The sequence below is a fragment of the Balearica regulorum genome, chromosome 2, assembly GCF_011004875.1.
Source record: "Balearica regulorum gibbericeps isolate bBalReg1 chromosome 2, bBalReg1.pri, whole genome shotgun sequence".
Lineage (NCBI taxonomy): Eukaryota > Metazoa > Chordata > Aves > Gruiformes > Gruidae > Balearica > Balearica regulorum.
This window is the reverse complement of record NC_046185.1, coordinates 73,115,873-73,260,051: the sequence shown is the minus strand read 5'-3', so window position 1 is coordinate 73,260,051 and position 144,179 is coordinate 73,115,873. Positions and strand designations below refer to the sequence as shown.

At 40.0% G+C, this 144,179-nt stretch overlaps 1 protein-coding gene across 3 annotated transcripts; it reads right to left on the bottom strand.

Annotated features, from left to right (window-relative positions):
- Nucleotides 1–39,279: 39,279 nt before the first annotated feature.
- Nucleotides 39,280–130,068, bottom strand: GALNT1 (polypeptide N-acetylgalactosaminyltransferase 1). 3 transcript variants are annotated; one of them, XM_075744696.1, is made up of 13 exons: nt 129,436–130,068; nt 104,529–104,703; nt 86,435–86,657; nt 79,783–79,957; nt 64,200–64,366; nt 57,809–58,016; nt 56,003–56,173; nt 54,389–54,506; nt 53,272–53,452; nt 45,632–45,771; nt 44,413–44,511; nt 43,522–43,656; nt 39,280–40,930 (listed from the first exon to the last, which is right to left on the bottom strand). In XM_075744696.1, exons 3-13 carry the CDS (start codon nt 86,571–86,573, stop codon nt 40,784–40,786), a joined length of 1,680 nt encoding a protein of 559 aa, XP_075600811.1. In that variant the 5' UTR covers nt 86,574–86,657; nt 104,529–104,703; nt 129,436–130,068; the 3' UTR covers nt 39,280–40,783. The 3 variants fall into 3 exon arrangements, with proteins under 3 accessions (XP_075600811.1, XP_075600812.1, XP_075600813.1); XM_075744697.1 differs by having other exon boundaries at nt 104,529–104,698; nt 129,436–130,047; XM_075744698.1 differs by lacking the exon at nt 104,529–104,703 and having other exon boundaries at nt 129,436–130,036.
- Nucleotides 130,069–144,179: the final 14,111 nt, after the last annotated feature.

The following is a 144,179-nucleotide window of genomic DNA, read 5'->3' as shown; positions in this document are numbered from 1 at the left end:
TGGAGTTTTAAATGCCATGCTCTCAAAACAGCTGAGACCCTCAACCTCCATTTTGGGCTGCATGGTCCTGAAGGCTCACCAGTTTTAATACTGCTTGGAAGAACTTGGCTGGAATTTTGCAAATTATATGAGGCCAGGAACAGGGCCAGTTTCAGCTGGTTCCTCACAAATTACTTTTTGTCACTAGTTTTTATCAGGGTTTACATACACTGGACAGGCATCACTGAACATCAGAAAAAAAAGCTGTATTTCATATAGCAACCTTCCCATTTCCACCAATAGCAGCAAGAATGTATTTAAACACTTCAGACAAGCATAAGTCTCATGTTTTCTCTGACAAGAAAAACATCATGAAAGAAGTGTCTTGTCCATGAGAGACAGGAGCAAAATTCTGCAGGGATTTCCCTCCTTCATGCACCCCCACCCTCCCCAGGAGGAGGGAGGGACAAAGAGCTGGAGGTTTTCTTAGCCACATGGAAACAAATTTGGTAAACTCCCAGGTTAGAGACAAGGTGATGTTTGCCCAGCCCAGCCTAGTCCTGTGTCAGAAGCAGAGCACCAGCAGTTTTAATAAAAAGCACTAGATGGGAGTAAAACATTGAGTAAAGTCTGCTTGAGGAGCAGCAGGAAGGTTTTTCCAGACAGGGCAAGTGAGCAGAAGGTGCTGCTGAGAAAATGTGTCTTATTCTGATGCAGCTCCAGAGTAGTCTAAGTTAACTTAAAATAAATGTGTCTGGAAGTGCTGTAATAAAGCTCGGTGCACAGACAAATAAGCAGAAATTCCCCGACGTGATGCAGAGGGTTGGCCATCTGTCCAATACAGAATTGCTGTAATTAGAAGGAAGTAGAGGGCCTACTTCATAGACTAAACATATTCCTTCCTTAGGTAAGTGTCTAGGTGATGGTGGGTGGTGATGGTTCCCAAATGCAGGTGGTATCTATCATTTAACTGGCAGTGGAAATTGCTGACCAGAAGTCACAAAACTGGGCCAGGAGGCTATAAACTCAGCAATACGGGATTTTTGCAGGCTTTGCTTTAAAAAAAGAAACAGCATTTACAAAGCAGGGAGGTGTGTACACTTTTGCAGAATATTAGCAATGCAGCCTTCTCCTCCTCTTTCTCTAAGCCCATTAAAAGGAGAGAGCAGTGCTTTCTCTACCTTTCAGAAATGACTAAATGAATTATTTTTTTAATTAATCTTCTCAATACCCATTTGCAGAGAAGAAGATGAGCTCATCCCCCAGATATGTAAATAATGTTTGCAACACTCCCCCTCTCTTTCCTCCTTCCTTTCTGCCAGCGTTCAGGAAGAAGCTGTGTTTCCCCAGTGCATGTAGCCATTCTGAGAGTATGGGAGCGTGTCATGTACCATAGGCATCACTACATCCAAAATCATGCACCCGGGCTGAACACAGCAAGTGCCAGCAGGGAGACATTATTTCTGCTTTGATTTTTTTTTTCCCCTTAACCTCCTCCCGCACACACACACACAATAACTTTAGGGCTGTTGATACAACTTTAAACTTGATGAGAAATACGTAGGACACAGATGATTGAAAATAAACCCCTCAAATCATAGTAGCTTCGCACCTCTCTGCGTGTAGGTGCTCTTATCCAAGCACTGATGTCAAGCAGGAACCAAACTCCACAACTTGTCCAAGCCCTGTGCAGTTCATGACCCAGCGGGATGTGGGTATTTCACCCTCTTTCCCCTCCAGTTCAGCTCCAAAAGGCTCTTTCTTGAAGTGCAAGGTTAAGCAGGACCTCCCATTAACTCCAGCTAGGCACCTCTGATGAAAGGCTCCCAGCTCCCACCAGTGCAATGTGCAATGCTGTTCCACCACTTTGGAAACAGCCAGCCCCACCATCGTTTCCACAGAGGAAACACATCAGCCGGGTTACAAATTTCACTTCATTTCTCTGGCACATCACCTGTGGTTCAGATCCTCGTGGGCAAAAACCAAGGCTAACAATGGGAGGCATCTACAAAAAGCAGACAGAAAAGCAGGATGGGGAACAGTGTGGTGACCCCACCATGCACCAAGGCCCTCACAGACCCAGACTAGGACCCCTTGGGGCCCACCTTCAGCCCTGCCTTAGGAAGACCCCAGCTTCATGGGAGATGAGGGACAGTGCTCATCCATGGCAAAGTCAAGAAAAGGTTTTAGCAAGAATAAGCCAATGCATAACATCAGTGCCCTCACAGCCAGTTTGGAGCCGTTACATGGTGTGGGGAGGGTGGAAGGGGGAAGCTCCCCAGCTGGCACGATGAAACCCACATCAAATTGCACCTCAGGAAAGGGCACAGCACAACGCTGCCTTCCACACGTTCATCTCCAGATGCCTGGAGCCGCATGGGTGCCAAGGTCAGTGCCCGGGGCAATCCATGCTGTTGGGAGTATCAAGGTCGTGGATGATTACTCCTCCTTCCCTACTCGCTGCCTTTGCTGCTGCTTGTTCCTCTCTCCCCAGCACATTCCCATTTCTTCCTCTCTTTCTTTTTGCTGACACCTCTCTTCCCCTCTTGCACCTCTTCCCTGTTTATCCTCTGTAGCTTCAGCCGTGGGTTGGGCTGGCAGTGCCATCATCCCTGGAGAGGGCACCACACCACACTCCAGCACAGGAGCCCAACAAATTACTACATCAGCGCTTGCCTACAGCTCTGTGCCTCCGACACCAACAGTGCTCTCTCTCCCCCTCCACCAAAACAAAAGCAAATAAAAGCTGCTTCCAGTGAAAGCCAGCAGCTGCTTAACCAACAGTCCCTGTGGTATTTGATAACAGAGACCACCTCCAACACCAGCCAAAGGACAATTTTGCTGCAAAGATTTTCCTACTCTCACGAGTGAGCAACAGGCACACTGAGCAATCTATCATTGAAAGGCAGTAGTGGACTAAGGGGTGTGTATGTGGGGAATAAAGTAATAACTCACAGTAGCCAATTAAAAACACTGTAATTAAATAAACCTTCAACATGAAAATTACATAGGTCAAACAGGGCCTGTATGTTTTTACTAAATCAGGGCCAGCCTTTCCCAAAGAGATGGGCCAGTAGGTAATTCGTTCTGTTTGTTTACTCACAGTTCAATTGTGTTCTGCCAGTATTAAATATTTATTTAATTTCTTTGTGCATAAATGATGGGACATACTAGCACAAAACAGTGACACTAAAAGCTATATCCATTAACGGATGCTTTGCAGGGAGAAAGAGAATGCTACTATGTAGCTTGCACTATCATACGAGGCAGGAAATAGAGAGGAAATGGCCTTTTCAATTCTCCAAAGCGTGCAATTTGACAGTTCTCAGCAGTCTTACCTTGCGCTGAGATTAGAGCCAGGCAAATAAATTAAAGCAGTGTAATCAATGAATGCATTCCTTTTTCCTGTTTGTGAAGAGAGGAGGGAGGCTGGGGTAACACCAGGCGGTCAGGTTAATGAATGCGTTCACGGGCCAGAATTACTAAATGAGTATTTGTGCACACACACATACTGAGCTATTGATTACACATAACCCTATTTGCAAAGAAAACTCCTCTGAATAGTTTGTAGTTCTGATTAGACATTGGACCTGTGGGGACTGCAATTAAAAATGCCTGCACCAGCCTAACTTACCAAATTTATTGATTTAACTGCACCAGCATAAAAATCTCTCTGCTGCAGGTTATTGAATGTGCATTACAGGTTAGCGCTCATATCACTACATCAGGTGAGCTGAACACAGACATCATTGTCCTACTTGCAATCTGCCTGGATAGCCCATCTTCATGGATTATTTGAGACCCTAGCTGAAATGACGAGAAGATTGTCTCAGCTACAAAATCAAACATTGTAATCAAAAATCACAAAAAACACACAGGGAAAAAAACGAATAGGTGGAAATAGGGGTACAACCCAAGCAAAGATCCTGGCTGAAGAGTTACTGTCATGTTTGTACATGAATTATATTTTTCAGCTTTAGCAACATTGGTTTGAATTCCTCAATAAACAAGGTGAAATAGGTTTAATATGAACTTGGGTTTAGTGCAAACATTCTTCCAAAAATAAGGTGATGGGAAGCATCGACATCCAAGTGGAGACCAGTGACAAGTGGTGTTCTTCAGGAGTTGGTATTGGGACCAGTGCTGTTCAACATCTTTGTCGGTGACATGGACAGCGGGGTTGAGTGCACCTTCATCAGGTTTGCCGAAGGCACCAAGCTGTGTGGTGTGGTCGACACGCTGGAGGGAAGGGATGCCATCCAGAGGGACCTTGACAGGCTGGAGAGGTGGGCCTGTGCGAACTGCATGAAGTTCAACAAGGCCAAGGGCAAGGTCCTGCATGTGGGTCGGGGCAATCCCAAGCACAACTACAGGCTGGGCAGAGGATGGATTGAAAGCAGCCCTGAGGAGAAGGACTTGGGGGTGTTGGTGGACAAGAAGCTCAACATGACCCGACAATGTGCACTTGCAGCCCAGAAAACCAACCGTGTCCTGGGCTGCATCAAAAGAGGTGTGACCAGCAGGTCAAGGGAGGTGATCCTGCCCCTCTACTCCACTCTTGTGAGACCCCACCTGGAGTACTGCGTCCAGCTCTGGGGCCCTCAACATAAGAAGGACATGGAGCTGTTGGAGCAGGTCCAAAGGAGGGCCACAAAGATGATGAGAGAGCTGGAGCATCTCTCCTGTGAAGGCAGGCTAAGAGAGTTGGGGTTGTTCAGCCTGGAGAAGAAAAGGCTCCGGGCAGACCTTCTAGCAGCCTTCCAGTACCTGAAGGGACCTACAGGAAAGCTGGAGAGGGACTGTTTACAAGGGCAGGTAGTGACAGGACAAGGGGTTATGGCCTTCAGCTGAAGGAGGGTAGATTTAGATTAGATATTGGGAAGAAATTCTCCCCTGTGAGGGTGGTGAGGCACTGGAACAGGTTGCCCAGAGAGGTTGTGGAGGCCCCCTCCCTGGAAGTGTTCAAAGCCAGGTTGGATGGGGCTTTGGGCAACGTGGTCTAGTGGAGGGTGTCCCTGCCCATGGCCAGGGGGGTTGGAACTAGGTGATCTTTAATGTCCCTTCCAACCCAGGCCATTCTGTGATTCTATAATTTCTAGATCAGAGACTCAGGGCTGAGACCTTAAATTTTCTGTACCATTCCAGGCTCCTCCAGGGTCTACAGTATTTTCTTGTCAAGAAGATCAGAAAAAGACACAGATCTGCCTCACCTCCACAGTACCCGGTAAAGCAGGGGTGCTCAAGGGTCAGATTGCTCCAGCAGCAAAGGCAGTACTCATCCAAAAAATGCACACGTTAACCCAGAAAGCCAACAGACAGTCTTACTGCCATATCTGAACTATCTTGTCTGACTAGTCTGTGTGCCTTTCCCCTGGGGAGTGCAGATTATCTCCTCTTTAATCTTCTCTCCCCTTTCTCTAACCTGCCAGCTGCTACCTGCAAACACCCCCTGTTTGCTCTCGCCTTAAACTGTTAGCTATTCAGATCAGAGCCCTACCTTTTATTTGCTTGCAAAGCCCCTGGCACATTTTGGTACGACATAAATAAAGGGAGAGTCCATTTGATTTGCTCCTCCTTGTCAGCCTCAGCTTCCTCAGGTTACCTCTTGTTTTGGGAATAATGGCTCTTTTCATACCTCAGATAAATACAGTCAATCCTCTCTTAATATTTCCCCTGTGTCTGCAAGTTCACTTCATCTGTTTGTCCTGGGACATTTCCAGCTATTTTCAGTGTCTTTGTATGAGTGTTCATAGGCACGTCTTTGTCTCCTGCAGCAAGGTGCCCGGTGTAATGCAGAGCAGCATCTGACCGCACCGGTACTGGAAAGAGGAAGGGTTTTGGATTACCAGAAGGAGCAGAGGGCAGGAGACACCATAACATAACTGGAGGCCCATTTCTTTCCTTCCCAGGACCCCACTGCAGAAGAAGGGGGCATGAACTGCCAAAAGATCCCCCCACCACCCTCTTTGCTAGTTTCCTTCTCCAAGATGCCTGCTGAGTGAAGCTGTCCAGAAGCCAAACGGCCACCTGCTGCACCCACCATGGGCACCTCTCTGCTCCCCATCGCTCCCCTAAGCCCAGACCACCACCCCTGCTCTCCCCAAAACAGACTGCCCACCCTCCTCCGCAGGTGAAACCCACTGCCCCCAGGCTGGGCAGCAGGTACCTCTCCCCCACCACCACGCTGGGTGTTTCAACATGAACATGAAGTACCTGAATTAATTACCAGGGCTGCACGAAGCTTCACTGCACGAGTCTGAACTCTGCTCTTTGGTCTGTAATAGCACATAACAACGTATGGCTGGAGGGAGCCGCTGCAGTAGCACTTAGCACTGACCACTTTCTGCCCCCAGCAGATGCGATGCTACAAGAAAAAAGCCATCAGGAAAAGTTTGGTCATGCATCAAATTTTTTTTTTTTTTTTTCACTTTGCGTTGCAGTTAAACCTAGCTGAAAACTACTTTATCCTAATACAAGCTTTACCAAACATTACGGTGACATCAAGGGCTACTTGCTATCATTTGCCAAGCCCTCAATTGTATTGCCATGCAGACAGTTAAGGAGGAGTCCCCCTGAAGGGTAATATTTGATGGTATAACTCTGTAGAGTGCAACAGGGAAAAAATACCCCACAGTGCTTTTCAAGTAAATTCATAATGTTCTAAAATGTTTTGGGGGGAAAAAAATGCAGGGATAAAGTTAAAAGGAAATCAAAAGCACATCACAGCATGCAAACTCCTCCATTGAGTCTCTCCAAAAGCAGCAAGAACAGCTCGTATTTGTATGAGTTGGAAAGTCAAGTCTGCCAAACCCTTTCCCAGGAAATTATTTCAGGGAACGCTACTGAATTCAGAACAGCAGCAGCACCGTTATTTGATTTAAACATGGAGCAGATATTTTAGTTTGATTTTGCCCTTTGCATCTCAGATCAGCCAAAAAGCAGCCATCCCTGCAAGGGAAAGCAGCAGTGCTTAGCAACACGCTGGAGAGCCCAGGGAAAACTTTGGTTAACCGTTCACAGAAAAGCTCTGCTCTAAGGAGAAGAGCATGAAGATACCATTAGACCTTTACTAGAGCAGGCAGCCTTTGATTAATAAGGTCTCATCCAAACAAATGTTAACTATTAGAACCATTAATAACTGAGACCAAAGATAAAAGCGCAAATACACTTGGGGTCTGCCTCTGTAAGCTCCTTAAGCTGGGGAAAACAGAGTCGTGTGGCTGGAGGAGATACTAGAACTGCTCAGATATGGAGGAGATACGAGATCTGCTCCCACCCAGACTCAAAACTGACATTCATTCTCTGTAGCAGGAATAAGCACAGGCGGCAAATCATCTGCATTGCTTCATGCTTCCTTCTGAATGGGAGAGAGGGCTGGGAGAAACATGCAGATGCCAAAACCTTCTGCTAAGAAGATGCATGAAGCTGGCTGTTAATGTTCATCTGCACTGTCACCTTATTTTTTTATTTATTTTTTTTCTCCCCAGTACCAGCTTTCTTGAATAAATTATGCCTCTGGGCCTTTTACACCTGAATTTATTCTTCAGCACCCTTTGTCTGGGCTCTCTTTGGGACCAAAGTGCCCACAGTGATGATGGCCCAAATCACTTCCCCTGACCTCTCCACCCTCCCTCTGTGCTTGAGGGGTGCAGGGGTCCTTGCCCGGCCCCTGCCCTGACATGACAGCTGAATTACAGCCTGGGATCAGCCAAGCAAAGTGCTCTACCACGCTTGCTGCAAGGCCAGAGCAGCACACTGGCTGCTACATGAGCTAACGCGGGTAGCCGGGAATGGAGCCTCCCCTGCCCGTGGTCCTACGCTTGTGCGTGCATTTTATGGTAGCCGTGCCCCGGCACAGCCCGCTGGGGAGGGGACACCTTTAGAGATGATGGTTCACTGACTAGAAACAGCACCAAACAAAATAATAAAACAAACAAATAAAAAAAACCAAAACAAAAAATTTAGAAAAGGTCAAACACAGAGAATTATGAGATACTGGCCAGAAATCTTAAAACCTTACTATAGGACCTCAGTCTCTGGAATTTGCAACAAGAGACTGGATTTACTTTTTTGTTGTTCTTTTAAAGCTGGCGAGTGTCTCCCAGCTCTGTAGTGAAGACGTGGAGGTGAGGGAAGAACGCAAGAGGACTTAATGTTTTGTTGTTTAGGTGTGGTGCTTTCAGGGCAGGATTTTTCTTGTGCTTACCCTATATGAAACATTATTGTAAGAAACAAGCTGGGACATTTTTATCAAAATCACTACAGTTTATGGAAAAAAATTGGCATATCTGTGTCATCGAGCCTTTTAAAAATGTTTGCCTGAAGAGTTCCCTATAAAATCACCTAAACATCATGACAGGTGCATAATAATGTTTAGATAATAATGTATATCCCATTGTAGTAATAAACATACAGATATTTTATATATATAGTATTATATACGTTATACTATAAATACAAAAATATATATTCCTGTGTACTGGTTTTGGCTAGGATTGAGTTAATTTTCTTTATAGTAGCTAGTATGGGGCTCTGTTTTGGATTTGTGCTGGAAACAGTGTTGATAACCCAGGGATGTTTTTGTTACTGCTGAGCAGTGCTTACACAGAGCCAAGGCCTTTTCTGCTCCTCACACCACCCCACCAGTGAGTAGGCTGGGGGTGCACAAGGAGTTGGGACACAGCCGGGACAGCTGACCCAAACTGGCCAAGGGATATTCCATACCATATGACGTCATGCTCAGCATATACAGCTGGAGGAAGAGGAAGGAAGGGGAGGGATGTGCAGAGCAATGGCGTTTGTCTTTCCAAGTCACCGTTAGGTGTGATGGAGCCCTGCTGTCCTGGAGATGGCTGAACACCTGCCTGCCCATGGGAAGTGGTGAATGAATTCCTTGCTTTGCTTTGCTTGTGTGCACAGCTTTTTGCTTTACCTCTTAAACTGTCTTTATCTCAACCCACGAGTTTTCTCACTTTAACTTTTCCAATTCTCTCCCCCATCCCGATGGGGGGGGAGTGAGTGAGCAGCTGCGTGGTGCTCAGCTGCCGGCTGGGGTTAAATGATGACATTTTGACAACTCACTATTTTGCTGCAGTGTCTTGAGACACTTTTTCCCCAATAGTTGCCCCAGCAACTGAAGCTAGCAAAACCCGTATTACCCTGTTTTTTAAGTTCCAGATTGTAGCAGGTCTGAGATAAGAAGGAGCACAGTGAGGCTACTGAAAAATTCTGTCCAACTGAAATCAGAGCTGTTTTCATGACAGAAAGTTGTTTTCATCTCTCTTCGCATGAGAGGAGGATTTTTGACTTGGGTAAACCTCAAAGCAAATCTGGTCCTGGTGCTCTTACCCTACCCAAACAGACAGTGGGGTAAATGGGCACCATGGTCCTTATGTTCCTACATGCAGCAGGTGGTTTCTTGGTGTTTCTAGGTGAAGACTTACACCAAAATAAAGAGATGGGGAACCTGCGGGTCATCCAAAGGGATGCAAGTGCTGAGGAGAACATCAAGGTGCCCAGAGAACCCGATCCAGTGGTGCTATCTGGCTATGAAGGGTAATGGTGGGGGAGAAGAGAATGACGGGGTGCTTTCAGGATGACTTCTTTCCAGAGAAGAATGGCAGACAGGGAATTTGGAGGGGAAAAAAGGGGGATATTAGTAAACAAGAGCAGAAATGGTGGCCAGCAGTCCTGATATTTTTAAATAAGTTTGACATTTTAGAAAAAAACCCAATATTTGAACTGGAAAATCATTACAGACAGCTGGAGAGAGCAGTGACATGGACAATCAAGTCTGCAGGTCACCAGCAAAGAGCACGCAGAAGAAATTCAAGCCTACCCACAAGCCCTGCCAGGATACAGAGCATGTTTCCCCATGCTGGCATGGCCGTTACTTTCCAGGGACAGGACCCAAGCCACTGCACTGATTTCCTCAGCAGTTATTTTCTTGGAACTCAGCAGAATATTTCTTCCCCCTTTTTTTTTTTCCTCCCCAACAGAAAAGCTTGTGATGTTATTTAATGTGACAAGCCAGCTTTCCCATCATTTTAATTTCTTTCATGGAGAAGCACCCCACACAGAAATACACAATGCTACACAACAGTGTGCCAAAGGGTCTAAGTGGGGAGTGGGGAAATCTTTCAGAGTGTGTCCAAGAGGGTGACATGTAGGTTTTTTTCATCATTTTCTTTTATTTCCCCCCTCTTTGCAAGGCTTCCAGTCAAGTGACATTTTGTTTGATATTCACATCATTTCCCAATTACAGTTCTTCTAAAATTCTTGTGAACAGCTGAATAATTCCTGGCGTGGTTTTGTTACAGCTCATTTCACTGCATTAGCTTCCGCTACCTCTCCTGTTTAGAGGCTGAACCTGGGGACGTAGTTCAAATCTCCCTCTCGCCCACATCCCTCCCTCTCCCCTTGCGCTTTTACCAAAGTATGTGTCTCATCTCAACTTCCATTTTTCTATTATCGTCTGGTTTAGCGTAATTCTCGCAGCATATGATAGCTAAAAGAAAGGCTAAAACATATCCTAGTGATATAATTGCCCCAGCAGTTCAGCACTACTTGCCTAAGTCACTCCTGTTCAGGCAGGGTACTTACGAATGAGAAGGATCAAGAGCAATAACATGACTTTGTTATACTCAAGACTCTCCAGCACACTTTCACAGTTGAAGGAGGGCAGTGAATTCGGGTTAGGATTTTCAGAAGCAATAAAAAAAAAAAAGGAGCAATCAATTTTTATGCCTTTGAAAAGATGGATGCTCGTTGAACATCTCTCCTGAAAATATTTGTACTCACTGGTAACTTTATAGATATAACCCAGCCCATTGAAAGCCACTGACAGTCCTCTCTTAGGTTAGACTAGTCACATAGGGAAGTTTGGGGTTTTTTCCCTAGGCAAAGCAACATAGAATTTGTTAACCAAGAGGCCATCCTAAATGGATACTGCAGTCCTGGCTCTGCAGACCAAGTGCTTATCAATTTGGTTTCTCTCTCCTTCTTCCCCCCACATTTAAATAGCCTGAAGATGTGAGCTATGCAAAAGCAGAGTGGAAAATGACATGCTTATGGAGAAGCTCGTGATTGTTAATGAGTTTACCAGCAGCTATACCCACCACACACACATTTTTATAGTAGCCAGCCACAAGTCTGAAGGATTTTTCCACTGCACATGAAGATCAATTTTGCGTGCCATGACACCATCGATGCTCAGTGGGGCTGGAGGGGAGCTTCCTGAAGCACCTGAAGTTTATTTAAGATAGCTTAACACCCAGAAAGAGACCAAGGAAGCAGATAGATATTACCTCTACACGTAGTCCCTCCACCCTATCTCATTAAAATGGGACACTGGGTGTTGTCCCTCACGGCTGCACCTCTCAGACCAGCTGCAGTCAAGTCCCCCTGGTCCTCGCTGATGTCCAAAAAGCAGCAAGACATACGCTAACAAGAGCAGAAAACGGAGTCCAAGTGCTGAGCATGCAGGACAGAGACAATTTTCAGCCACCTCATCGTTTTTTGGTACCTCCAGATTCAAGCCTGTTCCCCAGCCCACCTGTGCAGCCTGCAGCAGCGTGAAGGCTCACGCTTTGTCCCCCTTCTTGGTGCTGCCACATGAACTCCTTGCGGATACAGATACTTGCTGAGAAACAGAGCACAGATCAGGAGCTCACTGGGGCTAAGTGAGCTAAGCCAGGCTACCCTAGACTTGGGTCATTTGTTTTTTTTCCTGAAGAGATTGTGGGTAGATCTTACAATATTACCTGGGCCCAGTAGGAAAGGCACCAGGCTGGGAAGTTAGGAGCCTTCAGCGACCATCTTGACTACACCATTGCTGCTGTGCAATGACAAGTATTGCAACGATCCTGCACAAACAGGATCCTGCATCTGTGAGCTGGTCTCAGCACTGAGGTTAATGCTATTTTTTTCACCCTTCCCTCCCTCACTCCACTCAGGGAATGAATTCCTTCACCCAGAACCCATGTCCCAGCTCACACCTGAGCTGAGACGTTGAGATGTCCTTCCTTCCCCAGCCCAAAAGCTGAGCAAAGATTATCCTGAGGTCACCTTTGCAGCAAGAGGCATATTTCTGAGAATGTTCCTGACCACAGAGTCCCCACCATGCTTTGCTTCTGCTGCACTGAGCCAAGAACCTATAGATTTCCTGCTCTTAAAATACATTAACATAATAAAAGTCAGAATTACACAGCCTAGTATTTGTGATTTACAGCCCTAGGCCAAACACAACTAAGAAATAAGAATATCTTGTGGGAACTCAAACAATCCAAGTCTGTTGGAGGGGGGGGTGTGGTGTGCGTGTGAACTTTTTACCTGCAATGGAGGAGTAGAGCTATTGTGTCCATTACAGCCAAAACAAAAGTGCAGAGAAACATCTGCAATATTTTTTTCTGGTTTTTGAGTGAATAGATCAACATTACTAATGACGGGACTCAGCAGCTGTCCTGTCTAATTACCAGCTGCACTCGGACATTATCATCTAATATTAATACCACTGGAAGCTTATTACATCCAGTTTATCATGATGTCATGTCTGGCTTCTTGTCTTTCTTCTCCATGTCTGCATGCTTAACCCAGACCAGTATCACTCCCTGCTTCCAGACTGAGCTGGCATTTTCAGAGCCTCTTTGCTGAGGATGGTTTTAAGAAAAGCATCACAGGGCAAGCAAGGCACTGTAGACATTCAGGGTTTGCTCTATGATTAGCTTTATTCTGTCCAGAGCCTCTTTTTTTTCCATATCCACATCAGTACATAAGCTTTACATATAAGCAGAACCCCAGTGACCAGCTAATGAAGCTGAATATTAATTTTAATGTGTTTGGAGCTAAAGAAACGTGCTTTTACTGGCACTGACTGAAATGCTTAGATGAACAACCAGCAGCACTCCAGCACTGCACCTGTAGCACCCAAGGGGAGTAACCCAGACACCAGACCTTTGCCTTTCAAGCCTATGCATCAATGGTAGAGCCATGCTTTTCTGTTAGCTTCAACAAGCTAAAAAAGGAGAATTGTCTTTTTGCATTTAAATGGATGACCTCTAACAATGTTTCCAAAGGGAGACAGAGGAGAAGTCCAATTCAGGAGAAAACTTAGGCTAAGAATTACACCATACAGCGTGTTTGAGGTTCTGCAGTACCAAAACACCAGGAAAAGGTGCATTGGGGCACTAACTCAGGGTCCGCATACTCCTGAGGGCAAGGTAGGCTTTGAATGTCACGTTGAGACCACAGAAAATCAAAATTTTGTTCTAATCGCTAGGTTAAAAAGGTGGCAGACAATAGCAGATTGTTTCTCCTCGCTAGCGTGCTTCAGCAGCCAGATACCCAGAGGAAAGCACCTGCAGGGAGGAGGGGGGAGCCAGATCTTGCCTTTGGGGCTGAGACATGTTTTGGTTTCCTGTTGGTATCAGCCTTTAGGAAATGGGCTCTGTTTCCACAAAGGTGGATATAAACTGAGCATTTTCCATAGGCCATTGGCCTTGTTATTACTCCTTATAAGGGTCTTTTTTCTTTTTTTTCCCCTCCTGCCAGACCATTGGAGAGATGGGCCCCGCATCCCTTCAGCCTTGCCACCTCAGCCCCCTTTCATCGTGCTGGCAGCAGCTGCTGCAGCATCACTTCAGAAACCAGGTGTTTCTACCCTGGGGGTAAAAACTGCATGACCCCACTCTGTATAAAAGGGCCACATTAGTCATGGAAAGTGCTTCCAGGAAGGCTAATGACAGGAAATGGCTCCTGGCACTGATGCTTTGCATATTAAGTATCTCTTACTGCAAGGATCTTCCCTGCTCTTCAATTAAATAATATTCAGAGGAAGTACTGGTCACAAGCCTTCTCTACCACCACACTTAATAGCTGGTAAAACAGCTAGTTTGACCCCTTGATGATGCTGCACAACCACAAAAGCAGTGGAAGAGTGGATGCTGTCATCAGGCGCAGTAAGTCGGAAAAGACTGTGCATGCAAGCTGGAAGTTCTCTCACAGACATCTGCTCCGAGGTCCTTAGTTCCCATGCACTCCCAGCTGCCCTCTGTTACAGTCATCTGAGAGAAAACCAGCAGATATTATAGCAAAGAGAACTTAACTTGGGAGACAAAATTATAGGCATGCCCCCGAGGTCTCCTCTTACTCCAGAGGAGGGCAGGCTCAAGTCCTGAGCCATCACACACAAATTTGGGCCCAAGTCTCATATAAATTAAAACATTGCCCTTTTAGCATATTGTTAAGAATAATAGCAAGCCTGAATCTGAATCGAGTTACCCCAACCTTAAACAGGACTAAGTTACAAGTGAACATTGAAGGATCCTGTACTGAGGATCCTTCAAAATCACAAAAAGAGTTACTGTATCTGGGGCGTACGTATGCATACATACAATATGTACCCAGTCAACAACTGGAAGATGTTTTGCCAACTGTTCTCCTCCTGTAAGTTTTGCTTTTTTCACTAGCACAGGAAGGGAAGGAAGAAAGAATCTAATTTTTCAGCTAAAGCATGTGTTTTCATTTTTCTCTTCAGTGCAAGTGTCCTGGTTTCAACTGAGAGGATTGATTTTCTTCATAGTAGCTAGTGTGGGGATATGTTTTGGATTTGTGCTGGAGACAGCATTGATAATGTAGAGATGTTTTTGTTCTATGAACCTGTTGTTGAGCAGTGCTTACATGGGGCCAAGGCCTTTTCTGCTTCTTGCACTGCCCTGCCAGTGGGATGGCTGGGGGTGGACAAGAAGTTGGGAGGAGACACAGACAGGACAGGTGACCCAAACTGACCAAAGGGATATTCCATACTATATGACGTCATGCTCAGTTTATAAAGAGCTTGGGGGAAGGGGGGGGGGGGGGGGGGGGGGCATTTGGAGCAATGACATTTGTCTTCCCAAGTAACCGTTACGCATGACAGAGCCCTGCTGTCCTGGAGATGGCTGAACACCTGCCTGCCCATGGGAAGTGGTGAATGAATTCCTGGGTTTGCTTTGCTTGTGCGTGTGGCTTTTGCTTTACCTATTAAACTGTCTTTATCTCAACCCACGAGTTTTCTCACTTTAACTTTTCCAGTTCTCTCCCCCATCCTGATGGGGCGGGGGGGGAGTGAACGAGCGGCTGTGTGGTGCTCAGCTGCCAGCTGGGGTAAAACCACGACAGCAAGTGGCAAGAAATAGGGTAATTACAGTTCTGAATATTTACACTATTTTTTTGGGGGGGAAGGGGGTGTGTGTTAAGTGGATTAAGCAATATCAGAAAATGCATGCCACAAGCAAGGAACAGCTGAACACTAGGGCTAAATGATGATCAAAGGGCATATATGCATCTGGATGTGCTTCCTCTAACTGTTTTTTGCTTGCACAATAAGTGCTAGGATCTGTGTCTACAATATAAACAATACAGAGCATGGGAATTATGGAAAGGAAAGTGGGGAAAACAAATAGAAATTGTTTGATATCAAACTTCACATTTGAGCTTTTCTCAGAAAACATAATAATCCTACAGAAAATAGAAGGTAAAGGTTTTCATAACATTAAACACTATTTGCTCAAGTATGGTACCTAGACAAAAATCACTGTCTGGTGGCCAAAGAAAACCAAAACATCAAGCTGGTAACAGCTGGGAAGTTCAAACAACCAAGTAAGGGTTTGAGTTGGGCAAAACTCAAATGGACTTGAATAGTACAAAGGTGCTGGGTCTCCACCCGGCGCGTGGCAGCAGCGTGGAGCTCCGCCGCCGCCCTGCGTGTGTGACAGGGCGCTCCTGACTGCCCACGCCACCTTCCTGCCTGCATTCCCTCGCTTTCTCGTGCTGGTTGGCAGTCTCCCATGCATTTCTGAGAGGGTATCAAAATGTTTTTAATATTATCACCTATCAAAGTAGCTTCAGGAGTTAAAAAAAAATAATTTGCTCCTTCCAATGAGGTACAATTTTCTTTAAGTTTCTGAGTTCCAGAGAGCAGCTGTGATGCATGGTGAGGCTGATTACTTCTTTTCTTCCAGAGCAACCAAGAGCCCTAAACTTCTCTGCAATTACTTCAGCCCCCATCACTGGTGTTTTACATTAATTCCAGTCCATCGGATATTTTTTCAGGTGAACTTCTTGTTGCTGGGTGCGTTTTCTCAGGACTCACAGACCCAGACCTTTATGAGAAGCCTCACAAAACTGCAGTGCTCCTCAGCTGGCTCCTTGCTCCCTTGGGATGCACACATATGCCTCGTGCCAACAAAGCTGTTCTCAGCCCACCTGTGAAGAGGAATTTTTATTTTCTCATTTGAATGTTGAAGTGACACCAGGTGAGACAACAAAGTATGCCAGATGGAGAGGTCCAGACAGCACAGTCTCATTTACAGGACTCCAAACCACATCAGTTTTTTGTCTCCTTTCAGCGTACGAGTCCCAGCTGTGTCTCATTCGCTGGTGACAGAGGATGACAGCAGTGAGAGGGGGGCGAGACGCCAGGTGGGATCAGCCATTTCACACTGACCAAGGCCAAGGTGGTCCCAGCAGGTCTCAGGTGGTGAGGTCTGAGTTTGGGGAAGGAGAGCAAATCACTCCCTCCAAATTCTGGGGCTCTCACTGACCTCCCTTCCCTGCACACCCCCCCCCCCCCAAACCAGTGGGGTGACAGAAGCACCTCTTCTGCTGCTGTTCACACCACCAGCTTCTCCGTATTAGGCCACCACATGAAACACCAAATGAGATCATGAAAAGCAACGTGCATGCAGCAGAACTAAAGGTCACTGCTGCATGTGAATTCACTTCTAAAAAGAATTAATTGAACAACAGTCTGACATTTACCCTGCAAAGGGATTTTTGAAAGTTTGCTTGCTGAAGCCTGATGTTCACAGGCTGCAATGTTTACTGCTGGGGGAGCAGAGGATCATTGTTATTCTAAAGCAAATAAAAGAAAATGGATCAAATTCAACTCTGATTAAAGGGGGGGGGGAAAAAACCCAAAACAAAAAAAGCCAAAACTATAGGCAAACCTTGCACTGGGTTGACTCACTTTGCTCTTTGTTTCATGGGACCTGTGAATACCATTAGGGCTGGACAAACATTTCCAATGCAAAAAGTAATTTCCACTTGCACATAATGTCTTTCATCAGGGCTGAAGTTTCACACACTTTTTCCTACCTCAGAAACATTTTTATTAATGTTATTTGCAGAAATGAGAGTCTGAATAATGGTCAAGCAGTTTTTTCAACAGTATAGGGGAAGAAGGAATAAAAGAAATGAAATTGCAATGTTCTCCTCCTTACATCTTCTTTTTAACCGGTAGCTCATTTGCAAGTGCCTCATCCCTCTGTTTCACAGATGAGCTGAGCTGGGTGGCCTGATCAGCATCAGTCGTGAGGGGCCAAGAACCTAAACCCATTCCTTTTTATGCACTTGACTTCTGCACATCCGTGGACCATTAATTTCCTGATGGCTATATGTGCCCTTTTTAGCCCTGGAAGGAACAGGCAACAGACTCACAACTGATGACGTTGAACACATTGGTTGCTCATGGAGAAACCTGTTCCACACAATGTGCATTAAGTATTTTGTCTCACAGGGAAGGTGAAATGTGAATTTTCATTGTGGTCTTGGACTAGACTCTATTCCATTTTCAAAGCATCTGAAATTTGAATGGAGTACCTATGAGAGCATCTCATCCTCTAACCAGTTTTCTGTTCATTAAAAAAATAAAATAGTAATAATAAAGAAACCCCTTTCCTCCAGTCGCTCAGACTTAGTTTCTTTAGTAACCTCGGCTATGGACCTTTGTCTAATGCTGTTTAGAAATCCACATACACACCCCCCCCCCTCTTCTGGGTCCTCCTTATCCACATACTTAGTGACAGCCGCATGGGAGCCAGGAGGCTAGTCAGGTAGGGTTTCCCTTTAAAACAAGCCATGCTGCCTGCTTCCCACAGAATGCGATTATATTTACCTGCCCAACGCTCTTATTCCTATCAGCTCCATCATCTTAACCGCTGCTGGAGTCAGACTCACCGCCCTGTGGTTCCCAGGATGCCCTCTCAAGCTTCATTTATAAAGAGACTTTACAATAAGGGATTTCAACTCTCCTTTAAAAGAAACAAGCTTTTCATGTGCAATGATACAGATTTTAAGTTTTGCCAATGAAAATCTCAGTCTGGTGTCTGTATGTTCTTCTAGTCACAGCCAAGGCTGTGATTCTCAGCATTATAGCAACTGCAAGCAAAAGCTTAATTCTTCTTTACATATCACGTGTCTTGCCTGCTATTTGTTGAGTAACACAGTTTAAAGCACCTGGCATTAGAATGCATAGGTAGAGGCAACATGTACATTTCCCTAATCACAATATAAACCAAACATTTTTCTTTAAATAGTACACATTTTCTAACATATTTGCATAATCAGCTTTTGTATGATTTCTCACTCAAATCACAATTACAGTCTGCTTTCTGAATACACAATATACACAGCATCATACTGCAGACTGTGTGCAATGTAAAGATACCCAAACCAGACTTTCCAGCTCTTCTATTGTACAGGTACCAGGGAAAATAAGAAAGCTGGCTACTGTGGCAGGGTGGTCCCTGCAGTCACATGAGACTCACTGGATAACTCACCTCATCAGTTTACAGCCAGCTCTGAAATTAATAGTGCAACCCTTACTACAGTCTGGCAGGCCAAGCTTAAGAAGCAGGTAAATTTGTATATTTGTTGGAAGTGCATTTAGGTCAATTATTTAAAAAAAAAAGAGTTTAATTTCCCAGACATACATGATGAAACCGGTTAATCTTATGGCTGGCAGGCCAGCTGTGGCCTGGGACCTCTTATTCATCTTGGCTTTGGATTCCAGCTCCCTTATCTACTGGCCAGAGTTATTTATGCTTGACTTCGGTGACAAATCCGGGTGCGGTACCCAGCCATCAGGGCTGGGACCCTTTACAGGCCACTTGTTTCTCAAGCACAGCTGATGAACGTTCATACGTGGCAAGTTTCTCAACATCCAGTACCAACATTTTGCAATTCTGCTATCTACACACTTCATCAGCAGAGTTCCTCCTGTTTACAAACTCTGATCAATCAAGTCAAGGCAAGTTTACTGCTGTGTGTTTCTCACCGCGGGTCGTTCTGCTGGTGCTGTTTTGAACGCCAGCTGGCTGTGTCGACCACATTTCAGCTCAGCAGAACAAAACACAGCGTTGCCGTTCTGGTGCTTGAAGGGGCTGCACAGACCTTTTCCAGGAGGGAGCCTCTGTGTCTCTCCCTCTTCCCCTCAGCAGGGAGGATCTGGGGTATGCAACCAGAGCAGGTTTCCAAATGCAATGGTCCGTATCAGAGGTTACTAAAGCAGCAGAGCTCTCTCACAATTAGAAAAAAAGGCTCTGGACTAAAAATAGATGAAGAAATGGGAAAGAAATGGATGGCCTTAGTGGTCAGTTTTGAAGACAGAGAAAAGTCAGCAAAGAGGTCTCCCAGGAATCAGTGCTGGGACTGTTTCTAGACAACACCTTTCTCAGTGATGGCTATTTCAATGTTCACTCCCATGTTTCTGCACGATGCTGAGCATTTTTTTTTTTGTTGTTGTTGTTGTATGTCGATGGCAAAGAATTTCAGGAGCTGAACAGACCTGAGCAGGCAGAAAGGTGGCAGGTGAGCTTCAGTATCAATGTAAGCAAAGAAATAGACCTAGGGAAAAATAACCTACCTGTGCTTACACAATGCAAAGATTAGAAAGGACAGTTAGAACTCGGAAAAGAAATCTTGGAGTGATCATTGACCACTCTTAGAAATTTCTGTGCTGGGCATCATCAAGAAGGGTAATGAGAACAAGACAGTAAAGAATACTTTGCTATCACATAAGTTGACTGTCTGCATCCTGAAAATGGTGTGTGGCTTGGGTGTCTACATCTCAAGAGGGACATAGTGAAATTAAAATACAGAGAAGGGTAAATAAAATTATTAAGGGGACAGTGCAGTTGCCCAACAAGAGATTGCAAGAGGCTGTGACTCTTCAGCTTGCAAGAGACAAAGCTGAGGTCCTTTGCAACTGACATCATCTACCTGGATTTGTACAAAGCATTTGACACTGTCCCGCACAACGTTCTTGTCTCTAAATTGGAGATACATAGATTTGACAGATGAACCACTTGGTGGATAAAGAATTCGCTGGATGGTCACACTCAGAGTTGTGGTCAACAGCTTCATGTCCAAGTGGAGATCAGTGATGAGTGGTGCTCCTCAGGCATCGGTACTGGGACTGGCACTGTTTAACATCTTTGTCCATGACATGGACAATGGGATCGACTGCACCCTCGGCAAGTTTGGCAACAACACCAAGCTGTGTGGTGTGGTCAACACGCTGGAGGGAAGGGATGCCATCCTGAGGGACCTTGACAGGCTGGAGAGGTGGGCCCATGGAAACTGCATGAAGTTCCACAAGGCCAAGTGCTGCACATGGGTCAGGGCAATCCCAAGCACAACTACAGGCTGGGCAGAGAATGGATTGAGAGCAGCCCTGAGGAGAAGGACTTGGGGGTGTTGGTGGACAATAAGCTCAACATGACCCGGCAACGTCCGCTTGCATCTCAGAAAGCCAGCCATATCCTAGGTCACAGGGAGGTGATTCTGCTCCTCTACTCCACTCTTGTGAGACTCCACCTGGAATACTGCGTCCAGCTCTGGGGCCCTCAACATAAGAAGGACATGGAGCTGTTGGAGCAGGTCCAAAGGAGGGCCACAAAGATGATGAGAGGGCTGGAGCACCTTTCCTGTGAAGGCAGGCTAAGAGAGAGCTGGCGTTGTTCAGCCTGGAGAAGAGAAGGCTCCGGGGAGGTCTTATAGAAATCTTCCAGTACCTAAAAGGGGCCTACAGGAAAGCTGGAGAGGGACTGTTTACAAGGGCAGGGAGTGATGGGACAAGGGGTAATGGCCTTCAGCTGAAGGAGGGTAGATTTAGATTAGATGTTAGGAAGAAATTATTTCCTGTGTGGGTGGTGAGGTACGGGGAACAGGTTGCCCAGAGAAGCTGTGGCTGCCCCCTCCCTGGAAGTGTTCAAAGCCAGGTTGGATGGGGCTTTGGGCAACCTGGTCTAGTGGAGGGTGTCCCTGCCCATGGCAGGGGGGTTGGAACTAGGTGATCTCTGAGGTCCCTTCCAACCCAAACCGTACTATGATTCTATATCATACAATACAATATCAATATAGTGACATATATCAAAGTTGCTGGACTCATCAGATCTTAAGCAAAATCTGAATGTAAACATTACTACATATTGCTTACCAAAATACAAGAAATACGTTGTTGACACTCCACAGTGCACTTCATTGTAATTGAATACTGTGAAGCCGCACATTTTGCTGTCAACATCCTAAAGACACAGCAGCTTGACCTTCAAATTTTAGGAGAGACAAAATAACTCATTATTTGGGAAAGAGCCATGAACAAACTGGGATTCATTGAGCTGCATCAAGGTTTATCAGAGCTTTTTGTTTTCTTGATTTAGAGGATTGTTTGGGAGAGTACCATAAGGACACTCTCAAGAGCAACGTTGCCATTTATAAGTATCTGCAAAACATCCCCTAACCTTCCTGCCTTTATATCACATTTTTAAACATCAGGAAATCCAGACTACAATAAAAAACCTGCATACTCAGCTCTTCCAGCAAAATGCCAAATCAAGTTATAGCTTATTCATCTGGTTTGGGTTGAGCCTGTCACAGAGAATGAGCAAAACTGAAGGAAGGGGCCATTTATGATGGTTTACTAAATCCCCCCCTACGCCAGTTTTCAGTTGGAAGGGTAGTGCTGGTCACAGTAAAGAACTTAAACCATGCCCTGTATGTCAGCTGATAATGCCAAAGATAACACACAAAGGAGATGCTGACCCTTGCAACTGCTGGTGAGACAGAAGTCCCAGGTTACTGATGGGAAAAGGGATGTCTGGCAGCGAGAGGACACTGAGAAACACCACAGGTAGAACCTCAAAGAATCTCTTGGCAACCCAGCACCTGAGGACCATGGCACATTACACTCTGCTCACTGAGGTGTCTCTGTCTCAGACACTTAGTAGGCAACTCCGAGTCTTCCATAATTCAGGTAGGTTAACTGGAAACTACTGGCTTCGGTTTTGCTGTCCCAGAGCCTGTGAGGGTTGCAGGGGTTTTCTAGGTCTAATTTATGTGTGCCAGGCTACAATTTGCCACCAACATATGTTGGTAAGGAGATCTGAGAGGAGGCTTGAAGGAATGCACGTGAACCTTATATCTCAAGAATCAGAGCTAAAATTATATGCTTAATCCACTTACAAAGCCTGTTTCTCATTGCAACACAAGTAATCACCCCCGTGATTCTGCTAAATTGACTGGCGTGTCACAGTAAACATCTTGCACCACACCAAGTCTGTTTAGATTCCTAAGGACTAACTTCAGTTTTGAGAGACAGAGATAACAATAGTTACCTCTAAGTGATCTGAAACTCTAATCACGGGTAGTGCGTGCACTTAAAATTGTATTGATATTTAGTTCCAGAAGCAGTAACCTTTTACCAAGACACACAGACACCTTTTACTCCACATGAACTTGTGACTTCTGAAAAAAAAAAAACCCAAAACTCGCACAACAAAAAAAAAACCCCACCAACACCCTGTTTGCTTCATTCAGAAACATTTTTTTGCATAAATTCGTGTTTATGATTGGCTAAAAACCAGCTCACCTCCTTACCACAATGATGCATTTGTGTGGGAGCAATATCATAATTCCTTTTTAAGGTTCAGATTACATGAACTCCCCCTTTACTCAGCAGCCAAGATACTTTCTGAGGAATTTCTTAGGAGATGAAGGAAGGAACAGGCCAAAACAGGCTGTTGCCCAATGCCATCCTAGATAAACCCTGGTGCACAGAGTTACCCAGAAGTCTAGACAAAAAGGTTCTGTTCATATCATCACAGCTTTTTGATGTGGTTGTGCATTATGGCATCCTGAACTCTCACTCCCTATTTCAAAGCCCCAGAAGCAACGAGGCTGAGCTGCAACTTTCTACTCCTTTGATGGAAATTTGGATCCATGGGTTTTGTTGGGGGTGAGAGGTGGGGACAAAAGAGTGTGAATTGCTAAATTAAAAAAGAGTTACAGACATTTTCCATCTGCAAACCAAGAGCCTTTTCATCATTTTACTTCCTTGAACAGATTAGCTCTGATTAACAACTGCTTTTTAGCAGCCTGTGTTGTAACATCAACTCCTCCCAGCTTTTTTGGTTATTCCTCTCCACTTCATTTACAAAAATATGAGCTCATGTCTGGTGCTCGCTTCTAACCTCTGATCCCTTCTTGCCCAGACAAGAGATCTCACATGCCTTCATGCCATCGGAGGTGGCTGAAGGTCAGCTCTGGAGCACATCATCTTCTGCCATGAAACTGAGCAAACTTCAAACTTCATGAAACTCTCCGTCTCTCCATCACACCATACCAGGGCGGAAAGCTGTTATACATTCTCTTAATGCAATGTTGTCCACATGAACTCCAAGTCTCTCTAACAACTGTATTTCCACAGATACAGCCTGCCCCTTCAGAGACCACTTACAAGGTGGGGGCATGAATGAAGAAACAGAGTGGATCAAAGGAACAACCTCTAAGAGGTGAAGGCAGGAAGCAAGGGAGCTGCACAGAGACAAGCCAACACCGCTCCTCACTTCAGAAGTCATCGTTTTGATTTGTTTTTAACAACAGCTGATCAGTAGAATACAGACAGGAAAGATGCAGGTGTCACTGCGCCTCTATGATCTCCTGTGCTCTGCCACCACCCACACCCTCTGGAGAAACGGGATCCTTCCAAACTACTCCTTCTGAACTACTTCAGCTGAAAAAAACCCAGACTGCACTAATCCCACCCATGTACGACAATGGTCACTTTTATCCACAAACATGAGTGCAATTGTGGTTGGTACAGATATACATGTGATATATGGATATTATATTACTTCCAGTGTGCTGCACAGTACTGGTTAAGAAGACGTGAACCTAAAGTCTGGCCTGTTTAAACAAAACTGAACTCAAAGTACAGCACTATACCTGCTCCTAATATGTCCACCCTTTTTTCTATTCCTACAAGCACTTTTTCCCAGTTTGTCAAGCTTCCTTTCTCCTTTCATGCATCTTGCCCTCTGAAGAACTTGCCCAAATATTTGGACAGGCTACACCAATGTGCACTTCCAGTCAAGTGAAGGAATACCCGGGCACAGTGAAGAATTTGCAAATTGTGGATTAAGGCCTGAGGAGGACAAAAAGAAAAACGGACAAAGAAATGACGTTTTTCCCCTATAACTTACTGTTGCCAGCATTCAGAGAACAAAAATGAGATTCATGGAGGCTGTTTGAGGAGGAGGAAAGGAAAGAAAATGCAGGGGCTGCACATTAGCTAAACAGAAATGCACATTGATGGTCATGTACGTTCATACATACAGTCTGCATGAAGTTGATGATGTGCATTTGAGACAACCACCTGCTTCACCTGTTGACATGTATTGACATGCATATACTCCTACTCGTGGACCTTGCCTTGATGGAGGCAATATAATCCAAACTGTGTTTTAATAATACAACTGCATTTTCAAAGAGCTATTGATAACTGAGCGTTGTTGCTATTCAAAACCCTCGCCATCTCTGGAGACTCATTTAATGTGAAACCAGAGCTGATTTTCGAATGAGTTCACTTACTTCATGTGAGGTCAATATGCCTTATCTAGTTAAAAGAAGCTCTACCTCCAGGATTAGACATGTGATTTCATTAAGACTTCTGAAAGCATTTAATTAAGGATTCTTCCTCTTTCCACATTCCTGCAATCACACAACATTGAAGACATCAGGTGATTCTCTCATTTTAATTTCGTCCTTTAGGCTTTATTGCACACAAAATAGCAGGTTTGGAACTTGCAAAGTAAATAACATTTCCACCGTATTCATAGAACAAACCGATTCCTGTCGGAAAGCAGCAGCTGAACGTACGCGCACGCAGAGACCAGAAGGCAAGTGCGAGTCCACAAGCAGGTGGCTCAGCTGCTACAGACCCGAACTGAGCAAGGGGCCCCAGCGCACAGAAAGGTGTTTTCTGGTACTCATGTCCCCTGGGACCTGCTCGCTGGGCACTGAAGGCCTGTCTGCTAGCGCCTTCTGCCCTGTGCAGTTCTCAGTCATCAGACCCTTCAGACCTTAACAAGAACTGATGAAAAGAATAGCTTGGGTCTATGCACACCTGGAAGAATGGAAGAGCTGAATGCCGTGGTATTGAGTACATAGTATAAAGTCCCTCTGGAACAGAAATATTTAAGCAGCATTTCACCCCAAATGAAGTGAGACTTGCTAGCAACAACGAAGAGGACCTTATCTGGCAAAGTGATGTACGTGGTACGTTTAGTAGCTGTCAGCTGACTCGGGCAAAGGAAGGTAATAGGAAGGGTCCGTGATGAGAAGATGAGCAGTTCAATGCAGTTTTGAGTTCATGACTGATCCAGAACTAATGTTGACCAAGCCTCCCTGACACTGTCATGGCTTGAAAACAAATCAGATTGCAGTGGGAACTCAAAGCAGCAGTCCTAGAGGTACTGTACTTATCTCTGGATAACTCAGTTCAATTTCTGCAGGTTGTGCACAACCAAAAACGAAGCTCACACTCTGATGCTGCAGTCACGACTGTCTGCCTCCAAAATCCTGCAACAGGAAGCCTTGCTGAGCTTTAAACCAGTCAAGCAAGCTGTGGTGAGCTCCACAGGTCAAGACAATATTACCGCACGGAGGAGGGGGAAGCATGCAATGGATTGCCTCATTTTTGGCAAGCATGCAGTGGACAAAAATGATCACCTCATGCACTGCTAGCTAAGGGGAATTCTCAATCTGTCCATGGCCTGCTGCAAAGCACTCTGAAAAGCAAATGAGATTATTAACTTTCAATTGAACACTGTTACACAGTTACAAGTCTGTTGCCAGAAACAGCAGTATTAAATGGAAAACGAAGTTCCAAGCGCATAAAAGTTGTCAAGGAGTCCAGGGTTTATTGTGAGGAGTCTGTCCTGTGAGAGGAGAAAGGAAACTTGACATGCTGTTGAGTGAACCACCATCAATATTAATGAAGAAGAAAATATTTGTAGCAGTGTTCAGGAAAACAGTACCTGGATAAAGGATGGGAATACTTGCTCATCACTGCAGCAGAGAGGTAGAATTCCAAGCATTCAAATACATAAACCCCAAAGACCTGTTTAAGTCAACGATAAAATTACATCCTACAAAGATTCATCCTCCAAATGTTTTCCTCCTAAGATGACCACTTGACTTGGTTAAAAATATTGGGAAGCATAAACAGTGACAACTGGAACCTCGGGAAAGAGCCAGCACAAACACAAACCAAGGCAAGTTTCATGTAACAGGAACTATATTAAATAATGAAGCAGCAACTGATAACGGATGTTAGGCCAAACTATATATAGTGCAGCTAAATTCAGAACAGATCTACAATATAACACAGGTTTGTGGTAAATAAAGTGTTTTCACATCAAGAAGGGTGTTGCTGAGATGCTGAAAGCTGATGTCAGAGGAGATGTTTTTTTATGGACATCGAAGTAGTAGATAAAACTTCATAGAAAGCTCTCTGATTTTTGATTCTAGGACCTGCCTCCGCTTTCTGCAACAGAAACTTTCTTGCCACTCTAGAGGAACGCGCGTTGGGAGATAAGAGGTAACACCGTTCCCAGTGTCGGGGCAGAAGGATGCCAAGAAAAGCAGAGAACAGGATTCTGCTCCCCTGGAAGGCCTCAGGCAACAACCAAAGCAGATTAAAGCAGCTCAGAAGAGTGCTACAATAAACAGATAAGGGTGTTTTAGTTGCAAGCCCAGGAAGCCACGCAAAGCGGCTCACAACTTAGGTGAACACCAACAGTAAACCCAGATGCAAGCTTAGGAGCTTGTGTTGTACCGCAGCAGCCTGAGAAGCCGGGTTTAGCTGAGAACAGATGGATGTGCTATGGAATCACCGTCCTCAGCAGGCTACCTACCCCTCCTTCAAAGCCCCGAGATAACAATTTTGCTTACACCTTACCTTTGCATTGTACAATATTTTCTTCCTTACAAGAAAGCACAGGAGACAGGGCAAGGAGGGAGAGAAGGGTCAGCTAACGCATCCTGCCTATTAGAAGGAAACAATACTGATATACTCCCCCGCCAAACCCCTCGTGCAAAACCATCCGCAGCCTGATGGAAACGTCACCTGACAGAGCTCAGGAGGCTCACAGGAAGCAAACTGCTGGTATCAGCACAATGCAGATAGATGAAGGAAGAGTTCACCGAAAGCGATGCTCAAATAGAAGAGCAACAACGCGTGTTTATTCGGTAGCTGGCGGTCAGGCTTTTACTGGGAAGTTAGCTACTCTGTGAGACGCTTTTGAGACTGAAATACCTCAAATACTCCCATAATCTCTCTCTCTTTCTTTTTAGCCAGGACTAGATGTATAATATTAAAAAAATAACAGAAATACATCCAAATAAGAACACAGCCATTGCACTCCAGATTATTTCCATATGAAACCTTAATTTCAAACAGATGATGATCATTATGTGAAGCAAACAAGAGTAAAAAATGCTGAGTAATGGACTCTGAAACGTAATTATTTTAAACAACCTACTTAAATAATAGCTAGCACACTAAATCCACACATAGGCATTTAAGAAAGCAGAAACACAAAGACTGAAGACTCACACTCCCTGACCCAGCGTCGAACACGCTGGAGGCTGATGGCACGGCGTGTCCTCCGCTCCTTCCTCCTTTGAACTCTGGTCAGGACCTTTCTGCAACAAAAGCCTGATCTAACTTTAAAAAAGGTCAAACTCGTGGTCTGAAACAGTTTCCCCACCTTAACTCTTTGGCACGCAGTGCAGTTGTCAGAGGATGACATTTAGCCCAGAGAAACTTTTCTGGTAGAGCCGTGCATCAGGAAAGGAATCCTATTGTATCACAGTAGAAAACCAATGCTCTCCTCTGAGGGCTTTATTTAGTCTTAACTTACAGGTTCAGAGCAGTATTATTATTTTTAAGTTAAAAGTAGACCGTGTTATTTTATTCAAATACTCTCCGACTCTTCTCTCTCTCTCCAGCATTCTTAGTTTATTGGAAATGATTGAAAACTTACTTGCCTTCTTCAGCTGAGCAATATGAAAGATCAAGTCAACTCTAAGCCAGGTCTTGAGGTACAGTGAAATATAAGCACAGAATGGAAAATTCCCAGGAACGACCACTATTTTCATCCTGAAAAGCAGAGTGGAAATCACGTAAGATTCTGCAAATTTCTTATTTAGTTTTAGAACAAACAATAGTTAACTCTACACAGCCTGATCTTCAGGACTGAAGTTCTGCTCTATGCAGCTAAACAGAAAAGCCAAGAAGCAGATAATTTTTTTGAAATCACAAGGAATTGTAGTTCTTGCATTCCTCCCCTCCCCCTAAAAATAAATTAAAAAAATAAAAAAAAAAAATAAAAGGACCATCACAGATGCTTTCAATTTACTTACCCAGACAAGCACAGCAGAGACCATTTATCAGCAGTGCAGATTAATAACTGGAGCCACCTCTACTCTTTAAATTCAGGCACTTGCTGTCTGTCAAAGCAAAATCTGCAAACTAGATAAAAGTCATGGACAACTGTCTTGAAAATTTCAACCGCTGTGCTCTGAATCAAGATGTGGTACCAATTGCAGGTTGGTTTTACCTGGCCAGCTGCAAACAGTTTCAGTGTCATCTAGAAAGCTGCTTGATATGAACTTGAAAGATTTGCTTCCTCATTCTTTGTATTCCCCTGCTTTTTTGGGAAGGGACTGGAGCCGAGTATTTGTGATGGGGCTAATTCTGTGCTTACTCCAGCACTTTAAGCCAGCTATGACAAAGTCTGACAGGACAGCCAGTAATTACGGCTAACCCTACAAGATCCTAAAATTTCAGATCACAGAACTTACAACGTTATTAGGCACAGGGAAAAGGTTTTAATTTATTTCATATGATTTTATGGCTGCCTCTGGCCTTGCACAGTTGTACTGCTTGTAGTATCTGATGCTCCTGGCTTTAACAAGAAAAAAGGGAGTGCCAAAAGTCGGTCCAATACAAACACTTCAAATCTGTTTAAAACAATTGTAAAATGGTTTTCTAAGATTTAATCACTGGCTGCTATGTAAAAGATTTTGCTTGCAATGCCAAGTTTTCTGAAAGATTTTCATTACACAGAGGAAAAAAAGACTGCACATCTTGGGAGAAACTCACAAGCAAGGAGACTGCTAAAAAGACCTAGCTTTGGCTGGTCCACATTCCTTGATTTTTAAGTTAGCTTTCCATAGGTACTACTAGTGGGACAAAAACCATGCTGATCGCTAACAGCCACCAGCGAGATCACTAGCACCCTTCATAGCACCATACCAAAAGAACACTTTTTTTTTTTCTTTTTACACCTTTAAAACATTGTCAAAAATCAAAATGCTTGCAGGCACTTTTTATACGCCATCTGGAACCAACGCTGCTATTTTGTCTCTGCCCCCAGCTTTCAGCTGTCGCTGTGAAAAGGGTTGCACCTTACGGGTAGGTGCAGCAGAAGCCTTTTACGCCAAGAGCAGTCAAGGGATCCCAGTCAAAGCGGGGTTCCTCGCAGGAGGCGCCGGGGACGCAGGAGCCGGGCAGCCGGTGGCAGCCACAGCGCGCCAGGGCCGGTGTCGGTGATGGTTTGGCTGCGTCTGCCGCAGCGATTCAGTCAAAAAGGCAATCAGATGAAACCAGGGACACAGATCTGCCCTCCGAACAGGGCTCCGGCTTTAGATAACCGATGCTTTTGCAATGGGGAGGGAAAGCAGAGAGGAGATAAGGTCACAGAGGTATAGCCAGCGTTGGGAAGGTTTGAAATTTAACGGTGCCTTTGGTCTCTGGTTTGAGATCAGAAAGGGAAAGGTGGGTGGCTGCTCTGATTCGGGGAGAGAAAAACCACATGAAGCAACTGTCTGTAACAGCGTAAACAGTGGGAGGCGGAAACGCAAGAGTAATTAAAACCCAGGAAAGTGCAGAGCAATGGAAGACCAGCCAGACACCACACCTGCTTACCTCCCGCTCTGCCCTGAGAGCAAGTCTCTGATGTAACCGCAGAGTTACATTTTTGGCATTCAAGACAAGATGGGGGGGGAGTGCAAAGTTATGTTGCAACGTCAAGAAAATGGGACTAGACCCAAAAAGGGAAAAGTGACCTCTTTTAGCTGTCATCATCTCCAAAATACTTTGCCAATTCTTTGCAGCATGATGTGTTGTGTGTTCTTTTTAAGGGTAAACATTTCAAAATAATCAGGCATGAAAGCGGGTTTTTTCCTTTAAAAATTTGTTTGCGTGTTATTTTTTTCTTCCTATGAACTAGATAGTCATGCTGACCGCTGTAGAATCCAGCTTAGCTAGGCTTTCTGTGCAATTCAGTGAAGACAATTAAGACTAAACACAGTGCCTTACATTCTCTGCTCCCCCATACTTGCACCCTCCCTTCCCACAAAAAGGGAATCTAACTGTTGTTTTTCCTTTGACTGTTAAGCAAAGCTTCCTTTTCTTTGAAAACCAAGCTATTCTATGCATGAGGGGAAAAAGGGAGAGAAGGACGAGCAATATCTTCAATGAGAAGAGAAGGATGGCTTTTGTGGGCTATCCCTTTTGCAAATGAAGATTGAAGAGGGCATGGAGCGACTACGATGGCCCCTCTGACACAACCACCGCTGTTGTGCTTCAGAGAAGTCCCTGTTACCAAAATTCCAGTCCTGGGGCTGGTGTGGCTTTGACCCTTAGAAAGACTCTCCCCCAGGCTCAGCATGCCCACCTCTGTCAGGGATATCCAGAAGTGCTCCCTCCTGTGAAGCAGACACAAATGATGCCATGAGAGTGACAAGAAGTCACGATGAGCAAACCTTCAGAGGGATGCTTCTTCAGTTCAGTGTTTCATGTTTGCTTCCAGTTGACATCACGTTTTAACAGACCTCTGCTCTTGTCTCTGAATCAATTGCCCCCGTGCCTACCAGAAGCACTCTGGAGCCCAGACCCCCGGGCTGTGCTCAGCAGCTGCAGCCTGAAGCAAAAGCACCCCGGGGGTCTCTGCGGTGGCAACAACGCGGAGCTGGCCTTTCTCACTCAGCTGGGGGTTCCCCGTGGGTGCGACAGGAATGGATTACCTGCCCATAAGAAGCATGTGAGCTCAATCACCTGTTTCAGACGAAGAACCATAAAATAATACGTTCAAGTTTAGCTGAAACTTGCGGAAACATCTTTTTTTCCAGTAGTGATCCAGATATGAGGTTTAGCTCTCCTAAATTAAAGAGAAATAATTTGCCTTTCTTAGGACTCAGCTATATGTATTTATTGTAGGCTATTTGAACCAATGGAATCGCTCCTGGGAAAGCATAACTTGCCCCTGTGCTGACCCAAAACATTTCCCATTTAGAGTGGTTGCATATACAGCAAAAACTGGGTAAGAAGATATGTTATCTTGGACTTTTAAAGAAAAAAAAAGTAATAAATCCTGCTTTCAGTAAGTAGGAAAGCAGTAGAAATTAATCTTTGAGAAATTCAGAGAAGCAACATATCCGATAGTTCATTGGGGTTTTTTACTATTCCTCTAACTGTGAGAAATTATTAAAACATAGTATGGCCACTAGCAGGGCTGGCTTTTTTTTTGGCTGGTCTGTTTTTGATGTGCCAGCAAGGAACCAGTCTGTTCCAACTCACGTTTACCCCATTGCCTTTTAATCCAAACCCCATCAGGTAGAATATGAGCTCTTATTCCTTCTCTTCTTGATTATATACAGCTGTATTAAATCTGTTTTAGCTAGTTAACATTCCTAGTCCAGGCACATCCTAAAAAATCTGAGCTGAAATTTACAGTCATCAAGCTACATTCACAGGATGCAGGAACAATCACTTCATTGGCCTTTTGCAACAGCTTAGTTTTCAATCAGCTTCATGCCCTGAATAATCAAGACAGTCAGAAGTCAAGGCTCGCTTCATCAATTTAAAAAAAACAAACAACAAAACAAACAAAACCACACACAACAAACAAGTTTGCATTAAAGTGAGATTACCTCTAACTGGAGCTCTCCAAGTTGCAGAGTCTACTTGCACATTTGCATCTTGGTTATATATACACCACAATTCTTTATTTCTAATATCCATAGTGGGGAAAGTAACTCCTCTGCTCTTTGTATTTGGGTGCAGATGTGCCTAGCACCATTGAAGTTCCTTCTCAGCCACTTGACTGATAGCCACAAACTGTAACGACTCTCACGGAAAGGGGGAAAAAGGGAGGAAGACCAGTTCACATATCTGAATTAATTCCAGTTGTGGGTTTTTAACTGTTCTATTATGAAATGAAAGATGTATGGAGTCATCTATGGTGCTAACATGAAGCTCCTGACACATTGATAATTAATGACTTATCAATGGGTTTCTTCTCACAAACACCTAACCAATGCCACATTAGCCCTAGGTGTACACATCACCTACTTGAGAAGTGGCAGGAAGAACACTTGATATAACCCCAACTGTGGTAAAGTACTCTGCAAAGGAAGAGGACGCTTTTCACTCTCAAAACCACCAAAGGTGTATACGCAGAGGTGACGATCAAGAGAGACAAAACTCTCTGTGGTAATACTGTGAAGCACAGCTTTTGAGGGGAGCAGTTTCATGAAAAACCTGGGAACCTTTATCTCATAACTGAAGTGGACCTCAGATTACTACAGGAAGAAATTTAAGTTGAACTACTGTATCTCAAAAAAAGCTTGGGTAAAGATTGGTGCAGGGTAGGGGTATTTTTATCCATAACTGCTTTTACCTTCTTGTATTTCTAGCAGAATTTGTCCTTCTTACAGACATCTTCACAGACAAGTTCCAGCAGGGTCGGATTCATCTAACTTCCTTATGGAGCTGTAATACTACAAGATGTGAACACAGCAAAGGACAGTAAACAAAAAAATCCCACAAAACAGACAAACCCCCTTACAACACTGATGTCCACAAAACCTAAGGACAAACCAGTCTCCTTCAGTTCCCACTGCTCTAACCAGCAATATTAAGGACTGTAGGAATAACAGTCTCAAAATCATACATAGGTATACACCGTGAAATCCTCTTCGTCGTTGATGAGAATATCTCGCAAGGCAGAAGAGATGTACGGTCCTGAAAGAGTCGTCTCATACCCATGCCCAAGATCAAGCACAGAAGAACGACACAGTGCTCCACAGTTCTCCATCAGGAGGTCTGGGAGAAGGGTCAGCATCACTGAACAGCTTTGAGAGAGCGACAAAGGCATTCTCGCCATGACTGCAGTCCCCACCAAACCACAGATTATTACCACGCTGCCATCATTACTATGAGTCTAGTTCTGTCATCTCTTGAAAAATGACAGAAAGTTGCACAACAGCCTTTCCGGTCCTACAGCCAGAATCATGTCTAATGGACCTGTTTTTTAATTTCCCACACATCACTGACAGGATGAGAACAATTAATGTGTCTTGTTGATGTCCAAGTCAAACAGGAAGACTCAAATGGCCCCATTTCTGGAAGAAAGTCCATTACACATTCGTCTGATATTTCCTACACAAGATATAGGAACTTGAACCAATTCAACCCATGCAGCAGAATATTCAGAGTATGCAGTAAATGAACCACACGCAAACCTGAGGCTCAGTGCACCACTATCACTGGTCAACTGCACCTGTGCACGGGGCCAAAATGCACTTTTCAAGGCAAGAATTGAATGCAGAAAAGTAGAAATGGCACACAATGCCTCCTAGCAGTCCAGAACCATGAAAAGGAAGAACAATGAGGCGTTTTATCGCACCAGGGACCTGGCTGAGCAGGCTTGAGGTTGCACAGACTACATCTTTGGTACCAAACACGACAGACAGGGCTACGCAGGCCTACAACAGGTAATACAGAAGTGAAACAGCCTCTCGCGTGACAGGGTGTACACACTCCTGCTCTGGGGCTGAACTTCAGTTATAATCAGTTGAAGTGGTTTAATGTGCTTTGTCTAAACTACTTCACATAAATATGCACATATGCACAACCTGTAATTAAATAATTCTTTCCTTTTTCTTTTAGTAATTCACATTTGAGATCACAAAAAATCCAGGCCAGATCAGAAGAATTATTGGCTTTGACTACAAAGGGTAATTTTGAGAGCTACTACATTCAAGCAAACCATAAATATGGGTAATAGAGAGTTGGTTCCCGTGGTTTTCAGCATCTGGGAATGAGAGAGAAGATTTTAGTGTTTCAGATTTGTCTCCAGTTCATTCACCATATTAGTACAGCCACATCTGAATGGAATTACATATGCAACTCGATCTCACTGCCTCAAGGATACATTTTTCATTTCACATGGGGAGAGGTTCTTTACCCTGGTAATGGAAACAACACTTTCCACTCCCAGCACTTCCCTGACTTAAAAGACTACAGGAGAAATTGCAAGCAAAGGGTTCATTGGCATGCAACAAGCCATCACTTATCATATTATGACAATCACCTACAGTGACCGCTGTTATATCCTGAGATCCTAGAATACTTACCATCAGAACTGGTTATTTGAGCTGTGTCCATCTAACTGGCACAGATCTAAAACTACCACTAATCTGGTTAGCTACCTGAAAACGTTTTCAGACCAAAAAGATCCATTACAGACCTGGATACCCTGATTAATCAATTCACGTACATCAAAACCATGACAGAAAACAGCAGCTAGAAATTTCTTCCTGTTTTCACTGAACTTGAAACAAGGTTTCTGCTCTGAAACAATCCCGATCTCCTCATTGTACAGCCAAGGCAATTACAAAACTTATTCTCAAATTTTTCGGTCCGAATATTTCCAACGCTGCAGTCTCCCCAGCAATGAAGGCTGGGCTCCTTTCCCACTTCCCGTGGACTGGACAACAGTTTTTCTTGGACCGCTTAACAGGATAGGCGTCTGCCTTTGCCAAAGTTAAGTTTGTAGGAAAGCATATTTCTAGAATTTAGAGGAAGCAGTGGTGAAGTCTCTTAAAACTCTGCTTTAACCTCCTTTATTAGCAGTTCACTTTCAGTATATAAACTATAGATGGCCAACTGGATATAGTCCCAGAAACAGGGATGTGACATAGCTGACAGAGTATCTGAACAGTAAAGATTTATGATCAACTTCCAAATGCACAGTGAAAAGACGAGAAGCAACAAACAAGTTGCAGAAAAGGAAATTCCAGTCAGGTATTAGGGAAGAAAAAAAAAAAAATCTTCACCATGAGAGGTGTCAAACACAAACAGGTTGGCCAGAAGGTTGTATCCTTCAAGAGACTGAGAACTTGATTGGACAAGACCCTGAGCAACCTGATCTAACTTTGAAGTCATCCCTGCTTTTGTAGGGGTTGGGACCAGAGGACCAGCAGAGGTCCGTTCGAACCCAATACAACAGCAAAAGTGGGAATGTCAGAAACTTGTGACTAAACCAGTATCATCAAGTACTAAGACGTTCAAGTTATTTAAGATAGCAAAATATCCAAAGCTAGGTGATTAAACAGCATACAAGGAAAGAAAGCAAAAAAAAACCAACTATAAATTCAATTTAATGCCAAATGGAACACTCTATTACTCCTATTGTCCTGTGTTATAAGCTAAATGTTCAGAAGACTAAAATGTCACTGAAGATCACTTCATGAAAACATTTACTTAATGTGCTATTAGAATGCATAAAGGATAGCATAGAAATAATGCTTCTCTCTAATGGCAATATATGAACTCATCAGTACCTTAAACACTATAATCCAATCTTGGAAAGAATAAAAAAAAATAGAAGACTTGGAGAAAAGTGATAAAAAATGAGACAGAACTCCACAAGAGGTGAGATAAACAAGCTTTTTTGAAGAATACAAGTACAAAGCATAAATAATTTCAAGGTTGGGAGCTCCTAAAGACATCCATCTACTGAAAGAAAGATGATGCGTTCAAAACCGAACAAAAGGAGGTTCTTCTCTGTGTCTTACAAGCTAACTCAGAGGCAAGGAAACCAGTAAGGACCATTTCAGAGGCATGCTACTCTCTACGCCCTGAACAGGTGCTATGGCAATTACTTGGTTTATTGTCAGAAGCAGCAGCTTGGTTTAATCTCAGAGTTTGGTTTTGATATGGAGTAGCATCACCTGGCTGAATGGCTGGGCACAGTAAGGAGCAATGGACACTGCATGAAATGCAAGCAGAACGCTACAAATGCATTCTCCAACATTCAAAAAGAAGTGAACAATGTAGCAAGTCAGTTTTCATCTCAATGTCATAATTTCTGGTCTCTAGATAACCTATTAGCTATGTGCCAATTCTGCTTTCTACATTAAAAACTCTTATTACACAAAAAGTACTATTTTGTTATTCAAAGTACTGTACATCATGTGCATCACCCTCACATAATGTCACAACTATGTTTAGATGAACAATTCTCAATTATTAGAGTAAGAGACAAACTTGGGAACTATTTGCTCTAAGATGATTGTAAGACATGTTCTCATAGACCTGAGACCAAACAGCACTCTGACATTGTGCAAGTTTGATCATTTTAACTTGACATATTCCTGCCTTACCCTAAATCTCTAGTATTACAGTTACCTTCAAACAATATGCAAGACTCCTAAAAGCTATTAAAATCTATTCTGTAACACCTACATTTTCCTGCATTTCTTCTTTGGAAAGCATGGAAGAATTGCTAATGTAGTGAAGGAAAGCTTTGAGTAACTATTTCTCAGTTAATCTTCTGAAGCATACCTGCATCTCTTTACTTACCTTGAGGGGGAAATACGGCAGACTAAATCTGCCAAGGTTTGGCTCGTCTCTCTGAATGCGTTACATTACTTGAACAAATGGAGCAACTAAGCAGCATTCTACAGAGTAGGAATTAGAAAGATTATCTTATTTTTGCTGCTAACCTGTAACATGGAGATTCTCTCTTTTGCTTACAGTACATATCGCAGATTAGGACCACTGCTGCGATAAAATGAAAAGCAACTGCTAAGCCCTTTTGTATAGTACTACCATAAAAACAAAGCTACTAAAATACAACTTAATTTCATACTGATAAAACAAACTGGCAGATTGAGACAAAAACATTCGCTGTTGTACGCACACACAGATAACTGCTTTGTGACTTTCAGTATCTAAACAGACTGAGGATGACCTGATCAGACCTGGCAGAGTGTACTTATCCAAAGTTTGTACCATAGTATGTAATACACTTCAACTCAGTTAAAAGGCGCTGGTGTTTCTCAATAAATGTCTGCACAGGCAAATGAGAAGAGATGGAGAACAGAACACTGTCTTTGGACCATGCATAGGCAATTTATGCTAAACACACTGAGTGCAGGACAGAAGCAGGATGAAAAGTTTACCAGTTCTCTTCAAAATATGGCTACTAATTTTTTTTCCCCACTTACCCTGTATGTATTTGCTATCAATGTCAAACAAGACAGCAGTGGTCTCCCCCCCCCCCCATCTGATCTGACCAAAGAACCCATAAACGCAGAGGCACTGGAGAGCAGTGGGATTTCTACTAGAAATTATTCATAGGCCTAATAACACAGGTATGTTAGTAAGAAAAACAGTTGTGGTGGGGTTTTTTGGTTTGGTTTTTTTTTTAGAACAGGTTAAATAAAAAATAGCTACAGAGGTTCTAAAAATTCCACCTGAATTCACCGAGGAAGCTGTCAGCAGGGAGCTCTGACAACAGCCACCACCTTTGTGGTAGGTAAGGGACACCAGAAGAAAAACATGTGGGGAAGCTATCCTGTGGCCACGTTTGAAAAATGCTTAATGCAACAGTACATTTCAAATGCACATTGCTAGAGGGACACAGGATTTTTACAGAAGCCCTGTGCTGTCCACCAACACAGACTGTACAACTGCTAAGCACGTGCCGTGGTGAGATGGGCAAGCAAACCACAGCCCGCTGCCAGGGAACCAGCGCCAGCTGCCCCACGGCGGGACCGGCTGAGCTGAGGGGTGGGAGCCAAACGCCGACCAAGTGCAGACGCCCTCCCCTCCTCGCACCCAGCGGGGGGAAGAGGGCTGCTGCCTTTGCAGGTAAAGATCGGTAAGGCATAGGAGGCTGGAAATCGGATTGCTGCTTCAGCTTTCTGAAGCTGACAACGTGATATGTGGGGTTTTAGTTGTGCGATGATTTTTACTGCAGGTTTATCTGACCAACATATAAAATGACTTGTCAAATTAACAAGGGGCAAAATCATCATAATGCTGAGGCCTGCCTACAGGTTTAGTTGCATTACAAGCCATGGCACTTCAGTTTTATTAACAGGATATCACAGCAGTAATCATAAGAGTTAAAATTTTGAAGTGAAAATATATTCATTTTTGTGTGTTCAGTGATGTTCCATATACTTATGAAATCTGAAACACCAAATTAAGAAATTCTGAAAACTTATGGGACTTTTACACCGCACTTCTGATGCTCCCACTTCTCATTTCACAAAGGGTTATCCACCTCTGATTCAGAGCCTTTTCCCTAGCGATGTTTTTAAAGGGATGTATTTTGATTTGGGGAAATTGTTTCTGAATACATAACCTCATTTTTACCCACCCCCACAAAAAACAAAAGCTAGTTTGCTAAGATAAACGAAAATAAAATCCAAACACGATCCAAACCATCATGGACTTGTGACAGCGCAGAAGACTGTAAGCAGTATTTTGGTGGGCTAATATGCAGTATCAGACAGCTACAAACTGTACTTCAGAAACAGTATAAAAGCAGGAGGGACCACAAAGGATCTAAGGTGCAAGAAAATAATTAATTACAAATGATGACACTGTCACCCATCCCATCCTCTTCACTGATCATACCAAAGAATAAGTCTTCTTATGTAACCACTAAGACAGAGTTGTTTGGGGGTTGGTTTTGTTTGTTTTTTTTTTTAAAGTCATTTGGGCACTTCAGTATCTTTCTGATAAATGTACCACACCATTACTTTCATAAATCCACTTCGACCTCATAAAATTTCGAGGGCTATCCAAAAAGAGAGGTCAACGAAAGATAGTTATTTAGATGCTTTATCTGATATTAATCCCACATCATCTCATCCCATGTATTTTTAAAGTAGCAAGATAACACTGCAATTTGTTAACATTTCCCCTGCTTTATGTATGAAAAGTCTTGCATACTGCTGCAGAAATAACACAGATAACATGGACTAAAGCAAATTGGGATAGCAAATCTAAAATGGCCATAACAGCCATAACAGCCAAATATAATTCCACACAACTTTTGCATGAGTCTAGGTTTAATTTGCTTTACAGGACAGTTGGCCAAACAATGACATTGATCATAAAAATATCTTCTCCATTAAGCAAATATCATTTTTCTTTCCAAAAGAAAATTCAACATATACTCTGAGCATTCAGTGGCTCATTTTCAACATCAGGCCACACAGATTTTTCTTAACAAAACAAAGCAATTCAGTTAAAAAATGCAGACCAATGTAATGACATAGTCATATTGCTTTTGGCTATGTTAACTTTAAAAACCATGCCAATTTAGCTATTTTTCTTTAGATTTTATTAGAAAAAAGCAGCAGATCAACATTACAATTCAGAGTCTAATCTAAATATGCACTTGACAATGAAGCACATCCGAATATGAAGTGAAAAAGGATTCCAGAAAACCTTTGGTTTTCCCGATATCCTGCTACCCAAATCATGTAACTTTTCTTCTGGCTTTCTGATGACTGAAATCAAACAAGGAACAAAAGATTTATTGCTATGAAAACAAAACCATAGTACAGTAGTATGAGTCTTGGGCGCTAACTGTGTTGTGTCAAGTTAACTTAATAATTTCAAAGTGTACTTAAATCTTTTGTTTGGCCATGAAAGTCCATAAGCTGACTGACCCAAGTATAAACTGAAACGGCAGGTCTGGACAAAAAAAAAAAGTTAGACAGCATGTTAACCTCCAGTTTTCAGACAGTAACAAAAAGATACAATTTCAAGAGCCAAGAAATTAAAATAAAAAAAGTGAAAAAAGTTGATCTGACATTCAAGAGCTAAGTTTATTCTTATGCTCATTTTGTTTGTGCCCAAAATAATTTTAGACCCACCAGAAAAAAAAGTATTTATGGACTATCACACAATTGAAAAAGAGAAACAACTGCCTTTCGACTTGGATATTTTTCCCCACTGAGGTATAAAATCTACATATAAATTTGATACTTCACTATAACAAATTGTATTTTTCATAGTTCTGATTTAGTTTCCATTAAACCCTGTTTACTTTTTGTTTTTAAACCACAGAATTCTTATTTCATGTTACTGAACCTGGTTTCCAGCTCTCATTTATTTGTGGATCTATATTTAGTAGTCTGGTTACCACTGCTAACCAGGAAAAAAAAAAATTCTTGGAACTTTCTTCATTACAAAAGCACTTTCAGCAGAGGTTACTGATGTGCAAGCAAACTACAACGATATGCAGCTCTTCAGAGAGACTATTTCATTGATTAAGTTTCCACTGTCCAAACGTTCTCTAAATCATTTGCTGGAAGAAATTCTTTTGATTTTGTAAACATCAGTGGGCACAGTTTCACTAGTACATGTGGTAGTTTCACATCCTTATACAGGAAGGCTGGTTCACAGCTACTGAGAAGCTGCAGGAGTTCTAACAGCTGACGAACTGCGGATTCTGCCGAGCAGAAGTTTCTTCTGTTGCTACTTAAGAGTGTAGCCAAAGTATCAGCCGAGGTAGCCCAGTCAATCCTTGCTTTTCTTTAGAACCTCTCAGAATATTTCTGGAAGGGTGACGTTGCGAAGCAGCCACTGCTGGGAGCGGCTGCCATTGCAGTCTCTGATGCTGGGGACCTGGCTGTCCTCTTCGGTGGCTTTGTCCAGGCACTGGTTACTGTTCACATGCAACAGGGTTAATTTCTTGAAGACAAAATAAAAAGAAATTAGTTTTACAAAAATCACCAGGTATAAGCTAACCAAAAAGTTTTTAGTGGCTGTTAAAATTCTTCTATAGCTAAGTAGGAACAAGACAAGACCCCTTAGTTACTGACTCCAGATCCCAATCCTAAAGAACCTGAAATACGCTATTGATGTGTAGATACTAAAACATTGCTTCATGAAAAACAGAACAGCCTGAACTTTTAAATGATGTTCTTTATCAAGCATTATCCACCATTCTTTAAATAGGATTATACAGCTAGGGATCTTTGAGGAGTTAGAAATTAAAATTTGGTAAGATATACAATTTCAATTATTAGTCATAGTAGTAGTTTTGGTCAGATCAGAAGAACACATTGAATATGTATTTTAACGTATGCTTTTTTTCCTCAGTTGGGGACACAAAACTGACCTTACACTATTTTCTTTTAGTACTATGTTATTTTTAAAAATAAGTATGTTCTTTTAAAAAAAAAAAGTGAACAAATTCACGTGTGTGTATATCTTTTCCAATACCCCCTAGTCTTACTTATGTCATCTTCCATACACCACTCCGTCTACCTCGGCACTATCCTGATGGAGACGAGATCTTCTGAAGTTGCATTTCTTGCCACTGTACTACAGATACTCATCAACTTGTCTATGGTACTGACTGGCATTACTACCAGTATTTCTTTTCTTACTCAGCAGCACAAGCAGGACACTGGAATGACTGAAAAGTGGCAGAATAGGCAGGCCTTATGTGCACAAGCAGCAAAGAATAAAAAAACCAAAACAAACAAAAACACCCCAAACAACAACAATAACAAAAAAAAACCCCAAAACCACCAAAACCCAAAAAAACTCAACAAACCAACAAAAAAAAAAAAAAAAACAAAACCCAAAAACCCTGAGCACATCAATCTCCTGCACTCATACAGCAGCTGACAAATGAAGAAGAGAGTTGGAGCAGACTGAAGTAGACAGATAGCTAACACAAAGCTTCAACACCCCCCTCCCTTCTTTTTCTTCCTGGTAGACAAGGGGCTTCTTACATGCCTCCTGAACAGAGGCAGTAGGAAAAAAAAAAGCTACAGAAAAATCACCCAACTGTGTGGGCAGGAGTTCTAGTTAAATATTCTCTAACTTATTTTTGTTTTTCATTAGCCAGCTTTCAGTAAAGTTCTGAAGATTGTATCTAGATTTTCCATTGACAGAATAAAGAGAAAAAACACATATGACCAAATTTATGGCTGAGGATTGGCACAGGGGAAATCTGTTTTACAGTCTGTGGCAATCACTGCAAGACAGACTATTGTGATTGGGTGTCTAAAGATGCAATGTTCTTATCGTTGATAAGGTAGAAAGAAAATAAAAGACACTTGCTGTTTGGTGAATCACTGCATGTAGTGACTTAAGTCAGGTAAACTAACTACATTAAATACAAGAATGAATGGTTCCAAAGCCTCAAATTTAATCATTTCAATTAACATTTAGTCCTGAAAGCCTTCAACAGCTTTCTTCAGTCTCCTATCAGCAGTTGCTAGCAGTGTGCCGACATCCTAGTAGAGATCCACTGTCTTCCATGTTAACTACCATCCTAATAAAAAAAATCATCACTCATACATATTTTCTTTTAGTCTTAAAGGCTGTAGGTTTCGTTAACACCTCAGCTACTAAAATCCATAGCAAGTCTATTTAGTTAGAAATACCTCCTCCCACCCCACCCCCCTTTATTTTTGATCTTTTTCCCCTTTTAAATCAGTGAAATGACTTGTTAGTAGCTAAATATCTACATGTTCTCTTTATAAAAGAGTCATCCTGATTACACTGGCAAGATTCTTCTTCCACAAATTGTCTCGCAACTGTTTTTTGCAATAAGTGTTTTTAAATTAACAAGCTATTTATTTCTAACTAGCCATGCTGTTAATCAGAGTTCTTGACTTCACTACTCAGTCACAACATTGTTTTCAGAGCTTGTAAATCAAATTAATGATGAATGGATCAACGGTCAATGATTTCTAGGTCTGGCAGTTCAACATATGAACTTCAAAATAAATTTGAACATCACGTACACAAAAGAGAATGATTAAAATAAAGCTGTTTTAAGCATCTCTACCTTAAACATACCACAATTAGAAATGTAAAATCTTCCTTATAATTTTGGGATGCTTATTTTTTTTAATTAGAAAAGTATTTCCCTGAACATTGTGCAAGATTAAGCAGGTGCTGAATTTATCACAGGATCATCAGCATGATCTTTTACTGGTCCAGTGGACACCTGGAATACGTTTCCATTGTTGATCTCATCGTAACGCAACACTACACTAGCAGACTATCTTTCTCCAAAGGATCCAAAACACATTGAAAATATTCTTCTAAAATCTGCCCCAAAGCTCACCAGCCCATTACATCATTCCAGATGCCCACTGAGTGACTGCACCATGGATTAATGACAGAGGGAACAGAATCCTGACTTTCTTTCCTGTTTTGACTGTCAAATAGGGGTCTCACACTGGAACATGCTGCTCTGTAGGCTCACATAAAAACACAAGTTGTCTCATTTTATTGTCACAAGTCATTAGAAGACTTACCACTGGATCATATTCCCAAAGCTGATTTCCTTTTAGATGGTGGCACTTGAGCATCGTTACTGGGCCATTTAGTTTGGATACATCTAAACACAAATCATCTGTTCGAATTTCTTTGTTGGCAGTATATGAGAAAACCTAGACAGAATGAGAGGAATGAGGGGAACTGAAAAAAACCTTCAACTAAAAGATTCCTGGGGCAGGGGGAAGAGGGAATATTTGTGCATTATTTCATTAATATCCACTAACTTTTCCTCCCACACACACCTCCTTCAGCATGTATAAAAAGAATTTTTGGGGGTTTAGGGAATAAATATAAACACTATATGAAAAAGCTCTTCAGACAAAACTGACATTCTAGAATTGCAGACTGCTTGCTGCATAGAAACAGGAGGATCCCCAACACAGGTAATCTTCATATACCGGAAAACAATTAAACAAAAATTATCAAAGTAGAATGAAAAAAACAGAAGTAAAATTCCAGAACTGACACTCAGAAAAATGTTCACTAAAACCACCATTTCTGTTACAGGCATGGTTTTTTTGAAAGTAACAATGCCAATAAGGAGGTCTAATCAGGAGACAGTTCCAGAAAACCTACAGGAATTGAAGCCTAGCTTATAACAGCCTCATCCTCCCCTCATTTCATTTTTTGCTTGAAAGTTGATCCAAACTCTATCGCAATTAGGTCTCAAAAACCTAGAAATGACAACCAACCAACAAATCTTCTCATGCATTTCCTCTTGCAGGCGTCTTCTTCAATGAGGGTTTCCTAAACTTTACAACTTAAGTATATTTTTAAGATAACCACTGAAATAATCAGAAAACTGTTCTGATGAGAAGTAGCATTCCAAATAATTCAATACATTAAGATCATAAAAAAAAAATTGTCACCTGATTGCCACCCATCCCATGGCAGTTAAAGATTCCAACTTTCTCATTTTCTTTTCTTGCCATGTTATCCAGACATTGATTTGTCTCCACGTTTCTTATCTGGGAGCGAAAAAGAGCACATCACCAAAGGCTGTTGTTTTAGGAAGAGAACTATGCTCATCTCAAACCAAACCAGCATCAGTTCTCTCTGCTATACAACCAGAGGTTATGCAAATGAAATGTAAAACGTAGGAATCATACTACAATGAGAGATCACTATTTGAGCCTCAAACTCCAAAGCAAATGTTCAAGCTACCAGGTTACAGCATCATATTTGTTTCTTTGCTTTCTTTCAGGGATCCTTCCATCCTGAGGACTCGTTTTGCTCAAAGACTCACCTACAAGAACAGACACAATTGAATCCCCATCCCAAAACTGCCAAAAGTTTTAAAGCACTCTCCTAGGCATGGTGGGTTTAATTCCGTTTGAAATCATGAGTGACTGGGTTCAATTTCATCACTTCTTGAGTTACAGCCTTAATCTATAATATATCTAATATTATCTATAGTATTGCTACATAGTAAGCAGACATGAATATCAGTCTCCTGATATTCATGCAGTAGCATGAATACCTTCTCTATTTTGTTAAAACTTTTCTTTTAAAAACAAACAGTACAAAATCACCCTACAACAGGCTCAATATTTGGCTCAACATGACTTGTAGGGGAGAGTAGGTGCCTACTTTTTTAGGACAGCATCATCTGTACTACCTCTGCAGTCACTTCAGAAGCTTTAAGGAAAAACAGAGATGTGACCAGCAAGGCTTAGGGATCACTGGAATTTGCTGGTCACTGAAGAGGGTTCTGGGGTTAAAGTTCAGAGCAGTTTTCAGGCAAAATCCTTGCTTGACCTGGTCTAGGTTTTTTAAAGCAAAACTCTGCTCATACTCTACACAGAGAATGTTAGACAGAAAGTTAGCTATAACTATATATTCCTGAAGGAATATTTCTAAAGCCCTTCTATGTGACTTAATACTATAGTAAAAAAGGGAAAACATTCAAATTACAGTACTGTATACCAAAGTCCAGTTTTCTGCCCCACTGAAGCCAGATATATGCAGCCAGGTGCAAGATATTTGAACTTTGCTGTAGATAACTTGTTTGCACTACTGAGAATACAAACAACTTACTGCACAATGTACTTTACATAGAGTAGATAAATACGTAGGATAAAATCTTACCTCTCCCAGAGAAAAGTAATGGCGTGGAATTTGGGAATCAGGATAAACATTTTCCAGGTACCAGGAGAAAGGTTTGCACAGGAGCTTGCGTCTTAGTCCAAGTCGGGATGATATGTCCCCATAATCAACTTTAGTAACTCCTGTAGAAACAAGCAAGTTTTATTTATTGGCTGCTAGTAAACTTTATATAATTCCACTTAATACAAAAGTGATTAGTATAATACTTCATACTTGCATGGAAGACTTTCTTCTTAGAAAGTCATCTCTACACAAAAAAATTATATTTATTTTTTTAATATAGCATCATGTGGTTTATATTCTCACAGAGGACATGGCAGTCGCTACCTGTGACTTCTTTTTCCAGATAATTATACAAGAGATGGAATCACTGCATCTGTGCTATGCATGACAATTTCTTACCTGTGGTTCGTGGAACAATTTTAATGCAATTGCTTACTAAGTTATCACAGGAGAAAGGCCGAAACCATTACAGTCACTAATGCCATTCTATCCCCAATGGCAACTGGGGTGCGTATCTATGCAGCATAACATAGCAGTCTCCTTCTGTGGAGTAAGGAGAATTTCGTTTTAATTTAATTCTGCAAGCCAGGTACCACCTGCTGGACCCTTCATCATCTGTCTAACTGCACAAAGAAACAGCCGGAAAGCAGCCTTCGTACAGGGAACTAACCCTTTAATAATTCAGTATTTGTTCAATATAACTGCAGCATTTGCAGGAAGTATGTTCACCATTAGGACTGTTATCATTTTTTGTGGTATTTTGCTTGCCTTTTTCTCCTTTGTTTCTCATTTATCAAAGTGGTCGTTCTTCCTGTATCTTCCCACCCCTTTATGGTTGTTTTAATTCCTTCTGAAAATTAATTTGTGCAAGTCACCTCTACAAATGGGTTGAGGAAGGTGTGCATCATCAGTAGATATTTTTGCCTCATGAGAATTAAGCACTGTTGTCATTAATATTCCAATAATATTAATTAAGGGTGGGATAATTTTTCATTTTCAGGCATCACATTCTATTCTTATTTTCCACACTACACTCCATACCACACAGGCCAAAAGTAATACACTAAAAAAAAAAAAAAAAACCAAAAACCCCAAAACAAACAAAAACCCAAACCAAGAAAGAACAAAACCAAGTCCTAGCAATTTAAATTCCCCACACAGACCACAAATATGGCTCAACTGGCCACCACACCTATAGTCCTCCAGCTGCATACAATTTTCAGAAATCCGTCCACTTAGAGGACTGTAAATTACCTCTAAAATTGTTGACCTTTTGAAACTGAGTTTGAGACATTTCTAAGTTGGCATACTGTGTTATTAAATCAACCTGCCAGCAGATGGTGTATTTCTACTCAATTAAGACACATAACTGCATAATTTCAGCTAAATATTTGTAAATATCAACAAAAATATTAGTAATTTCAATATTCCATAAAGAAGAAAATGCTAGCCAGGCTTTTAGGCTGAGGCTTTTTTTGTTTGTGGGTTTGTTGTTTTTTTTTTTAAATGAAAGACTTTTTTAAAAAAAGATGCTGGAGAACTATACTGGTAAGGGAATGAAAGCAAAGGAAAGCTTGTTTTTTAATGAAATTTGAATAGTGTGAATTAAATTTTAAAATCTCCTGGGATAGAACTCCAGAAAATTTCACTCTGGGCTTTTGAGTCACAAAAGAAATCCCAAAACCAAGAACACGCAAGGAAAATAACCCACCAAACCCCACCCCAAAACACTGCCTTATCTTTGCCAAAACAAATATTTCTTCTACACCAACAGGAGCACTCTCACAAGAGATGAAGTAAGAGGAAGGCTGTACCAGCCACAGTTAAGTATGGAGTTCTTCATTCTTCAGTGATGAAAAAGCAGCTGGTGGATGAAACAGTTCTCATGCCAACCTTACAACCACCTTAACATACTCAAAACTCATTCATCAGTTTGCTACAGTGAGCTTCAGAAAACAACACTGTTAAGGCTTCGTCTCATCACCGAACGGCAATAAGAATTAAAGTCACAACCACAAAGAATTAAATGCAAAGTGATACTTGATAGCATACAAGCGTGCTGTTTCTTAAAGCAGTTTATACCATCACCATGTAGAAAGAAATGTGCCAGCTGATTTTCCCTCCATTACAATGAAATAAAAGGTGTGTATTGTATTCCATTTAACCATTTTTAGTCTGAAAGACTTTTTTTAAAATCCTCTCTGAAGTTAGGTCTGCACCAAACCGTACACTGGCACACAGACTACAGTTAGCATCAGGTGAGCAGATAGACTGAATAGCAGAACCAGTGTAGTTGCCTTTAGGGGTTGAATTACTCTATTTCCTAGGTTCCTGGTATGTTATTTACATTACTCAAAACTAGCTTGAGTGCTCCTATACATTTGCACTATACAGTGCAGCAGCAATTACTTATGGGTAACAGTTCTTTTTGGGGACAAAAAAAAAAAAAGGATGCAAACTAGGAAAACTGTAAAATATAAAGTATATAAAAAATTAAGTACATGTCTAAATTATTATTTCCTCCACATACTGATAAAATGTATATACACATAACAGTGATATACACCGTTCAGTGTTTTAGTGCTTTTTAAAGGCTCAGCTAAAAAAATCAAAACAAACCACAAAACCAGAATTAGACCAAACCTTCCTCCCAGAGGACAGTTACGCCAGACTCTACAGGTATGTGAATCATGAGGAAGACATCCATGTCCACTAGTTGTTTTTTCAAGTGTTTTGTTCATTTAAAAAAAAACAAATTAAAAAAACCAACAGAAGTAGTATTTAACAATACTTGCTACTGTTGTCTTTACTCGACCATGCAATACATATATCCTGCCCCCCAAAACCCTAATTACATTAAAAGTGTGGACCTCCCTGATGATTCTATTTGTCACACGGCTTGCTGTTTGCTGTGGGACAATCACATGCTTTTCTTTCCCCACACATATGCTTAAAAATGTACTAAAAAATAAATATTGATAAAGTAAAATCACACCATCGCCAGTTCTTTGGGACAAATGTAAGATTCATCTCAGCACTTGCTTGTGCTGTCACTAAAAGAAGTTTGGTATGCTGTACCAAAGTACTCTGATTAGTAATATATAATGGTCTTTCCTTATACCATTACAAAAACATACATATAATGATGTCTATCAGTAGAACAGCCCTTCTTCAGTTTAACTTTCTTTGCCACCTTGTATTTAAGCTTCCCATCAGCTGTGTTGCAACAGTTCTGCCACCCTCAAAATTTCAAAAGAGCTGAAGATGTGCTTGCCAACTTCAATGTGTGGCAATATATTTATGCTAAACTGCTTTAAAAAAAAAAAGTATGATGTTTTCATCATGGTTATGAATCATCAATCATTTTCAAAAGCACAGTATGAAAACTAGTCTTCTGTTAAAAATCATACAACTTGTTTTTATTTAGGAGTATGAAACTCAATAAGCAATAATAATTTTAAACCAATTTGAATAGCTACATTATTTGCATTCCGAATTAAAGCTAATAGGGAATACGAGCTGAGAACAAGAACACATGGAATCGCTCAGTACATATTTTTAACACAGGCTTAGCTATATTGCAAGATCATGGACTCAGCCCCTTCTCTGTCCTCCCCATTACCCATAAATAAAAACGTTATCCATGTACATAGTGAACCTTGACTTACCATGCCTGGCTAGAGACAAGTACATGCAGTGATTAGAAACCAGGCCTACTGATCCAGTTTTCAGAATAACACATCTATGTATCTGTCTAGATGGCTCTTGCTCAGGTAATTCTGCAATGCTGTCTTTTCAGGCCTTCTGCCTGTCCACTTAGTCCCAGTGCAATGGAAGATACCTTCTGGGACAAACTTTTGATCAACCATAAAATTAATTTCCATACAAGCTAGACGAGGCTCTGCCCAAGCTCACTGAAGCTGCATTTCGGGATGCCTTCAGCTCACCAGCTGGGATGTGAGAGGCTGCTGAATGACAAGGATGCACGATGGACAAGGAGCAGGGGGCCACATGTGAAAGCCGGAACCCAGACTCAAATGCAGCATGGGGAAAACACACCGTCTGAAAGTATCCATGCTTCACTTTTAGAATAAGAATACCAACAAAGTCTATAACTGTCAGTTTATCATTAAGTAGTAGTTAGGAGAAGGTATGGGGGAGGTAGCTATGGTCAGCCAGCCTAATGCTTTGCAGCTGCTGCTGTGGAAAGGGGCAGCTTTCCCTTTCTCAGCTTCAGACTCCTGCCGCACCTCCTGTGCTGACACTGGTGCTAACCAAACCAATAGAGAACCAGCCCACAAGGCAAATAATCCTGACAAGTTCGGCAAGTCCAATCAGTCAACACAGATGAACAATCAATAAGTGAGGGGAGGTGAAGCCCTACCACTTGCCATGAAAGGCAAGGCACTCTCCCGACTGCAAGCTGTTAGACTGACATAGCCATCTCATGAAGCCTCACCTTAGACAATCCAGTCCTAGTATTTAAGACTGGAGAAAGTGATGAAAGGCCAGCACTAGAAATAAAGAAGTGGCAGAGTCTGCAGAACAGAGTGACTGGGAGCCAGGAATCAGACTATTCACCTGCACATGCTGGATCTGTTTTCCGAAAGCCTAAAAGGAAACAGTGCCCTGCTGTAACGCGAGAAAAGACTACAGCTAGTGCCACTACTGCCGTGGAGAACAGCTGGTGCGTGCAATGAGATAGGCTTGATTTTGGCTGAGCAGCATCTGCTGCAACACTTTCCTGCCCAACCTCCACCTGTACCTAACCACTTCTGAGCAGAGAGATGACTTCTGAAATGCATGAAAGCTTAAAAGAGACAAGTAACAATTTCTACTACGCTGTACTTATTGAAGAAAAAAGGATTACAGGCTTACTGTTCAAGAGGGTGGCTTTCCATTTCACTACATTACATCAATGGTAAAAAGTCTCTTGAGTTCCTATCATTCAAGCAGTAAGCCCTTTTTTTCCAGACAACAAAGATTACATGAAGTAGGAAAACTACCTGAGAAACTTAGGTTTGCTTTCCTGGACCGATCACTCTGTGATGCACTATCTTAGGGGAGCAGAAGAACAGGAATATAAAAGAGGAAACAAATTTCTTGTTAGCTAGGCTCAACAATGCCTGTCAGTATATTACCTCCTTCAAAATCCAGTTTTCTCATCCATGTCAACTAATGAGGAAAAAAATAACCTGGGTGCACAGAGGATTGCCTCTTTACCTTGCTCATCTGCACGCAGACTTGCAAACCAGCACCAGCTTAAAAACTCTCACCTCACTCCTTGCAAGAACTTGTGACGCTGTCACAGTAATATTGAAAGTACACACTGTACAAGCAAAGAGTTTCACCGGATGCATACTGTAGTCTGACAGAGGGTCATTACATCATTCTGCAACAGCTAAACATTTAAACTTTTATATTAGAAGGATAGCCATACTCTGCTTTTCCAGCTAAGTGAGCCTACATAGCAGAGATTCACTGAGTTCCTAAGACAAACATGGGCCAGAAAGACTTACTGAAATTTACGCTGATGTTATTTGCTGTCAACAGGTAAAATGAGGGTCTTGTAAAACTCAGATAAGATTGTAGATACCAGAACAACAACAGTAAGGTGTTTGTGAACTTCTCAAAAATAGTAATCCTTTCTAGTTAATACCTACTGTTTCTCACAACTTACATGGATTTGGGGGCTGAGATGCATGAGTGGCACTGAGTACATTCGTGTTCATTCTCTGAACAACAGGTATTATATCATAGCTAAGAATGCACCAACCACTCTCTTCACAGCCCCAGGCAACACACCAATTTCAGAACAGCTTAACTTATTCAGGTACTACATGACCCTATTCTTGAAACACTTTGAAATTCTAGTATCAAACTAGCATCAATAGGGATCTGGGTACACAAATGAGATCGTGTGCCAGTCAGCAGGTGCAGATGCTCTAAGAGGAGCTTGGCAAGAGCACATCCCTATCCACCCATCATTTAGACTATTAGCATATAAACTATGCAGACATGCATGTTTTGAAAGGAAAGAAAATATACAGTGCAGTTAGAGAATTGCTTAAGTTACTTTCACCATTTCAAAATTTTTACCGTATTCTATTTTAAATTAAATACTTTCATTCTTTTTCTCCAACAGGAGAACGCATGCATATTCCACAATATTGCAAAGCTATGAAAGAAAGTCCCATCCAAACAGCCATCCTACAAAATTCAAACAGTGTAGTTCCTTTGCTAGCTTATGGTTACCACATGAAATGGAAGGACCATAGAGATTTATATATAAAGTAACAGAGCCTTATCATGGTGTTCAGTAATTTACATTTGTTTTTAAGAATTGGGTCATTTTTATAGTTAGGTGTTCCAGCTATTTAGTACATTTTAAAATCTAGCTTGACATGGATGAATAAAAGCAATGTTAACCAAAAATGATATACAACTTTTCTGAATCATATATCCATACATGGCAGGTTTGAATTCACAATGCTTCAATAATAACAATACAGGGCAGTAAGGTAAGCTGTTAGCTTCTGATTTCACCTAAAAAGCTTTGAGTAGTAGCAAAAATTTTTTAATTAAGAGAACATATTACTCAAGACTGTGTAGGATTTTTTTAAGACAAAAAACCACCATAAGTCTGCACAGTTGTTTGTTCTCACAAGTATTCTCAAAACCTGTGATCTAAAATTTGACGCTGTTCAGACTCATACTACATTGCATTACAGCTTTTAAATTTCAAAACTAATGGAGGCTTAATAAGCAAGTCATAAGGAAATACTTGTTTTAAAGACAGATCTTTGGAAAAGCAGACATGGCATGTAGAACCATCACTTAGTATTTACAGATGAATGTCTCTAATGTCTCAAGTATTCAGAGATGATGTCTGTTGCTATGCAAAGTTTGTCTCTCTCCTTTTTTTTAAACAACAAAAATATCCTGTAGTGGAAAGTGATAATTCAGTGTTTCCCAGGCTTCCTTTCTTTTCCTGAATTTTTTTTTTCAGAAAGTTTGAGTGCATAGGAAATTTGCTCTCATATTTTACATCCTCTTGTTTTGTTAACATCCATTTTAAGAAACATAATAAATATCATCACAGTCAAGTATATTGGCAACTTGCCCCTATACTCTGCATAGTGAAGTGCAAACTCGACCAAGCCAAGAGATATTGACTTTTGCCCCTCCTGCTAAAGGGTTTCACTTAAATCACTTCTGATATATTCAACCTGGAATGCCTACAACACAGAAGCCAGAGGCCAAACTCCAGCACATTGAGATGTAATTGGATGGCCAGTTTTCTGCACTACAGTTGAGCTCTTTGATGTTACACTGAGCTTTAATTCTATTGCACATGAAGCTCATTCAGCAATCATGTTCATGTCTAAAAATAAAAAAAAAAAATTAAAAAAAGAAAAAAAAGAAAAAACCTTCAGGGTACATCTCTGGCTAGCAAAATTATTTTTCAATTAAGACCTTCCTTTTTTTACATTTTACGTGAGCTTTGTGTTACAAACTTCAAAGCAATAACATTTTTATTTAAATACTCATGTTCTTTCCCAGTAGTAATAACATTTTAATTTTTAATAGGTATTTCTTATAACCAAAAACTTGTTTACCTGGGGAAATGATGTAAAAAAAGTTTTTGAATTCATCCATCCAGACTTCTGCAAGCCGCCTGTTATTTTTGTTGATTATCTGCCCTGTACCTCCTGGAAAAGTGTACGGTGTTGCTTTTCTGAACACATGCCCAACATGTGAACAAGTTACAATTTCCAAAGTGCCACCACACTGCCAAATCTGAAAGTGATAGGACAATTATTACATAGCTTCAAGTAGTTAAAGTTTTAAAATGTTAATCACTTGCTCCCATTCAAGTTGGAGAAACAACATTAGTTGAGGTCTAGAACAAAAACATACTGTACGGAAGAGAAATGTATGTCTGTTTCCTGCTCAACAGATAAAGATGCTCACAAGCCTGAGTAAGGTAGCATAAGAAAGTGTATGTCAGGCCTCGCAGCAATATTGCATCAGCAAGAGATTACTTTAGAGAACTGGACAAGCTGACAGCGAAGGAAGTAACAGCTTCAGAAGTCACAGGTGGTGATCTGCCCAATAAAGTCCGTTATAAAATAGAATCTCCATGTAAAAACCCTGCTCACTTCCCAAGCAAAAGTTTCTGAAGATATTTTCAATTTTGTTTTGGAACTCTAAAAAGTGCAGATTCAGAAAGCTGAGCTACCTCAGAAGTATCCACTTATATACTCTGAGCCGGTAAGTAAAACAAAAGGAAATAGCACTATTTGGTAGGAGAGAAAGTGAGAATTGTGCTGGTTAGGACCACCTCCAAATGAACACATGCAATCATTAAGCTAGCAGCAAGAAGAGAGAGTTTTGTAACAAAGCTGCTCACATTTCACTGACACGCTGATGACATCATCCTTAACTTATGCTCCCCAATTAGCTTTTCGAACTGAACTCCTTTTAGCACACATGCATTCATTCTTCAGAACGACCATCCCAGTCTTTTAAGCACAAGGCACTGCCAACTATTCACCATGCACTTTTCACTGACAGACAGTCTTTGGGTATCTCCACTGGAGGAACTTGACAGGAAGCAAAGTGCTAACTGCAACAGGAGAGGACACTGAAGCAGGCAGCAGATACGTATTTTACAAAACTCAGGATGCACTGTCCTAAATCATAAAATACTGAAAAGAGAAGAGTTTTACCTACCCTGAAAGAAATTTCTAAGTTTTCTCCACCCCAAATGTCCATTCCAGCATCGTATGTTCCAATTTCCTGAAAGTAATCTCTGTCTATTGAAAAAAGACCTCCTGCCATTGTAGGTGTCCTGTAAAGAAAACAAAACAAAAATAAAACAAAGACAAAAAATAAGTGCCAGTCACTATGAAAACATGTACTTAAATACATTTCACACTTAAAAAGCCATTTTGTCAGTGTGTTTCCCAAGTTCCTAACATGTTCCTTCTCAGTAGGCTTCCATCCAAATTCAGTTACCATTGATGTACTTGCTAGCTCAAAATTTTCCAGAGATGGAACCAGTTAGTGACAGTTCTTCTTTTCTCACTTCAGATTGGAATCTGGACAGAGAAAAAGCCCCTAAAGCTGCTGCCATTCCTGCAAAGACAGCTTCTGCCTCCAGTGCTGGTAACTCACAAAAGAGAAACCAGTTTCTTAGAGGAAATTTATATTCGTAGCAACTATTCTTGAAAAAAATTATGGGAGGCCATGAAATGGCCTGCTTGCTTTCCCTGTTACTGCTTCATACAAGAAAATTGTACAGTCAGGCTTACATACAGATTTTCTTTATAAATCCCTTATTGCTAGGGAAAAAAGCCAACTGTGCTAGTTCATCCTAACTTTAGCAACATCTCCCAAATTTCCATTTTTTTAGTCAACAAATATACAATAGGTTAATTCCATATTAGGCTGACAATATAATTTTGTAGTAAATGTATACAAATTAGTTACACTTTTAGCATAAATGATTTTTTTATCATTTTCCTGAAAATTCCTGGGCTTTTTCTGAAAGACACATAAAATACAAGCTAGGTCACAATCTAACTAAACATTTATGTGGCTTTTTTCCCCTAAAAAGGAAACTGGGCAGGGTGGACACGGGAATGCAGGGGGTAGGGTGGGGTGTGGGGCAGGGAATACAATTGGCCATATCCTAAGACGACCTCTGGATTTCTTAAATGAAAAGCAAACAAAAAAGAGTAAAGGCCACATCCTCAACTTTATAGTATGTAAATATTGCTCACTTTTCAGAAAAGTAAGGCCAGAAAATTTAAGTTTGCAATTGTTAAAAAATACACATTACACACTATTATCTGTGTTTCTCATTACTTTTGTTATAATATCTATATGACAGGCAAGCATATATTCATCTCCCATCCATGCACTTTGAAGACATTAAGTTTATACGTGTATGCACACACATATATACACACGTATGCCAAAACTCAATAGATCTGTTCAAAATGTTTACTTTGTTAAAAGATAAAAATAAGGCTCAATAAAAAAGATAAAAATAATCTCCAATAAAAACCTGTGCATTAGTATAAGAACTAGTAAGAGCTAGTACTTCACCAGTAATTGACATAAAACTTAAAAATATTTCCAAAGTGACAAGCTGGTTGCTTCCTTCACTGCCACCAAAAGTTACCAACAACCAGTCCATGCAAAAGAACTTCTATGCTGTTCCTTCAACCAGACAAAAATGGTGCCACAACACAATTAATTCATAACTTACACAATTAACCTAGAAAAGATATGAGTAAACATCAGATGAACATTTTAACCAATTTAATAATTTCTCATTACCTAACAGGAAGGGTTCGATCTCCTTTCCGCCGATCCATCTCTCTCTGAGGAACAGGATACCAACGAAAATTCAGCTTCCAGTTGAATCCACCATAGGTCATGTCAGAACCTGCCATATATTCAAAGGTGTCATCGCTAATTACATCAATGATGGGACACACTACTGTTCTCCTAAAAAGAGAAAAGAATGAAAACCTATTAGTTAAAGTGTCAAAAAAGGTTGGGTTTGAGGTTTTTTCATTTTTTTAAACATACACAAATTTTCAATTTTAATTTTCAAATGCCATCTCCTAACAACAGTACTCAGTGGATTGTTACCATGAAACATATTCAAATTCTGTCTTGCTAATTAGAGTTAATTCATCTAAAGGAAAATGTGTTTTTCTGATGCAATTTTGGCAATACTAGCTCTTTTTTTAAATAGCATTTGCATTATTACCAGTAATAAATATTCATCCCCCTCTGCAGATGGAAAAATTGATCACAGCTTTCTCAATGCTACACAGTGCTTGTACAGAAAGTTAGTTTTTTCATTTCTAGTTAAGCGGTCAAAGTAACTTGCATGTTTTGAAATGAAAACTTGGTCATTAGCCCTGGGGAAGTATTCTTATATGCCCTCAGGACTAAGAAATGATAGTCGTTTTTAACAAAGTATAACTACTGCATCAAAGTCGACAGAAAGAGGCCTCCTTGTCCCTGTCCTGGCATTATTAAGGCATATACTCACAGAAACGATTTCTAATCATCTTATAGACACTTAAATAACTGCCTTCAAGCAGGCTTCCTCTCACAGAAAGCTCTGGAAAAAGACTGAAGGGTTGCAACTAAATTCAAAGGACTTATTTAGCTGGGCCATTTGCACAAATTGTAACAACTTATGTATCATAGTCTCACAAAAATTTGTATTAATGATAACTTAAAGGCTAGTATTATGTCTTAGCACATTTCTGAACAAAGACTCTTTACTCTTGCAGCTTTTTCATCATGTAATGCTTTTTTGACAGTTTTGTAACATTAAACTTTAAAAGTGGTTTTATCTATAACCATAAGAACAAAACAGAGATCTGTAACAACATACTTGATATCTAGTCTGTTTAATATCTTGTTTACTAACAGGCTAGTGTGCAACTACAGAGTTACTGCTCAGCTGTATGAATGGTTTACAAAGCAGACCATTCTCTCACTTGCTTTTTTTTTTCTCTCAATGCAATTTCCATCACACTATCATGGATATAAGTGTTGTGAATATTGACTTTTGATAGAAATACAAAGCTACATTACTGCTGTGTAGATGAGTGTGATTCCAGTAACCATTCTAACTTTAGAAAATACATCCCAGAAGACCAAGTCACAGCACAGAATTCCACAATACAACTACATTATGAAATAAAGAAATCATAATGAGAACCTGAAAACAGTAAGCCTGACAGTTCTTGCTCACAGCCTTGGTGTTACGTGGGATCAGGGCTCCATTTCTTCCGCAAGAATATCTTCCCAAATTCACGAAGGAATGGGCCAGGCTGCAGACGTAAGAACTCAAATTCCACTGCTCTCAACTCCATTCATGCTCAGATCTCCTGCTATTTAACACATTATCCTATGCATCCTAATATAAGCTTCATTTTAAACCAAGTTTTACTTTCTAAAAATTGTACTGAATTAGCCTTTTATCCTTACACAAATGAGAAGTACATAATTTATCCAGGCCTTCAGATAGTAGATACTTGCTTGTAGGCTATTCTGTAATTCTTGGAATGTTTCTTAATAACCAAAAAAACCAACATGAACCAATAGATGGATAATTACCTGTCAGCTTTGATCCTTGCCAGCAGAGGTTCGAGCCAGCCTACTGTACATTCACAATGTGCATCTAAGAAGGTGATGACCTGGCCTTTAGAAGCAGCAGCCCCCTTTAATCTGGCTCTAATCAATCCAGAACGCTGTTCCATTCGAATCACATGAACAGGTACTTTTAATTTTTTCACATAATTCTCCAGCGGTCTTTTCAAGAAGTCTGCAAAGAATGATCAAAACCAGATCAGATACATAGTTCAGCTTTTTTTTTTTTTTTTTATTAAGAGACTTGAAGAGATATTTCCTCATTTCTTTTCTACCCTTTTCCTACTTTCTCAGCTAGTTTCCTCTGCTGCCTATTCTACACTTGACAATATGTCCTTCCACATCTCCATGTGTTTTACTTGCTAGAGCAGGAAGTTTCTCCTCCTCTTCACTGCAGGTAAAACAAAAATTAAGAGAGTGTAGAATGCTTACACAGAAACCAGATGGAATAGGCAAGTTTTCATTACAGAGTAGATGTGACTCTTACTTTTAAAAACATATGCAGAAGTGTTCTTGGACATAACACTTCTCTACTGAGAAAATGATCTGACTAGCTGAACATAATGAATTATCTACTATAGGAATGTAACTTACAGATAATTTCTTTGCAAGCAGTTTAAAACATGATCAAATCCATTTTTCAATTGTGCTTTCTCTACATTTTTCTGGCTAATATTTTTTTGACTAAATTATCACTATAACACCTAAAACCAAAAATTATGACAAAATCAGCTATACATACCAATGAGTACCTGTAACACCAACAAACCTCAGCTTAGCTAAGGAACAAATTATTCAAAATAGAACAGCCATAACTGACTACCATATGCCTAGAGACTCAACATTACTTGCATTTGCAAAGAGCTGCCAAATTAACAAATTTCCCGTTGCCAGGCACAGTTTTTGTCCGTCATGAAAAATTAGACTATGATGGATGATGCCAAAGGAAGAACAAAGAATTGAGGGAAAATGCAATTGACAGTCACAGAAACAGACTTCTGCAATAACTTGCAGATGTCAAATATGTAAAAGAGGCAAAATAGGCTTATAACACCGCTATGGAATACATTAGATTATACACTCAAGGCACATGGGAGTTGTACTACAACAGTGCAAAGCCTGTAGTAGGATTCAGTGTAAGATAGTAAGTACCTCAAACAAGAATAAGCGTGACACTGGAGGGGGTAAAAAAAGCACGTCATGAACTCTTAGTGGCTGTTTTGTAAATCTCAAGAGGCAGAGCTGACCTGAGGGTGATTGCCATTCCTTACCACTGCTCCGGATGAATGAGTTCTAATTGCCTCCTCATTTTTTTCTGTGCATTGTTGGACTGTCACTAAAACCCACAGAAATGAGCTCTGACACATCTTGAAAGCTGAACTGTGCTAGAAGAGCCTAAGAGTTTGATAGATCTTAAATGTTTGTCTCCAGAGAAACTCAAAGCAAGTTAATTCTTATTTTGCATATTAACAGAGATTCAAATTAATAAATGTTTATTAGTACAAACCAAGCGTACATGTCTGAACATTTTACAGGCCTTTTGGGGTTGAGCACAGAGATCACTTGGCTGACTGAGTCTGTAGCAAATATAATCTCATCTCTCTATAGTGTAGCTTTCCAAAGACACTAATTTAAAAGAACTATATCATGGTAACATTTATAGTTTTACTGTATATGGCTTCCATGATACACACAAAGAGAATACAACAGCGAAGCATTTCTCTCATGAGCAAGTCACACAAATCAACGTGTTCCTCTGCACATTTCAGGTGCAGTGCTGGTAAGATTTTAAAGTAGTTCTAACCACTTAAACCCGAATGAATACGGGCTGTGACATTGCTCCTTGAATGCACACTTACATTACCAGAATGGTAAAATTCTGCCAGGAGGAAAAGAGAAAGAAAGATTTCAATAATACGACTGCAGCCAGTCAAGAACTAGCATAAACCAGGAAGTTACATTACAGCACGTCAGGGTCAACACATTGCATATGAAAATCTTCAGTCCTATCTACATTTTCCCTGTAAAGTATTTCAAATTTCAATTTATCTTTTAAAGTACTTTTCAATTTTTTTTTTTTTTTTTTTTTTCAGAAACAAAGAGAGAGATGTGTGCAGTGTTTTCACTATGGAGGGAACAGAGTTGAGAACAGTCCTTCTCCCATGTTTAACTATGTCCATAAAAATATTCTTATGAACTACCACATTGTTCAAAACTTCAGAAGGGAGTATTCCCAGAAACAAAACACCGTGCCAGACATTCAGTAACTGTGCCCTTAAAATATTACTACAATTTCAGCAAAATAAGCGAAAAGGCAAAGCTTGATGTCTCTTCCCTACAAAAGCATGAAAAATAAACTCAGGCATCAAGATTTCTGATGTTCCTCTGCTACCAGCAGTTTGGGTTAAGTGCTCAAATCTAAGCAGTGCATTTTCCCCCCAGAGCACTGTCTCCAGAGCAATACACATCCCTCACAAACTGCTCCCTTTGTTCAAGCAGCAAAGTGTCTGGAGTTTTGGACTAGTCATCCACCTAGAAACTGGATGTTTCTTGTAAGGCAAGACTTGATTTTTTTCTTTTAAAAAAGAGTAGTTGAATAGTCTTTTAATTCATTAATACATTTTGGCCTACAAGAAGTGCCAGAATCAAGCTGTAGAGATTATTTTCTCTACAAACCTATTGGTCATATTTATACGAAATCCTATATTAAACACCCAAATGAGAGGTTGTATGCATTACAGAATCAGTTGTTTATGAGTGACCCAGGATGACAGCTAAGTAAAGTTTTAGCATTGCCTCATATGCTTCAAACAGAGTGAGGTTTTGATAATATAAAAAAAAAAAACAAACCACCAAACAAAACCCAAAAAACCAACAAAACCCCACACAAAACAAAACAAATACTTCTACTTGGGAACAATAATAGTTCATGTATTTTCAGAGATACAACTTTAGTTTCATATAACTTTTTCTGCTGGATATTCCTTTCAAATTTTTTCTGTATCAAAAGGGCGCATAATTTTATCTAGGACTATGGACAGTTCAAAGAGCATCTTTGATGGCACTAGGAGAAATAAGCAAGCCAAAAAAGCAAATATATTCAGTTCAATTCAAGTAAGTGCATAAGTTGAAAAATACCTTGCCAATTCTATTACCGAGTCACATTTACATGAACATAAATGAAAAATTCAGTTTCAAGCAATTTTTAATTAAACTACAATAAAACACAGATTTATCACATAAGCATGCAAACACAGTTTTAAGAAGTGTGAATACTTTTATAAGACATTATTGGCAGTAATTTAGTTTTGGTTACATTGCTTTGATCTGTATAACTAATTTCTGTAAGTGTATTCTATCCTGATGCCAGCTGCCTACCATGCTTGCCCATTCAGTGCTGACCTAGTTTTAAATACTGACTAATCCTGATTTTTCCTGTTAACTTTTTTTTTTAAATAGTTACCAAAGATCAATACTTAAAAAATCCCCATGCAATTCTGATCAGTAGTTAGAGAACAATGTTACAGATGTGTCTTGTTTCTCCAAAGCTTTTCTTTTCAGCGTAAATAAGTGCTTGATATTATGCAAATTCATTCTTCTAAGAGCATGACACTAGCAGGTACAAAGCGTATTTCAGGCAGACTGAATGCTTACTTTATTTCAATTAATTTGACTCTGATGCTAGAACTCAAAATACACTACTTGGGCTTTTCTTTTTCTGGAAAAGTCTGCTGGTTTAGTTCAGCACAAACAGAATGCTTAAGTAGCATACCCTTCAAATTTTCAGGCATCATACCCATCCATTTTGTTTAATGTAAAAGCATGCTTGCTGAAACCATAACAACTTTTCTGAAAACAAAACACACAAAAAACCTCTTTGAGTAACTGTTGAAAATAACTACAAATGAAAGATGCCTGAGTGATCTGAAATGAAGATCACAGATTTCAAAACTAAATATTGGAACAGGTTCAACACCACCACCAAAAAAAAGTCTGAAATGCTATATATTTCAGCCTGGAATTAAATTACCTTGCTTTTATTACCTAACTAAAACCCAGAAACAGAAAAGTTATCTAGAGAAAGCCACATGCTTTTTAAACTGGACTAAAATTCTACTTCATAGTGAGGACATGGCTATTGCTATGTTAAAAATGATTTTTTTCTAAAACAGAAATTGAAGAGGCAAAATATAAGAAATGTTATGTCTACATTATTTTAATATTAGTTTGCTCTCTATTTCTAGGTTATATTGAAAGCTGACCTGTCACAATCAATCCTTAGCACTGATTTGCATCAGTGCGAAGGACTGTTTTGACAAACAAAACAGAGCACACTTGCAATAACCTTTGTTTTCCTAGCAAGAGTCTATGCATAAAAGCCAACCAACACAAATTTACTATCTCTGTTCCATTAAGGAAACATATACCTGTACAATAACCCAGTACAGGCACTCAGAATCCAAATATCATCATCTGTGTTAAAAAGAGGATTGTTCCATGGGAGCAACACAAAGACAGGTGAGCAGTTTCACACGCATTAGAACCAAAAAAATCTGGACTTTTTATATAAAAGTTGAAAAACTACAAAAAATTGTGGGGTGTAATTACAAATTCCCCACAAGTGAAAACAGTGAAAATTTGATCCTGTGCCTTTCTAAAAGCAAAAGTTAATCACATATCTAACGTGGAACACATTTATGCAGTAGCCTTTCCCTTTGCATGAGCGTTCCTCCTCTGCTGCCAGAGCGTAATTGTATTTCAGGTCTCTGTCCCTTCTTGCAAATTGCGCTGAAACTGCCTGAAGCAGTTAAAGTTAGTATCAGGTAAGAAAGCAAAAGCAAGTGAGGGTGGCAGAGAGAAGACAGGAACGCAGACAAGCGCAAGCACAACCTGTGCGCTTGAGCTATGCTTCCTTAGGAAAACAGGTTGGTCAGAGCTCAGCTGGTACCATCTTTCTTTAGTTTACTCAGCTACTCCACAACCAGCTGTACTCTAGACCTACGCAGTTAGGAATAGGTTAGTTAATATGCTAAGGCATCATACACACATGCAACCCGAAGATGAAACTCATACCTTCTACCGCATTAGATATAAAGTACAAAAATTGACTCCTGAAGTTCTTCAGCTACAAAAGCCATTGTAATGGTTACTAACTATTGTAAAACCTCCTGTTAACCATTGCAATCCATGCACCATGAGATCTGAAATCCAGCGTCTGTCTTCACTCGTAGATCTTGTTTGGACAGATCTCATTGTTTGGACAACAGTCACTCATCTTACTCTGAAGTTGGAATTACCATAACCAGCAGAAAATTGATTTTGCAGCACTGGCATCAGAAGCATCAGGCAGAGATGTCAGCATGCTGGGTGTAAAACCCTTCCATGACTAAAGGATGGGAATTCCTGCTGATACAGATAACAGCCTACAACTGGTGGCTGCCAAATCTTTTTTCTAGTGGTCTACTACCTATTAGTCATAGTGGGAAACTTTCGATGTAGAAATATAGAAAAAAGGGTGCTTCAATATAAAAGTACAGAAACGTTTTAGATAAAAAACATAATACCCTCTCATCTCCATTTGCAAACACAAGAAAAAAAAAATCCCTCAATATATACTTTATAACCCATACCACTGAGGAAGATTAAGCAAGGAACAAGCCAAATATAAACTATTAACGAAAATGAAATATCAAGTATTGACTAGAATATTGTTTCTATTATTTCTACTATATTGTAATTTACAAAAAATACAAAAAGAGTAAAATCTAAATAAAGTTAATTTATTTTAAGAAAAAAAATCAGCTTCAAGTTTTGTCTATTAATTTTGTTACACATGGAAAGTTTCATTACGTAGCATAGAGTTTTCATTTTGAGCACTAGTTATTAAAAAGTGGAACCTCTCACAGAGTAGACACTGAATTTCAACTTCCCAGGAACCGAATAATCAAAATTAATCCCTCCGAGCACCAAGTTTAATGATGGTACTGATAGTAAATTTGGATGTGTGTGAGGAACAGAGTCACCTTTGCTATTATTCACTAGGTGATTCAAGTACTAAATGCCCTCAAGCTTTATGAATACGTTGAAATTCTAAATGCAAAACATGAAAGCTGTAATGGCATAAACCCACCAACAAACACAAACTCTATACTATCAACAGAAAAGTAAACAAACAGATAAACTTCCACTAGTTTACAATGGAGAATGACCCACCTGTATTTCAGAATGGGTATTGCTCACTCTGCCTTCTCTTGCCTCAGCTACTGTGTTTTGCTGAGGAGACCTAAGCCCATAGAAAGCCAGTCTCAATTTTTGAAGTAAAAAGAGCAACAAGCTAAGGCACTGACGTTATCATTACCTCTTTCACTGGCATCATCGACGAGGACGATTTCTTCCAGCATGTGTCGTGGCGACCTGTTTATCACACTATGAACAGTTCGTAGAAGTGTGCTCCAAGCCTCATTGTGAAAAACAATGACAACACTTGTCGTGGGAAGGTTGTCTACATACACCTTCGTTTTACACCTATAAACAAAAATAAGGCATATATTTACAAAGGTCAAGCCTTCAGTTAGAACTGCAATTTTGAGGTTTATTTCTGAGTATCAATACTAATATTCATGGTATATCAATTGTATGCAAAGTATGACAAAGGAGCAAACTGTGTACAGATATATATTTTTACCTAAGAAACACCTGACTTTTATGTCTACATCAATGTATTCCATCCTACCACTAAGAACGGGGAACTTGAATTCAATAACCAATTCTAGAAATGAAACTGACTTCCATACTGCTAACAAAGAGAGATGATAACAGATTATTTATTTCTACTACTCCTGTTTTGTGCAGAGTCGCGTGTCCAGATACACTAATCCAAGCCTCTAATTTAGGCTTGCATTACCTCAGAGGGCACGGGGGAAACCCCTAGTACTATAATAGGGACAAAGGGGGAATGCAGAGACACACACAAGATAAGAAGTGGCAAACAAATGAGGAAGTAAATGCAGTGGAAAGTATATAATTGGAAAGTATATAATCAACAAAACCGAATAGGACATTCATGCAAAATATGACATACACTCCAAGTAACCCCACATGCAGCCAACATTTTTACACTCCACAACACTATTTTAAAACAAGTGATATTACCAGTATATCCTAGAAAAAACAATACAATGTACATAAAGTACTCTTAACCATTCTGCTCTAAAAAAATAACGATGCAAATTTAAGTGTTCGCTGCACAGATCTGTTCCTCCTGTATATTCAAAATTACACACAGAAACTTACGTTAAGATTTTACGGTACTAAATCCTTTAAGAATCAAAGCTAGAGATATATACAGATCTCAAACACAAGGAAAGCATCAAAGTGGAAAAAGAAATATATTCAATGGAGCTTCATTCCAACAAAAAAGCTTTTATTAGATCCCAAATTCTTGAGTCAATTCACTGTAATATAACCTGATCTAAATGCAATTAAAATATGCTAACAAGTATTCATGACCATCACCTTAACAGCAGTGCTGAGGACTTTAGAAGTGCGTAGTGCATATCCTCTGCCCTAAGCATACAAGAACACTACTAGAAGGAACAGCCTGCCAACGCAGGATCATGGTGTCGGCTTCTAATCCCACCCCAACCAGTGACACCAGGAACATCAGCCAAAACTGGGCTCCCAGCATGAATATTTTATGTGCTGGATAAGGGTTAGCCAGAGCTTTTCCAAGTGAGAGCTACTCTCACAACACATAGGCGTTTCAGCTCTGAGGTGGTGACAAAAGCCCAGTGTGCACTGAGATCCCAGAAAAGATCAGTAAATCCAGGTACAATTCAAGAAATATCTGGAAGAGCTCCTGTGGAACCATGTTTCATTTCTGACGCATATCTTTGCAGCTGCAGGCACTATCTGTCTTCAATATTATACTTATCTACAATTATAGCCAAATTTAATTATTCACCACACTGAAGTGAACATCATAAAATCTTTAGGGAAAGCAGACATATATCCCTGTCTTTTCAATTTAATTCGCATATAAACAAAATCTGTTAAGTATGCCAAGTGATAAAGTTATTTCTGTGGTATCACGTGAAAAATAAAATAGCTTTTCACAAAGATGCTATGAATTTCAGATGAAAAATTCAATACACAAGCCAAATAATTTTTCCCCCATGTTTGTCATTTGTTCAGCCTATTTTGCTACCTTAAACCCAAATTCTCAATGTTTTATTCCTTCTGCTGCACCGCTCCCTAGACCAGAAGATAAGTGTCTGATTGTAGACCTTCAGCTACAGTAGTAATACAAATCCACCAATTGTTACTCTACTTTTTGGCAAAATATCTGTAAAAAAGTTGAGAGAAGCCTGTTAACAGTTCTCTGTGAAAAGCGTTAACAATGTGTCATTCACCAGGAATATCTTGCTGGGCTGGCCACAGGATCTACTATTGTAATATGAAATCTCTCATCTCCAGCCTTTCCTTTTTTTATGGTTTTACAGAAGATTTTATTTTACTGAGCTCAAATCAATGAATTGGTATAATAAAAGCCAGCCAAGTGATCAGGAACTACCATGTTTATAAACCATTACACTGACCAAAGCATAAATATATCAAAACATTTAAGATCCACCTTTGAAGGAAAACTTGTTAGCACTAAGAGGGAGGCTTACAGGAATTTTCTGGGACCCTCCTCCTTCCCCGCAGCACTCCCACCACCCTGTCCTGCAGAAGGTGAACATCCTCCTTTCTATAACGAGACATTCCTATTCTCAGCTCCAGAAATCAACCCTTTCTGGGGTAACAATTTAAGAGCAACCCTAGACTGGCTTGTTTACCAATACATCAAAGGCTGCCATGCAAAACACAAGAGTGTTTCATAGCAAAACTGGCTTGGAAATTTTTGAATGTTATTCTTAAAGTGTTTGGTGTGAAGTTCTTATGGAAAGATTCATTGATGCAGGCAGAATAAAGGAAAGAATTAATAGTACGATATCTGATTTTTAATACTGCCTTCACCTGCCTTTCTATATACACCTTTTGGCTATATGTGTACAAATTTTTTGCAAACATATACAAATAAACCCCCCCTGTTTTTAATTTTGAAAGCACTGACATACACTCCTTCCTCCCCCCACCCCCCCCAGGAACATACTGCTGCAGAACATAACACAGATAAAATCTACAACAGTTGACACCTGTGATTAGAGTATTAGCCTTCTATGTAAACCTCATGTTTTATCCTTACTAACAAACATTTAAATTAAGAATCCTTTTTGTCTTTCATTTGAAAGCAAATTACGCCAGAAAGGGATTACTAGAGAATTTAAAATACAGCATTAGTTTAAATGAACAGTTATGCAACATTAGTAGCAGAATATAACCATGAGGGGTATGACACACAGGGTATGAATTAAGGACAATTTGAATTTTCATTCACTACTAATACATTATGTTCCTTTTGTTGGATCACGCCTCAAACAGTTTTAAAATTGAGTGCATAATATTAGGAAGGCATACTATCTCCAGTAATATAATGAAGACTCCAAACAGCAGCTGAGTATCTACTTCACATGGAATGCATCATCCTTTCCTTAATCTATGGCATTCACCATGCAAACTCTTGGCTAATGTGACTCCATGTATTATTTAGATTGTGGAAACTCCCGCAAAATGTCAGACATTTTAAATGCAAGCAGAGACTTACTGCCCTATTACCTAAAGACACAGAAAAAGAATACGCCAGATGATTGTTAAAATATGATCAAGACAAAAAGCCCAATTAGTCTACATTTCTCAATGTACACATTCCAATGCTCAAAACAGTAATGCTATTTCATAGCAAGTCTCCCTCTCATGCACGGAAATCCCCAACTTCAGCTGCATTAGCCTTGTATGCTTCCCCAATATTTGATTTCTTGGTTTAATGTAATTAGGAAATAAAATGGAAAATTGATTAGGAAATAAAATTAAAGTTACCCAAGATCTTTAATGCCCCATCAAAGTCAGATGTCAGAAAAAAATTAAGTTTATGAGCTGTGCTTTTAAAAGTTGTTTTACAAAGGAGCCATGTGACTATAAAGACACAACTCTGCTCAGACTTCTGTAAGATGCACATTCTTCACAGAATTTCACCTTTTTGCAATTTTGCACTATATATTCAAAATACTTTGGCCTGGTCCCTTATAATTACATGGTTAGTCGTAGGTCCGTGTGTCCCCATGAGCACAAGGCAGTATAACAAGTCCAAATCCTTCAAAACCTGAATTTAAGTTTAATGAACTACAAGCAAAGGAAGGAGGACATATCCTAGCATATATGTGTGTAACATTGCTACAGAAGAACAGCGACAGCAAAATAAATATGTGCTGTTGTCTGTAGCCTGATTTTAAAGTTCCATTACAAAAGTTTTTAAAATGGAAGGCCAGAAGCAACCATGACTTGTGTTATGCTTCTCCATTATTGTTACTTCTTGTGAAGATGTTAATCGAATCTTATACAGAAGCTCTGCACATTTTAGATAGGGAGATGTTTAAAAAAAAAATCTCAAGGACAATTTTATTAAATGGATTATGTATAGTCACTTGAAAACTACCTGATGCTATTTCAAATGCACCTGAAGAGCCTCTGAATAAACTGCTTTCCTCTTTTCTCTTTCAGCCCAGGGTACAAATAGTCCACAGGAGACATTACAAAAACAATCTAGAAGAGACATCAAGTAAGGCAATTCTGTCCAAATAAAATTAAGCCATTAAATCTCAGAGTTTAAGTTCTGCTTCAGCACAATCTTGCAAGGAAAGAAGACAACTCTTCATTTTGCGCTTCCTACATCAGCACAACCATATACTCTCAACTCTCCTTCACCTCTGGCAGAACTGGAAGCCTCTCTCTTCTCTCATGCCAGCAAAGGAATAAGAAAAACTTACTTCACCACTGCAGGGACAGAAGAAATCTACTAGGTGATCTTACAAGATTCTTCATTTGAATTCCTCAGAAGGTAAAATTATTCTGATACCTATCTGCTCTGCTCAGTGTCCAACTCTGAGATCCACAAGGGTTACCCACTCTAACCATTGGCACCCACGACGCAGAGGCACCAGGAACTCAGGACACTGTCCCTTCACTATCCTGACGTCACCTCTTTCAGGATACTGTTGGGACTTTCATAAACACTTCAAATATTACCTTAAGAAAATGCAACTGTGCAGCCATCTTATTACATAATAGTACTTGGCATTTTATCAATACTATGAAGTTGTATTCATGGATCAATTTACTTAGAAATTATTCCTAAAACCCAAGATTGAGTGCTACATGTGTAATACTGTCATACCTTGAAAGACAAATATTTACAATGTTAGCAGTGATCTGTTTGCACACCCTTCAAAGTCATGCTAAATAATTTCTGAAAGTAATGTAATAAAATGGGATTTAATATTTTGACAGCTTTTACACACTTTTGTTTCATAGGCTAAAAAGTTACACCTCAAAAAAGCTACGAACAAGGTAGAGGTCTTGTAGGAAATCAATTATATGCTACCCTAATGTTTATGCAGTGAGACACAACGAGGAATGCCTTCATTGAGGCAAAACATGAAAAAAAATGTATGTCATTTTCTAGAAAGATGATGTCATATTTATATTTTGCATTAGAAATAGATGTTAAATTTCTAAATACTACAGAGCAGATCTCTACCTCTTGTGATGCTGCCAACAGGTTATTCACCACAGAGGAGCAATGAGAGGACAAGTAACATGGGAGTATTCTTTTCAAAATATGAAATTTTCAAAATGAGGCCACTCATGCTTACCTAAACACTAAAATCAGCAGACGTAGACATTACCTGAGCCATGTTGGCTATACTTGATAGCAATTTTACTCCCAGATTCCACCAGCCTTTCACAGGAACAAGGCATGACCAATAATTTCCAGTGGCTCAAAGACATTAGCAGCAGCAAAACACGCATGCAATCCCTGTTTTCTAGCCCAGTGCGCACAACCCAGAGCACTCTGATAAAGGACAGAGATGGAACACAAGCAAAAGTGTCTCCTGGGCACTAAGCAACTCAGTTGGGAAATGGCACTAGAGCTCAGACTGGTGCAGTATGATAATGCAGCGCTGATGCATTTTTGAAAGCAACAGATTGGGGTGGGGGGTAAATGTATTTAGTTATCTTACAAATTCAGTACAATCTTTTATCTTGCATACTACAAAAACCAGCTATAAATAAAAGCTGCAGTTATAAATAAACTGCATCCCAGAATTTAAATTTGACAAAGGAATAATCGAAGTCTTGCTGAAAATCAGGTTAGACTTGAAGTTTTGAGGAAATGCTACACAGCACAGCCCCTGTAATAAACCTGTTTAATATTACTGATGCAGTACAAACAGCATATTCTTCAGTATTAAAGTATATTGGAACCTCTGGGAAGTAAACATCAGTATCCTTAAGACTTGAAAATACACATTTATTTTCTAATGGGGTTACCGAAGTTAATGCCGTATTGATAGAGGAAAAAATCAGAAAATCTGAACTCTTCTCAGGACATCTCAGGCTTTAATTGCTGATATCTAATGAATATCACTGCAGTGCCAAAAAACATCAGTACTCCGCTGTTTACCTATTTGGCAAAAGTTATAGCCTGCAATAAAGTCAATGTAACAAAGCTGAGGCACAGCTATGGCCAATGCAAAAACTCCTCTCTGCTTAAATCATGGATGAAACCAGTTTTGACTCAGTCACCCTGAAGCTGCTGAGACTGACCTACATTTCCATTGGAGGGTAACGCCCTGTAGCAGGGGTGGCAGAGGTGGTCTCAAAACACTACAGCAAGAACCACCAGCACTCAAGTCAAGTGGTGTGTTTCTGGTAAAAGCTGACTTAGTCTTTCCTGAATACGAGCAGCAGCCTCACGATATCATTACGAACAAGAGCATTAATAAATCTGCTGCTGACTTAAATTTTAAGAATACCCAAGCCCCCAGATTGAAAACAATCAAGCTGGATAACAGTGTAATTTTCACACAGAAACAACACAGCTGAAAGAGCTAAAAGCAATACTTCCGAGAAAGATGGAATCACTGATTGTTGTAACATGCCAAACCACTTTTCACTACACAGACTTTGCATGCAACCACAGTTTTAACTTGTGGCCGCACAAAGAGAAAGCACTGCAGATAAGGTTGCAACAAAACTTCAAGCTACCCCTGAAGCTGCTTCCTCCAATCAAATCAGAACAATTCACTTTAGAAAGAGGTCTTCATGTCTGTAATTCATATCACAACTCCAATTAATCTTCCTGAACAGGTGACCTGATTGCAGGCAAATCCCTTATTCTTATTTAAAGATTTCCATCCAGCCTGCTTAATGTCTGCCTTCAATAGTATTATGTAATTTACCTGACATCAAGAGTATGAAATTTTCCTTTCTTCTGATCTCAAAGATTTGGATATAAGAAAGGTCGCATTATCTCATGAGTCAAGTAGAAATCTTCTTTAGACCCTGGAAACAAAATCCAAAATGGTCCTTAAAACCATTGTGGTTACAGAATTCAAACAGAATTTCACAAAAATAATTAGTTGCAATTGACTATTTTCCTTATCCTGAAAGCGATCACAGGAAAGCATCTCTTGACAAAAGCAAAACCAATTCTGTCCTCAAAGACTGAAATTGAACCTTAAGTTCTCTAGCCAAATTATTTTCCATACTTCACCTATCAATTTGAATGAAATTCAGGATATGGCTGCTCATCCAAAATGGAAGACACTCATAAGTAAGAATGAGATTGCCAAGTGTTTGTGTGTATATACAGACACACGCATGTATATAAGCATGCATGTATACGTGTGTATATATACATATATATATATAAAAATTTACAAGAAGCAAGCTGATTTTAAAAGTGACTTTTTTCCCCCCTCTAAGCTTTCTCTAGGAAAAAGATTTATAGGTAATTTCTTCCAACTAACTCATTAAGTCAACATGAACAAGAACATTTCTAAATGTTGACTGTACAATGGGCCAGTAACAAACTATATGCACCACAAAAGCCAGATGAAAAATTATTTCTGCTAAAAGAATTATAGTCTTTAATACCTCCCAGGCTTTCAGACTTCCAGTGTGACATTGCTGGTCATCAGATCAGCAGATTTCCTTTACAGACGCCAGGTTAATTAACAGCCTGGACTTCTAGCTTGTAACAAAATGTTGAATAAACTTCTGAAGTCTTCCGCCACCTATGATGACCTTTGCTCTTTTTTATTATCTTTTACATCACTATGACCTAAGCTAAACGAATCCCAAAAGTTCACAAAGCACATCACAACTTATGAAACTATTTAAATCCCCACGACCTTATGTGAATTTTTTTCCCCTCGTGTTCCACCTAGCCTGGTGCAACTACACACTGCTGCCGAAAGCAATAATCCCACTTTCCACCACTACAGCTTTGTCCCAATCCTTTCTTTGCAGTAGATCTGGTAATCATTCAGCCGCGGGGTCTGTTCCTTCAGTTTGCTGATACAATAAAATATACTTTTTTCCCCTTTTTGGTGTGCAATCCTCCATCTAGTCAGTGAACACCAAGGCCACACAATCATCAGATCAATATAAACAGAATCATAGAATGGTTTGGGTTTGAAGGGACCTCAAAGATCATCTAGTTCCAACCCCCCTGCCATGGGCAGGGACACCCTCCACTAGACCACGTTGCCCAAAGCCCCATCCAACCTGGTCTTAAACACTTCCAGGGAGGGGGCCTCCACAACCTCTCTGGGAAACCTGTTCCAGTGCCTCACCACCCTCACAGGGAAGAATTTCTAACATCTAATCTAAATCGACCCTCCTTCAGCTTAAACCCATTACCCCTTGTCCTGTCACTACACTCCCTCATAAACAGTCCCTCTCCATCTTTCCTGTAGGCCCCTTCAGGTACTGGTAAGCTGCAATTAGATCTCCCTGGAGCCACCTTTTCTCCAGGCTGAACAACCCCAACTCTCTCAGCTTGTCCTCATAGGAGAGGTACTCCAGCCCTCTGATCACCTTCCTGGTGACTCCTCTGGACTCGCTCCAACAGCTCCATGTCTCTCCTGTACTGGGGCCCCCAGAGCTGGACACAGTACTGCAGGTGGGGTCTCATGAAAGCAGAGTAGAGGGGCAGGATCACCTCCCTCAACCTGCTGGTCACACCTCTTTTGATGCAGCCCAGGACACGGTTGGCTTTCTGGGCTGCAAGCGCACGCTGCCGGCTCATGTTGAGCTTCTCATCAATCAACACCCCCAAGTCCTTCTCCTCAGGGCTGCTTTCAATCCATTCTCCGCCCAGCCTGTAGTCATGCTTGGGAATTGCCCTGACCCACGTGCAGGACCTTGCACTTGGCCTTGTTGAACTTCATGTGGTTCGCACGGGCCCACCTCTCCAGCCTGTCAAGGTCCCTCTGGATGGCATCCCTTCCCTCCAGCGTGTCGACCACACCACATAGCTTGATGTCATCGGCAAACTTGCTGAGGGTGCACTCGATCCCGCTGTCCATGTCATGGACAAAGATGTTGAACAGTGACAGTCCCAGTACCAAACCCTGAGGAATGCCACTCGTCACCGTTCTCCACTTGGACATTGAGCTGTTGACCACAACTCTTTGAGTGCGACCATCCAGTCAATTCCTTATCCACCGAGTGGTCCATCCATCGAATCCATGTCTCTCCAATTTAGAGACAAGGATGTCCTGCGGGACAGTGTCAAATGCCTTGCACAAGCCCAGGTAGACAATGTCAGTTGCCCTTCTCTTATCCACCAACACTGTAACCCCGTCATAGAAGGCCACCAAGTTTGTCAGGCACTATTTTCCCTTGGTGAAGCCATGTTGGCTGTCACCAATCACCTCCTTATTTTCCATGTGCCTGACCACAGTCTCCAGGAAGGTCTGCTCCATGATCTTGCCAGGCACAGTGGTGAGACTGACCAGCCTGTAGTTCCCTGGGTCTTCCTTTTCACCCTTCTTAAAAATGGGAGTTATGTTCTCCCTCTTCCAGTTGGTAGGAACTTCGCCAGACTGCCAGGACTTCTGAAGTATGATGGAGAGTGGCCTGGCCACTTCATCTGCCAGTTCCCTCAAGACCTGTGGATGCATCTCATCAGGTCCCATGGACTTGTGCACCTTCAGGTTCCTCAGATGGTCTTGAACCTGATCTTCTCCTACAGTGGGCGGTTCTGCATTCTCCCAGTCCCTGCCTTCTGTGACCTGGGCAGTGTGGCTCAAGCACTTGCCAGTGAAGACTGAGGCAAAGAAGTCGTCGAGTACCTCAGCCTTCTCCATATCTTGGGTAACCAGGTCACCCACTTCATTCCAGAGGGGACCCACATTTTCCCTCGTCCTCCTTTTATCACTAACATATCTATAGAAGCTTTTCTTGTTGTCCTTGACATCCCTGGCCAGACTAATTTCTATCAGGGCTTTGGCTTTCCTAACCTGATCCCTGGCTGCTCGGACAGTTTCTCTGTATTCCTTCTAGGCTACCTGCCCTTGCTTCCACCCTCTGTAGGCTTCCTTTTTTTTTTTTTGTCTGACTTTGCCCAGGAGCTCCTTGTTCATCCATGGGGGTCTCTTCGTATTTTTGCTTGACTTCCTCTTTGTTGGGAAGCAGTAAGACGACTTCTTTTGGCTGCAGTCCACATTTACACCAGATTATACGTAGTATAAAACTACCCCCTTATCTCTTCTTCTGAATTAAAATAATTAAAAGAGAGCACACCTACACAAGCCTCACATAGAAGTAAATATCTCAAGTGTTGCCATTTTAAAAAAAAAATCCATAAAATGTCACACATTTGAATTTCAAGAGCATTCTCTTGCATGTGTGCCTTTACTAGTTTTACTATGAATAGGTTTACTCAAACTATTTTCCTCACACAGGGATTGTGTAAATTTTATGAATGTGTCATATTCAACTGTAGTATCTTAAAGTATACAGCAACTCAATTTATTTTGAGAAGTCAAAAAACCAAATTCCAGTGTGTTCTCACATGTGTATTTCAGGCTTAAACAATACATTTTTAAAGCACACATATGAAAACCAGATTGCAGTCCTGTAACTGAAAGGCATTATATTGTATCACATAATTAATGGTGCCTAAATCTAAAATCTAAATCTAAATACAGTTCTTTCTAAGCAAAAAGATGACACAATTAGTCATATGAAGAACTTACTCAGAAAGGAGCCCAGCATAATTGCTATAATCTCCACAATATTCATGTAAGTTAGACTTAGAAGAATGGCTTTTAACCCCAGAAAAAAAGAAATTGTCTACTTCCTCGCAATTGTGAAAGTAAGCTTGGCAGCAGAAACTGAGCAGGGTAGTTTGATTCAGCAAAATAATCTTCAATAACAACTTAAACTGACTACATTACTGTATTAGTTAAACATTAAGGTCTTAGAGATCTGCATCTTATTTTTCTATTAAGTGGCTGAAGCCATAGTTCACATGAATTTAAACCCAGTGCACTCAAATACGTAGGGCCATCTGGCTAAAAACTCTGCTTATACCCTAAGACTATCTATACCACTCAAAATCCAACATACCTACTTCCTTAATACAGACAATTTGAGAAAAGGACAGTTAAAAGATCCCAAATGTTATACAGAACTAACTGCGGTATAATAAGACGTTTGATATCCTTAATTCTGGCAAAATCCTACCAACTAAGGAACAAAATTACAAGGAAGATCTTTTATGCCAAGTTCTACAGAACCTGCAGCCTTGGAGAAAAGGTTGCTAAGGTTTCTCAAAGCTATCCACACCCCTCCTTGTTGCAGCTCTGCTTGGGGAAGTACACCACCTTTCCAAGAAATCTCAACCTGCAAAATATGACACCCTCCTAGTGCTGCATCATAAGCTCCAGTGGGGACCAGAGCTTATATGAACAATGTAATTCTGTCCCAGCTATGCCTGCATTGTTTCCAGCCTTGACCACTTGTGCCTGGAAGAGTGTTTTAAGATGCTCTTTTCGAGTGTAAAAAAAGCCACAATTTGGTTTAAACTCTCAGACCAGGGACCCAAATGTCTCCTTAAATGTTTTATATATTCCACGAATTATTAAATAATGAATACAGCCTGGCAAGCTCAGCCTTAGAACATAGTATTCATTCTTCATTTTGCAAAGCAGCTTCCAAGTCACTTCAAACAGTACCGAGAGCAAAACCAAGTCATACAACACATACAAATTTCATGCATTTAACCATACCACTGTCCAGCCTGAATACCTAAGACACGCAGGCGCAGCTGAACACCTATTTCAGTCATTGACATCTATTTTATTCATTGCCTCCCTCATCTTCAGTAAAATCAAGGCATGACTCTAATCACCCATCTTTTACTCTTTGCTGTCATGTCAAGCCCACAGCTGCATATTTTCCCGGCAACTGTGAATCAACTCCCACTTTGATGACTGATTCACAGACCAGAATAAGACATGCTTACAAGAATTATTCTATTAACAACTCAAAACCAATCTGCCAACCCCTGCTGCTTGTTCCCCCGCAACAACATCCCTCCAGAGGTTGTGGTCCTGTCAGTTATATTAGTTAGTTACACTAACATGCCTCAGTCCAGATTTGGGGAAGTATCCAGGCTAAAAAAAATTAATTACTTCTGGTTTATCTTTTTCTATTAAGCAAATCACTCAGTTGCGATAATGAGAATAAGTAGAATAATGTTCCCACTTAAAGACACAAAATGACTAGCAATTCAGGCATATGTCAATGATTTTAAAGGCATCTATGTGCCTCGATAATTTTGTGCCAAATAATAAACTTGTTAGTAAGACTGCGACACAGCTCAGCAGAACACAGTTTTCCACTTCTGTAGATGTCTCATACTGAGGAGTACCCCGAGCTGGAGAAGTGCCTAGAAGTTATTAAAACAGCTCACATTTTTCGTCTTCTAGTAAGGAAACAAAATTTCTTGACCAAAACATAAACATGATGCACGGAGTGGGTCATCTACAGAGATTAACCTATGAGCACTTGAGGACGGAGCAGGCACACAAATATGGTTGCCTTCACACAGATGACGGGGGGGGTTTGGCAGAACTAGAAATTAATCTGAAGGGTAATGTAGACTACTTCAAAAGCTGCTCTCCAGATGACAGGTTATGCCATCCCCATTAAATACATGTGGCAAATTGGTCCTGGTACACCTAAATCCACCAGCTTTTCCATGATTAACTATCAGGGAAAAATTTTACAGACATCTGTATTTCAGAAGAACTGGTATGCCAGAGAATTATAGGACTTGAAATAGTCACATCTTCCCCCCACACCACATAAAGGAAGCAACTCACAAAACCTGTAAAGAAAATAATTACATGGTTGAACAGCTAAGCGTGCCTTTGAACATATCCTGCTTTTTCAAAACCTTGATTGAAAGTGCTACTGGCAGCTGCACTGTAAGCACATAAAAGTGGTAAGAAATGATTAGAAATTACCCATTCTCCTTCTCCCCAAACTATTTCCATATTAGCAGGGATATAGATAGAACAAGTCGTAACAGAAGCAACTCACTAATGCTGCAGAAGGTATACCTGACCATGTGATTATTTTGACTAATCAGATAAATACTTTCATAAGACAAAAATACAACACCGGAGCCTATTTACAGTTTTCACAATTCAGAAAATGGCTATAGTGTTTTTGAAAAGTAACATTAATCCACACATGCAGATTAAGATACCCTTGCACTGTAAACACAGTATTGTTCTCAAATTTGCCTGGGAAATGTTAACACATTCCCCAACTTCTTAATTAGCATGACCTTATAAAGTACATACTGAAAAGATGACAAAAGGAGGAGGTTTTGGGGGGCCATTTTTCTCTCAATCTACTAAAAATGCACACAGCAAGTAAATATTAAAATTGGGGGCAACAATTTACAAAAACAGAAAATCCAACTCTGCCCTGAGACCTTAACTAAAATTTTATTCTAAGATTCCACTTTCACACACATAGTATAGTGACAGTATTTGTGTCCATACAAATGGAAAAGAGAAACAAATGCAACATTACTAAATTTATCATGCATATCTTACTGCGAAACACAGTAACTGCAGAGCATAGCCAACCGTCCAAGACAAAAAATTCCTACAGCTCAACTTGATTTTAAAATTGTAGTTTCATTTGTCTGCAAAAGTTTGAGTGATGGTAATACATTTTTAACTGTTTATAATAATTTCTCTTTCCATTTTTGTTAATTTAAAGTCCAGACTTCACAAAGCTTACAATGAAGTCAACTTTTTAGATCTACAGATTTATTTTCTTATCTTTGTACTTACACTATAAAAATGGTAGAATATTTACATGCAAGTTTTCCAAGATGAATGCTGATAAACAGATGATGTTATTTCTTTCTTCTATAACTCCAGGGTCATTATGACAAATTACTCATGTTTCCTTCCAAATAAGCAACTATTGTAACCATCATTTCCCCAAAGTTTTGTTAATTCCTTCCATTCAGCTCTTCCAGAAAACAACATAGAGAAATCACCCCAAATTAGCATCCTAGCTTTGACAAGCCTCCAATGAAACTCATCATTTTCCTCGCAGCTAAAGCAAGTTGAGAATGCTATCTACAAGTTCTTAACTGGTGGAAGTCACCATTTTACAGTGAGGCAATTTCTTATCCTATAGAGAGTGTGATAGAAGTGGCAGACACTACATATGAATCTGCATGAATTCCAAGAGATTCCATAGCAAAGTTACAACTACAATCAGAGCAATAATGTGAGAGAAAAGGTTTTAACTACCTCAAAACATCTGTCAGTTTTGAAAGAAAGCCCTGCAAGTTCTCATGGTTTATATTGTTCCACTATACTGAGAAACACGCAAGTAGTGACCATAAAATCTGACTAACAGTATATCTAAAAATTAATTGAAAAGTTACATTAATTCAAACTTATGAAATAGTATTTTGAAAAATATATGGCTCAATAAGAACACCAGCACTACCAGGAACTCACATGCTACATAGAATCACATTCATTGCAGTAGATGAAGGTACCTACAAACCAGCTCTTTATCACTCATTAACAATGAAAAGTGGTCAGAGCTTCATGTCATTCTTCTAGTATTAGCTTCTGAGGTAGGAAATGAAAACAAATTAATCCAGCAGGTAGGCCTTGTATATACAGAAGCAACAGCAGAGCCTCCAAAGAAATGGAGTTTCCATAGCATCTGATTCTTGCTGGAGAATGCAGATAATTAACTGGGAAAATCTTGTTTCATGAGCTTTACTTAACTTGAGAGTCCCTTTCATAAACAAGAGGGGTTGGGGGAGTCATCAGCTACCCTGCCAGAGTAGCCCCAGGAGAGTAAAGCAATCTTAGTTTTATTTAAAACAAGGCTACAATTTTCTTTTTAATTACTTAAGACTCAAATAGCTCTGAAAGGATCAATATTTCAGAGGCAAGAATAAAAACAAACCAGATGGATATTAGAAAACATTATAATGCAATCTAGATGAGGCTTTGCACATTTCATTAGGTAAGAAATTTTTAAAGTATTTATTTCTCATCATTGAATCTTTTCTATTTCATATAATGCAGAATTTTAGTCTGCCTCATTACAAGCAGTGCATTAATTTTTCAATTAAGCAATTTTTTCCTGAAATGCCAAGTCTTAAGTTAATTTTGTTTTCCTTCAACCAAACAAAATTCTGTTCCCTGAACAGGCTTCATACTTGTAATCAGATTCAAAGTTAAATAACACTGAAGAAAACTGTTTTCTGCTGTTCAATCTTATTTTACAAATAAGTACCATATATAAAGGAAATAATTCTGTTTTCCACTTCAACAGTAATATCTTACAGAACAGAACTCTAGTTTTGGATGACTCTTTGCACATTCTTCATTTAATTAAAGTACATTTTTAATACAAAATAAAGCACTTACCCTTCTAACCTGACATCAGGTAATGATCTGTTGAGTGCAATCATTTCACTTGCCATTAAATTAAATTGATTTATTTTAAACATTTCTTTCATTTTTTCTTGCTCCTCTTTCGGAATGACCACAGGCTTCCCCATCTCTCCAGGTCCTTCATGTGGTTTTTGTATGGGTTCTGGAACTAAGAATAAATAAAATGTTGGTAACCACTTTTATGCTTGCTTTTGTTTGTTTATACTTTATTTTACACTGTAGGAGTGTTCCTGTTTAAAATAAGAGTTCTAAAACCAACATATTTTGGAAGTGAAAACAAACCTTCATATTTGAGAGTTTAACAAAAGTAGTTAAGTGCTACTCAGACACCACAATTAATTTGAAAAAAACAGTAAATGTTTATATCTATCCATCATCGTGTCCTAATTGACTTTACTGTTAAAGTTCTGGAACAACAGATATTTCTATCCCAAATTGTTCTTCCATACGCAAGCTTTTCAGGAAAAGTTGAATTTTCCCTTACAGGGATTTTAGTAAAGATTAAAGTAAAATCGTAGCTTTACATTTTTATCCACATTTTTATTTTGACAGAATGACATTGGCATTTACTGTTTAGAAATAATTTCTCTTGGTTTTACTAACATTATTTTTAGTGACCATAATTACATTTTGATGTTTAACGTTAGTACTTGAAACAGAAACAGTAACACTTGACATGTTTAAACCAAAGAAATCTTAAATATGAAATATCTGATCGCACTGATGAAGGAGAAAGGGAAGAGAAAGGAATCCAGACTCTTGAATTATTTGGGGTTTTTTTCTAAACAAAATAAGCGAAAAATCAAAAGATTAAAAAAACTCCTACGTTAATTGTCTTCACAAAATACCCAGTTACTTTTCTCCTGCGCTGAAGGTTTTTTAAATGCTCGAATACTGAATTTGAAATATATTAATACTTTACAAATTCAATACAAATTTTAATTTAAAAAATAGTAATTTAAGATCTAAACAGAGGAACAGGAAGTATTTTAAAATAAAAGCACCAAAGCCCTCAGTATAAGCTAGCTCCAAATGAACTTTAATTTGCATCTACGACAGTACAGTGTAATTAAAGCTTATGCCAAGAGCAAATAGCCATATAAAGAATAAAAATACAAATTTTTTAAAAAGCCCAAGCCTTCCATCTTTGCTGAAACACTAAGACTTACAATAAATACTTACTAAGAACTGAAACATTTTGCTAGTTTGCAGACAGCGTTAATCGGTTACAAGCACAATGTGTTCCTTGAGAAACTTTCATTTTCAAGTACCTGAAGCAACTGCACTAGTTGCATTACCGCAGTAACATTTAGCAGGGAAAATCCTCCCACCACAGAGATGCTTTCTTTTCACCAAACTCCCCTTGACTGCAAGTTGAGCCATATAATAGTAGAAGTTGCCAGCCAGCCACTCATCCACTAAAAATTTATAGAATAAGTAAGTCCAAGCAGATCCTAAGCAGACCAATTTAGGGACTTGTTTTAACCATGGGCTAAAATGAGCAAGCGGTTTGCTTTGCATCTTTGCCTCCTAAGTACAGTTGAACTTCATCAAACCTGCGGACTTGCAATTCCATAACCTTTTAAAATAAAATTTGTGCCTTTTTTTTGGGGGGGGGGGGTAATCAACATAAAATTATGGTATACAATAAGGCAATTATTTGGGCTTAATTTTATATATTCAGCTTGGTTTTATTACGTGAGCTATCATAACTATTTTTTATTAAGAGTATAGCAATGAGTATATAGGTACCTAAAATGATTAAACAAAAGCTATTAGAATATATTTACATGTCAAAAAAATATTCACCATGGTTTTCTTCATTCTTAAGAGTCTCTTATCCTACTATATTTGCTATTTAAAAGAAAAAAATAATTTCCTGTCTCATTTATACTTCTAGTTTTTTCTTAACCTTGATTAAACCAGTTAAACTGAATAGTTAAATTAACTGAAAACTCATCTTTCACATTTGAAGATCCTGCTGTTAGATGCTAGTTTAGCACATCAGTGAGTTGGATCCAGGTGTACAATTCCACAAATTCACCAGCTGAATTTTTAAATTTCATTAGCAAATATATACTACTTTATTACACATTTTACCTAAATAAAGTACTCCTTTCTCCAGCAGAGAAATCCAGCAACAGCTAACTAGACCCACAGATATTTTACGGAACTCACTAAATGCAAAGACAGGCAAGCTTGATGTGCAAGCACAGAGAAACTAAGCATCTTCTCTCAGATTTCTGCATTTACAGTGGTCTGTTTTCCCACAAAAGCGTGTAGTTTTCATATAAACACAAACCAACAACATTCTCTGAAAATGACTAATACACATTGTTAAAAATTCAAACCACAGTGCTCTTTTGTCAGTTAACTATGAAACAAAATGTTTCCTTTGAAGGACTGTAGACACATACTGATGACATACTTCCAACCAACAGAAATTTAACTTACAGCTACAAGTTTCAGGGAAAAATAAATTACTTAATCATCACCTGATCTGATGGGAAATCTAGTAATGTTTTTCCAGACATTTCTCATTTGTATCAGTAAACCATTAGTTTCAAAGAGGGCTTGATATCTTCCAGATCTTCATTAAAAATCAGGAACTCTTCATGTCTATGGACTACAAATTCCTTTTTACCAGGCAATATGCCTGATGAAAAACAGATACTTCAAAATCTAAGATCATCTAAAGCCAGAAAAAGGGATGGATTCTCCCCTCACATGTCTTTAGGGGCCACAACAATGGTAAACTGATCAAAACACTAAGTCCAGTCACCTTTGAAAGAACCACCACAGTTACAAGAAAGCTGTGTGGACAGGTAAAAATTCAGAGTTTTGTCTTAGACACACCTCAGCTTTAACAGAACAAGACTGATTTATGATGAACAGTTCCTGTAAATCTGTGGTTTATATATCTTGAACCTGCTCACTTAGGAATTTATATGCAGATGAGAATATTCAGAACCAAGTCACAACTTAAGACTTTTATCTTTACTAAACAGCTCAAAATTCAGAGCACAATTGGCACTTGACAAAAATGACTGGTCCTAGTTTAAATCTGTCATTGCCCCAATAAAAGAGTGTAAATAGCAAGTACCTGAGATCACAAGACTCTTGTAATACCAATCCTAAGTCTGAAAGAATTTTATTTTTTTTTTTGCAGGCCTTCTATTCATTACACAAGTAGAATGCCCCTTGAAGAAAAACAAAAAAAAGGGGGGTGGGGGGGGAGGTAAAAAGGATGAGTTTGGAAATTTAGAAACTGCATCAAGTGCCAAAGCTGGAAATTCCTTTGCAGTCATACCTTTAAGAAGCCTGTAACTGGGGGTAAGGAAATTTGATGTTCATTTAAGTCAAGACCTTAGAGCTGACGTACAGGATTCTTACAGAAATAAGACAGTTACACAAAAAAAAATCTTTAGTAGTAAAACCACAGTACTACCTGGCCCTTTTTTGTTTACAGGAATGGTCCCTTTTTGTATTGTTAAGAGAATGGTTTGAACTCTTTCTTTAAGTCTAGAACTTGTTTACGCTTATCAGTAAGTTCTATTCCAGGCTGTGAAATCTAAATTGTAATGCCAAATCTCCATCTGGAAATGATAGTGCTCAAGTAGATATCCTATGAATTTCAGGCTTGGAAAAAACTACGACATAACATGGATGATGCTTACTAAAGTTCAGTGATTTTCCTTCCAACTCTTAACAACTTTTAAACTTAGAGCAACAGCCTTCCATTATCAGCTATTACTCTTCATGAATTTGACTGATGAATAATCAGCGATTACAAAAAGGGAACCACCACCCAGAAGATGTGCCAATAGAAAGAACAGCTGTGACAGTTTGGGCGAGGGGTGTACACCATCCAGGTCAGCTGGGTAGCTCAGCATAGATGAGACAACCTCAGAGCTGAGCACTGGAGAGAGCTTCCCCCTGACCTATTCCCCCCCCCTCTCTGGAGTGGTCATGGTGGGGAGAAGAAAGAGAAGCAGTATCAGCCAGGACAAACACCCTTCCAACTTCATAAAAGCCTGAACTGTCCAAAATTATCCTCAAAATCCTTTGCTCCTGCTGAAATATCTGAAGACTAGTTTTTCCAACTAGGCAAGCACTGCCTAAAATAAATTTACAAACTCTTCAGAAAAATTTACTCATATGTCGAGTAGGTTCATTAAATGCCATGGAATTCTTCTACAAATTGCAAAGAGAAGCTATATACCAGAGTGACATGGACAAAGAGACTATTAAATTCAGAACACTGACATAATCTACACTGAATCAAGAAAACTAAATTATGGAAATGAATGGGGGGGGGAAGTGAAGTGGAAAAGCAGATTGTGATAAAAGCTTCACAGAAAAAATAGCCTCAATGTTATCTGAGGATATTCTAGGTATTATGATTGGGAATAAATCCACTACAGACTCCACATCAGCAAACTACAGGAACAAGTAAGAACATCTAAGATCAGGCATACAACTAGGTTAAAAGGAAGTGTCACTCTGTCAACTACGACCACGATTTCTAGCAGACATATTTCTTCACATACCTTACGACAAGTCAGCTGTTTAAAAGAACAAGAAAAATGTACAAAACTATACACAAAGTTTTGTCTTCTTGATCGGTTTGATGTTGGTTTGTTTGTTTACAAGCCAATAAGATATTAAAAAGATATCAGGGATTTTAACACACGCAGGTTAGGGAAAGGCCAGACTGAAGACTGTACTCAACTAAGTAAAGCTAATGTAGCACAGGAAGAATCATAATACCAATCTTTAAAAACTGCAGATTTTCCCCTCACCTGAAGGATCCCCCAATGACTTTACACAGAAAGTCATCTGAACTTTCAACATTATCAATATATCAAGTTTGCTATATATTGACTTCAATTGCTGTTTGCCAACAGCAAAAAAAACCCCAACAAACCAAAACCAAAACCAAAACCAAACAACTGTTTGCAAGACAGCTCTAAAGAAGCCTGGCATAAGTTATCTGTGTCGCATCATGTAAAAGCTTTGTGGGAATCCAAAAAGTGGATCCATTCCTTAATGTAATATTAGTCATCTTATCCTCAAGAAAATCTCCCAACTTCTAAAAAGAAAAAAAAAAAAGAAAAAAGACTGAGTTCCTATAAAAGTCATACTTTCTACATAATCCTAATTCATTTTCTCATCACTTTCTTTTCTGCTTATTGAAAAAGAAACCCAAAAAATGAAATGCAAGCAACTGAAAATTTAAGTCCCTTCCGCAAAACTCAGGTGAACTAGAACCTCTCTAAAATGTTTACATGCAGTTGTGGAAACAACCAACAACCATTCAGATGTACAATGTGCAGAAATTCTACATTCCTAAACATTGTTCTCTGTGGAGATTTATCAGCCTGTTTTCATCAGGGGGAGGGGGAAATGACAACAAAACAAAACTAACATTTCCTAAACATCTGCCCAGTGTTATAGTGGGCAGTGCTGTAAAACAGCAACACTATTCTTAAAACATTTCAGAAAATTTCCCAGGGATGTCAAAGTTGTCCGTACCAGATGTCAACAGGTGAAAAAGTTTTTTGTGACAGAAAGCATTAATCAATCTTGAATACATTTGGCTGATAGGACTTAACATTGATCATCACTCCATAAGTTTCCTGTAGCAGCAGTGAAACATACAGACACAGCTTTTCAGGTGGGAGACACACCATACTACAAAATTAGATGTTTCACAAATGAAGTGGAAGCAGCAGCTGTCTGCAGTTCTAAATGCCTGTGCCGAGATGTTGCAGGGGTGAATTCTCCCTGCACCAACCCTTTTTCCACATGTGATCAACTATGATGACCTTCCTAAAAAAAAGTTGGCAACATGAATAGTACTGACTTTCAAAAAACCACTCAGCTCATCTAACTGGTACCCGAAAACTAAGATGGCAGTAACAAAACAGAAAGCTTATCTGAAGAGCTTTAGTATTGAATAACAAGCTCTCACTTCAAAGAAAAAGTTACATACATAAGCATATCCATATGTATATCTGTATGCTTGTGTGTGTGTGTATATATATACACATAGAGAGAGAGAGAGCACGAGAGAGACACTCCCCTCATATTTGTCACTTTTGCAGCCAGGTTTATTCTATATATTTTCATTACAACATTCACCGTCCCTTACTGTTATAGTCACTGGCCAAATTTTTGCTTAGTTTGGGTTTGTTTGTTTGTCTGTGTTTTTTTGCAGGGGCAGGTGGAGAAGTAAGGTGGGTTGTTGGTTTGGTTTGTTTTACCACCAAGTCCAGTGAAGTTAACAGTACCTTTGCTTCCTCACCAGTGGAAATTTAGAACATGCTTTAGACTATATTAACATAGCTTACATTCCTGAATTGCCTGTTGCATAGTTTTATTATTTTTCCATATACATTAGTGCTTAAAATTCTATATCTTAAGCAAGCATTTAAGTCTGCAACATATATCCCAGGCAATGTGCTTATGCCCTAGTCATTCAAAGAAACACTGAACATTCTGCAACACCTTAATGTTGATGCAATACTATCTTGAGGGGGGGCGGGGGGGCAGGATTAAATGTTTAAAAGGAGTGCAATTTTAAATGAGTATAATTTAAAGATTACTTAGGCAGAAAACTTACCATCTCCAGCAGGAAGGCCTCGTTCTTTTTTCTCATCACATTTGTTGCATTCACTGAAGTACAGCAATAGAAACATATCCAGAAGGACCCAAACCAAAGAGGTGGCAAGGACCACCTTGCAATATGCAAATTTTTTCATGGCACTTCAAGTCAAGAATAAAAAAGTATAAATAAAAATATCAACAGGTTGCTTCAATCCAGTTTGAGACACCACGTTCTATATCTGGGGGGAAAAAAAGAAAAAGTCACAAAAAGTTACCTAAGGACAGCAGCTAAAAGTAGAAATTTTAACTACAATTTAAAGGTAAAAATTTAATTACAAAATGCTATATGTATCAAAATGGATGCTCTATGTACTCCAACCAGATTAAGGGAACAGCATCTATTAACAGGCCCATCACTAGGAATGCAAATCCACAAATGCCTGTATTTTACAGAGTCCAATGGCACATTACACCTTCATCACAAAGACAAATGCTTTGCTTTCAGCAAACCAAAAATAAACATACCTTTTGGTAAAGTTAAACAAAAGGCAAAGTGAAGAAACTAGCACAAGCCACTGTGATCACTTACTAGGCATTTAAAGCTAAAGGTATCAATTAATAATTTTGATGCTTCAAGTGGCTTTAATAGTTTAATGCTTGATTATAGAGCAAGCTTTTATACATTTTTCAACATGTATACATTAAAATTTTAGAATGCCAAGCTTTGAAATTCACTTCTGTCCTACTCAAATTACAAGCAAATTTTGTTACAAGGACTGCTTATATCCATGACTGACATTTGGGTAGGGCAGAATCAAGAACATCTTTGGGCTTGTTCACTTACACTAAAATATTATTTTTTTTTTATTACCAACAGGTTCCCCACCACTACTGACATGTTTCAACACAAAGTACTCCCAAAGTATTTCCCAGTGGGAATAGCTTACTAGTTAAAACCAGAATTGCAGACATTTATAAAATAAATGGAAAATAAGACTTTTCAAAAACACACTAGAATTTTAAAATTGATATACACACAGTTTCTTTTACATGCTTTCAGCCTAAACTGAAGAATTTATTGGACAGGAGAACTTTAATCGTAAGCCATGATTACGCAAAAACCTCACAGAAAACCCTGTATCATTAAGACTACCCTTCCTTCAGTATTTCACCATCATAATTTGATTCCTGCCTTTCCCCCTCTTATTGTGGGGAATTACTACAACATCCTTCTTCTAAATACAGCTTATTTCTTCTTACTGGTAGCAGAGACATTCATGTCTCCATGCATCCCTATACATTTAAGTGGCATAGCTTTGGATGGCATAGCAACGTAGGAGCCTGCAGCCTTCCACTTGTGCATGACTAGAAGGGTGTATATCCCTCCGCTTCCTGCGTAGGTGCACATCAAACGCCAGGAAAGAGTTCTGTTTGGGGTAATCTCAGTTTGCAGCTATATAATTTTGTTATACAGGGATGACTATATAAAATGAAGAACTACAAAAGTATCTGTAATTAACAACTTGATGATAAAATAGCAGGTGAAATTACCACAATATTAAGTAAAGGAAAAAAATCCTAGGGGTTGGTTGTTTGGGTTTTTTGGTTGGGTTTTTGGTTGGGTTTTTGGTGTTGGTTTTTTTTTGTGGGCTTTTGGTTTTGTGTTTTTGGGTTTTTTTGTTTTGTAAGTAGACACAAGGATGGGCCTGAACTCTGGATCTTGGATTTGCACTAGAAAGCTCTATAAAACCATCAGCTGGGTGATCAGCAGCAGCGAAAGAAAAAGAATTTGTTACTAGACTACTAAGAGAAGAACAGAAAACAAACCATCACTATGCCATTACACAGTATCTCCGTTCTCATCTTGAGCAGTGTATGAACATTCAGTCTTGCCATTTCAAAAAGGATATAGAAGGATTAGAAAGGACAAGCAAGAAGGGCAAAAGGATGAAGACAACAAGAAATAGCTTCATTATAAGGTGTAAGTGAAGAGAGCAGCATTCTTCCTGGCTGGAAAAGATGTAATCTACATCAGCTGGCAGGTCTATAAAATCAAAAGCTGCATGGAGATGGTCAAGAAAAACTGTTGCTTGTTTCTGCCAATACAAATAGTAGGAGTAATCAAGTGAATTTAGCAGCAGGAGGTTAAAAAACAAAAGAAAGGTATTCCCCACAATATGTAGTTATGGAAGGGAACTGCATGCCACAGTACACTGCCAGTGCTGCAAGTCTCTTCATCAGCTATTACACACCAAGTCCTCACCCCTACTTCAGGTAGCCCCTGACTGTGACCGTCAAGTCACTGTATGTGGAAGTGAAACTTCACATGCAGTACAGACTGAGTCAGGGATCTCAAGCCACTTGGACATGTGCAATTCCATGGCACCAGACAGGTGAGGCATCTGAAGATGCTGAAGGAGCAGACTGATCTTATTGCAGGGTCATTCCCTCTCATGTCTGAAAGGTCATGGTGAACTAGAGAGTTGCCTCAGGACTAGGAAAAAAGCTATCATCAAGAAGAAAAAGTAGGATGTGGAAAACCAACTGCTAGTCAGTCTCATTTAAGCAGAAGATTATGAAACAAATCTTCCTGGAATCTACATCCACACACACAATAAAAATAAATAAATAAATAGAAAGCGACTGGGAACAGACAGTACAGACTTACCGAGGGCACATCTTACTTAACCAACCTGGCAGCTTGCTTTAAGGAAAGGACTGGTCTGGTGAGCAAGGGAAGAGCAGTGAATGCTGTTTACCTTGACTTTAACAGGGACTGTGACAGAGTACTTTGTCAGAACTGAGTGAGACATGACCTGAACAGGTGGGCAGTCTGCTAGCTGCACCAGCTGGGTCTATGGGTTTTGACCAGCAGTACAAAGTTCAGCTAACAGACAGTCACCAGTGGTGTCTCTCAGAGGTCAAAACTAGAGCTGATACTGGTTAGTGTCTTTACTAAGAACCTGGGGGATGGGACCGAATCCACATTCAGCAAGGCTGCTAGTGACAACCAACTGGGGGTGGAGCATGCAGGCAATACCCTGAAACAGGCAGGCTGAAAACCTCAAGAAGTTCAATAAATGCAAGTACAAAGTCCTGTACCCAGCATGGAATAACCATATTATCCATACAGGCTGGGCATCAACAGGGTAGGAAGCTGCTATGCAGAAAGAAACCTTTGGAGCATGCTAGCAACTTTAACATGAATCAGCAGTGTGTCCTTACAGCAAAGAAAGTCAAATACACCTATAAACAAGTCTGGTAACCACAGCAATAATCCCAAAATGCATAGGTTTAATAATTGCCTTTGCTACTGAGTAATGTAATAAAACTGAAGATTTTTGCAAACCCAGGTATTTTTCCTCCCTTCAAAATACTGGATAATAGATAACAAAGCCTTTATACCATGGAAGTAAGAGGAGTATTGTGTTGGGTTTGCATGGCAAGGCTTTGGTAGCGGGGGGCCTACAGGGGTGGCTTCTGTGAGAAGCTGCTAGAAGCTTCCCCTGTGTCTGACAGAGCCAATGCCAGCCGGCTCCAACACAGACCTGCCACTGGCCAAGGCCAAGCCCATCAGCACCTCTGTGATAACATAGTTAAGAAGGAAAAAACAGTTAGAGAGAGCTTTTGCAGCTGGAGAGAGGAGTGAGAAGATGTAAGAAACTCTGCAGACACCAAGGTCAGTGCAGAAGGAGGGGCAAGAGGTGCTCCAGGCACCAGAGCAGAGATTCCCCTGCAGCCCATGGTGAAGACCATGGTGAAGCAGGCTGTCCCCCTGCAGCCCATGGAGGAAGGATGAGGGGGTGTAGAGATTCCACCTGCAGCCCATGGAGGACCCCACACCAGAGCAGGTGGAGGCACCTGAAGGAGGCTGTGGCCCCATGGGAAGCCTGTGCTGGAGCAAGCTCCTGGCAGGACCTGTGGCCCCATGGAGAGAGGAGCCCACACCAGAGCAGGTTTGCTGGCAGGACTTGTGACCCCGTGGGGGACCCACACTGGAGCAGTTTGCTCCTGAAGGTCTGCACCCCGTGGGAGAGACCCACGCTGGAGAAGTTCTTGAAGGACTGTCTCCCCTGAGAGGGACTCCACGCTGGAGCAGGGGAACGATGAGAGGAGTCCTCCCCCTGAGGATGAAGAAGCGGCAGAAACAACATGTGAGGAACTGACCGTAACCCCCATTCCCTGTCCCCCTGAGGGGGGCGCGGAGGTTGAAGCCAGGAGTGAAGCTGAGCCCAGGAAGATGGGAGGGGTGGGGAGAGGTGTTTTAAGATTTGATTTTATTTCTCATTCCTCTGTTTTACTTAGTAGTAAATTAGATGAATTCCCTCTCTAAGTTCAGTCTGTTTTGCTCGTGACAATAATTAGTGAGTGATCTCTCCCTGTCCTTATCTCGACCCACAAGGTTTTTGTTATACCTTTTCTCCCCTGTCTAAAGAAGGAGGCGAGTGATAGAGCAGCTCTGGTGGGCACCTGGCCCCCAGCCAGGGTCAACCCCACCACAAGTATTAAAAACACCTTCCTTGGAAAGAGTAGAAACAGAGGCTGTGACTTATCAAGAATAAAGTGAAAAGAGGAAAGAGGGGTGCGTTCAAGTCTTGTTACTTCTGAAGGTCAAGTGATTTACACACACACACACAAAAAAATCCATGATACACTTGACACTATAGAAAAAGGTCATCTTTAAAATCACTGCTCATATAAAGTGCATTGTTTCACTTTACCACCTTTTTTACCAACACAGTTGGCATGGGAAAGAATGCTTACTCTTTTCAGCATGACACAATGCAGTCATTTTTATCTTCAGACCAACTTCATCTTTCTTTATACTAGTGATCAGTCTTCAATACGACTTTAACAGACTTAACAAAGGACCTAATTGCCGTTATTCAACTAAATCAGGATTCTACACTGGATATGGTACCTAAACAGACAAAGCTGATGTAAAGTTTGTTTTCCAAACTTTCAGATATGAATAAATAGAAGTTGGCACAAAGTATGGGCTCATCAAAATCCTGACACAACATTTGCTATATCTAAGCTATTAATATCAATTTAAACCAAATGGAAAGTGATTAACTGAACAGCATCTAATGAAAGATTGATGGCCTACACAAAACTGAATTTTCAGCTTCTCAGTCTATTTCGTAATGCAGGAGAAAAGACTGGCATACTCTAAGGTAACATATCAGGCATACGTATGGATTTTTGAGCAAACTTCTAAAAAATGAAAGAATGCAAATTGTCAATATGAGCATTGTCCAAAACTCCATATATCTGAACTATTAATGAGATCTATCCAGTTGAAAACAGAAGTGATGCCAATACTAGATGCAGGTTTCAGAACTACTGTGCCGATGTGGTTTTTTTTCTTTTTACTGGCCTACACTGTTAAATTGGTTTTAGTGCTTGTTTGCAGACAGCTCATTACGATCAGCTCATCAGTAATAAGTCAGTTCGAGGATAAACAAAGTGTTATCTAGTTTCACTATTAAAAAAGTGAATGTAAAAAACCCATTCACATGAGAGGGTCAACCCATCACCTGTGGAAAACAGGTGTATTCTCTGTCTTCTTCACAGAAACCTAAATGCATTTGGTAAATTAAAAATTATTCATGAGCTCAAGGATGCCAGTACTCTTCTCCTCAGAAGGTAACACAGGGAGAAGTAGTCTTCACTGGGCTGCACTTGTTTGACAGATTTTGAAAGGTTTCAGTATTCAAGTCATCTGTTCAGTACAATTCAGCAACAATAAGTTCTGAAGAAGTGATGAGAGCAAACAGATCATACTAGTCTGAGCGGTATGAGAACAATTAATTAAAAACAAACCTAGTATTCAGAAAAATCTGAGAAATGTAGGTCAGTAAAATCAATTTCTCCTCCTCTTGCTCTGTGCAGGAAGGCTACACTTTCAATTCATCAGAAGTGAATTTTCAATTATAAGTCAATTTTTTAAATTGACCATTTGAAAAAACTATCAATTATGTTTCTAAAACTGGTAGGCCTTGGAATGAAGGAGGAATAAAACGGAAACATGAGTACCTGACTACGCTTGAAAAAACAAGGATGAACTTAATACACAAAGGCAGAAGTAATGAAAGCCTTCATAAAGGCTTTCCTACAGATAAATTAGAATGTATAAATATGCTTATAAAAGTAGAAGCTCTTGTGAGATGAAAATCTGGCTCATCACATAGATGTTTCTAACTGTATGGACCTAAGTCACTGTGCACTTGAACCTCTGATTCTCCTGATTTACTTATCTAAATAGTCTTTACTTAACCTCTAAACTTTTATGATTATTTCTAATTACTTCTACAGATACATAGTAAGGAAATAACATTTCTAAACTGAGTAGAAATGCTTGCAAAACCAAGCTCTTTCAGTTACTGCAAGAAAATTATTTAAAAGACATTGCTATTTTGGTACCTACACTTTTCAGAAACATCTTAACTACATTTATTTAACTTCTGAAAACAGTTTATCATTTTGCAAATTAGAGTGCTTAATTTTTCAAAGGAGTTTGTAAGCAGCATATACTATCTTGATTAAATCTCCTCAAAATTTTCCAAGAAATCAAGCATTTGGTCAACACTTTCAAGCAGTTCCCACTACTACACAGTCCTTCTTGATCCTCTTCCTAATCAGCACTATTCAAATATAAGTGATCATTTGCAGATTAGTAACTACCTAGTATGGCCCAAATGTTAATTATACTGGAAACATAGTTTACCTCCATTTAAGAAAGACGAAATATGTGAAAATTAATTGCAACAGGGACAAGGAAATGGAAATTATCAAATACAAGATGAAATAAAACCAACTGAGATTAGCTACTCTGGTAAAACCAGGATGGTCTGTACAATCCCTTCTGTAGAGCCCAGAAAGAACTGCCATGTGAAATTTCAAAGTGCTATAGCAGAAAACTCTGGTAATTTACTACACATACTACCTGAAACAGGCATAAATGCAAGAACATTCAGGACAGCAAGTTGTCCAGACATATATGGTTAGTTTAATATAATAAAGTATATTGATACTGCATTAGCATAGTATACATTAATGTAGTAATTAATACAGTATAGTATATAAATGCTGCAAATGTTTCTAGAAGACGCTGAGTGAATGATCAGGGATATAAATACATCAGAAGTTGAATAAAAAGCAATACAATTTTGATAAAATTAGAATAGTGTAAATTACATTCAATCTATAACTGACTGCTGTCAGCTAGTACAAAACATTTTAAATATAGCTTCCACAAGGAAAATTGTTATTTAAAGATCAGAATTAATACCAAACAAATAATGTGGATAAACAAGATGATTACAAGAAAGTCTAAAGGCTTATAAAAAAATTAGTAGGCTGACAAGAGGGCACCTTCAACAATCTGGCAACTATTTTCTGTCATAATCTTGGTGCTGGATCTAGATGGGTGATCTTGAGACCTGTTGCTGTAAGAAAGGAACAAGTGATAAGGTTGGGAAAAAGATGGGTTTGTGGACTGGAATAATAGAATCAAGATGATATTTAATAAAATAAGTTCAATAGTATGCATTGGAGTATGTAACTTCACTATCAGCTGAAGAGTTTCAATAAAGCAGAGGCTTATAAGGATGACACTGTGCACTCCCACTGTCACCCAGTCATGGATAAAAGGCCAGTGAGATTTTTGGATGCATTGTTTAAATATTCTCCTTAGACATAAAACCAGAAACAATTGTATGATGCATCAGTATTTCACAAGGGAAGGGCTGAAGGAGAGTTAGGTATTTGGCAAAGAAGATGTTTCAAAGCAGAGCCCTGTGGATTTCTAAGACACCACTGCAGGGGACTCGACGCAGTGATCCAAGCGGTCCTTTCTACTCCCACTCTTCCACCCTGGAATTCATAGAGGAGTAATGAATACAAAAGAAAAGGCCTCAATTAATTGTTTCCAGAAGCAAACACAGATGTCCTAAAACTCCTCCATACCAGCTCAGTGTTTGGGGTGAGTGGGCTTTTTTGTTTTTAAAAATTGGTCTTTTAGAGGGGAAAAAACCCCAGGAACAAATATCCACACTCATGGATTGTCCTAATGCCAAATTCTCCCAATAGATTATTTTTGAGAATAAAATAAAAGATTATTTACAGAACTCCTCAAATAAGACTCTTTGAAAGGCTTTCTTAAGTTACTTCTTTTCCCCAGCCATATCCAATACTTTTGCTTGCAGGAAGAAATTGCAATGGGCAAGGTTTCAAAGGACCACACAAACAATATTTTAATCAAATAATAAAAGTTCAAAACCAATTTAATCCACAGATTTTGGATTTACATTCCTTTTTACAACAATTTTTGCTATACAAGAAAAAGAATAAGTTGATCCAGCAGGGAGACAAAATATTCCCTATCAGAATATCACTGTAAATATTACAAGAGCTCAAGAGGATAGCTTGGAAAACAAGAATACAATGAAAGTACAAAGGCTACTGCTGTCATACAAACAACTGAGATTCACTAGACTCCTATTCTATGACTTTAAAGTAGCTTTCAAATGACTGAGGCAACAATTTCATTCTTCTGTCTGCTTTTCAGGTTGAATGAAAATGATCTAAAAATAGACAGACTTATTCAGGGATCCTTCAGACATTTCCATTCTCTCAACTGCTTTGAGATTTAAAATATACTTCTATTATGCCAAGTGAACAATCAGTATGCATTACTTAATATTGCCAATCCTATACAAAAAACCTATACATCTTCTTATAGTACTGCTTCAAATATTAGGAGTATATCATTAGTTCAATTTAATTACAACACATAACAAAACAAATACACAGATATATAGTACCTTGAAACTAAAAGCAGTAAGTCTTTGCATAGGCATTCAGTTATTTGATATTACAGTACTAGCAGATAAGTTCAAACCACAGTTATTAAAATCTTTTCCTTCTTACACCGAACAGCAGACACTGCCTCTCCTGACAGCTATGGAATAGGCAGTCCTTTTAGGAAAGCAGATTTATAAATCGATAAGATAGTTCTTTTCCTGAAACAACTGCAATCTTAAATCGGGCTACTGACACCTCAGATGCTGACAGAGAGCAAACATTCTTCTTCAAAGTCATAGCTACTTCACATACACGCTCTGGGAGGGCTACTGAGTGTGCTTGACTTAGAGTAACAGCCAGCTAGTGAATACAGACAGTATTTTCATCAGGCAGCATGAACACAATGAGCAATTCACAAGTGAAAAGCTTTTGTTATTAACAGCAAGAGAGAATTTAACGTCAGTGCTAGCAATGCACCAAGCTCATAAATACCTGATATGCAATAATTAATGCCTGAAGATCCATCAGTAAGACCTATTTGAGCCTTCTGCTACCCTTCAGAGGCCTGAGGTGGGATTTTCTTTGTTTTTTCTTTTTGAAAGACACACAGTTGGTGACCCAGCACTTAGCTCTTTCAGTACAGCACCAGTCCTGCCAGTCAGATATCCCAGAGCCATAAACTGACTCCAGTCTTTAATAAACTCCTGAAGAACTGTGCTAGCTGGTCTTCCAACCCCAAAACTACAATCCTGGAAAAGGAAAATTCAGGTAACATCAGGACAGGTGTTCTAGGTGAAGACATCCATTTCCTCAAGAAAAACAATTTTGTCACATGAGCTACAGACATTGCAAGTTCACCACTACTCAGAAGAAACAGGGTGAGGTTTTCTTAAAACTAAGTAATTTTAGCTTCTCTATCAGAGGCAAATGCCAGTTTCAAGGCTCTTTTAAGAAATAAAAAGTTGAACTACCCAAAATTTATATTACCACAGGGTAGTGTCACAGTAGTAGAGATATTAGTATACTAATTGCAACAAAAACCTGTCAACACTTCCACATATTTTAGATACTCGGGCTGGTGACGTGATATAACACAGCATGAAGGCTTCTAGGCAAGAGCAGCATCACTTGGCTTTAGAAGGCATATGTTCACTGAGACCAAATGCACACAAGCAGTCAAGATTCACTAATAATCAAGAAGTCACAGATTCCAAAGACTATTTTAAATCATCTGACAGGTGCAAGATGAGCTATAAGTAGAACAGGGTAGCTAACAGGACTTCTTTTAAAGTTAAAATTCCTGCTGAAAAAAAAAAATTAGATTTACCATTGCAAGCAATCTTCTTTAAGAAATCATATGCACTAGACTAGATTATGTGGAAGTAAAAACACAGTAAGCTGTTCCATGTTCTCAATGCTCAGATTTTCCATCTTCCTTTATAATGTTTTTACATAGTCCAGAAAATCAAATTTACTTCCAAAATTTTTAAAAAGTTCTACATTAAAATGTCAAACTGCAAACTCAGGTTTTACCAGCTGAGACTGAACTAAAATGAATACTATCCTTATCAATAGATCACTCTTCATACAGATGTGACAAATAACAGAATTTTCTGCAGAAGATGCTTTCTTCAGTCTGCACATGTCAACACTTACAAACATCAGGTAGCATTTGCTTTTAAAGTATTTTGAGGAAATAAGCAGATGCTTCTTGAAAACACTGATGAACAAAGCGGGTTGGAATTTACTCTCTATTCTGCTATTAAGATAGAAGAGGAAAAAACTAGCAACTCAGGTGTCAATATTAAAGAATCACAAATCTCAAGGAGAAATCCCTGACTACTTAAAAGGTCAGAAGAATTCGCTGTCACCAAGCTAGTTACACATTTTTCATAGACAAGGACCTAAGCAACTATGAACAAACAAGGGAATAAAGGCACATGGAAAATAAGGAGGTGATCAGTGACAGCCAACATGGCTTCACTAAGGGCAAATCGTGCCTGACAAACTTGGTGGCCTTCTGTGGGGTTACCGCATTGGTGAATAAGGGAAGAGCAATTGACATCATCTGCCTGGACTTGAGCAAAACATTTGACACTGTCCCGCAGGACATCCTTGTCTCTAAATTGGAGAGACATGGATTTGATGGATGGACCACTCCGTGGATAAGGAATTGGCTGGATGGTCGCAAAGAGTTACAGTCAACCCAAGGGGAAACCAGTGACAAGTGGTGTTCCTCAGGGGTTGCTACTGGGACTGTCACTGTTCAACACCTTTGTCGGCGACACGGACAGCGGGGTTAAGCGCAGCCTCAGCAAGTGTGCCGATGACATCAAGCTGTGTGGTGTGGTCCACATGCTGGAGGGAAGGGATGCCATCCAGAGAAACCTTGACAGGCTGGAGAGGTGGGCCTGCGTGAACTGCATGAAGTTCAACAAGGCCAGGTGCAAGGTCCTGCATGTGGGTCAGGGCAATCCCAAGCACAACTACAGGCTGGGCAGAGAATGGATTGACAGCAGCCCTGAGGAGAAGGACTTGGGGGTGTTGGTGGACGAGAAGCTCAACAACACTTGGCAATGTGTGCTTGCAGCCCAGAAAGCCAACCATATCCTGGGCTGCATGAAAAGAAGCGTGATGAGCAGGTCGAGGGAGGTGATTCTGCCCCTCTATTCCGCTCTCATGAGACTCCACCTGGAGTACTGCGTCCAGCTCTGGGGGCCCCAGTACAAGAAAGACATGGAGCTGTTAGAGCAGGTCCAGAGGAGGGCCACAAAGATGATGAGAGGGCTGGAGCACCTCTCCTATGAAGACAAGCTGAGAGAATTGGGGTTGTTCAGCCCGGAGAAGAGAAGGCTCCAGGGAGACCTTCCAGCAGCCTTCCAGTACCTGAAGGGGCCTACAGGAAAGATGGAGAGGGACTGTTTACAAGGGCAGGGAGTGATAGGACAAGGGGTAATGGCCTTAAGCTGAAGGAGGGTAGATTTAGATTAGATATTAGGAAGAAATTCTTCCCTGTGAGGGTGGTGAGGCACTGGAACAGGCTGCCCAGAGAGGTTGTGGCTGCCCCCTCCCTGGAAGTGTTCAAGGCTAGGTTGGATGGGGCTTTGGGCAACCTGGTCTAGTGGAGGGTGTCCCTGCCCATGGCAGGGGGGTTGGAACTAGATGATCTTTAATGTCCCTTCCAAACCAGGCCATTCTATGACATGATTCCTGAAACCTTTCTCATATGCTAGAAATTGTTAAATTGTAATTGTTAATGTTGCAAGCTAAGTCTCAAATGTTCTAAAATATCCAAACTCCATAAAGGTTCTGATTATTCTTTAGATATATATCTAAAACCAAAAGCTAGAGTGGAATAAAATTGTTCATTAATTCTTCAAACACTTTTAATGACAGCCAAAAATTACATAGGCAAATAGTCATCATTAAGGATGACTCACTAACGGGCAAGAATTTGAATGAAAGAAAAGCAGAGTCAGCTAATTAGAAAACGATTATAAAGGAGATTTCTGGAAATATAGGGTAAATTGCAGCAAACAGATTCAACCATCCTTATGTGAGTAACTGCAGAAACCTCTAATCTTGAAAACTTTGTATTATAGAGTAAAAATCCAGAAGAGGAACTTGAAATACAAAAAACATTACAAGAACATTTTTTTCTCTCTCTCCAATGTATATGGAAAATATTAAAAAAATTGTAAGTGTTCTAGAAGAAAAGCTTTGAAAACAATACAGGTAAAGAAAAATTGATGTTACATGCTGGGGCCATAGGGTGTTTATCCTAGAGAAGCTGGTTGAATTCTGCCTAGAGTAACTGCAGAACTTGCTGACAAATCAGATACAAGCAGATTTTAAGTTGAAAACTGCTGAATAGGATAATGCATGTGACTAAACATGAAGACCTAAAGAATTAGGAAATATAATTTGACAAAATAAGGGTGACAATCATGGTGGGTTATGTTATCTCAACTAAAATGAAGAATGGTAAAGAATTCAAAGGTTTTGTTAACAAAGTTGTACTTCCCAAACCTTTAACTGTGACACTGCAGATAGTTTAAAAAAATTGAAAATACCACACACACTCCACCACATATAGAGAAAAATCAAAATTCTAACCAAATTTAGCTTAGCAGTTTTGCAGGGCTAAAACTTTTTGAAATATAGAGAAAACATCGGATATCAAAAAAACCCTAGCACCCAAAAAAACAATCAGAACATATGCTTGTTTCTCTAAAAAGAAAAGCCTGATCAGATATGGAGGGAAAAAAAGAAAAGCTAGCATTGTCCAATTTCATGGTGAAATAATTGCAATGTTTCTCACAAAAGCTTGTGCCCCTTTGCCATATCCATATGCAAATATAAATTCTACATAGAAAGCAAATGGCTGCATTTATACAGGCAGGCCATATAGCTCTTAAGCATACATTCACACATAAAGGTCTGTTTTCACATCATAAAGCTGTCTGCTCAGCAAGTAACTTCTGCTGCTAACAACTGTTTTGTACTTAATTAACACGCACAGTATTGCGCTAAGGATAAGATTCTTCACATCCATCCTTCACTTTCCCACTTTTACTTACTTGCTTTAGATTTAGTTTCTTAATTCTGTCTTCCCAGAGATCTAAGACAACACAAGCTTGAGAAATACCACACTTTTAAGTTATTTCCACTGTCAATCCATGTACACATGGTATAAAAAGAATAACCATGAGATTTTCTTCAAGGACCCATAAATTTGTCCATGTAAAGTCTATTTCTAAAGCAGGCAATGTTTGTATTTGGGTTCTGCTTTGAATAAGTAAATGAGAAAAGAACTGTCAGATTAAAAGCTAAGTAGGCAGACTAATAAAACAGAGTTCTGTAAATCCTTTAGAACTTGGGATTACTTGCAAGACTGGACAAGGAAAGGAGAAACTGAAAGGGAGAAGTTGCTAGAATAGTTTGCAAACAGCCCAATATAGCAATGGCTTTTCTTCAGGACTAGAGTCCTGGATGCTTTCTTTGTCCCTATGGCATCTTGACCTTCAGCACTGGTACTGATATTTCCACAGGGCCAGAGCTTAAACTCTAGAATTCAGACTTCCTGTGAGCTACAGAGGTTTATATGCTGAAGCACCAGTGATGCCCAATAGTACAAGAGAATTCACAGAAGTATCTGTACTGTTCATTGTAAACTGTTGCAAAGGCTGATTTGACATCTTGGGACATTCTCACAACAGAAGTCTACTCTCCCTTTCCTTTTCACCACATTTTCCCCTTTGATATTCAAGCAAGCAAACGATCCTTAACTCTCAGGCAGGGAGCAGCTCTGAGGAATTCTGTTCCATGCTAGCAGATGCACTCTCCTTCCCCCATTGCTCTTACACCTGCATCTCCTAGGTTGCTACCATACGAACAAAAATTAAGATAACAGGTGAAGCAGAGACAGAACGAAAAAGTGATCTTCTGCTGCTACTGGAACCAAGACTATGTAACAAGAGGAGGAGGAGGAAGGGGGAGGAGAAATTAAGACCCCACCTGTCTAAGAAATATACAGCTGCCCATATGATTCAAAAAACCTGAAGCACACAGTATTCACCTATCCACCAAATGTCTTTCTGTAACTGTAAAAGCAGACAATTATAAGTGATGGCTCTAAGCATAGAAATTGTAATTGACCATGGACATACGCCTAGCTCATTATAAGTTATGAGGAGGCAGAGCTTCCATATGCCATTAAGTGGAGAGGAGAGAACTCAGTTTGATCCACCCAGGTCATACGCCAGTCCTAATGCAAATAAATGAAGCCATTTTTACATTAGCAGTCCCTACAAGTATGAATACCTGAAGAAGGTAGATTGGTAGACAAACAAAACAAAAAGCCCAACTGAACAGTCATAAAAGATCGGCAGAAGTTTGACAGCAAACAAACAAACAAGACAGTCTATGGCCAGTAGAAAAAAATCACTTTTAATGGCAGAATACTGAGACTATCTAGAAAAAAAAACAAAAACAAAAAAACCCACAAAACTAAAAAGGACAAGAAATCCAGCCTATTAATTTCATTGTGAACAGCTTTGTCCTGTCCCCGCTTCCCCAAACCAAATAAGACTTCATTTGCCAGTATTTCCAGACAAACTAAACACTGGCTACAATTAAGACTTTTCTTAGACTCACCTCTGATACTACAGCAAATATTTTAAATGTTTTCATATTCACTAGAGTAGTACTTCCAAACAATTAAGCAAAAAAAAAAAAATCCACTAGTTAAACTTGGTTTGCTGAGACTGAAAAATACAAAGTACGAACACTGAGACCAAGAGCATGTTGCATTTAAATCCAGCCAAGTGTGACAAAGAACGTCTTGGTTTTATATTTTTTCAGAATGAACTTTCTTCTGCACTCTGGACATACCATTACAAAAAGCATACCATTATTAATGACAGAAAATGTAATGAGAAAGTAAAAGATCTACATCAAACAGGCAGATCTAAATTTATAGAAGCTGTTGGCTAGTCCTATCAAGTCATTGTAATCATAGCATTTGTGCAGGATTGGATGTACAGGTTAGATTTCCAAAGGTTAAAGAGAACCACTGAGCACTCTTCCCAACTTTCAACTTCATTGAAAACAAAAGAGTTGACATTCAAGTTCACATTTCATTAAAAGCAGTAGTATGGAAACGATAAGTTGAGTTCTACAGAAAACAGCAATCCTGTTTTGTTAACTGCTTCAAAAATCTGTACTTTTTTTTAAAAAAACAAGAACAAACCTATTGTCTTTTGAGGTCATTTGTGAAAAACTGCTAGAAAACCAAAAATCAATAAAACTGCAAAAAATTAGTTTCAATCATGGAAAGTTTTAAACAAAGCCATTTTCACAGGAAGATGCTACATTTTCAGCATTGTGTAATAAATGCTTTTCAAAGGTTGCTTGATTTTACTTCTTAATACTCTAGAAGAAAAATGGCAGATTCACTAACATGTTAAAGTTCAAGACTATACTCTTACAGCTAATGATTCCAAACAAAGGTTTTCCCATCTGGCTTAACTTGTAAGCTTTCATCTTAATATGAAAAAGGTTTGGCAAATTTAAGTAAAATAGCCGTATCAAGATATAGGCATTGCATTGGTAAGAGAAAAAAGTAAATAAAATTTAAAATTTGTTATTTGTTGCACCGTACAGCAGTCCAGAGAAATCTGAAGGTGTGATATGTAATTTAGGGCATAAAGATTACTTCTTGAGAGTTCACTTTTTCCGCCCAGTTACCTATAAGGTTGATGCGAACAATTTTCTGTAGAGTTGCATAGAGAAAACAATCAGTACAACATTAGGTATGGCAGAGATATATTAGACTTCACTAAATTACTTAAGTTTCTTCAAATACTTAGGTGCTTATTACTTTGACAATTTTTTTCCAGAAGTTGTCAGGCACTTTGTAAAAACCAGCTAATGTATTTAAATTGACACATCATTTTTGAAGGTATAAAGCTGGTAGCAACTTAAGCTTTTTTACAATTCAAAATTCATATCTGACTGGAAGCCAAGAGAGAAACAGGTCACCATAAAAAAAAAAGGTTAATCTGTCAGAAAACATTAAAAAAGGGAATATGATAGAAGTTTTGCAAATTCAGCTATACATTAATTGGAGAGTGCAGCACTTGAGTAATACAATCACTTTTTAAATTTAAATCAGATACTTTTTAAAGCCTCTTTTAAACTTCTGTTCTCCAATGCATTTCAAACTACTTTTCAGTAACTTTTCTGAAAATACTAGAACCTTTACAAGAGAGAGTAGACTATATCACATGGTTAGACCAGGGTTAAAGATTCACCAACACGCTACTGTGTAAGTAGTTGCTACTCCATCTTCTCTCAGATTCCAATATGCCAGCCTTCTGCTTTGCCAGCAAAAATTTACACAGCAATGAAGAAACTCAGTGAGGGAACTGATACAACTGAAAAATAACCAAGAACAATTGTGGGTTTTCAGCCACGTCAGTCTCCCAGCGCAGACCCAGACCAAAGAATGCAAATCAATCAGGTATTCCCTCCAACAGCACTTATTTCCAATCAAATCTGTTACCTCATTAAACTCACAATTGTGAGTCAACAACCACAGAAGAGATGGCTGGGCTACAGCAAAAGAAGTATCAGTGGAGCTACAGCTTGAGAGGCCGTAAGCAGTAGATCCAGAAATAAAGAGATTGCTCTGGTTTTTTTGACCCTACATTTTTTTATTCTGAGTGGCCTCTACTATTATTTAACAGTATTAGGTAGTAATTTTGGACATATTTTTCCCTCTCCCCTAAACTGATGCTTGTTCAAGCTATACTTTTAAAGCACTGAATGTAAGAGTACATGCCAGATTAAGATCTTTTGAATCTGACTGGGAAAGGGACCACTTAGACCTGAAACAGGCTTTTCCCTTTTTACCTCGCTGACACTGAACTTCAAAGTTGACCCCAATGAGTTCTTCAGAACTCAGTCTGTGAAAACTAACCCTAGGGAAGGTGCTAACAGGTTTGAAGGAAAGAAGAGAAAAAAAAAAAATCAAGGCAAAAAATAAGCACAAAATCTCAATACCAATGATATCAAGCAGAGGACAACATTTAACACACTAAATATAACTGAACTGGTTAACCTTTTCTGCCAAAGGAAACAGACTTGTCATACCACATCTTTGCCCATCTGTCCGGTTAAACTTTGGTTATCCATCTTGTTTCAATCACACTGAAAAAAACAGTTGCAAGGAGGAGATGCACACAGAGAGAAGGCTTGACAAGAACTTAGCTGTTAAACACCTTAGTGGGCAGCCAGTGACTACACTAGTTTAAGTCATCTCTTGTCTGAGAGGGATGCTTTAAGGGAATTGTGTTTACTGTAGAAACACAGAAAATAAAAACCAGGCTTTCTTAGTTCAGCTGGATGGAAAATTGATTTGAATTCCAGCTCATTGGCCTAGATCACTCTTTTCAAGATGATATCATACTGAGATAGTAAAGGTAAGTTTAGGAGAACTAAAAATGGGATGCTTTACCCACCCGGTTATTGTACTTTCCAATACACAGAGACAACCACAGTAACCAATAAATTAGGCTTGTGCTAATATCTCAAGGGATTCTTACGGATACCTGTTTAATAGCTGCAGACAACTGAACTGGTCCACCAGGACTCTGATAGAACAGAAAAACATGGAATATGCAATGACAAAGTAGTAGCATACATGCAGTCTCTAAGTGCTCCCTTTGCTCTACGATACATCCAAAGCAGACAGACCTGACCAAAGTGTCAAGAATTCCTGGATCACATTTTGTACTAACCTCCTCTGCAGGTTTACAGCCATCTGGATGGTGCAGTAACACTGGTGGCAAAATCCCAATACATTGCTGTAGAGCGCCTGTGGTAGGAACCATAGGGCAACAGACTGGCCTAGGCCATTCTGACATGAACGTAGAAGCAAAAGAGGTCTTCCATTCACAAGGTCTTAAGGCTGTCCTAGAAGAACAACAGAAATTCAAATAAGTTCCAGGCTGAATTCTGGCAGAGCTTGAGGTGGAAGGGGAGGAAAGTTTTCCAGCATTTAAGATTTCAAAATCCAAAATGCTGTGTAAGGGAGAAGGAGCCAAAAGACTACTTCTAAAAAGAGGCAGTGAACTGAGCCTGTGAGGAAAACAACATATGCAGGGTAGAATGGAGAGGTGGAACAAGTCATCAACATTTTTTAGCCTTTCAGATGATATGATTTAAGTGGGAGGACTGCCTGTCCTCCCAAATAAGCAGTTATCTATTTTTGAGTTCTATATATGTCGCCCTCTATCCAAATCATGAACACTTAGCACAACAAATGATGAATTGTTCTTGATAAGGCTAGAAAACAGCCTCCTCAACGGCACACATTCACATGAGCAGCTCCCCAGATGATCAGTCTTTTGGATGAAGCTTTCCCATACATATTCTAGTTTACAGGTGTAAAGGTTTTTTATATTCTTTCATCTCTCGCCCACAAGTTAAACATTAGCATTTATAATGACAGCTTTTGTAAAAAAAGGTGTTATTAAACCAACACAGATCTGATCCTTAAGAAGTAATGTTTTTTCACTTCTAAAAAAAAGTGACACCTGAAAAATGATGCCTGTGCCTCTCCAAGCATTCTCTGTTAAAATTTTAGCAATATTGAATGGATTCCTTTTTTTTTTTCCTTTACCCAGTTAATACAGCAATATCTGAAGGAAATACTAAGCAGCTGAAAAGTAAACAAAATGTCTTAACAGACAAGAGTAGATTTTTTTCTATTTGCAACGCAATTGTAACTTGCCTACATTTAAGTAATATTTGCTATATATTATGAGCTTATGTGTTGTATTTGCCATATTATACACGAGCCTACTAAGATACTCAAGCTTATCACTCTACCTGTTTAAACTGTTAGCTTTATGTATTGCCTGTCCAGATGAGTTATGTACAAGGGAGGAAAAAAATTAAGATACTGATACTATGACAACATGATAGTATGGAGGAAATATGCAGTAAGGAAAGCTAAGATGGGCAGTGATAGAAGAGATGTTTGCCAACTGCTTATTCTGAAACAAATTATTACCCCATTACTGAGGCAGGTGAAGTATAATACTTAGCAGTTTCCCATTTTTTTGCATATCAAAGTAGAAAGGGAAGATGTCTCAACTCCTAATTTTGTTCTCCATTTAAGGACAGATTACCAAAATACTGACAAAGCATACTGATAGAATAGGAATAGTAAGCAGTTTTATATGCACAGAAGTGACTTACACTCTGAATTTTACAAGAACTGACTAAGGATCTCCCAGAAATAATACAAATTTTGACCCAATCTAGAAAAAAATAGGGAAGTTTCAAAGGGCCAGAAAAACAGATTCACAAGATGACATACCCAGCAGAAGACCTAACATAAATCACATGATTGTTACCTTTCAGAAAAGTATTAAATATTAAGAGATCATGACACAGTTCTGAAGGGACCCAATCATCTTTATCAGAGCAAATTAGTCACAGCCTTCAAGAAGGTTAAACACACAGACTTCTGATATATCTGACTCTACACATTGCACTGTAATGTGCAAGAAAAAAAATACCAGTGCTACTTATGTTAAATTAGCTTTTTTTTATATCACTTTCCTTCAGTAAAACTCAAGTGCCTTACAGAAGTAGAGAACATGATCCATTTTTAGAGATGGGGAAACTAGTCCATTACTGGCTAAGCAGCTGGCAAATCTGGGAGCAAGTCATCTTCTGTCTGCTCAAGAGTTTTAACTGAAGTATCTATCCATACATCTACCTGGTTAGATGAAGATCCATCTTCTAGTGATTTTGCCAATTTGTGTATTTCTTCAAAGAATCCTAAGATGATATGCTCTTTGTTCAGTGCTGTCCAGACACTGAACAGAAATAACTCTTATAAAACACACAAGCAAAAAGTGCACAATGAGAGCAGGACACACAGTCCATGTTGCCATTAGTAAGCAAGGCACATCTTCCAAGGGCAGATGTTCGCCTTTTTGTAGTGAACTTCCACACACTTAAAAGCTTATCACTTCCCTTGATCTTTTCTTTGGGTTACAAAAATGCCAATTCTTTCTTTCTGCACATACCATCTTTTCTAAATTGCTGGTCATTACCATTACCCTCCTGAGGCAAATTAACTCTGCCTACATTTTTCTTGAAGTACAATGGCCAAAACTGATACAGTACTTTAACCTTACAATATAGAACAGAGCAGAAGGCTCAACACTACATGTCCTCCAGATTCATGCCAATAGATTAATACACCTTTCTGAACAATGCTGCATTGTTAACTCTCATTTTATAATCCACAGTTTGTCCTAGATCAAGGTGGGGAATAGGGTGGCAGGAACAACTTAAACAGTTGTTCTCCATCTTATATGTTATTTTGACCTAAATATAAAGCATTTCACTTATTCTTCTAAATCACATCCTATTCTTTCGGGCTATCTTTCCAACATTCAAGGCTCTTCTGAATTGCCATCCCAGCTTCGTGTACCTGCATTTACTCTCGAACATCTCTTGTCTTCAGATTTCCTAACCACATGCTATTCCATTACCCAGTTCATGAACAATAAGCTGAAACAACTACACAAAATCCCATACAACATGCTTTCCCTTACTGAAAGTGAACTACTAAAAAATAAAACTCTGGCTACTGTTAACCTAATGATTTTACACACACCCTAAAATAGCTTTTTTTATCTAGGCCATGTTTCCTCAGCTCGCTCTGTAAGATTATCACATGTGGCTTTCTTCAGTCCACAAGCTTCCTGTTGTAGAGGAAGTTAGATTGGCTCGATTATGCATTTCTGATCTTCACAATAAGGCTTCCAAATTTGCTTCCCTAAACTGTATGTTCAAAGAGAGGACTGTCTTACCTATGACCACATCTCTTCAGTACATTTCTACTCTAGCTGGATTTTCCATTATATCCAATCAAGAACAAAAATTAAGGCACAGTACGCACACAGAACTAGCTGGTGATTTTCTCATTTTTCCGAGTCAAAAGAAAAGTCATTTTAGCCAGAAACAGGCAAAAGGAACCAAGGTGAAGAAGATGCACTGTGTCCTTTCATTTTCTTGATGTAAAACCTAAGTAACCCAGAAAAAAGTAATAACCTATACACATTGCTGATGCAGACAGGCAAGCACGTTAGGAGACCTGGACACCAATAACAGGATATTTAAGTGAACAAAAACAAGAAAGCACCTGCTGCCGTAGCAGTTATGAGTACTTAGAGTAAGGCTACCAGTAGGCATTAGCTTTCAATGCTTCATACCATGTTACACTGCTACACAATTTAAACTGAAGACTACTTTGCTTTAAACTGTACATACAAATAGCCTACAGACTTCAAATGAAGTTGTTGGAGCTAGGATTTTGGAATTTGGAATCCGAGAAGCTTCTGTTAATAAGAAGTTCTCACATCAACTCCAAGTATTTCACAGGATGAAAGTTAGATGAGGATGATTCAAGGCAGAGATGTCCCTTGCCAATCATTTTTACTGTACTGTTTTATACTCTATTACCACCAGCTAAATGTTCTGTCATCACATTCAGCAGACCCTCTACACAGTGGGTGCCTTTGTCTGTGTAAGCGGCACCTAACAATGAAGAAATATGTTTTGGAAATTCGACTTTTCAGGGGAATCCACTACTCCGAGCTTTTATTTAAACCTAAACAAATTTTAGCCAGCCATTCTGATATGCTGACCAGATTCACAGCCACAATGTTTGTAGAGGGCAAACCATAATGGTCTTGCATTCACGTATGTGTCTATACTGAACAGTCTCAATATTTGTATTGCTGTTATTCACAGAGCTTCCTTCTGACACATTTAACATTAATAACTGCAACAATCATGCAGAGCTACTTATGGACAATGAAATATCTATTCCTAATTGTCACTCTTTATCCCACTTACAACTTTCAACTCTTCCTAAGTGACTGTATGATTTTTAGTCACGCATTATTTTGCCTTCCGTGGGACTATCAACAAAGAGTTGTGTGTTGACTGCTGCGGGCTGGCAGACACCCTCTGCACCTTCTCTTCAGCCACCAGGAAACACTACCCTCATTGTTTCACAAGTATGCAAAGCAACCAGCACAGATTCATATGGAGGATGTGAGCCACAGTGCAAAATGCATTAGACACCTCTCTGCTCCTTCAGTGGACAAAGCATTCACTATGAAGGAACTCAGAAGTCAAGAAAATAAGATTTAGTGTCAACTACAAGTTTTCTGTTTGTTTTGTTTGTTTATAAAGAGTGGGTGATTTAGTTTCTCAGTAATATTCTATTGTAATGGGCTACTGAAAACTTACAAGACTGAACTGTACTTCCCTCTCAGTCTCCACCTTCCTATCCTATTCCACAATAGCTTCAAACTCCATTCCTGTCTTCTCTCCCTCTACTTGCTAGAGCTGAGGTGGGACCAGCAGTAGCTGCACAGCCCTGACATTACAGACAATGCATTTCCTGTATACAAAGCACTGACTGCGGACCTCACTGACAACTCTTCACCACAAGTCACATGAAGCTCAGGAGACATCAGATAATTATCACTTACTGTAACCAGCTCAAGTAATCATCATCTTCAAAAAATGCGAGTATGGCAACAGCCTTAAACAAGCAGCAGCAACTAGGCAGAATCATCAACCCCCTCCAGTATGCCAACTGGCATTAACCCCAGCTACCTATAGAGACGTGTGTATGTCTACATGTGTATAGGTATGTGCACAAAGTGGATTTCTTCACTTAGTTGTTACGAATATGGCTCAACTTCCAGAATACTGTTCTTTGCTAGAAAAAGTGTACGTGCCACTAACAGTGGCAAACAAAGATAGGATCCCTTCAACTGAGAAAGACAGTGCTTTCTGTTTAACCTTTTCTAGCCTTCCCTGACTCATCAGAAAAGACTAAAGATTCCCAGACCTACTGAGGAAAAAAATCCTATTTGGTATGAATGCAAAATAGTTAAATACATAACTATATTAAAAATAAATCACAGCTGCCCTCATAAACATTCAGTAAAATTGCATGCCTTATGATGATCAATGCTTTCTTCAACAGTGAGCAGAAAGCTTCAGGAAAGCTGCCTGCTATATTCTCAGGTATAATACTCAACTGCATAATGTGTAACTTCTTGTTTTCTGATGTGATAATAAAAAAATAAAAATAAATAAATAAAAAGAAAAAACAAAACCAGTAGGAAAGCTTACAGGGGGAGGGTGTGGGAAAACAGTTTAAAAAAAAAAAAGTACCCAAATTATTGCCATACCCAGTTTCACCATTTCCACTGACAGTTTTTAATGGAACTACAGAGAGTGAGATAACTACAAATATTTCCCATTACTTTAGAGATTACCAGAGGGATGCAAAATTATGGACATTCAAATATGCTGCTTTAATGGTGCTTGAAAGAACACAATCTCAACCTTCCATGGGCCAAGAAATCAGTTTACAAGTGACAACAGGCAAGTGTGGGGTAATAAAATTACAGCAACTCTGTCCCTATAGGTAGGGAAACAGAACTACACAGTTACTCTACTTCTAAGCAGAGACTTCGCTTTTTTTGGAGACCACGCGCAGGGTGCCCTACAGCATGTTACTTAAAGTGAGAAAAGCAGGAGGAAGAGGTATCTAAGCAAGATTCTAAGACTTGCCATTCACAACAGGCAGTACTTGAAATAAATCAACTGTACATTTGTAAAAGCAAATGTCAGATTTACACAATGCTTCTCAACATTTACAAAGGATCTCAATGATATAATATCTTCTCATGCAGATAATAAACAAAGTGCTAAGTGGTAGAAAGTCTCCAAAGTAAAACCACTGCTCCACACATCTAATTATGTCTGTTTAGACACTGAGAAATCATTCTTTCCAGCACTCTGACATAAGAGACAGCCTACTGTCTATTCGGCCCTGTACCTTCATTGTGAAAGAAATACAAATATTAGTGTCCTTACTTTAAACCAAGTAATTTATGGCTGTATACAGAGCTAAAAATAGCTGTTTATATATTTACTTAGGCACAAAATGTAATCATAAAAAACCTCACAAATCAAATAGGAAGTATCCTCTTGCAAGATGTAATTAGCACTTGTTAATCAAAGAGGAAAATGAGAAAATTGTATTCTTGTCCACAAGCTTTTACAAAGCCTTATATTACCACACATTATAACATTAGTCCCCCAGTAAGTAATGGAAATATTAGAGACAGCTGTTTAAGAGGTGAACAAGTATATCATAACTCCAAAGTCCAAAATAATGCACTGCTTATTAGGAGGGCTTTAACTCAGGGAACAGTAAGCTTACAGCACATAAAAGCAAACATTTAGAAAAAACCTAGCCCAGAGCACAGAAGTAATATGTAGAACCTCCCCCAGAAAAAAGTCTGGCCTGGGGACTCAGGTCTTTGAAAATCTTAATGCTCCATTTAAAACAAAAATTTTGTGGTGAGGGAAATAAACAGAAGTGAAGAGGCAATGGTTTGCTGCCTTCTGCCAGATTTAAAGCATTTCAGTAAGACTGTCTGTCAGTGTCAACAGGAGAATACGTACCCTAAAACAACAAACTGCCTGAGTGAGCATATGTCTTCATACACAGATACTAACCCTCCCACAGAAATTCTCATTCCATATATTTTCATCTGCCTCCAGGCAAAGCTCTGTTGCTTGCAACAGTATCTGAAATTTGGCTGAACTGACAAATGACTATTTCTCATTTGCAAGAGTAGGAAGATCGCTTTAATTAAAAAAAAAATTCTTCCATTCTTCTAACTAAAAACAGTCAGGCAAACATTTTCTGGCTTCAGGTGAGATAATGGTCCCTATTTCAGGAAGTTTTGTTTACCACAAAGGAACACAGGAAATGTTATCCAGTTTCCAAAACAATGGATTCAGTTAGTAACACCAATCCTAAATTCTTTCTTGTCCCATTCTGTAAAATCAGTAACAGGTAGTTGAAACAGAATACTGAGAGCTATTAACACTGTCATAACAAGGATGAGGAAACTGCAACAATAAACCAATGAATTAGCTTTTCTAAAAAAAGCACTCCTGTTTTAATGCAGCCTTTGGCAATGCAGCAATCCAGCATACAGTTTCCTAAATCACTGCAAATCCTAAGGTTTCTTCGTAGAAACATCATTTCACTTAGTTTATTATTTGCTGAACCAGTCAGCTGCTTGCAGTGCCTTTCTTTTCACAAGCATAAACCCAGAAGATACTTTGATATAAAGGCAACAAGGTATGCAGTTTACATATACTTCGTGCCTAAAATCAAGTAAAAAAACAAGAAAAAAGATCAACAATACTGCAAATCAGCACTGCAGCTCTAGGAATGCATAATAAGATCCCCTAGTTCCTAAGCATTTGCTTCTATCCCAACACTCCTTTCTGACACCACCACGTTTGAGTACAGGTTAGAACTAATTTAGCACAGAAATGTACTGCAATCCAGAAAATTTTGCAATCTATTTCACAATGTATGCCTAAGGAAGGGAAAGAATGGCCAGGAAAAGACTGTTTACTTCAGCGGCAGACTGGCATGCGCACGAAGCTAACAAACCAATTCTTAAATTTTGAGACTTGCCATTGTTATTATGCTAAATTTCAACAGGCCTGTTACATGATAATTGTGTCTTCTATTTTCTCTAATTGTTTGTTTTTTAGTTACTCTGTATCTGTTTTCCATTGCAATTTAAACACCTCTTTAGCAGCTGCTGTGGACCAGGAACATTGTGCATTACATCATAACATCATGAGGGAAGGATTATTAATCTGATACCTGGCAAAGTGCTTCGGGGTCCAAGAAACTTTCACTACTCGAAATCTCCATCAGCTATTCAGATATAAATTCAACCATTGAGCATTTTCGGTAACTGGAAAGACATCAGTATAAACCCTTATTTCCCTAGAACACCTGGCTGGTTCAGACTTGAGGAATAATTCTTGTTTGACTAGTCTAGAAAGTGATGAAACAGGAATCTTCCATATAGAAACTCATACACCAGAAGATAGGTAGCAACATGAAAGCATTCAGAATGTTTAAGTTTCTAGTCAATCCCTAAAAACAAAGTTACTAAAGATAAAATAGTGTAACAAGTAGGCTAGGTACTTGCTGTTTTGAGAGGAAGGTCAGGATATAGAGAGAACTATGACTTACAGAAGAAGAAAAACTGAACATTTTATCTGCTACAAGTATGCTACACTACAGAACACCTCAGCAAGCACCAAAATGAAAGAAGATATCTTAAAAATACAGTTAAATAAAAAGCAATAAAAAAGAAAAGCAAGCAGGAAACTCTCAACACTTTTGCACACCTCGTGATAGGCCAAAACGAAGCCTCCCAACTCATTCAGCTTTCAGCTCAACTATTTGACAAAGTCATACACTTAGCAAACCACTTCTTAACATTGGCTCATGTGGAAAGTATCAGCTAACTTTTTCGTACATGTTAGGAAATGTACTATGTCTTTTAAAGACTCAAATCCCATTCATCATTAGTAGCTAAACTAGAGAAGCAGTGCCAGCTGAAAAAGCATTTCCAAGACCTTACTCTGCAACTGAAAACTTGGGGCTTGCAATTACCTCTGTGTGAGGCTCCCACCAAAACAAAAGAGAACCCATTTGTCAAAATACCTAAGCTGGATTCCCATGGTACGACACATGAACATCTAGCTTCAAATTACTTTGATATAATATTAATAAGAACCAACTTATAAGTAGCAGCTCTAGTGCTTCATCAGCTTCAAAAGAATAGCAAATGCTGAGAACAGCTATTTGCTTTGCAAACTGAAGTGTCCAGAAGCATACAGACCAAGTAGGCTCAAACCACTGATTTGTCAGCATTGCTCTTAGGTTTGCACCAAAAAACATTCCACAGTTCCAGAAACTAAGTTCTAAATAAACTCTAAATAAAATTATGATGACTTAAATGTGACCCTTTCAGCAAAAGCCTTATCAGTCTTCCATATTCTTGGAAAAAATATATACAGAATGGAAAATTCAATTTGATTTTTCCCTACCATAACAATATTCTGCTTACTCATCAAGAATGAATATGGCAAAAAAAGTCTGCAAAAGACTGAAAGTTCAGTGCTATCTTCAGCACACGTATGTAAAAGAATTCTACGAGAATTTAGAGAGCATGTAAATTTAACTTCTTGTATAACTATCTTGTCTGTCTGGTTTGGACTACCATGTAATTTTTTGCTCAAAACATCATGTCTTATCCAAATACATTAACTGTCTTGTCTACCTCCTCAACAATTATTCCAACATACCCCAGGGCTATAACGGTGTGCCCTATGCTGTAAATGAAAGCATGAAGATGGTATGTCTACTTTACATTTTACCAGGGAATATAAACCCCTCCTGTATCTTACAAAGATCCCACTGATATTTTCCTGCTAATCATACCTTACTCTCTTTTGCCTGAATTATATCAACATCTCTAGCATTTAAAGCTTCCCCCCCCATTTTTATGTTTCCATTTTCAGAAAGCGCAAGCAAGCATGAAAAGGAAATTAAGTCCTATGTCAAGAGTAAGTTTTTTACTCATGCCCAAGTCAAGAGGGATGGGAAGGAAGAAGGTCAAACTGAGTGTTTCCTACCTGAAATTGGCTAGACAGGCTAATCGTGTTACTCAGAACCTTCACCTGCAAATATGTAGATTCTCCCCAGTCATCACTTCTACATTCTCTTAATAGTTCTGGATTTGCAAACTCATATACTTCAGCTGTCACTATTTGACAAAAGAACTAGAGAGATACTATTTAGCCATTTAAATATTGTTGTTATCTTCTAGAGCAAGACATTTACATTTTATTCTCTCTTGTCAAATCTTCTGTTCCCATCTCCCACTGGTTTTCTGTTGCCCAAGTCGTGTTTGCCTATACTTGGAGCCCCCAACACATCCTTTAGGCAAAGTGTTGACTAGGAGACTCTCCAAGGCTGTTTGTAGCTGCAGTAGATTAGAAAGTGGAAAAGGGGAATGTCATTGCTTCCTTCACACTACCCAGTGCAGCTGTCCAGGGAAGGCTGGAGAACACAGCTTTAGTCTGATCAACACGATCTTGTACCAGGGTTCTTATTTCAAAAGCTGTTCAGATGCTACCAAAGCCTCTAATTCTGACTCACCCCCAACCACTTTTAATCATTAGAAGACGCTTGGTAACATTGCTTATGTCACCCAGTCCCAATATTCCTGTCTCAAACATTTGCTTTTTGAGGGAATCTACTTCTTTTGAAACAGCCTTCAATAAAGCAATGTCTTATTATCAGATTTTCTTTTATTTTTTAAGCAGAGGTCTAGGCTTTGAACAATTACAGCTTGCTTACTTATTGAAATAATTACAAGCTGAGGAGCAAACAGTACAGTATTTCAATACTGTGACCCAGTCATTTACTTATAACACTTTGAAACGAATGTCAATGACCCATGAACATTACCACAATGAAGGGAAGTTTGAGTGTAAGAGAATGTAATTCACAAATTTTTGTTAATATGCTAAAAGGAAAAAAAAAAAAAACCAAACACCACAACCCAAACAACCAAACAACAAAACAGAGCAATTCCCATTAGGCAGATCAACATAAACACATAATTCAGATACCATTAGCAACAAATGAAAAAATAGTTACAATATCCCTTAAGACAACCTATACTTTTTCTTGGGATTTATTCATTTATTCAAGGCTTGAAGCAACCAGTTCTTTTGACGATTATCTTTTTTTTCTTAAATGCCAAGAAAGTTTTTACAATGCTATATATTACATGTAGAAAAAGCAGGTATTTCAGGTAAAAACAGGAGTGAAAGTATAGATGACAACATTAAAAATATGTCTACACTAACATTTCACTTCTTAAAAACAGCCAAATCTTTAAAATCATATCATTTAGTAGCGTTCATTCAGGAAAGAGAAAGAATATTATTATAAAGAGTTATACTATTTTTTGTAGTATAGTAAGTCTTTCCTAATAGTTTTTTTGACATTACAGTGCAGAACACGTCCTCCAAAGAAACTAGGTCATAACTAAATATCCAACAATTGAATTTGAAGAAAGTCTAAGCAAACAGTTACTATATTAATTTTCTCATACCACCCTTGGTAAGTGGTAGTATGCAAGTAGCTGCCACAGTCAAGAATAAAGCCTCGGTTTTCCCAACGCAGTGAATTATCCAGTTTAATTTCAGTGTAGAATATATTAGCATGAAGACAGTGGATTGAGCTTCTTTCATTCCTTTTCCTCATGGTATTCAGAAAGTAAATAAATCAGGTTATCACTCTCCCCAACTACATTAGCTTACGTACTTCACATGTATGAACAATACACTAATCTTCTCTTCATCTTATCTGCCGTCTGTTCTCCTGTTCGCTTTGGTTTTTCAAGAGGAGAACAGGAGATAGTATACTTACAAAATAGGCACTTTATAAGCTAATTATCTCTTCTAGGAGCAGATTTCAAACTATTACCTTTAAAAAACAAATACATTCAGTAAATTCAGACTGAAGAGTTCATAAGCAAACTGTGGAAACTTTGTGTTGGGTAGAAGAAACACGACCAACTACTTGTTAATGCAAGCAAAGTGGTTTAACTTTTACCACTATGCTCTTCCAAAAAACTACCCTGCAGCAGCAGCTGGCTACTTTTTTATCATTTAAAAGGACCAGCTGCAGTAGGTGCAACAGCACACTGAAAAAATCTGTTGGAATGTTGATGTTTAGAAATAAATTACAGTCTATGTGCAAGCAGCCCTTGCTAAAACAAGGTATCCTGCCTTGTGGAAAGCAGAACTTGTAGTCTGATCTCCCACAGATTTCAGTGAACAGCGGTAACCTCAACACCTTTCTGCTGCTGCCCATTATGAGCTCTCCTTTATTCCTCCACGACCAAAATATCCATTCTCCACATGATACTATTGTATCTTCCCTACTCTCTTAATTACCAAATCAGCAAGAGGTATCACATGCTAGGGTTTGTTCCAAGGTTTAGGTATGCTATCTGGTCAGTCAAAAACATGGCTCACTGGTGAACTGGCAGGCTAGAAAAAGAATAGGCAACTGTTGAGCTGATGAGTTGTCCATCTTCTTCCTCAGCACCAATTTTCTCCAAACTTATGCCAACTTAACATTTTGAGGGCTTTTGCCCATTGAGTGTGACTAAAAACAGCCTACAAATTGGGGGGAGGGTGCACAGGGGAAGAGCGATGGAGAACTGAAGGTGAACAGAGCAGGAGATCAAACTGTGTCAAAAAGCAACTCTTCCTCTCCTGCCAAAGCAATTTTTGTTTCCTGGCTGTGGCAAGCATTCATGTAAAAATTCTATTAGCTTTTACAACAAGGACTACCACAGGGCACGATGTCACCATATTTGACATACGATGAGAAAACAGACAAACTGGAGGCAGAGAACAAAACCCCAGCCAGTGCTGGTACAGCCAGGGAAATGCCTCGCCCATCTCTTAAGACTGGACATTTAATGCATACAGATGCAGACAAAGCAACTGCCTTCAAGTTTTTCCAAATGCCCTTCAAACTTTTTGTGTATTGAAGTTTTGTCTTTAACTTTCCTCTCTCCTGTAACAGCCATGTACAAAAATATGTTTATTTACAACTATTAAGCTTTATTTTTGAAACTGAACAGAAAAAAGGATTTCTCCCATAAACCTTCATTTACACTAGATATAAAGATTTTTCAGACATATACAGAGTTTTAAGATAGAAGTCTTAAAATTTCCTTAGTCTATATACAGTTGATTTCATAAGACTGGAGGTTTTTCAGTAATGCTCCTCCGTAAGCATTCAAGCTTTTATAAATAAACACTTTTTTTTTTCCCCCCTCCATCTGAAACAAATCCCTTTTGGAAAAGGAAAATAATTCTTCAACAACTGTTTGCATAAGACTGGTTAAACTTTCTCCTCCTTGTGTCTGAAAGGCATTGCTCAGCCCACGACAAGTTTCATGATGCCTAAGTAGCAGCAGTTCCAGCTGCTATCAAAGAGCCAAACTAATCCCCTTGCCTCCAAACCAGAAGACTCAGATTTGGAAAATTTTAAACCCAGTGTTTGTCATAGGCCACCGTGTTCACCTCCTCTGCAATATGTCCTGACCATCAAAAGATTTCAATGTACTTCAAAGATGCCAGTCATCACTTTTCTCTTCAAGAAATATTGTCTCCTTCTTCTGACACATCCTAGTTTACCTTTTAAGTAATAGCTAAATACATTGTTACAACATAAAGAAACTCATTAAGTTATTCAAAATACATTGAAGTATCTCTAGTAAATTATGTTATGTCGAGAACTCACATGCAAAGGAAAATACAAGACCTCACACCTTTTCTGAATACTCTCTGAGGATCAGCAAGGTAAAATGAACATTCTCAGTGAGCTGACTTTGAGGTAATTTTTTTTTCTGAAATACTTGAGTTACACTTAAAAAAGTGATGATTTTCTAAAAAAGGTTGAGCTTCATTCTCAGGCAGCCAGGTCTCAAAGATGTGTCAAACTAGAGATCAAAACCCCCAAATTACCAGCAATTTCTATTATTTTGACTTTTCAGATACATTTCTCCACTCCCATTCTTGAATCATTACCTCATCCTTCCAAACAAAAATTAATGATACACCCAACCACTCGTTACACACCCAAACAAATGGAAAGAATGGAGAAGTCACAAATTACGGAAAACTGTTAAGCTGGTATGCTACAACGGTAATTGATAAGAGCTCTTTTAAACGAACAATTAGCTAACACGTTACAAGTGACAGATACAGAAGCAAACACAATCTCTTAGAATAACGAGAAATTGTTCTTGTTTCTGCTCCACAGAAACAGACAGTAGAGCTCATCCCCACAGACGGAAGCGGTAATGAATCATAATTTCATTAGCCTCCACTACAAAAGATGGTTTGATTATAAGAATGTTGGTATCAAATATTTTTACAGCCTCAAAGTTGAAAATTTAGCTGTGAAGATCCCAAGGTCAAACATTTCATCTGGAAATCACTGCCTGACTTGCATGCTATTTAAGTCTGGGCTCTTCTGCATAGAGCGACAATAAAGAAAGCCTGCTCATTTTCAAAACCATCCCATTGTGGTTTCTTTGTTTAAAAACACTAGTGATCCAAACTAGTAGATTACTGCAAACTAGTGACCGCAACTCAGTGCTATTCAACTCTAGTGCATACAGCATGAGGTATGCTATAAAAAAATAAAAGGCACTGTTTTCCTGGCAGAAGCTGAGTTGTTTTATGAAGTTTACAACAGAGAGGAAAATGTGGTTAAAGAGTCCTTAGATGTCTTTCAAATATATGTAACACTCATGAAATATATAAAACCCATTGTTTCCGCCCTAAGAAGTTCTTAGTGTATTTGGGAAAGCACTATTTTGGGGGAAAAAAAGGGACAGTCATGATAGCCTAAACTGCATAAGAAAGCTTTGGTATAATCCAAAGCAAGAAAATTACATCTTATTGTACTTCTGTGAATCACATCACAGCTGAGATTGGGACAATTGGTTTCTTGCACACAGCAGATTTAAAGCATTAAGTGGTTGCAGAAGAGTGATTAGTTTTCCTGGACATGGAAAGACAAAATAAAAGATGTGATTTGACAACTCTGCAAAATCCAAAAGTAACTAAAAGAAACATGAGGAAGGAAGGCAAGAAAATAAATAACTTCTAGAAACAAGGGACTTGGTTTTCTGGGTTTTATATCGTTTCTTTTTTAAAGATTTAACAAATTCAATATGCAAGATTACTTGGTTTCTTTTTGGGTATTGGTTACCTTACATTTTTTAAAAATAACTACTGCAGATATAAAGTTCTGTGTTGGGTTTGCGTGGCAAGGTTTTGGTAGTGGGGGGGGCCTACAGGGGTGGCTTCTGTGAGAAGCTGCTAGAAGCTTCCCCTGTGTCTGACAGAGCCAATGCCAGCCAGCTCCAAGACAGACCCGCCCCTGGCCAAGGCCAAGCCAGTCAGCACCTCTGTGATAACATAGTTAAGAAAGAGAAAAAAAACAGTTAGAGAGAGCTTTTGCAGCCAGAGAGAGGAGTGAGAAGATGTAAGAAACTCTGCAGACACCAAGGTCAGTGCAGAAGGAGGGGAGGAGGTGCTCCAGGCACCAGAACAGAGATTCCCCTGCAGCCCATGGTGAAGACCATGGTGAAGCAGGCTGTCCCCCTGCAGCCCATGGAGGAAGGATGAGGGGGTGTAGAGATTCCACCTGCAGCCCATGGAGGACCCCACACCAGAGCAGGTGGAGGCACCTGAAGGAGGCTGTGGCCTGTGGGAAGCCCACACTGGAGCAAGCTCCTGGCAGGACCTGTTGCCCCATGGAGAGAGGAGCCCACGCCAGAGCAGGTTTGCTGGCAGGACTTGTGACCCCGTGGGGGACCCACGCTGGAGCAGTTTGCTCCTGAAGGTCTGCACCCCGTGGGAGAGACCCACGCTGGAGCAGTTCGTGAAGGACTGGAGCCCATGGGAAGGACTCACATTGGAGAAGTTCTTGAAGGACTGTCTCCCCTGAGAGGGACCCCACGCTGGAGCAGGGGAACGATGAGAGGAGTCCTCCCCCTGAAGATGAAGAAGCAGCAGAAACACCATGTGATGAACTGACCGTAACCCCCATTCCCTGTCCCCCTGTGCTGCTGGGGGGTGGGGGGGGAGGAGGTTGAAGCCAGGAATGAAGTTGACCCCAGGAAGATGGGAGGGGTGGGGGGAGGTGTTTTAAGATTTGGTTTTATTTCTCATTCCTCTTCTCTGTTTTGCTTGGTAATAAATTAGATGAATTTCCTCTCTAAGTTGGGTCTGTTTTGCTCGTGATGATTAGTGAGTGATCTCTCCCTGTCCTTATCTCGACCCACAAGCTTTTGGTTGTACTTTTTCTCCCCTGTCTAGAGAAGGAGGGGAGTGATAAAGTGGCTCTGGTGGGCAGCTGGCCCTCAGCCAGGGTCAACCCAGCACAAGTTCTTATGATTTAGAACTGCAGTGCAAAATTATATAGAGAGCCTGACAAGCATATTTTGATAGAGAAAAAAGGTTTATACTGGGTCTGCATACACAACGTGAACGTTGCTTTAAATGTTTTAATCAGTTCTGGTTACTCACTAGAGTCCCAGACTTGTTCATAATGTTTTTTAAACATCCTTTTTCTTTCTATGAGATGACACCATAATAGAATACTGGGAATAATATTATAAAATAATACTTGAATTCATAATACAAAAAAACCTTTCAACTTTTAACAACCGTACCATATGCCTTTTGAATATATAAGTTAAGGTTTTTCAGATGCTTTTGTCAGAGTAACTCTGATTCTGCTGTACTGCATTTAGCTATCCTTCTTCCAACCACACTTTGACAGGAGTTGATAGATTGTTTAATATTTTCTGCAAGAGTCTGTTAGCACTACTGGACAGTCACAGTACCAAATTTTGCCTCATTCTTTAACATTTTGTCCAACAAAGTAGTGTTTCAACTACAAACATACAAATTATTTTAGACTTGATGAAATATTAATGCAGCTCCCAGCAATTCAATGAATCTATTCACAGTCGAAAGTCAAATACAGATTTTACAGCACATAAAACCTGTAATGAACACTACGTTGTCTAAAGCTGTAACACCAATACTTTTTAAGCTCTCGGCATATCAGAGTTGTTTTAAAGGTTAGATTATTGACCATTTACTTTTGGAACTCTGCACAGCTGGAACAGTCCTTAAGACTGATGTTGATCTATACTCTTTGAAAATATCTTAGTCCAATGTTCATAAAACCCATGATGCCATATGTTTAAACCAATTTGAAGCTGAAAAAAACCCATTTTTGATGAGCATGCCATCTTACATAGCAGCAGCTGCCCCATTCTGTTCTGCTTTAGCAAGGAACTTGAGCTTTTATAAAGAATAAAGCATTCCTGTGCATCCTTCCCGTCACATTATTCTCCCTATTCACTTCAGCGCCCAAATAAACCACAGTAGAAGTTGAAGAAAAGGGACCACTGAACAGCTTGGAATTGTTTTCCCACAGCTATCTTAGACCACATTTCCAAAACGTTACCAGTCTGTTCTTTAAAGAGGACAGATACTTAGATAAAAGCTAAGTCTCAAGCAAACACACGTTTAACTTACTGGACTTTCCTATCCTATCTGTAACCCTTTTAATACATGAACAACATTGGAGCAAGGTGTAAGTTGTGGTAAGAACCTAAAAGGCCTTTCAAAGTTTGTGAGCAAATACAAAGAGTGTATAATTTTTAATCTGCATTAAGGCTCCTGAAAGTGGTACTGTATTTTCCTACTCCCTAAAGTTACTGAACCACTTTGTATTTTTCATGCTGTTTCTGAGACTCTCAGTTCAGGAAAATAAACTGCAAAAATCAATATTTAGAAATGTCAGCTTGAAAAAGGACTTCAATTTTATAACCTGCCTTTGCAAGCAGAGGGCCTTAAGGGGCAAGTTTCATTTTTCTTGAAATATATATTTCAAATAAATGTATTTAAACTGCAGTACCTCTGCTGCACTTTAGGAAGCTTAATATTTGTAGTATGATGTATACATGTCGTCACTATCTCCAGAATTTGAAAACTGGAAATAAAATAGGTTTACTAAACTGTTACTAATTTAAGTACCTATATTTCTTAAACTTTTGATCAGTAGGCCTGAAGAAAAAGTGCAAGAGTATATTGGAAAAGGGGTGAACAAACCCACAGACTGCTTGCAGGGGTGGGGTTTTTTTGCTATTCTAATTATACCTGTTATTCCAAGTATCTCTTTGGACAGGACTGCTCTGGTATCCTGTCTTCAACCATTTTTCGAAGATGAAGATAGGAGACATTCACTTCACTCACATGATACTGTAGACAGTAGAGTTTAAAACCACAAAGTGATCTTTAAAAGTTCTGTAGAAATGTGTCCTTAACTTTTTTACCACAGCTGCTAGCTCACAAACTGGACATTCAAAGTAGTTTTCCAATCAGCAGAAACTGAAGTAATTTCTTACCAGAAGTACTGTCTGGAGAAAATAATCAAAGGTGAATTTTGCATCTAGAATTAGGATTTCAACTTTTTTTCAAAGTGTATCAATTCCAATTACCCTGAGTACATAATGAACTGAAAATTAAATAAATCCATTAGTTTAATTTTAACTTAAATAAGTCCTTAAAGATACTTAAAAAATGCCCCATCAGTGAATGTTCTCTCTTCAATGTATTTAAGGCAGAAACATCATGAACAGGATATGCACTTAAGAGCCCAGATTATTCTTCACGCTAAATTATTCATAACGGTAATCAAACTGATGAATGTCACACATAGCGAAAGCACAACTCTGACCAGTGCTATTTTTTCATGTACAACTAATTTGCACTTGAACCATCTGAAGATTCAGAAGCCTATCGAACCTGTGGGTTGTTTTTGCTATTTTTTTTTCTTTTTTTAAAAGCATTACCTAGCATAGTTAAGAACTGACCACATGAAATTACATGTGCTTGTCACTCACTTTTGGCTGAGGTGGGAGACAGCTTTATGCTTGATCTTAGTCCTTGCTCATCCTGGCCACTCCATCTAAACTCATTTTAGAACACTGTTGTGGAGACATCTGATGAAGACCAGTACTAGATACCTCTTTCTCTTTATAGAGGTCCATGGTCATTTGATGCATTTTTTCGTTCTGCTTTTCAATCAGCTTCTTCATTCACACATGTAATGAGCACTTCTAAATCTCTCTCTATACACTGAGAATTGATTCCAACTCACTACCAATATTCCCATCCCCTGGTTTGTTTCTCACAGAATCCTCAAAATAAAAAAAATCCAAAATTTGTTTCCCTTTCCCTGGAAGAATCCTGGCATTATCACTTCCCCTTTAATTTTCAGTGTAATTCTGGTTATCATTCACAATTCGCACTAAAGCATTACTAGCATACAGACCGCAGGCTTAAATAGCATGGAAAAAGATAAGGTAACGATGACCGGTGGCTATAGAAAAGTAAACAGATTTGGATTCAAGTTGTTCAGGTTCTGCTGGCCTTCGTCACGTTGTGCCTTTAAAATGAGGCTAGTATTCCTGTCTCCTGTAGAGCCATTTAATGTGAGACATTTATGCACTGTGATATTATGATAATTCCTGTGGCTGACGGGAAGCATCAGCTGAAGATCTGGAATCTATACTGATGCACTGTGAAAAAAAAAAGGCAAAAGAACAGGATATACCCTCTTGCTTGCCTGTAACAAGTTTTCACAGGCAACTTGCCTGTTGAATATCACACCAATTCAATTGTTCTGCATAACTGCAATGACAAGCTTTGTCATATGACTTCATTTAAACATCAGGAATTCTCTTAGATGAAGAAATATTGGAACTCAACATGAAAATAGTACTGCAGCCCATTACAAAGAAATACTATTTGTACAAAAAACACTAAGTTTACCTACAGTAAGAAGTCCCACCAAATAAAAAAATCCTAGATATTTTATCACTTGCACAGCTTAACCAATATTAGCACTAGTGAAAAAAAGTAGACTTTCCAAAATATTTACAATATTAAACTGGCTTGCAATTTACAGGACAAAGTTTTAAAAAGCAAGGCGAACCTTATGGAACAAAAGAGCAGTTCACACATTCTGCCTCCAAAGGATGCTAATGCTCTTTCAGCTAGACAGCAGAACACTAAACTGGCTTATCTTTCGTATAAGTTTCTCAAAGTTGATACCAGCATGGCACAAGAAAAGAAAAAAAAAAAAGTATAAAACACTTCAAACACTTCCCTCCTTAACTAGGAATGAATTTCACAGCAGCTGTACATCATCTGGTCCCACCGTCTGAACTTCCACAGCAGCAAACGACTGCTGCTTTATACTGTTCTTCACTAGCAGTAACTTCTCAGAGAACACACACAAACACTGAGGACCATCAGATTATGCAGAATAGCAGTCCACAACACAACAGTGCTCATTACCCCTACCTGTATATCTCTCAAATGGTGGAAAAGATCCGGTAATAAAGGAAAAATACATGAGCTGAAACTGTCAGTGAGAGCTGCAGTGGTCATTGAACACTGATTCCAGTGAAAAGGCATCACTGCAAAGCTCTGACTATTGAGGATAACTTTTTAATTCCGCAGAAATCAAGCTGACCGGTCCAATACCAAAACCAAATACTTTGGTAAAAAAGAAAGTTTTGAAGCCACTTCGCAACCAAGTTCCATATCATAGTTACCTACCACTTAAAAGCAGAAGAGAAGAGGGAGAGGGAAAAAAAAAAAAAGTTGTGGATTTTGGGCTTTTGTTTGTTTTGTTTTTAATGATTGAAAATAAAGTCCTGGATCACAGAAGCAAGGGTGGTAAGTGACATCAAGACACAATCTAGGGAGGCTGCCTTTCCAAAGGTACCTTTTTCTTAACTGACCAGGTCTCCAAGCACATTTGCTTTCAGTGACAACTGAGGATATCAGCTAAACACACCTTTCTACCCTGACTGCTCAGTTCCATTTGCCCTTCAAAGACACGAGAAATCAAAGTCATATTTCTTACCGGAAACTACAAACCCCCTGCATAGACTAGGGCTTTAGAATTCAAATTATTTCTCTGTAGTGAATTATAACCAGACCTTTATGTGAACCTGATGGTAAGAACGCCTCAATGAGTTGGGAGTTACTGCAACACTACACGTGCAAGATGCGAGATATTTACGCGGTGCACAAAGTCACAAGCTTCTAATTTAGCGGAAAGTAAATGCCCCTTAAGAATCTTCATATTTCACAGTGTAAAACCATATTTAAACAATCAAAAAGTGAGTAATAGAGCAGTTAGACAGCTCTTTAATAGATTAGCTAAAAGTATATCAATTCCATTGATTTTATGATGGGCTGATTTCACATAATGGACTAAGCTTGCTAGAACGACAATAAAAAGGGGGAAAATGCTTCGCCAGAAATAGTGGAAGATGGTGTCAAAATGCTTTTGTGACAAGCATACAGTTAAAACATTTTATTTGGAGATGTTAAATTTAGAATACTACTTTCAAGAATAGATTTGGTGCTAAAAGTTGAGTAAAAGCCATGATTACAACACTGCGGATCTATTTTGCAGATTTCAGTTATATTTCAATTCAAGTATTTTGTTTTATTCCTAGCTAAGAAACAGGAAGCTTGGACTATGAATAAGTAGTCAAACTTCAACACGCCAAAAGGTTAAAACCAGGATGCTACGAAGATCCATAAAGCAAACAACATTTAAAGGCATTAATTCATGCTCTGGAAAAGAAAGTAGAAAAATTAACAGTTATGTAGGTTAGTCAAGTACAGAAGACCAAAAATGGAACCAACTGGGAGCTAATCAGCCATGATGTACAGGTAACACAGTGGCAGATAAAATTCAATGTTAATAAATGCAGAAGTGTCACTGAAAGTTAAAGACAGAATTATTAGTACGGTCAGCAACATTCTAAATTAAGTAGACCAAGTATCAACAAGAGGATTACAAGCATCCCTGTGGAACTCAAGGAAGATCTCTGTTCAATATGAGAGCAGAGCTGTTGAAAATTAAAAGTAGCAGGATTTAAAAGCAGCAGTGGCAAGGACTAGCAAAACTGTGGTGTCTTCTTATAAAACTAGTGCTTCATTATTAATCGTTACCTGAAAAAAGGCTGCTGCAGTATTAGATTAGGTGTCTGAAAAAACTTGTATAAAGAGAACTAGAAATTAATACTGTTAATACAAAGAATCACAAAGCCAGATATAAATAAGTAGACTAAACTACATAAACAGAAGGGAAATAATTTATACCTCAAAAATTATGTTCAGAGGTATGCTTTTTTGATACAATGGATAATTAAATATTCAAAGTAATTTCTGGTGCGCCTTTGTAATAACAAATCTGCCAATAGTCAAAGAAGGATAGAAAACTGGACTGAGATGAGGAACATCACATTTAAGGATCCAAGTCTACTTCTATTAAGTATTGGTGTAAGACACATCCGTAACAGCAGTATTCAACATCTGCTTCTTGTAACACATCTCATATCTGCCACAAGCTGTTCATCTAGATGAACTCCAAATAAGCTCCACTGCCACAATTTCAATGCTAAACTCACCATGTTGGCCCTGCAAGGGATACACACACCAAAAACATCACCTTCTGAACAAACTTTAAAAATCAAGATTCTGAGGAGCAACACTAGAATGCAAAACATACACTATAACTTGGCCTTAAGGACAGCACTACAGACCTTCCAGATTTTGGTTAATGATTTAAGACAAAGAAAAGAACTCCAAAATTCTTGGTATAGTGATTATTTTATAAGTATGAAACAGCACCATTCTCCAAAGCACCACTCCAACTGCTAAAAGGTGTTTTAATGTGTCTTATTAAAAAAAAAAAAACAACCAACCTATTTCAATTTGTAGGCCGGTCCTTTTCCTTGTAAGCATTGAAGGCTCCCAATACAGGTCAACTTGCATCTAGAGATGGTTACTTCCACCCAGAAGATGCTTAAAGAAACAGACTGGAGAAGGACTGCAGAGCCAAAGACCACACCATTTTGATCCTGTGAATCAAACTTTTGTGCCAGGTGGATAGCCCGAGACTTATCATGTGCCCCCCAAAAAAAAAAAAAAAAAAATTCACAAAATATAAAATGCAAAAATCTGTCAAGAATCTCTTGAACTAAACATAATGTAAATTGCATTCAAATGCTTTAAGAATGCTTTAAGTATTTGGAAGTACCCTATTTATAGGTGAGAGTTCCTGGAGCTACTTTTTGTTCTCATCCCAAAGACAAACATCACACTCCTTCTGTGACAGAATAAAGAAAAATATTTAACAAGTTTACAGATAATACATATTTTACCAACACATATGCAACAAAAAAAGGACAGCAGGGTACTATTTCACTAAAGCAGCAATTTGGCAATGAAATTTATTCTAAATTACCTCCATTCTTTCTCTGTATAGTTTATTCCTAACTCCAGTTTGAAATGATGGAAGGGTGAGGGGGGTGTGGAATTTTTCTGTAAAAGTGAAACAGTACCACCTCACCACTAGGATATGCAATGACTGTCACATGATATTTTTAAAACATTTCCATGACTTTCATTAGTGTCTTTGACACTAATAGAGCAATTTGAATTGCTCTATTCCTACAGGAACAAAGTATACGAGGAATAAGGCATCCTCATTCACACAGCTTACCATTCTGAAAAGCCAGGCAGCATCCAATAATAGTCCAAGCGTTATCATTATCACCTTGATCTCAAGGGTGGCTTGTATGTGATGTCCTTGCCAGGTATCATTTGTATCATTTTTCTGAAGATGACCATGCTGCCACAATCTCCCTCTCTACAATCATTTGAGGAACATTTATCTCTGATGTGCATTCATGTTTTACAGATAAGCCTGTAAAAATGCAGCAAATTCAAAGTGCTAGCAGTACCACTTAAAAAAGGCCAACATCCCAGTAGGACACGGACAAAATTCCAAGTCACAGAAAATGATGAAGCTGGCACTAGAAAATGAAATGCTTTTTCCAATATAAGCAATCCTTTGTATTTACAAGAAAAATTAGTTCTGTGGTGTTCCGAGCATTCAGAGTAGCATGATCTTCACTGCCTTTGCAAAGGAGCTAAGTTGAGAGTAGTAGTGTATAAAAATACATGGTTAGTTACATAGTTTTGGTTTGCACAGCTGTTGGCTATGTTCATTTACAGTTCATGTAGTGCCAACATCATTTATATAAACAGAAGAGGCTGGTTCACTCCTGTTCATCGCCATAAAAGTTCTCTCAGCAGCTGCTACACAAAAATCAGTTTCTATTTCAGTATCTCACCCTGTTAGCTTACAAAGTGGCAGGTTCTAGAGACTGCTAAAAACAAGTAGGACCAAAAGAAACTTGGCCGTACTTAATAATAAACTTAATAATAAACGGGGGAGGGAGGGGGGAAGGAAGCACGACACACACTTCTGCTTTCTTAGACTGGAAGGAGGTAATAACCCTCTGTTAACACGGGTAAAGTCACATGAAAACTAAGTTGCTTTAGGCAACTACTTGGAATGAGAGCCTTAGCTTCCCCGACCCTCTTCAGCTTTATGAATTAAAAGGAAATAAAATAAGGCTGATCCGGATTCCAGCAGATAAGAGAAACTCTAAAATATTAGTCACATGTTATGTAATAGCCATTAACTGATCGAACTTGATGTGACAGCGGTGCAGAGGCAGAGCCGGGGATGCTGCCCCGGCACTCCCCCCCGCACACACACACACACGCTCCCGGAGGCTGCTGACACAGAGCAGCTCCCCGACCCCTGGGAGCGGCAACAGAACGTTCCCCAGACCTCCCGCCCGTCCCTTCCCCCGGCAAGGAGCAACGTGGGGAGCCGCTAAAAGGCGGCACACAGGCTGCGTGTGCCCGTGTCGTGTGCCGTCCCCCCCCCCCCCCCCAGTCCCACCCGGCGGCTGCTCCCCGAGCAGGCACCGCGACGGGGCCGCCTCGCTCCTCCAGCTGCCCGGTGGGGAGGAAGCGGCAATCGGCCGAGGCGGCAGCTTCCCCGCCGGCGGCCGGAGTGGGGAGAAGCCCGGCGCTGCCTGAACTTGGCGCTTCCCTTTTCCCGAGCCCCTGCGCGGGGCGGGAGCGGGGGGAAAAGCGGAACCCGAGGCGCCCGGAGCCCGCACTCACCTCGGCCCTCTCTGTCGCTGCGGGGCGGCCGGCGGAGGGAGGGCGGCCGGCCGTTGGGGGGAGGCAACGGGCGCCGCCGGCCCCGCCGCTGCTGCGCCTGTCACCGGGCTCCCGGGGAGGAGAGTCCCGCAGGGTAAATCCTCCGGGCGGCGGCGGGGACGGGGACGAGCCGCACACCGCCCGCTCGTCGCGGCGGCCGCTGCCTCGCACCAAGTTGAGGCGCGGCCGCCGTTGCCGTTGCGCAGCCGGGCTGCCTACGGCGGCCGCTGCCGCTACAGCCACGGGGAACCGGCGCCTCCGCTCGCCGCTTCGCACCGCGGCCGGGGAAAGAGCGCCGCGCCGCCGCCGCCGCCGCCTCAGCCCCCCTCTTCCTGCGGCTGCCGGGAGCCGCGCTCCGGGCGCGGCGGCGCGGTCACACAGAGCTCCGCGGAGGAGCCGCCGCCTCCCTCAGCGCCTCAGAACCAGCAGCTGCGGCGCCCGCTCCGCATGCCCCGTCCTCCGCGCACCACCGCTGCTGCTGCTGCCGGTGGCGGCGCCCCGCCCGCTCTCCCGCGCGCGCCGCTGCCACCCGAGCTCTCCTCAGCGCCGCGTCCCCATCACCGGCGCGGGGGCGGCGGCGGCGGCCGGGGCGGGGGGGGGGGGGGCGGGAGCTGGGAAAGGGGCGGTGACCGCCCCGGCGCGCCGACACGTCCCCCGCGCCCCCTGGGCGGAGCCCGGGCGCCCCGCCCCCGCCGCTACCCCGGATGTGCAGGGGGCGCGCGTGCCCAGGGCGTCGGGGCGGCGGGCTCCGTTCCCGGCGCTGCCTGCCCTGGCACAGCAAAGCTGGCGGGGGCCGGTGCCCTCGGCCCCGCCTGTCCCCCGGGCTGCGGGGCGGCTGTTCGTTTTGTCCGGTACTAGTCAAGCGCGCGGGTGGGAGCGCCGCGTGCCGTCCTGAGGGGCAGGGCGTGCGGCACCTGGGCTCCCTGCGCGGTGCTGCGGCCCTTAACGCGCGGCTTGCTGTGGTGGCAGGGGGGCTGCAGGGCGTTAGCAGGTGTGCGCTGTTTTCCTGTGTCATCCCCGCTGCGCTGGCACCCGCGCATCCACTCTTAACGTACGCCTTAAAAGCGGGTCTGGTCTAGGACGTGCGAGAACTGCGTGACCTACCAAATTGTCCTTCCCCTGCTTTTTTTTTTGATGGGGGCCGCCACCGACAGCAGTTCCCAGCTCCTTGCTGGGCCACGGGTGGCTTTGGCGTCACTCGTGTACAGCCAACGTGGCGCGCCAGCAGCGATTTTAGGACCCGTCGTGGAAAGAAACGTTGCGCTGGGTCATTAGGCTGTAACAAGCCGCCTCTCATCAGTAGCCCCTGAGTGGGCCGTGGGTATGGGGCCCATTGCTGCATCAAGATGTTCGACATGTGCCCTATAACAATGTTTGTGTACTAAGATTATTTAATACAGATAGAAAATTACTTCGAAAAACCCACAAAATATATTTTGGCGCTTGAATTCTGGGAAGTGTTTTATCTTTCCCTACTCTTAAATTCAGGGTTTTTTTAAAGTTTGTAGATCAAAGCTTGTATGTCCTCCTTAAAAAAGTCTAACTAACTAGCAAAGTTTCAGTGAAGAAAACACAGGGTTTCCTCGATGAGTGAATCTTAGCCTCTGAAATAATGTATAACTAACTAAAGAGGTATTTGTTTACAGAACCCCAAAATCATGCTGTGCTCATTCTAAACATATTTAACAAGTTCCTTGGCAGAAACCCTGTATTCTAAACAGAATTTAAACGGGGGGAAAAAAAAAATGTGCAGACAAAATTAGGTGAGGGCTGAGCACTGCCATACTGATGCCCCACAATTTTGTGGGGAATTTTGCTGGTGCTTCCATTTATTTCTCTCTTTAAAGATCTTTCTGTTCAGACATTGACTGGTTCTAGTCCTTTACCTACCACGTGCTTAGAGCTGCCACTAGCCCTACAGTATTTTTATTTTCTCTAACCGTAAGATTGATTTTTTTTTTAATTCTCTTTGCCACATATGCAGGTGTTGCTCTTGCCTTCCTCAAAAGTAACTTAGGCCTTTTTTAAAGGCATTTAGGTTTCCCAAATGTTCATTTGGGATACTTTTTCTTCAGACAAGACCAGTGAGTTCAGAATCCTTCCATGCCCCACAGATCTGCTGAGGATGAGTACTTAGTTTGCTAGGTAGAGTGCATTCATGGCGCTCTGTATATTTTGCATATTTTGGCAGTGGTATACTTGCCTACTTTCGCAAGTGTTAAAGAAGATATTTCAAGCCCAGCCTCTTTAAGCAGGAGAGGGCAGGCAGCAGCACGGTGGTTGCACTTGGGCTGCAGCTGCCTGTTCTTTTGACTGGGGAGAGTCAAAAGTGGACGATGGATTCCTGAGGAGATATCTAGCCAGGGTAAGCTGAGGATTAGACTAAAAGTGGCTTTGACTAATGTTGACTGGAATAGTTTGAATAGAAAACATTTTGAAAAATGCTTAAAATTGTAGTCAGGTGACAGCATAAACATACATGTAAAAATACCGAGGTAGCCAAAGCATAAACAGCAGGACAAGGAGGCATTCTTTGCCCAGCGCAGGGCTCGCACATATGTTCACCTTCAGTGAGCTGAATGGGGTTCCTTGTGTGCTTAAACAACTTACATGTTTGAGCATTGCTGTATTGCTCAGCTGATACATTCATCAGGGACTCTGTCCTACGACAAGGCAGCTTCCCTGTCAGAGGTAACGCACACCACTGCAAGAACTATAGAGCTGCCTTCATTTAGCATTCTATAGGCTGGGGATTGAATACGTGTGTGTATGCACAGGCAGATAATATAAGAAGTCTCAGGCTTTCCTATGCCAAAACCCTGTGTTTTCAATTTACGCTGAAAAGTTTTATCAAGAACGATCTATTGTATGCAAGCAGCTTAACACTTGTTCCATTATGATTGATGATGCCGTAGGATGTATCCCAAATCCCTCTGGTGGAACGTCTTTATGACACCTCGATTATCTATTCTATTGCATTGCAACCGAGTCCAGGAAACTCACTTAGCAAAAATGTTATCAATTTCATGAAAAGAAGTCAGCGTGAGATGTCTAGATACAGCCAAAGACACTTTAAGAAGTGATAGGAGTTCACTAAACCATGTAGATAAAAAGATGTAACTTTGGAGTAAGTGTACATTCAAAACCAGTCTATAACTACTAAGTTTATGGCATTTGTATTGAGAGGTATATCGAGATTCAGGTTTATGGATTGTGGAGCATTACTAAGTCAACTTTGTAAAATTATTGTACATCTTCAAGTCACAAGAACAAATAGATTTTAAAAATCTTTGTGATGGCTTGTAGTTATAGTTAATGCTATCCTGATTTTGTGAAACTCTCGAATTCTTCTAACATACATACTAAAGAATGCCTGGGGGGGTGATGGTGAAAAGGATTTTTCTTGCTTTGGTTGCATGTTTGTCCGAGCTGTGCCACTCCTCTGATGTGCCCAGAACCCCACAAAGTACCAGGTCTGGGGCAAACAGCTAGTACAGTGCAGAGGGGGACCCCCGTGCCGTTTGTACTGCCGCAGGCACTAACGGGCGCAGATTCCTATGCGTGCCGCCCACCTACAGCTGCAGAGAGGTGAAGGGACCAAGCCCAATGCCAAAGCTGCCAGGCTCAGGGCAGACGAGGAATTGAAGTTCAGGCTACCTGCAAGGAAAACAGAGGTACCAGGGGCCAGATCCCACAGACGGGGTATGTGTACCTGTAATTCACATCGGCAGCGTGGCTCGGTGCGGTGAGGACAGCAGCCAGGCGCGGCTTTGCCAAAGAGTCCTCGCAGAACCGGGATTAAAATGTTCCCCAGCTGAAGCAAGTCACCATGTCAGGGTTTGGCAGTTCACTGTACTGGAATCTGAAGCGGTATCCCATTTGAACTGAATGCAAGCAAGCAGTACCTTGACGGAGGTCTTTTTGCACTCATTCAGTATTTAAATGGTGTTTTTAAAAAAAAACTTAGAAATAAAAAGTATATTTACATGCCAGATACAATCCGCTTTGTAAAAAGAAAGAAACATGGAAATACTGTCTTCACGTCAACTTCGGGGAAGTGTTTGTCCCACCAGAGCTAATTGCCAATGAAGAAATTGGCATTTATTGTTGAGGTTGTTACAAAGGGCGTCATAAACTAACTTTATTATAGCAAATGTTGAACTGTATTTGCATTATTTCCATCGCGTTGTCTTTGTTTTACAAGCTGTCTGCAATCGCTGTTCTTGGAAGGTCTCCAACAAAGCATTCTCTTTGGGGCTACTAACTGCAAATAAGATTAAAGCTTAATATGTCTGGTAATCAGTTTTCTTTTAAAGAGTGCAATTTGATTTCTTATGGTCAGCTGGGATCCCACGTATCCTCATCTCTTCTGCTTTTCAGCTTGCTGCTCTCAATAACCCAAAAAGGCAATTTGCCAACAGATGTCCTTTCACCACTTTTCCTGAATTGGAGTGTCATCTGAGAGGTAGTCGTGCACGGCTTCTACTCCAGAGTCTAAGACTTCTGTCTCTTAAATGCAACTTCTTTTTTTCCCTCCAGCCTGGGCAAGAACAGAGCGCTTTATGTCCTCTATTTTTTCCAGTGACGCACAATGAATAAAGGTGGGTAAAACTCATTTGTTCAAACCAAGCAAACAGGAGCAGGTAATCTCTGTACTCAAAAAAAAGCCCCAAATGGGGCTTTGGGCAACCTGGCCTAGTGAAGGGTGTCCCTGCCCATGGCAGGGGGTTGGAACTAGATGAGCTTTGAGGTCCCTTCCAATGCAACCCTTTCTGTGATTCTATGATACTCCTCACCTATACCACTGATTTGCTCCAAGAGAGCTGCAGCTGTGCTGGGTGAATTTTTCTTGATAACAATAAAAATGCCTTTGGGTAAAATGGCAAGTAAGAAAGAGCGAGCACCACAAGAACTTGTCTGTCTTTCATGAACCTGATCCCACCCACCTCCCAGGTGATTTGATCTCACCTCACTTGTAAGGGTGGGAGGAGGGAACAGCGGGATCTGTGCGGGTACCACGAGGGGAGGGTAGAGCACCTTCTCATCTCCCAGGCTACAAGGGTCACGGCACTCTCGCTTCCCATGGATGCTCCCTGAGCCCTTGAGTGCAGAGCTCTTGTTCGCTTTGCTCCTTTGCTGGGGAGGAGTAAGAGGGGGAACAGGTCTCCTCCACCTCATTTCTTCCCGTGTTGGACTGGAACTAGGACGCTGTCCTCTGTCTGAGGAGGAAGTTAAGGACAGAAAACCAGTGAGACTGGACCGGCAAAACTGGACCGGGTAAGCCTAACCCTACAGATATCATGTGAGTTTGACCACCTAATAATTATTGAATCATTTAGTACCACGTGCAAGCTGAATAGCAGCCACACTGTGCTACCGCCATCTGTGCTGCAATATGGTACCACAGAGGGGTCAGGAGTTGCAGGAGACCATGAATCCTTAAGGAAGGTATTTGGTAAAAGAGAATGCTGTTGGTGACTCTTGCACTTTTTTTTTTTTTTCCCCAATGTTCCTAAAATTCATCTTGACTGATACTATACTTGTCCTCTTAGGCCTACTGGAGCAAACCACTGGAGGCTAACATTTTCAGAGTGTTAGTTCCTCATTGGGAGCTAGTTTCTCAAATCCCAGTCCTTAATTTTTACTTCTGTTAACTCTCCTATGGAAAACAAGCTTTAGGACAACATCAGAGCATATCCATATATTCATCAGTTTGGTTGTCAGAGGTCCAAGATGATTTAAACCAAGTTTGCAAAGAAGGAAGTTGCTTCTAGATATAAACATTTCAAAGAGTGTAAACACCATTTTTCGAAACATTGTTAAACAGTTTTGGCAGGTATGAAAGCGCTTCCATTTCCATCTACATTAAACCTGGAGCATATTCATCATTCTTACACAGCCTGTTGTTTTCCCATATGTCATAATTTGTTTTGATACTTATTTCTAAGTTCTGTTACAGGAAAAAAGAAGAGCCCAGTGTTTCTAGGATATTTCTGTCACAGCAACAACATGTTTCAATATATCACAGAACACTCAATCCAGTGAGAATATCCACAACTACAAAATGTGGATGTTTAAACCACAAAGGAAAAACAACTGTTACACTTCATTCAAATATACATGTGACCAAAAGGACTGAGGTTTTATCACAAACAGCCCTAGCCTTTGCAAAGTGAAAGTGACTGATCCTATTCTGGAAGAAATATGAATGAGCTTTCTCCCAAGAAAAATAGAAGCGGCCTGAGGGCAACATAAAGGTATAGTAAACCTCTAAAAGATGAAGTCTCTATTTTATTTTTACCAGAGTAGCTTTATGTTATGGATAAACAAAGACAAGATATAATTTTATGTAGCCATTTGAAAGTTCATAAGCCTGGTTAAAACAACTTTTCTCAAGCAGTCTTAAAAACAACAGTAAAACTAGCAACTAATATATTTCCCTGATATACTGTGGCATCTACACGACAGCAAGGCCTGTCTAACACCGTTCATTCTCCCTGCAGATGGGATCCCAGTGTTCCTATTTCAGCAGGATGTTTTTGTCACTGACTTAAAAACAATAAGTGATTAAAGCGAGAGCAGATACTAAATGTTTTCACATAAAGGCCTGTCACAGATTTCTCACCCAAATGCTTCCATCCATCCTTCACTATTTACCATCACTCTTAACACAGCGGGTCAGCAATATAATTTTTTGCCAAACGTGAAACAAGGCAATTTTGTAGGGGATGCCAGAGGCCACTTGGAAACCAATTACTTGAAGGGGATGGTACCTTCTGAAAAGGGACTGTGAAAGTGGCACCCAAGGGCTTTGTACCTTGATGGCTTCCACAATAAATAGGCTCTATTTACCTATACAGAAAAGGAAGCGGGCTTCCCACAGACAGGTCTGTAAAACGAAGGTACTGTCTGGTCCACACATCGTAGATTAACCACAATAAAAAGGCTGAATTCATCAGTGTAGAGATAGGCGGCATCATTAAATTATGCCCTCAGTGACAACTGAATAGTCCATTTGCCTTCAGCAGGTTTCTAGTGCAGGCAATGATTGGAACTTAATAGAAAAGCACTATTTGTTAGATACATGGCTTGTGAAGCACAAGCAGCAGAAGAAAGCAGGAACATTTCTTTTTAGTTACAAGCATGAGAAGAAATTACTGGCAGGTAGAGGAAGTGGACTGATGTGGTAAAAATACACTACTTACTTACCACTTACTTTTCAGGTAGGAGGAGACCTTAATAAGTATTTGGTAGGTTTTCCCATTAGTCTGCTGTTCCTACAGCAAAGCGTGCATTGATTAGCATTCCCACACATTATTTCCAGTCAAAGGACTCTACCCAGAACCTAGATTCCAGTTTTATTGCCCAATTAAGGGTTTAAATGGTCAACACCCACTGCAATTCAATGATTTAATTACATTTACCATTTACCTAAATGACATTGCAGATGAGCTATTCCTGCAGGAATGGATGGTTTGGGTCAGACTAAAGGTCTGTCTAGCTTCATATCCTCTCTCTGACACCCCCCAAAGTGGGTACCCATGAAAAGATTACAAGGGTCACTAGGAACACATGGTTGCACCTCCTTAGCTTCCAGCCGTACTTGGGTTTAGTTTCTCTTTTCAACATCAAGGTGATTTGCAGTTCACTTATTTTCTATAACCTGCAGCGGCAATAATCCTGTAGATCATCCTCAGCTAGGTTTCCACTTAAGCGTATGTTTAATTGGAATGTACTGGCAATCCTTAACTGCTGCAGGTGAGCTTTGTGGACACGCCGGCTGCTGGCAAAAGCAAAAGGCAACTATCACCTCTACATCTTAATTCAGTTTCTTCTTTATGATCTGGCCCTGACCATAGGAATTCATATATTTTCCATAGGGTTTTGATTTCTGGAACCACTGGACGACATGTGTGTCAGGTCAAATAATTTATCCGAAGTATAAAGAGGCTTTTCTGTGAAATCAAGGAATAATGCGTCACTGAGACTTCTTTGTTAACAATTTTCAAGTATTATGAAACTGTCTAACATTCTTGCAGCTCTGTTCTTATTCTTAAATCCTTCTACCCCACCACGTTGAAGTATATGCAAGTATAAAATAATTTAGCCAGGATACATTTGAGTAATAAGGGCAATCTAACAAGTTTTCGTCTGTCTTGCTGTATAGCAATGATCTTTGATATTAGTACATTCACTGCCTTCCTTCAAGGATTGCACTGATTTTAGACGAGGTGGATAAAACCACTCTGTCTGAAGCTCTTTTAATGCTTACTGCCTGATTCCCAAATCCTGCACCGGAACAGAGTACATTGTGGCTGAGGACGAGCACAGCATGGAGGGATTAGAGGAAGAAAAAAAAAAAAATCCAGCACCTCCAGGTAGTACTTGGCAGCTGCTGTTTCAGCCCTAGAGCTACAGCAGCTGCCGCAGCCAAGCAGCACTGCTTGGAACGGACAAAATACAGATCTGCCTGAACTGTCGATCTACTTCTCCTTCCCACCTTGTGGCTTGCCTGCATTTTTTAACTCTTCCTTTATGCAGTGGAAATAGTTCAACCTGGAGATCTTGTGGATCCAGGAGAAGGACTATGTTTTCATCCCTAGTGCACAATACAGCCACAGAAACCTCCCCTCCCTTTCCCCCAGCCTCACCCCAATATTATGTCATTAGATTAAAAATAAGCCACACTATTTTTTGGATATATGCTCAGAAATCCTAGCAGAGGTGGATAGTACAGAAAGATTATTTCATTAAACATAACAAGCACAGAGACTGTATAAGCAATGAGCTATACGCTTAGGAGGAGATGAGAAAAAGCCAGAGCATATAGTCTAGAACCAGCACAGCAGCATTAAATTCATGTATTTAATTTTATAAAAATCTATTTTCATACTTTTTTTTTCCTCCAGTCTTTTCTAAAAAAAAAAAAAAGGTTTAACTCTCCAGAGTGCCATTTCTGAGATGGTTTTCCATAATGCAAAAGAGAAAAGTCTACGAGCTTTCCAGTGTAAGTGAGCAGCAGATGTGTGTGAGCAGAGAGCTCAGTAAGTAGGTATTTCAGAGAGCTTAGACAAAGTGCTTAATACAATGCCCAAATACCACAAGTCCCAGTGGGATCTCGAAGCCTACTATGGAAAAGAGCCAATGGAAGAAAGTCAAAGACAGCGCAGGAATGTGACATTTCCTTTTTGAACCTTTGCGTGAACCTGCCCGGCTGACAAAGTCAACGGCAAGGCGCAGCATGTGGCAGTGGGCATGGAAGATAATAGTACCTGCTCGGGGTTATAAATTGCTTTTCAGTTGCGCCGTACTAATTCTGGACCATTTCCACAGCATCTTGGCTAATCACTTCCATTGAAGTCAAGAGTAAGCACAGTATCATCATTTCCAAAATGTTGTTTTAAAGTTGCACCTTTGCAGCTAAACAAAGTCTTGCTCTTTGTCTAATTATCTGAATTTAGATAAGCTCTGAGTATTATTAAATATCAGGAACACTGGCGCTTCGGTTAGCCCGAGTCTTGGGTAAGTGAACATGTTGTACATCCACCACATTTTTTACTGAGGTTCTCACAGCTTTTGCTGACGCAGCTGTCTCACAGTCCCATTCTTGTTGGACAAACGGCTACACTTACACCAAGGCCAGGAGACACCCTAAACAAACTTCACGTGACCCTGTAATGCAAGTAAGGTTACCTCTGCTTTTTGAGAGGCAACCTGGGGTCTTGCTTGAGGTTGCAAAGCAAGTCAGTGACGTGGTGCCGAAAGGATTCAAGGTCTTACCTCCTCTCCCATTCCTGTGCTTCATTATTAAGCCATGCTCCTATTTAGTTACATGCATCTCACTTTTCACTACAGTACATCATTGTTTAGCCCAGTTTTAACAGTAAAACTTGCTTTATGATTTGAGATATCCTTCTTTGGATAGAGAGAGAAGTGATTTCTTCAAAGATACACTGCTGTCTTGCAAAGTAAGTGTTAAATCTCTCTAGCTGAAAGACTATTTATGGTCTGCATAGTTATTCTTTCAGGGTATGACATCATCCTTAGCACGTGCACAGCCCAGAACACAGTGAATTATTCTCCCTGAAAACTCCTTCCATTACTCTCAGATTGTTAAACATCACCTAGTGGCAAATTGGTAACTGATGTCTGTTGTCTGCAATTGATTTGCATCCTTGTTTCTTTTGTTACACACTGGTGTCTCTTACCTTTTGTGTCTACAATAGAACTAAACCTGTAAATATTTTAGGATGCAGGGAATAAATTATGCTAGCTTATTTGCTTTTTTCCTAAACCTGTATTTATTTACTTTTTGAAAACAGCTTTTTGTATTGCAAACAATACTCATTCACACAGTTACACATCCTCTGGTTTTACCTCCTCTGCAAAATACAATTTTCTACCCAGCCTTTGATGTGGGACTTCAGCCTTGTGCGCAGCCAGCTTCTGCCGATAGCCACTCTCTCTGACTTTGCAAAGGAGTGAACTTTTGAAATGAACACTGTTCTATTCATTCAGTATCTCTACACTAACTAGTTGCACAGTATCAGTGCGATCTGAGGCCTCTGAAAGCACAAGGTTTAATCAGAGTCCCTCATTCAGTCTTTGGGAGCACTCTTCAGAAAGACAATGCAGGCTTAAAATTGATTTCTTGCAGGACCTCCGGGAGGCTGCTGTAAAAAATAAGGAGATGGCATTGATACGAGTCCCATCAGGAGAATCACTTTAACCTAAAGAATGCTGGACTTCCCAAAAGCTGAACAGTGATGAAAGCAATTACCTGATAACATAGGCAAAGTTTTGATGCTTTTGCTGTTGCCTTTTTGTTCCTGGCTTTTGGAGTTCTTTTTCAATTCGTTCCAACAGCAAAGCCAGCATCTGCAGTTTGCTGCTGTCTACTCGGTGGCAAGTTGCTTGATTGGCAAAGTTGCACTTTTGTTATGGTGGATCAGGCCCTTGATCTGAACAGTGCTGTCTAATGAATCAAATAACCTCCAGGGCGCTTCTCTTATATATGGTACAGTTATTTACTTCCATATAAATCATGCTTTTTAGGCACGAAGCGCTGCACTTCTAACACTCAAACAGTGATGAACCTCTTGGTCACATATTCAGAGGAGAAAATGCTTCCCTTTCTAAATTTCTTCTAGCTGTGCTGTCAATCAACCACAATTTATATTCCTATTAAACAGGCAGATTTTTCCTTCCCTCATGTGTCCAATATAGTTTTTGCTTGGGCTCTCATAACTGCTTACCTTGCTACATCCCAAACAACAGGCCCTGATGTTCTGAATGGCGCCTTTATTAGGATTGTTGTTCTAGAGGCACTTCCCTGGAAATTTGATTGAATTTTTAGATGAACATAGATACAGAGGTGAAGAAAGGAAACATTCAAAACTGATTATTTTTCTATTTGAAAACTAGTTTTCCTGCTGTTCTAGACAGATGGAGAGGAAAAAGATGGTACTTAATGAGGTGGGACATATTGTACTTCTTGACAGCACTGCTGAGCCAGAAGACCATTTTTTAAAATGAAAACCAATGCAGTAGATAATGTGCCTTTCAAACACAGCTTTAAAGTGAAAACCAATCACAAATCAACTCATCTCACCTAATTTTCTCATAACAATGATAGACTAGTTTGGTTTCAATGCCTACATTTGTATTTATTACTGCTCCCTCTTCCTCCCTACCTCTCTCTTTTTTTCTCCCGAAAGAGAAAATAAACAAAGGCTAGCAGAGTAACCCTCAAAATAAAAATACCTAAAAAAACATGCACAATTTCCCATGAATTCTTTCAAAGCACGGTGCTAAAGGAATATGGTCATGCATTGTAAGCCTCATACTGAGCTCTCTTCAGTGTGGGACATTGTTTTACACCAGCAGAATAGAAATGCTGTTCTAACTAAATCAAAAAGCTTACAAAGTTTATAAACTTACGAAGTTTAGAAATTCTCTGCTGGCAAGGTTGAATTGTCCTCTGCTCCAAAACTAAAGATTGAAACCATCTGGCAAGAAGAAAAAAAAAAAAAAAAGAAAAAAGAGATGTGTCAATTATCTAAAATGAGCTTGTGCTTTACCTGTAGCTTATTAATAAATATGTAGTCAGACAACATCAATTCTACTGAGCAAATCCAGCCTGCAGGAAGCTTATTTTAGGCACGTGGTTTGGGAGGCATGCAGAAGGGCAGGCTCATCCAGAGCCGGTGCAGGGTGCAGTCAGTTGGAAGAACGCTGTTGACTGGAATGGATTTCAGAGGACCCCGGTGGGTAACAGCCAGGCACCTTTGGCTGTCAGCATCGGAGTTCACAAAAGCTGTGGCTTTTCTACACTTACTCCCAGCTACCCAGAAGACAGAGTTACCCTGACTATCGGTGTTCATCAGCAGGTTGGAGTGTCTACTATCCGAGGTCTGCAATCCTTTCTCTCTCAAAAACCCCAATGGCTGTAAGACTCTTTTTCCGACTAAGGCCAAATCAGACGACTCTTGCAGCAGCACTCAAAAAATATAGCTTTTGAAATTTCACAAAGCCAGCTCAGATTCTTCAAATGTAATTTTGGAATAATTCTAATTTAATTGTTGTCTTTTGTCTCAGAGGTTTTGTGCCTATGTATGTGTTTGAATTATCATTTTCAAGCCAAAACCTAAAAGCATTTTGCTGTAAGTAACAGTAGATGCTAATGTAAAAGCTAATGGAAATTGTGCTCACCATTGAATAAGGCACAAAGGAAAATAACAGGCCCAAAGAATTTACCATCTAAGGGCTCATTAAATTCAGTGGGACTACTTCCAAGATTAAATGAACGCTTCTGGACTAAGTATTTGTGAGATCAGTTTCATTTTGCAGACATAAGATACAAAACTGCCCCCTGAGACTGGGAAAATAATTGCATAACAGGAGGCACGTGCTCACTCTTACTATACTCAATAGCAAAAAACTTTAATGACAATAGGAGAGCCCTCTGGAGTGCTTTTGACATATACTCACTCTCACACACACTTCTATATATGTATATACAAGTTTTATCTTTATATATATGTGTGTCTGTGTATTTATTTACGTAAATAAATATTTACATCTCTCTGTATTCATATACATGTATATGAAAATCCAATTTATCACTGCTGTATAGCATATATTGTAATACGAGGATATGTAAGCTAACAAAGCAAGGGGGCAGTTAGAAGACCGAAAGTCTTTCATACAGGTTGCAACTTCATTCTCATAAGACATTAAAGGTCCCAATTCCAATTTTAGAGTCACATAACCTTCTTGAGCATGTGAAGTAACTCCCTTTTCTGGAGGAATTCTAGCTCCCGCTATGGTAAATTGAGAGTTTTCCTCTGCTTCCAGGAGGAATCAGCCCAGGTCTGGCTTCATCCAAACAGAAATTGTTCAGACAAGACGATGGTGTTCCATGCTGATGCACTTGTAGTTACATATTTTAAAGCACTGGATAATTCATAATCACCAATAAAGGAAAAAACACCCCACCAAAAAAACCCGCCACGCCCAACCAAACCTATTTCTTGTATGGATTGTATCAGATGTAGCAAAATTCCCTCTTTCCAACCTATAGTACAGTTTTAAGCAATCAGAGCATTATGAAAGCGGGAAAGTGGATGCTAACCACTGCTTTGGATTAGGTGGGTTAGCAGCCTGGCAAGATATAAGGAATTAAACCAAAAAATTAGAAGGGATTATGATCTGCAGGAAAACCCCTACACCTCACCATGCCATTCCAACTAGTTTCTGGTATTAGTACTGAGCTCCTACCAGGTTTGTTTTAACACTAAATTGGGATTTATGCAAACATTCCTAAAATAGGATGAACCTATTATATCTTTTTAAGTAGGAGATTGAAAACTGCCTATACGCCTACAAAATCATCATTGCTCCATCAGTTAAAATTACATCCCATATCGTTCTCATTTAATCAAAAGCCAATCTTCTTAAGTTATTAATGAGAACTGCTTTCTTGACATTAGCTAATACCAACATTAAACAAACAAACAAAAATGAATAGCTCATCCAAAAAATTAAGGCAAGTGTGAAAAGGAAAAAAATATTTTAATAAAATTGGAGTAGACTCCTTTCTCCAAGAAATAAAAAGAAAATATTGACAATTTTCAACAAGCATTGGCAGAGCTTCATCATGGTAAAAGTAAGATAGCATCAATATTTTAGATTTTGTAACATCTGTTTACAGTCAAGATTTTTTTTCTGAAGTACTATAAATTGGCAATTGTTTATCTACAGTAATGGACTCAATTACTGCTTCCCCAGATTGTGCAATGAGCATATTCAGTAACTGAGATAATTAAGCAATAAACATATACTTTGAGCTACAGCAAAGCCCTGCCAGCATTAATTCTGCCAAATCAGAAGGCATGCACACATTGCAATGTCATTTATTTGCACTTCCTTTCTCAGTACTTTGTCCTTCACTGTTTCTTTCTGTAATGCTAATGTACTATTGCTTTGAAAATAATTAAAATTATGGTCTGGCCACATGCGGTTTGAAGAAATAGGTGCGTGACCTTCACCACTACACAGAAACACATACATGTCAGACAACAAGGTTATGCAGCATTAGATAAACCATCACATGCAAACTTACACACATTATCAATGTCAATACACTAATCAAAATTTTGAAAGACATATTTTGATTGCACAAAGATGCATACAGTACAGGCTTA

Coding starts and splice junctions, on each gene's coding strand:
- GALNT1 (XM_075744696.1), bottom strand. CDS start 86,573: ATGAAAAAATTTGCATATTGCAAGGTGGTCCTTGCCACCTCTTTGGTT. Junction 79,958..86,434: donor AGGCCTTCCTGCTGGAGATG/GTAAGTTTTCTG, acceptor ATTTATTCTTAG/TTCCAGAACCCATACAAAAA. Junction 53,453..54,388: donor ACTTAGAAATTTCTTTCAGG/GTAGGTAAAACT, acceptor TATCACTTTCAG/ATTTGGCAGTGTGGTGGCAC.